This window comes from Pectinophora gossypiella, chromosome 13, assembly GCF_024362695.1.
Source record: "Pectinophora gossypiella chromosome 13, ilPecGoss1.1, whole genome shotgun sequence".
Classification (NCBI taxonomy): Eukaryota; Metazoa; Arthropoda; class Insecta; order Lepidoptera; family Gelechiidae; genus Pectinophora; species Pectinophora gossypiella.
Window position 1 is genome coordinate 4,967,366 of NC_065416.1, and position 113,598 is coordinate 5,080,963.

Sequence of the window (113,598 nt, forward strand, 5' to 3'; positions counted from 1 at the left end):
ACCAAATATTTAACCACGTTCGACACTATCCTTCTTTCTTTTTTGCTATTTCTGTAGTTCATTATATGATTGCAAACCTTTTATATCAATAATGTAGAGTAATTTAGTTTTCTGGTAGCGTCCCAGAAAGTTTAAGTTCATTGACTATTCATTTTCAATACCTACCTACCTACCTACCTTTATAAAGTAGGTAGGTGCTTGTGTTATGTTTACTTCATTACATATTTTTTTCAGATTCCTTACTACGATGATAAAACTGGTTTAATTATTTCCCATATACCTAAATGTGTTCTCCATTATATAACTCGCGGGTTTTTAGTTGACGCATTTGCATTAGTATTGGCGCAAGAGGATACACTCAATTTTATTGTGAGACAATTCTCAGACGAAACAGTAGAATTTATTTCAATTATGTGTAGCTATAGTCAAATATATTTATTTATTGGCTACTTCAACTACATTACGGATGTACCTTCAAAGTACTCTCTGTATGTTAAGGTATGTGAAACTGCATTTGATAATGGTGTTTGTTCCATATAGGATTAAAAGTCTAATATCTTGTTCTATAATAAGGACATTACGTTTCCAAAATGATTTCTACTGTTTATTATTTTTAAGCAGATCATTTTTAGAGTTCTGTACGAAAACGTGAAGACGGGACGGGACGCTCACACTATACTCTGTCGGTCTGTCACTCCTAGTACTTACTAGTATTTTTATTTTTCTGAAAATCCTTACCAAACGTGAACTTAAGAGATATATAAGAGAATGAATGAGACAGTGATGAGAAACGTGTGTTTTGGTGGCCCGTTGGATGAACGCTTGACTCTTACTATGAGGTCGCAGGTTTTTATCCACCACGGGCTAGCAATTCATGTTTGGATCATAAAATGTGCTCTGCGGTGAAGATAATATGAGGAACTCTGTCTATCTCTCGAAGTATCCTATTGTATATCGTGAGCGCAGGACCGTTCTTGCAGTGCGCTGCGTGCGAGGCGCCGCTTCAACGTATCCGTTTGACTTGGCCTCTTTTACTAGTACTGTCTAATGTGAGTCTAGCGGATATCCAGCGGAGGTGTATCTCGGTGTAGATTGCTGCCTTTAAGCTACGTTTTTGAAAAGTCATTATAAAACCAGGCATCGGTATCGGTTAACATGTCTTGTGGGTGTTGTGTCGGGACAAACTCTTTCGGGGTTTAACGACATCATATTATTATAAATAATGATGTTAGTAAAAAAAAACGATATTTGCTGTTTAGCTATATGGCCTTAACTAACACAAGTTATATGTACTTATTGTGAGATGGTACGGAGCCCTCAATGTGACAGCCCGAATCGCATTGGGCCGGTTTTATATATTGCTTGTTTATTTACTTTAACATTAAGTGTTTTGTCCTCAGATACTGGAGTGGCAGCTTTTAATGGTATTACTTATTGCCGCTACATCTCAATATTTTTTTTCTATTTGTATATCCTTTGAACGCCATCAGGAAACTAACGAATTAATAAGTATCAGATATTTAAATGAAACTTGCTGGATACCTGACTATTTGCATGTGGACAAAAATCCTTCCCCTGAACAGGTCACGGCGGTAGGCAACTTAAGATTCAATATAAGTTTATAATTTATTTATAAGTACGTAGGCATAAATAATATTAATTCAATTGTATAGTATTAACATTATATTTTTTCTGAATATGTAAAGCGAATATAATACAAACCTAAAAGTGTATTGGTAGCGATCTTGGAATATCCCCCCTTTCGGCAAATCAAAACCCTCATTGTAAAGTAGGAAATAAAAATGACACATGGCACAACTTCTACAACCTCGCAAAAGAAACTGTTGATAATAATGTATGTCAACACTCAGCAGAACCTTAGCAAAATGTGAGTAGGTATGGAATGCGCGAACTAGTTTTAGAATGGACTAGGGCCTATGCGTTTTGTTGAGTGTAGGCCCACCATAATTATTCCCAGTCGCCACCGTATGGATTGCCCCCAGGTTATGGCTCCATACATTTTTTCCAGTTTTAAATGTTATGTTAAAATATAGGTCTTTTAATGTTTTATTTAGAATAGAACAAAATCTTTTTGCAGGTATTCCTACAAAGTATAAATATAGCTCAATGTGCTGTAGTTAACATGTTCTTGAGCGATTTTATCTCAACAGTTGGTAACGTAGTAAAAATAACATTTGTCACTATTATAGTATTTTCTATTTTCAAGTAAGTAACATTTACTTTATACACCTTTATACTCGTACACCTTTATTATGTATTTCCACTGTCGGTTGACCCATAGTCTTGCTATCAAAAATGGAATCCAATCGTTAAAATAACGATGGTGAAAACGATTAATTTATTAATTAATTTGATTTAAGTTACTTCATAATGTACATATTGTTTTCTGAAATACTTTACATGACATGTAATATTCCAATAATTAATATAGTTTCTAAATAACAAATGTATAAACATCCACAAAAAATACTTAGATAACAATGGCATATCCTGTGAGCCAGTGAGAGTAGACATAACTACAATCATAGTTATTTCTTTTGAGATACTTAGTTTGAGTTCCGGTCAAATAGTGAATGCCATCCATATTATGGGGCAAATCTACAATAAGTCAAGTCAAATAAAAACAAATAAGTTAATTTTGTTACATACTTACAATAAATTATCGCCATGATATTTCGTTATATAGTACTTCTTCAACAGTTTCCTTTTTACTGTTGATATATTTTAGTTAATAGTCCAATGCCCAATACAGATATCATTATGGTTTTTTTATTTAAGGTGGATAGTTTTTCATACAAACGGTTTGCGTCTCTGCGGATAATCGACGTATCAATTAATTTGTCGGTTTGCATGATAGTGGTAGCCGTATAGGAAGTTGAAAATGAAAAAATCCTGCCGCTGTTGGTTAGCGGAGAGTTGCCGTTCTTATTATTCCTTATTCTATGCCTATGCTCTTCCATTCCGACGAAACTAAATTAAATTCTAATTGGATTCGACAGAATTTAGACCCATTTGAGCGAATTACTATCAATTTCTACTAACCAATTTGTATACGTTTTAATTTGACGCTCAATAGCTGGCGAGGATTGGTGTATACACCAATACGACTACGACTACATTACGACTATATTATTCTATGTTAAAAATACGTAATCATCATTGCTTTGTTTTTAGATATCAGATTATATACTGCATAATAATGTTGGTACTTAAATTCCAAACCATCGTGAGTTATCAACAGGAAGTCATTCAACTAGATAAATTCCTCAAATCTGAAAGAGTAGATAAAAGTGTTATTGAGAGAACAAATAAATATTTTGACTACTTTTGGGAAAGGTAAGAAGTTACGGAAATAACATAAAGGACCTACTTATACTTTTGTATTTTATATATGGATATTTTTTTATAGGACACGCGGAACTTATCACAGAGGCATTTTAAGTAATAAACGCATTGGATTTGTATTAAGACAAGATTTAACGGTAAATTTTTACAAAAAGTAAGTTATCCGGAAAACTTAATATAATAAAGGCTTGGCTAGCATTTAGTCCGACGACGAGAACCTTTTGTGACAATTTTTAAATAAGACTAACCAAATATTCAGTTTATATTTTATATGGCTGTGTCATAAAAATAAAAACAAACTAAAGTAATAGGATACTGATACTTTATACTACACCTAACTCGGAAAGCACCTTAACTAACTGATTATACCTACCACGTAATACAGAGGGTCCCTCGCCATACTAGGAAACGCGCGTAATAATAATATAGTGCCGCCGCCGATAACCAGCATTGGTACCTACTTAATTTAAAATGTATGGAAGGAACCACACATTAATCACATGCAAATAAACAGGAAAAAAATGTATGATAATAATTTATCCCCGCTATACGCGAGAATAAAAAGTATGAAAATTCGTTACCGTCTTTTTGTTGTTTTTTTTTTGACATAATCATACCTAGGTAATATAATTATAACAACATACGAGTAGAATCAAAAATGATGATTGTGTATACAAAAATGTTAGCTATTTTCCTTGTAGGTGTAGTATAAAGCACTAGTAATGTATTACTCGGAAGAAAGTACCTATGATTCCCAACTTGGATTCACCTTTGTTTGTAATCACGTTCTTCCTTTAGTAAACAATGTACCTAAGGCAAATGGTGAGCAGATTTGTAAGTACTTGAGGCACTGCAATCTCAACAGCATTTATACCTATTTAGTTCTTTATAGAAGCTGCTATTACCGAACAATTGCGGTGTAACTAAGGTTATACACGTGGGTTTTTAAAAAGTTGTTTTTTTCTGTAGATGTTATGAAGCAGCAAATACATTGCTGCATGGAGGGGAAGCACTCAAGCGACTGTTGTGCAGTGAAACTGACCAAGTCTACTTTTTACCGAACGAAGACATAGTCAGAGAAATGGATCTATCTTATTACGTGTACTTTATGTATCGGGGCACAGCGGCTGTTTGGAAGAATGATGAAAAGTTGGTTGTTCTTACCATGGTAACAGTAATATTCTTTTGAATCCTTGTACAAAAATGAGCTGCAAATCATTTAATTACGAGTATTCTAAGCGTGTAACATTTAGACTCAACTTAATTGGTTACAGGGTTCTATATTCGGTCAATTGGAAGGAAATACGAACCGTCCGTTACAGATTACTGTTCGTACTTTGGAACATGTCGATGTTCTGCGTGTGAAATTAGATACTTTTCAGAATCTTATTGACGACAACGTAAGTTCAGTATTCAATAAATAATTAACTATTAAGTATGACATATATTGTTAGGCCACCAACAACAAGTTCATATACAACTATTCTTACGAAACGTTAAATCAAAGTACCTCGCCACGAATAGAAAATTTCAGAGAAATTAATTAAAGTGACTGTGATACGAAAGACGGCAACCTACTTGTTGTCTTCTAACGTCCACATAGATTAATAATGATATTGAGACGAAAAAAGCTTAATTATAGCATCTCCATCTCCGGTACGTTCGATGAGTCATATAACCACTTACCACCACTACCACCACCATCGCCGCTTACTTAACCATTTCACTCAAAATGATTTTAATGATTTTGGTTTAGTTTTGTTTATAAAAATAATACAAGAATTAATATATATTTTCAGATACGACAAAATATTAAAGCAAATCCCGAGTCAGTTTTAGATTACATGGCTATACATAAAGTTGAACCTGAAGTGGCAGAAAATACTTTAACATACATTTTACGTGATAAAAAGTCTATTCATCTTCCTGTAAGTATTAAAAGTGGCTGAAAGGCATTTTTAATTTTAGTAAGTTACTCTGTTAAAATTAAATATAGCTTGAATTTTAAATTGGTTATAATCAATATGAAGTCACATTGATGTTTGATGTCTTTGATTTCGAATTTTATTTCGTATTTATTAAAAATAGTTGTAAATATTTGCAGTGGATGAAACACAATGTTACTGTTGACTCGAATGTCTGGTACGTGCGCTGGCTGTTTTTTGCATTAATAATCAATCCCCTGGTGTCATCTGCATTAACATTACTATTTTTTCGAGTCCCGAAGTCCATATATCTGATAAACATTATTATTTGTTCTGTATTGGACTTTCTTCACGTGTTATACCTGGCCACTGAATTTTACACGGTAATGTTATATTTTATATCAATAGCTTTACTTAAGACAAGTTTATTCGGTTTTATGAAGAGGGGGAACCTATCAAAACAATGCTTTGTTTGCTTGTGGACCCGTTAAATTCAACTAAGAGGGAAACTTATTAATTTATGATGCCTACATCTACTGATTTATACGGGTGCAATTAACATTGAATCACATCAAGTTTGAAGGACTTCTTCTATCGTGTGGGTTGTGAGGTGATTACTAACCTCATCAACCCTGGAAGGACTGACCATAGCGTAGAAATGTTTGTTAAAAAAATTACAAAAAACCTTAGATCCTAGTCTAGAACCTCTTTGGTTGTAAAATTTGTTGATTATTTAAGATTATTATCGATTTGTTTATTGTTTTCTTGTTTCAGACAGAAACTGTTATTGTTAATAACCAATGTGTCAATAAGTTTATTAGTTGGAAGCATTTTACTAAAGTGTGGATATATTTTGATATTTTATCTGTAACCCTGCCATTAGGGACGCATATATTTGGAAGTGGAAGCTATTTTAATCTTGGGCGGTTGCTGAGAATCCATTGTGTATTTTTTTTTAATGAAGATCTGGTTAGAATCCAGGTAATTATCAAAATAGTTACTACCATTATACGAAAAATTTGACAAAACATGTCTTATGCAGATGTTATCGGCAAGATGATGACAAAGATGACAAAGCATCAGGTACTTATACAAGTCGAGGTGGAGGTTCAAAACCAAAAATACATAGAGAAGTTCTTTAGCTACCAGGATCACCCGCATGTACGGTCACGAGCATTAATATGCATACACTTTGGTACCATGTCACATTGACTTTTTTGACAAATTGAACTGTAAGTCTCACTAAATGTCAAATATGTTAGTGCGACAAAGTCCTAAAGTGGGTACATTATATTGCTCATGACTGTATGTTCAGCGTGTATTGACAGTTAGATCAAGGTGAGTCAGGTGTACGGATGGTGTATAGATAGTACTTAGGTCACCCGAGGCGACTTGTTCCTCGTCAAAATTAAACATATTAATTTAATTATTGAACTATTTAATCAATCCGTTAACTGTGGTTTGAATTTTCCAGAAAAGATATATATTTGCTTTAAAGAAAATTTCGCTGCTTTGTTTATTGATGCATGCACTCACTTGTGGGTGGATAGGTTTTGGTTGCAGACTAGAAAAAGGTTAGTTTCATATTTTTCCTATTTATTTACTAAATCGCATTAAATACTTTATAACCTGCGTACATACTGAAATTATATACGCTCAGAGTGTAACTAATTTATTATGTTATCAGATTGTTGATTGTTTATTAGTGCAGAGTAGTAGTTTATTGTCAATATGAAGATGGAGGCCGGACCTATCAATATTTTACTATTATTTTTTATATGCTCCTTTTATGCAATAGAGTGCTTATGTAATTATGCAAGGAAGTTAGTAAATTGTTAAAAATGCGAAATATTTAACTAGGTAACAATACCTGTATTGACACTCAACATAAAATTATACAGGGTGGCCCAGAAGTTCAGGTTCAAAATGAAACATTAGTTAGAGGGACTCACTGACTACTAGAAACACTCCCATGTATATTCAGCAATTTACGGCTTAGGAGATATGACCCAATTCGTATCTTTTTCTACATTATTCCACCTTACTTCAGAAATCATCATTTTGTCGCTATCTCTTTCTTAATAATTCTTTTATTTTACTTCATAACTGATGTGTACCGCTAGTTGAAAAAATAAAAACAGTCAAATCATAGATCCTCTAAGTATATACAAGTAATATTATAGATGGCCATGATGTTGGCTTATATAAAGAATATTGTTCTTATTATTTGTGGTAGGCTATGTGGTAGGTATACTTACACATAATTTTGTGCTCTATAACTTTACTTTGAGAAGAGAAAACACGATTTAAAAAAATAATGATTAACATTGAAAATAGCAAATCCAATCTTCAAAATACATTAATTTTCAGTTTATTGGTTTTCTAAATACGTTAGTGTTATTAGATTTTGACCTAGAATGGCAAGGAACGTTGTGAGTCAATTTTGTTACTTAGCCAAGTGGAAAAAACCATTAATTGACTTTAAATTTTCAGGACATCGGTATTTTTCAGTCAGAGATGTGCCAATAGACCGTGCAGAATGGAGAAGGAATAGTAGTTTGAATTTTGGTACGTAATTATTTTAATAGACCGAGATTATTATTATACATAAATAAGTGACCGTCAAGTACGTAATAATATATAAATAATGAATCCTAGATTCCAGACTGTTTTATAAAAGCTACTAATACCTCGTGTGTTCATAAGTTTTGAGACGAGATATAAAAACTTATTTTATTACTATAGAGTGCTGGCAGGTAATTTTATACTTGTTAAATTTTGAATTTGGAATGTTGGGAATATCTAAGCAGTTTTCTTTTTATATTTTTTTATTCATTATAAAAATGGCACAAACGAAAGATTTGCGGTCTACCGTTGTTTCTCTGTTCAACGCTCGAAAAAAACCAATGGAGATTTTTAATGAAATCAAATGCTTGGGAGCATGCCGCAACTTTGTGTATTAGAGATATAAGGAGACCTTTTCTATTGAAGATCGTGCAAGATGTGGCCGCCCGCGCTCCGTCAGGACTCCCGCTAATATCAAACTTATTAGAGAGCGAATTCGGCGACATCCTTGTCGCAGTCAAAAGAAGCTGGCTCTCCAGACCAAAATATCGCGCATATCCGTAAATAGGATACTAAAACATGATCTTAAAGTCAATGCGTATAGCCGCAGGAAATTCATTACTCTTCAGATCGTCTGCGTAAAATGCGACTTGATCGATACCGCAAGCTCCTGAAGAGACACGACCCCAAAAAGATCTTGTTCACTGATGAAAACATATTCACGGTTGAAGAAAAGTTTAATCGCCAGAACGACAAAGTGTATGCTAAAATCTCAAAGGATGTCCCGCCTGCTGTGCGTAATACCCGGCAAGTGTCATGGTTTGGTGGGGTGTTTCTTATGAAGGCGTCACTCTCCTATATTTTTGTGAACAAGGCGTGAAACAGAAAGCAAACAGTTGTTTTCAAAAATTCAGTCTTGTTAACGAAGAGAGTGTTTATTCAGCGGTTTTACAACGCGTTCCAAAATGTCGCTCTGATAGTTACCGCTGAATAAATACTCTCTTCGCTAACAAGGACTGAATTTTTTGATAGGACTCGGCGCCATCTCTCAAGGCCAAATTCACCCCACAATGGTTAGAGAGTAATGTACCCGGCTTCATCAGCGTCGACAAATGGCCACCGTCAAGTCCAGATTTGAACCCTTAAAGAATACTTTGTGGACTGTGTGCAGTCTGTATGCAGAAAGCCCCACCCAAATTTGGATTCGCTCAAGCGAAAGCTTGTGAAAGAAGCAGCTCGCATTCCTATAGAAAAGGTGCGTGCCACCATTGACGTGTGGCCTGGACGGGTGAAGGCCTGTATCAAAAAGAACGGCGGACACTTTGAATAAATTTGTATGTTTTTAGTATTTTAGTTTTATTCTGTCTCAAAACTTATGAACACACGAGGTATATTTCAGTTTTTGCATTTGTCCGAGGGTCTAAAAAATCTACCTTTAAAAAACTGTATCTTTTTAACCATACCTGATTGAAATTTGCACAGAATAGCAAAAATATATTTATAAATAATATATATTGTTTGCCATAATTATAAAATATATTATAATTATAGCAAAAAAAAAACAACGAAAAGTTTACGAAATATCATATTGATTGATATATGGCTTATTGGTATTGAGTAGATAGAGTAACTTGCTCTTTCTCTTTTGATTGGATTACTTATTGATTAGCGAATTTAATTATGAAGCTCCAATCTTTGCAAGAACACATTTTATAGGACCGATAGGTCTACCTAGTCTCTAGACTAACCTTGAGGAATGATGTGTTACAGGATGTCCTCGACTTACGCCGAGATCAAGATTATCACACAAAATGCAATTCGCGTTTGCACGTGAATGGTTCGGAGACTACGTGGTAGCTCTTACGTACATCGTTATCATTCAAACGCGTATAAACATGACAATCGTAAGATTATATTTATTTTATTTTTTGTTCAAAAAGTAGGAAGCCTTCAATCTAATAACAGAAATTACCTTTGATCTCGATTTCCATCCAATAAAGTCCTCTACAAATAAAAAAGTCGACAAAAAACAAACATTAATCAAATCTCGTTCCAAATAAAATAAGAATGCATAAACAGACTACACACGGCTCACTGCTGGGCCCAGGCCTCCAATAACTCAACCGGAGGGGGTATGCAGAGTACCCCACAATGCAGCTCCAGTACGGTTTGGTGGAGGTGTTTGGGCTAGTAGCCCGGGACTAACAACGGCCTAACGTACCTTTCGAAGCACAGAATCGTTTAACATTTTTCGGACAATTACGTGATTCAAGCCTGCAATGTCATACCAAACAGAGGAGAGTCTTACAAATTAATTCCCACAATATCCCCGTTGGGAATCCAACCTGTACCGTCGAGATAAACGCTTACTACGCCCACGCTAGTGAGACCAACGCTCACTAACCACTAACCACAGAGTCTGTTAAAAGATATGTATGTACGAACAAATGTATCTCTCCTTCTGAGAAAGTGTGAAAGACATACCTACTTAATAAAGCTAGATCGGTGATTTTACAATAAAATACCAGACAATACTCGTATTTTGAATATGATAGAAAATTTATTTAGAGTTGAGATTGCTAATTAACTAAAAAAATATATTCCTACAGTTATTAAATAACTTTTAAGCATAACACCTTCAATATATCACTTTTTACACGAAACAAATCACTTGCAATCTTCGTACAATATTTAATCGCTTGATTTTCATGAAAATACTCTTTAACCGGTAATTTTGGTTAAAATAATATTATGTAAGGATGATAAATGTACAAGGATTGTCATGTCTTTAAGGTATTCTTTAAGTCAATATGTTTGAATCTCTGTCTGAATTAATGAATTGTTAGACCTCTTCACCAACTAAATAAGCTAATTTTTAAACATGTTTAAATGTTTCAGATGTTGACGGAGAGTAATCAACAAGTAATGTATAAAATTTTTGCCTTCTTTATTCTGACCTTGCTTGAAATATGGTTGGCAAGTGTTGCGATAGATGCTGTATACACTAAATACGGTGACTTGTGCCAATTTGATGTAAGAACTAGAAATTTAATGACATTCTTAAAACAATGTGGGATGAGTCGTTATTTGGAACAGCTACTAAAGCAATATACAGCAATGGTTTGGGAGAAACAAAAAGGTAACTAAGAATAATAACTGACGTAATTTACCATTATGTGGACTTGATTATTCTAGCCATAAAGACGTACAATCAACTCTCTACAGCAAACAATTCGGATCCCGATACTGGCCCCGCCGGCGTAGTCAACTTTTTCCCTCCTTCTGCGCTTACCGCTATAGGCTTACTCTTAGCAGATTTTCTCTCAAACATAATCCACTCAACCGACGCCCAGAACCGAGATATGCGCCTTCCTGAATTTGTTTTAAATTTTGTGCCGGTTGAGAGTCCTCAACCCTTCCCGTCAAGTAAGTAAACAGTTTATCCGACTAAGTAGTGAATGCCATCTAAGACAAACTATGCTTTTTCAGGAAATTGGTTGCCAGAAATTACTAATAAAGCACCCAAATGTCTCCGCGAGGATATAATGAGTTCGCTCTACATGCACCATTTGCTGAGTCCCGTGCTTTTTCAGCAGTTACCAATGTACTTTTTGAGGCAAGTTGCAGTGAGGATGCAAAGAGTTGTTGTGTTTCCTGGTAAATATATTTCCCTTATTCAGTGCTTATCGCTATCGGCCCACTAGGGTCGATTAATTCTTTTAAATATAATCCTCTCAAACGACGCCCTCATTAAATATGTTGATTTTCAGGAAGGGTCATAGTAGAAGAAGGCGATGTCAGTCCTATAATTTATTTTATACACGAAGGTGAAGTAGAAAGACGATTTACAGATAAAAAGTAAGTTTAAATATCGGCGTTATTATTATTATTGCGTACGGCAGACAAAAATAAAATATCCTGCGTGGATCATAATTATATCCAGCTGAAGCTCCCCTAACTAAGTCTCCGCCGCATCCGTCACATAGTGCAGCTCGGCTATACCACCTGGGAACCGGTGCAGAGGGCACTCGTTCACTATGTGAGATACGGTTTGATCCGGGTGACCACACTCACAGTGTGGCGACTCCTTTAAGCCCCATTTATGTAGGTGATGGTTTGACTTTCCGTGGTCTACATCGATTCAGTAGGGACCAGATTGTTCGCTTGGAGTCAAAGCTAGGGACCCTCCGTGGGGGATCCTGAATAAGGTCCGAATTTGTGCCATATAATAAACCGCCGCCGCGGTGCCGTGTAATATTGGCGTTAATAATAAACTAAGAAAAACCACATGTACGTTCCATTCTTTTTTAATCTGTATAAGTACTTAGCAAAAATATATGCCGTTTTAAGCAGCTGTGAAATACGGGGATTTTTCACAAAAAATACACTAGTTTCAAGATATAAAAATGTATTTGGGTATTATATTTTTTCTGATTTAAAAAATATATTTATTATAATAATATGTATATGATTTTCCACGTGAGGTGTGTTAGGATTACTACTTTGTTTTATTTTTTTGTAACGTTTGTTGTGGGGTTGAAGCCCGACATCCCAATTTAAAATTGAGCCTTCAATGTCACCTGACATATCCATAATAAAGAAAGAATGACCTGAGACGCTAGGACCAAAACTAATTGTGTTCAGAACAAAGAAATCATCTAATTTTCGAATAATTGGGTGATTCCGACTAATTGTTGAGCACCAATGGCTTAACGTGTCATGTTATATTATGTAAATTTCATAATTATGATTTGAGTCTTCAACTCTGTAAAAAACTAGGTGTAACTTTAGTTGTGTAGCTCACGATAATCTCTGTTTTTTTCTGCAGTGGGGAGATTCGTTTGTCAGGGGTGCTGACAACAAACGGCTACTTTGGACTTATCCCGGGTCTCTTTCCTAACACACCATTCCAGTTTAGCTACAGTACACGTACGGTGAGTACGATATTAATAGTAAAAAATTGAAAGGTTTGAATTTGGAAAAGTAAATTGTTAACTAATCTCGTCTTACCTATTTATTTTCGAAACAAACACTTCACGTGTTATCGAATCTGATAATACTTAAAACTCGTTTTGTCAGACTCGATAACCAGCATCCATATAAATATTAATTATGCCCATCTAATTTGCTAACGTTGTTTATTTGTTCCCAGATTGTAGATCTCATAACTTTACAATTTGTTGACTGGAAGGATTTGATGGACTGCTATCCTGAATTAAAATTCCAGCTTTATATTACTGCTAGAAAACTGAAGATGTGATTCCCAATATTATTACTTATATGCAACTGGTATACCTACTCTTTTACCTAAATGTATTTTTATGTAGGTACAATATATTCGTAACTTCTTATATAAGAACTGTTCAAAATGTAATTTTGTTATCACTAGTATTTAATATTAGAATAACTAAACGATTGAATGGTTTTCAAAGAACTATAATAGTTCCTGTTGTTACAATTTACAAACCTAATGTGGTAGAATTTTGTTGACATTGCTGTATTTCGTGGTGTACGGGAAAGTGAACTTAAAGAGAAATATTAAAGTAGTGTTAACTTAAACTTAATAAATACGATTGTACTAATATTTTTAGTTTATTTTTGAATTCTTATTAGTTCTATACTAGACTGACGGAATTAATTTATGAAATTACTTAGCGTGCAACTTCCAAAAGCGAAATTACCTAAATAAGTCTACATAGTTTTAGAGAGTACGAGAATCGAGATGGTCCTTCTCAAGGTACTCGTAAATCAGCATCAAACACCTGTGACGATAAGTATACAGGATATCTAAATAAAAAACAACGTTTTGGTATTTAAATGATAGCTAATTAATCCGTATAGGCTTTTTTAAAAAGATGACTACTGGTCTGTTCACAATGTATTTTGTAATCTTGAACACGTGTGCCGAAATTACGAGCTCTGTGTAAGAAAAACTAAGATTTACGAGTACAAAGAGCTTTGAGCCTATGCTAGAGTCTTAGAACTTTAGAAGGCATTTAATAGTATATGTAGGTAATCAATAGTAATGGTTTGAGAATGAAAATGTAGAAGCTCAAATGTAGGCGGCAATACTGTTGGGTGTCCTTGCCATAAAATGTGTGGAGCAACGTGGAGTGTATCCCGTCTGAAGGACGAGTTACGAAAAATATTTTTTCTAAGTGTTCTTCTTTCTGATCTTTAGAGAATAAATATAACACTGTAATGACGCTTGGTGGGAGAAATAGGCAGTTTTGTACCCCATTGGGTTCGAGTAAAAGAAAATTCGAAAACGGTCGAGGATGTGTCGGATATACATAAAATAATAAAATAAGTATATAAGGCCTGTGATAACTTGAGTGTTTTGATAACGTAGACATCGGGTTAATAGTTTGTGTTACCTACTCGAGTTCCGCGTACCAAGGGTTCCAAGTCTTTAACCATTATTATTTTTAAATTACGTTTTTATTAGAGGATTCTAGCATAGACTCGGCATAAACACCAACTTCTCTTGGTAAAGTTAGTCTATAGCTGTTAGCTGGAACTCTTCGCATGCCTACCTCTACGCTGACACTCATGTATAAATCAACGGTTGACTCGGTGGTAACATATGGACTTAGCACATACGGTAGAACATTCCCGACCTATTGAAACGACATTTACAAAATTCAGTTGCGCATACTTAAAACTATTTCTCCATTGAGTCTTTTAAATAAATATAAAAATAATCCCGATAAACTTTTTCATCATTTCAACACTTTACCAATAACGGAACAATTTGAATTAACACTGTTAAAACAATATAATAACAACTCTGCCAGTAACGTTCATCTGAATAAAATATCCCATAGGATAACCACCCGCGCTATGACTGCACAAAAATACATCGTTCCTACCTGCACCAACTATTACGGAACAAGGACTGCCAAAATTATCTTACCTAAATTGCTAAATAAACTACCTCATAATATAAGAACACAATTCGGTACTGCAAAATTTAATAATAAAATAAAATCTTTTCTCAAAGAGGGAGCCTCCTGTATGTCTTATCACCAAAGCACTATGTAAAGGACAGGCGAATATAAAACTCACTTGCACTCGCCTGTGCCTACCAATATACCGGTCCGTCCGACCGTCCAACTATATTTCGTTCATTGATTACCGAGTTACTACCCGCGCATACATTCGTATTGTACCTATATTACTTTTTCAACCTTAAAATTGTGTTAAGTGTTAATTTATACCTGTACTGCCTGACGTGAATTTGACACATCTTAAACCCATTATGGGTCTGACGTGAATTTGACACATCTTAAACCCATTATGGGTTTCAGGGTCGTAATGTAAGAATTTTATAATATCTTTTGTAATTAATAAATAAATAAAATAAATAAAAAGTCATCTTCTCTGCCCTCTACTGGGGCAATTCCTGTTCGGCGCGTCTTTGCCGCGGGGGTGGGCGCCTCTTACTTCAATAGGCCGGAGTGAGATGGTGGGGTTGCAGAGACGAAGATGGGAGCCATCGGTACTGCAATGCAGGACGGAAGAGAAAAGTCACAGGGACTGTAGCCTGGAACCTGAAACAGGGCAGCAGTAACTGTCCTAGTATGGCTTTGTAATAGACTACTCTGGGCGCCATCCCACTCGCGTCAGACAGAGTACTGCGGGGCGGAAGGCAAGAGGGAAACCACTGCCCTATTTTTCCCTAAAAAAGTAGCATGGAAAATGCTGCACCGAGTGTGGCTCTTAAATTGATGATGATGATGATGACGCTTGATCCGACGGATACTAGGTCCGATTTTCGGAATCGAAATTCCTATTTCTACCTTATTTGATTTGTAAATTAAAAATAAATACCTAAGTACATATTAAAATTCAAAATATATGAAAAATAATATGTTTTATTAAAGAAAATTACACTAAAAATCAAAGTACATCATACAAAAAGGAAACAATAACCAGCAACATCATGTTAAAGATTTGTTTAAATAGATGTTTTTGATGGACTTTTTATGGATGTCGTTCCAGACAGTGTTCTTAAAGACGATTTTGACGACTCTCTCTTCATTTTTATGGCGGCGACGTATATGTCGTGTTTGATATCTGGGTACGCATTGAGGAGATCTTGCCAATCATAGTATTCCAAGTAAACAAGATCTACCACCTGGAATCAAATCATGGAAAATATTATATTTCTAGTATAAGAGAGATAGAATGGATCAAAAAATACGATGTCCAGTAAGTAGCCTTAAAGTTTTCAAAACATACAATTATAGAGATGCAAGTGAGAAAACAAGCATTTCTTTATATGTTTAACACTTTAACTGTCCATGCATTACATGTAATGTACTGAAGACCTAGCTCGGTGCGTCCGTGCATGACATATAATACACTATTAATCACCAAGAATAGTGTGTTGTTCCCGAGAAGCTTGAAAAATCAAACAAATCAATGTTATATTTTATTCAACCTGCCAAATAAAAGTAAAATTAATACGTTTTATCTTTTAATCAAACAAAAATTAAAAAGGTTTTCTCTTACCAAATTTCAACTAAAATAAATCTTTTTTTAACATTTTTAGTAACTAACTACATCGTTATGCAAATATTATTTGCATAACGATGATATGTAGTGAATAAGTCACCTCCACATTCAATACAATAGCAAAGATCAATTATTAATAAATTAATATTGTAATTATTCACCATTATCCAAACAAAAACAATATGACGTTGTCAATGTCATTGCTATGCAATTTACTTATCTATTATGGTACATATCTCTTTCGTTTTCCTCATAGAAATTAATAGGTTAAGTTCCTCATAAGCAACGAATTATAGATGATACATATACGAATTATTATAATTCGTTGCTCATAAGTATATCCATGAAGCAGTCCGCGAATATAAATACGAGATCAACGGTTTAACCATATTTGTTACTTATAAAATTGATCATGTTTCGACGTATTTGGACAACACTATTGGTCGACGATTGAAGTTCATACGTCCGTGCATTGCATATAATGCACTATTGGACGTATGACAATTGTATAGACAATTGCCGTGGGACAGTCAAAGTGTTAAACGTAATATTACTTAAGTATATAAAACAAAAATAATTTTAAAAAGTATGCTTTACGAATACGATTTACGATGCGGATTTTGGTGGTAGAGTACATACCGTGATTAAGAACCAGGTTGTTTTAAAGACAAGCCAGGTCAAGGGATACTTTACAAGCAGATGCAGAGTAGGCGGATAGAACCGTGGTCTCTGCCGACCCCAACGGGAAATAGGCGTGTGATTATATTTATGTATCTGTATTAAACATACTTCTTAGTGTTAGAAAACCTCTCCACCGACCCGCACCACAGCAAGTGATGGAGTATGCTCTTAACCCCGTACTGTGATGGGGTGACCTAGCTCTGCGCCCAGCAGTGAAACGTATAGGTTGTTTACGTCACGTTTGTGTAGTTTGAATTGCTTACATACCGTACGGGTATAATAAGAGAATAGATGAGGTGTGTTAGGAAAGAGGCCGGGAATAATCCCGAAAACTCCGTTAATAGTCAGCACTGAAGACACGCGGCTTTCTCCACTGAAAAAAAATCTAAGTAAGTAATCTCGTCGTCAATTTTTTTTTTATGTCGGTAAGGATAATGTACAATGAAGTGCAAAAGCCGTTAAGTATGTATTCAATTTTGTAACTAGTAACATGACTACGGAGATTTTGAATTAAGTAATTATGATTTTACAACAGTCAAGTTATGATAGAATTTGTTGTTCAACGGGATTATGCCTGGGTAGTATGTTCTTGTGGTTAGCTCAATCTCGTTACCTATGCCTGACTACTTTTTACGCGCGGACCAATAATGAACACAAAAAATAAATAAACCGAGATTGCAGAATGATTGTAATTGATGATTGGGGGATTGGGGTTTGTTGCAGGCCGATTACCCTGATAGAAAATAGATGGTTTTAAATTACGGCTCGTGCTCCAAACCAATTGAAATCGATTTTATAAGTTTGAATTCACGTATGGATCACAGGTAGATAATTGATATCACGTGTTTTCCAGGATTTGTTCCCGGTTAATGGCAATATGCTCATTTATTAGGTACATGGGACTTCAAAATTATGCACGTCAAACGAGACTATTTTCAGCTTGATGGATAATCACTGATCATCTTGCAGAAGTAATACTTACGATCGGTCGGTGTACCATTTTTCTACTTCTCCTTCATGTATAAAATAAATGCAAGGGTGAATGTCACCTTCTTCAACGACATATTTCCCTGAAATGAAAATAAATTATTATCATATAAAATTTCATACTCAAATATAACCAAACAAATCAAACGGGTTTTCAAGCGGAGATCTTAGTTTGACAATGATTATTTTGCATGTTCTTCTCTGGTGCAGGTTGTCAGATCAATGACCAACCTCACCGACACTGGTGTGTATATGTGTCGCTGGGGGCCCCTGACATGGCTCATGTGACTACATAAGTAGGAAAAAAAGTAGCCCGAATTGACTGCTTAATTAGCGTGTATTATTTATAAAGTATATTTAATTTCCAAGAACTATTGCACAATGACATGTGACGCGCAAGTTCCATAGTATAATGTTTTATGTAGTCTTCCGTTTATTGTCAGCCATCTAGTGAAAATGGCTCGTACCTACCTCTATAAATTTTTTTATCATGTGTTTCATCCACACCATTACTACTCAATATTGGTTGGTTTTGCGGCAAGTATTCCCATCTACAACCTGCTCACCCGTTTTCTCTATTATACATAGTTGAAGATGATATTGTGTGTACAATTATTAGTTACCAGGAAATATGACGACTCGTTTAAGTTTCACCGCCAACTGCCTTAAGAAATACATAGGCAGGTTCTGGAACAACATTGGAGTCAACAGATGGTGTATGTAGAGGGAGCTTAGTATATCTTCCCGCAAACAAAATGGTGCTTGATTTGTTATCTCTGGCAACCAATTACCTACAATCGTAAACAACATCATTTAATAAGCGCACATTAATTTAAAGTTAGCTATTGTGTCCCATTCTGGTCACACTCTACAGCAAAACTCAGTTCGTTGCAAAGAATATGAAACGATAAAAATGTAATCCATAAAGAATATTTAACTTATTAAGAGCAAAATATCCTTTGTGTACCAGTAATTTGGTCAAAATAATTCATTTCGTGGGGTCCTTTGGGGACATGTTCTCCAGTAGAACCACTTTAGTTTTCCTTTGTTCCTGGTAATTACTTAAGTATGTGTTTCAAAATTAAGGTACCTACCAAAAAAATTAATGTATAAAAACTGGAGATTAAAATAAAAACTCATCATTTTATTTCTTATTGTAGATTTGCCGCAGATGGCATTAACTACTTGGCCGGACAAATGGGGAGCGCTGAAGGCTCTCACCCGGTACAACGTTTACGACAACAGGCCTGGGGGTGCCCAGTTGGGCGCGAACCTCGGCTCAGGGCGTCGTCTGGGAGGAAAAATATTTAAAAGAATTAATCGACCCTAGTGGGTTGATAGCGATAAGCGCTGAATGAGGGAAATCGTCGACCACGCCGGCGGGGTCGGTATCGGGGTCCTAAAGTGTTTGGTGTTGCGAGCTGATTGGCTGCCTCTATGGCTAGAGTAATCGGGTCGTCGGGATCGTATATTACGTCCTTCGGACGCCGATACTTTTCAGTACCGTCCCTAAGCGGAATGTACTCGGAAGCCGCAACTACCAGGGGATTTGGTGGTGCGGAGCAGAATCGAGTATCGATAAGACCAACAGCATAACAATTACTGCTTTCTTAATGTTTTTTTTTGTGATTAGCTAATTTCTCAAGAGAAATCGTCTTTGCTCCTGACACATTTTTTTGACGTGACTTATTGTAGATTTTTCGAAAATGGCATTAACTACTTTGACCGGACCAGTTGGGTGTGCTGGGGGCTCTCATCCGGTACAATATTTGAGCCTTGCCTGGTTGGGCGCAAATCTTGATTCAGGGCGTCGTCTAAGAATATAATATTTGAAAAAACGAATCGACTCTAGTGGGCCGATAGCCATAAGCGCTAAATGAGGGAAATCGTCGACTATGGCGGCACGGTTGGTATCGGGGTCTTGAAGTGGTTGCTGTTGCGAGTTGATCATCCGCCTCTACAGCTAGAATTAATTCTGAAGTAACTATATAAATCGTAGAAACCATACGAAATTGTTTTATCGCCTAATCCATATAATCGCTGAACATACCTACATAGAGACTGATATAATGGTAATATCAATTTCATTTTTCGTTTGAAATGTCAACGTTTGGGCCACCTCCAATAGACCTTCAAATTTGCTAGAAATAATACTAACCGCTTTGTCTTTTCCACAGAAGATCAGTATATGTTTGTATTGACTGTCGTACATATAAGGAAATATCATTATATTTTAAATATTTAAGTAAGCTGTGTACAGCGTAGTCAAAATGATACATATGACGATATTTTGTATAAACTGCACTTAAAACTACACTGCTCATCCACAGCCGCACCATATAAAGCAGATGCCAAGCAAATATTTTAAAATAGGTTTCTCTTACGGATACGGGCACAATCTGAAATTATGAAATACCTTAGATAAGTTATTTAAAGTAAGTAGATTGAAATTTATCGAAATAACAAGAATCAGAACGCTTGCACAAAATTAATGTTTTCTACGTAACATACGTTTAATTAAAAATAAAACCTTTAGTTTCAATATCTAATAGGTATTTGTACACTCAAAAAGGGTTCAAAATTAATTTAAATAATGTACTCACTGTATCTATATTAGTACTAGTGAAGAGGATTATAATGAAGTGGAGAGATAGAAGATAATCGGCTTCCGGTTTTATTGGTGAAAGAAATGCATAGGAGTATCCTTTCTTACCATTGTTGTAAATATTAAGAATCTTTAAAGCAGCTGCTAATCGAGTGCATCCTGTTAACCCAATATTAAAATTAGGTAGGTACTTAAGCACTTATAACAAGTTACAAGTATCCCTATCCCACTAGTTAAGTAGTGGATGAAACTTGGAGAGATTTTTTTCCCTTATTTATCTAAAATCTAAAACCAATTTAATTACAATGAAGAAAGTCCTTACGGTTACCAAATTTATTTTATAGTTTTTTTTTTACAATAAACAAGAGTCCAATAGTGAAAACTGGATGTGGATGTGTTTACCTTTGTTTAGTACGTATAAAATTTTAATACTGACGTTAAGTAAGATGTGGGTAAGGATTCCGAAATGTAGGCGTTCACTAAGACTACTTAAGTCCAATAACATGGCAATTAAAAACTTTCGTTCATTTTTCATTAATTTTTTTTATTAATTAATCATTTATTTCGAAAGTTTTATTATTTGTTGGTGATTTAATTTAAATTACTATTTTAATAATTGCACAAACATACATTTCAGAAGAAATAAAATCGGTACTGTGGGATTACGTATAAGGTGATATTAAATCGTGACCTTGCAAATTGTATTAAGTTTATAGTATTAGATCTTAGGCTGTAGTTACCAACAACACACTCACCAGTTTTTCTTACTTTAAACACAACATCCCATTCATTTTTATCTATAAATTTACCGGTTATGTTGTAAAACTCCAAATAAGGTAAAGGGAATGTATCTGAAAGAATCACAACAAAAATATAATGAAACGATTTAAAACTGAACCTCGTGCATTGAACAATCACAAATAGACCGTCAGGTTTATTACTATTTATTAGGTAAAATGAGAAGAATTTTCCATTGTGAAACTGCTTTTTAATATATTTTTTTATTTCCTAATTTGAATAAGAAAGCACTAAGCACACCTTTATTGCAAGAAATGGCTATCCAACCGCAAACCAAGGCGTGAAACAAAAGAGCGCACAACGCTATTTTTAGTACTATAGACTTGTTTTGTGCCTGAAAAAAATATAAATATATAAAATATTAAGGCCCCATCATATTATGTGTGTCCGTCATCAATGCTACGGGGTAAAAATAAACAATAATGCTTAAAACTGTACCGCAAGTACGCTTGTCGTGCCTGCCTAACACGGCGATAAATGGCGCGATTGGAGCATTTTTTCTATTTCGATTAACAATGCCTACATTTAGTTATTACGCGTTGCACAAAACAATATTTTATTATTTCTATATAATGAACTAAAAGATAGATAGAATATGGTAAGTATATCATTTGAAAGGCAATTGTTAGCTTACAAATAATATCAAAAATATTTAAGATTAGGTAATTTAGTTTAGGGAATTATTGCAATAGGTAAAAATTGTGACATCTAAATGAATAGGGAGTAATATGAAAATATTTCTTTTTATTTACAATTTACTTCATTTTGACCACAACATTTTTTGTACTGTTGCTAAATGTTTTATAAATGTTTGTATGTTTTGTTTGTGTGCAATATAGTTATATTTGATTAGTATAGTATATTTGATTTAGCATTTGATTTGATTTTGTGTAAATATACTTAGAAATAAACATACTTAGTAATAAACATACTTAGTAATAACATACTTAGTAATAATTACCTAAAACGAAAGTCATAAATCAAATAATTTTAAAAATTTTGAAATCGTACAAAATTTCCATTCAAATGACATAATCAGAACTCATTCCATGGGGGAAAAAAATTTAATAGGAAGAAAAATGTGGCACATTTCCTATTGGAGTCACGCCTGTGGGTTGAAATCAATCCCGCCAAGACTCATGCTATTAACATCGGCAGCTGTTGTCTCCAGGATTGACTTCGGTTATTTGCCTCCTATTGTTTTCGATGGTGCCCAAGTTCCGTACCGTAATACGACTAAGAATAAAATATTCGATAAATGTTTTTTGTTAGCAGCAAGAGGGTGTCATTTTGTCACTGCTATTTTCCCGCACCAAAAGCAGTGGCGCCGGCTTCTCGTACAAACTAAAATTCTATTAAAGTAAACTTAAGTAAAATTAATATAAGAAAACTTTATAGAGACCAAATCCCATATTCGTAATAAATATTTTTCTTAAATACGCATTATATTTAGTGGATTATGCAAATTTAACTCACCTCCAATTTGCCACAAAATTCTTTATGAAAAAAATAAACAGTATACATCCTCAGTAGTCGCGCCAGCTGACTAACGTTGCCTATTAATAAGTATGTCGAATATGGCAACACTAACGACAGTACGTCTATGTAGATCCATATCGATTTCAATTTCTTCAGTCTATTATATTTATATTCACATCTAGCACCTACAACTACTAGTTCCATCTGAAATGAAGTCATGTAACAACTTGTTGATTATTACGTAACAAAAACATTATTTAAAAATAAACCAAAAAAAAAAAAACAAGTATAAAAATACGTGCTGCAATACCTGTGGGAAACGTGGTCTAGATTAGCTGTGGCTAAGCTCACCAACCATTATACCAAAGATCGCAAAAGTGAGTTTTGTATGCAGGGTAGCACAAAGGTTGACGTACAAAACCAAAAATAAGATGTGATTATTGGCTACCAGAAACACCCTCAAGCATGATCTGCGATTATTGCGGTTAAGGAGATAAGACCTACTTTTTACTTTTATAAAGATTTTCTACAAATTTATTTATGATGGAACAATAAGTTATCGATTTTTGGACCTTTTCTTTTACTTGTGATGACGTTCTTTCTTGCCAAATTTCATGATTTTGATATAGATATTTTGATTCCCCTACGTAATATATGAAAATATGGTTAAATAAATTAAGTTAGAAAATCTTGAAAAAAGTAGTTAGTGGGTCTTATCTCCTAAACTCTAAATAATCACGGAACATACTTGGGGGCGTTTTGGTAGCCAACACCTCTCTATCTAATTCTTCGTTTTGCACGTCTGTCTACCTTTTAAAAAATATATATCCCAACCAATACATTCACCAATTTGTTACCATCACCTTACGCTCATGTGATGGTAGCAAAACGGCCAAGCCGCATATTTTGCCTGACGTGTAGAGTTATAACGTGTAGCGTGTAGAGTCACAAGCTTGGCTCAAAATGAAATCTATAACTTTTTGACATTGCGATCGCTATAATTTCGTCTTGGCATAATTTTACATGAAAGTGTTTTTGTTTCGTCACTTCTTTTTATAAGATGCGCAAACGTAAAACATATCAACGGTTTTCATCAATAAACGAAGCCTATGCCATTTAGCACATTTATCTGCGTAGTCGCAAATAAACGTCGTGCAAGATATTTAATGTCAAAAACTAGAAGAGGTAGAAAATCCTTCCCGCACAATATTATGAACCATTTCACAATACGTATTCTCCTATCCTGCTAAAATAGGCTAAATAGGCCGTCTCCCGAATACCCTAAATCTTAGGAAGAATACAAGCGGCCCGCACGCAATGATTACCTGCGCACCCTCTTAAAGTCCTGTGCGTGTAAGTCAGCAATTTATCAAAAGCCTTGACTTGATTATGAAAATGCACCGCCTAGTAACGAAGCGCTGTCAACCAAGTTACGGCGCGATAAACTTATCCTTTCACTTTGTTCAATACAATTGCTAAACGATATGTTTGAAACTCGACCGCATTATTAAATTTGTCTTTGTTTGGGAGGTGAAACTTCCAAGTTTAAGAATTTTCTTGTTATTTGTGTACTAATACTAGCTTTCATCTCAAATTCAGCCTTCTAAGACAGCTGGAAGTACCTTATAATTATGATAATCGTCAGTGAGTGAGTATGTCAGTCAGTCAGCCAGTGAGTGTCAAAATCGGGGATTTTCACATATCAATAAAATCTAAACTAAGCTATGCAATTGAAACTTTATTCAAACCAGAGTTATGAGGGTTCAACAAATCGACGAAACATTTCGAGAAAAGATAACTAGTGCCCTGCCCTTGCGCTTCTCTTTGCTCATCTTGGTGAGGACACTGCCGTGCCTCAGATTCAGTACAAATAGTAGTATTAAATTAGGTACAGAATAAAATTATTATACTTTACCACATAAAACTCCGTGTATAAATACGCCACGTGTAAAATGTCCAGGAATATAATAAATGACGTAGTAAAAACAATTTGCATATCGACGAAAGTACAGAGCGTTATAACAGCAGCTGCTGTTACAATAGGGCATATTGCCCACACCAGCAGTAGCCAGCGAGCATACCACTTGTTAGATTCTGCCATCACCGGCTCGTACATCCACTACCAACAAATATTACAATATCAAAACAAACCACAGAGTACTTACAGAAGACTTTCGTTAATTACTGGTATTTATCAATAATGATAATTCAGTCGTAAGATTCGGCAGATGATTTTATTGTTCTAAATAATAACACGGGCTGCCAAAACGTTTTTGTTTTTGATATTATCATCATCATCGCGTTTTTGCCCTACGGAGTTTTTTTTTACAAAAGCGACTACCAAACATCATCTCAAAATTTAATATCCTTTATTTGCATTCTTTTTTTTGTTATTTGCCTCTCTAGGGAGGCCGTTATCCCATTTTCAAAGCGTCCGCTTACCTAACCTAAAAATTTGACAGGTCCGATTTTTTACAGAAGCAACTGCTTGTCTAACCTTCCAATCCGAAATGAAAACCATAGCCCAATATAGGTTAACTCACATACCTCTGAAACGTATTTCTCGGTATGTGGGTTTCCTCAAGATGTTTTAGTTTAGAGTAACATATTTATGGTAACCACAAAAATTCGCAAGGGCTTTTTGAAATCTGACAGTTCACTTTTTAATGAGGCCTGTCAAGAACAATGCAAGTTATAATGGAAAAAAGGCACACTGCTACTCCCCACACGTGCCAATACGTTACGACTTTTTGCATTGCCAGGATTGCATTGTACCAGTAGCGCCTCTGTTCTCGGTATAAAAAGGGCGATTAGTCATTTTAATGATATGTGTTTAAGCCTTTTGCATCACAATATTTTTAAATGTACCTATGTGGCTCTTCAAACCACACGTTTCATTTGTTGAGAAAATAAATTAAAACACTTACTGGCAGTTTAATAACTTTACTTCCTCGGAGTAAATATTCAATACTGTTGTACGGGTTTTCGGGTAACGCTTTCTTTAAACCCATATAATCAAGCTTAGATTGAGGGTTATTTGAAATATGATTCCGAATCTAAAATGTTTAACGTTAAGCATTCGAAATTAATTCAATCAAGTTTTTGTTCGAAGTGTAAGTAAAAGGACAAAAGAAATAGAAATGGATGTTTTAACAATAACTGTAGCACCACCACCAGATAGCTTACCATTAGGTGAGATTGTGGTCAAATGCTGACAAGCATTTTCTCAAAAAAAAAAAACATCTCAAGTCATTGTTTTTGTAGACTTCTCTAATTGGAAAAATAACCGCTAGTATTTAGGTACATGCACCTTATCCATAGTGTGCAGGACTTTGCTTGTCATTAACACACAATGAATGTAGAGTATTACAGGTTTACCAAATGCACTGTACAGTAATAAATAAGAGATTACATTAATATAATAAGTATATGTGCTAGTACTTGCCTCAGCTGTAACCATTTGCTGAAATTGGCTTACAGGTATCACTAGAAGGTCAACGCGGTTTATAGCGCGAGCTGTGATGTGTATGGGACGCATATTTCCTCCATCCAACTGCCCAAAAATGGATCCCTGTTCGAAACATTAAACGCTCTGTATAATTACATTGCTTTAGACCCAGATAATTATATGTATCTATGATATAACTAAAAAAAATCTGGCGCACAAAGCTACAAATCACAACCCTGAAAAAAAAACACGCTAACAGTAATATTGTTTGTTCATTAGAATAACAATGATATTCTTTATATTGTCCAAAATATAACGATAAGCCCCTCCTGCTACACACCTGTCACTGCATGCTGTTGTTTGAATGGTTATCACAATTTAGTGTTTTCTTCCATACATTATTATGGTGTGGATATCGCAAGAGATACGTTCATCTGATATTGTCGAGACTTATATCATAGTATAAGGAGTAATACTACGTCATATAATGTAGATTCTGTATAGACTTTAAGCAAAACTAGATTGTTTTATTTTCAGTCTACTGTGCGGCGGGCGCACAGTAGGTGAGGTGGGAACAATGATGATGATGATGACACCCTTAGCTAGTGTTAGCCTGGGCTCTTACATGGGCGCGGGCGTGACTAGCAAAACCAAATTTAGTTTTGAAAGTCCTGTTGCTAGAAGCACACAACAACACGCTGAACAATACGCTGGTAGCCAAATGAGCAACCCGTACGCGAATTGAAGTTTTCTGTTTATTACCTTTTCACACCTAAACCTCTGCATCATTAGACGAAACTTGGTAAACAGATGTGATGTAAGTAAGTGATGACGTGATAAAACCCAGTGGCGGACATATATTTTCTTTAGACGGATTTACGTACATACATACCTCTGTATATTAGTAATGGTTTTATTTTAGTTAGTTTAAATGATATATTTCTGAGTACCTTGCTAAGAACAGCAATTTGTACGTTGTTCCTTGTAATAGAAATTCTCCCACGATGCACAATAAAGAGGTTAGGACAGATATCCATCTCCCTGACGATATCTTCACCTTGTAAATGATATAACTCTGACGTACAACTGGCAAGCTGACGCTCCAATGCTTCGCCTCCATGCAGAAGCGTATCGACAGCTTGAAAGGTTCTGTTATATTTAAAAACTGGTTAAGTTAAAATTGGATAAAAGAAGTAATTTTCTGTCCAATAAAAACATTTAAGAACAACAAAACGTCATTATTTTTCCGAGAGCCTGATCACGTACCTTGATCTGAGACAGACACCTATTAGACAACAAAGAAGACACAGTACATTTTGTCAGACACTCGATAGATTTCCATTCAAGGAAGTCAGTGTCGGAAACAAAGTCTAGTGATGTTTCCAATTTAATTATCAGCCAAGTTGTCTGAACAAGCGCTCTGTATACTTTTATGGGGAGACGAAATACTTACAAATATCGACTTTCGATTGCTTCCGATTAAAAGTTAATTCCACGGATAAAATACATTAGGCTATTTTTGTAGACTACGGGGCGCTGCAGAATATAGACGACCATCAGCCATAGTACCATGTTAGGTTTCACGGCTCCAGTAGATGCGTGCAGCATGCTGCTAATATACGTACCTTTTGAAAAAGTAATAGCACAAATCTTGGCGAAATACAACCCCAATACGTTCATTCATGAGAATTCTCATATCAACACCAGCCGTTCTGAAAATAGTAAGAACAGAGTAAAGCCTTGTCTCCACTGGGTAATGTCGCCTAGTGGAAGCTATTATTTTTTCCTTGTTGTTAGGTAGACAGATTTTGAAGTAACTTTAAATTTTTCAAGTTGCTTTTTTCCAAGTAACATTGCGAGTCATTGTGTTAGTACCTATGATGAAAATTAATTAATATGTAGGTAACAAAAAATAAGAACGAGCTCAGGTGGCCTGGGGTATGGTGCTGCACATATTTAAGATGTGGTATCATCCTTCTTCTTCTCAAAAAAAGAGGCTTCATTTGAGACGTAACACGATGCCCCTGAATTTTTTTTAAATCGTATCCTTATTTGGCGCCACATTGAATTTAGTGTGATGTCACGTAAGCACATACATACATACATAAACTCACGCCCGTAATCCGTAATGGGGTGGGCAGAGCCACAAGTAATCAAAGACAACTTGCAGCCACTGTTGATACGATGTCGTAAGCTGGATATGATGAACCTTATGGTGATAAGGGATCAGCCTATCTCCCATAACATTAGTCCATCATGTTAGAGGACACAATCCCTCTGTCGGTTTTTACGACATGCCCGGGAAGACAAGCAGCTGAACGTTTTCTATGTTTTTTGTTTGTTTGTATCCTTATTTGGCGCCACATTGAATTTAGTGTGATGTCACGTAAGTAGCCTATAATAATATGGCTTTATGGCCCAACTGCCTATTGTACATGAACTCAAAAGATGTGTTCAATAAAGCAAATATTTATTTACTGAATGTAAAACTGCTATCCCTACCACTTAAAAAGTGCTGCGATCGAACATCTTTTTTCAATGTGTAAAGATATTTTGTCACGTAAACGAGTATTTATTTTCCGACGATTATTTTAATTTATTGATGTTTATGAAGGGTAATATTTAGTCAGGTACTGATGAATGATTCTATATTGATATCTAAACTCTACTGAAACGCCTTTCTTTCCTTAGTTTTTCAAGTCTGTGTTTTTTGCTCTTACCAACTTTTCTGTAATAAAATTATAAAGCAACGACATATACAATATGATTTCTTTCATGAGTTAACCACTAACGAAGTGTAAGTGATGTTTTCAATTACAATATGTAATTATGTATGTAGGTAGGTGGTAATATGGTACCTTCTCCACCAATATGAAAAATGGTCGACAGCTTTATGGATAATGTGATTTTCCACTCTTTCTCCAGTCAAAAATGATTTTAACTGGCTAATTCCATGTTGAAAAACCGAGTCCCCGCGGTATGCCAGTATAAGTAAAGTTTGGCTATAACAAGTCAAATACCTGAAATTATAAACATAACACTTGTTAGCCGAACGGAACACCATAAAGAATACGAGTAAATGTCAAGCCTCCATAAAAGTTGCGACACAACCACGCATGAGGTTATAGTAGGTAATGTAGTGTTATAAACGTACCAAAACCTACTAATAAATTATTATTTATTCGTAGACCAAAACTAGACTTTCATCAAAGCCAATGGTCTTGTCGCCAAAGCTAAATAAATTAAAAAAAAGACTTTCATCATGATTACAGAGGAAACCCCCATTATTGTTGGAACAGCTGATTGTCGATAAAAACAATTAGCTAAATATGTATTCGAAGTTACATTCACTTAACGGGAATTAATTATCTTTCAAAATTTAAAAGTCCGGATAACTTCCATTCCTCCACGTCCACTAGTTATAATATATTGTGTTTGGATTTTTTGTCCCATTAGTTGATATGCGGTCCCCATTAATCTCTGGAAGTGTTGAACCGATTTTGATTTTTTTCACCAATAGAAGGCATACTTACCTATAATTCCTGGGCGTAATACTTGATATATACAAAAAGCGTCACATACTAAATAAAGTATATAGCCAAAATTCAAAATATCTACTAAATTCTAGCTTTTCCAGAAGAGCGACTATACATAATCTTAAATCTACATTCAAAATGTATTTCAAATGTTATATAGCGCATCGGTATTGGTGCGTACTATACGATCCTGACGATCCGATTACTCTAGCCAAACACTTGAGGACCCAGATACCGACGCCCAACTTGCCACCCTCGGGCCTGTTGTTTTAAATTTTGTACCGGGTGAGAGCCCTCCGCATCCCCCATTTGTCCTATAAAAATTACCAATAAGCCGCTAGACTGTAGTACTATACTATATATCCATTTTTTTTTGACGTAACTACTTGGCCGGACAAATGGGGAGCGCTGAAGGCTCTCATCCGGTACAACGTTTAAGACAACAGGCCTGAGGGTGCCCCAGTTGGGCGCGAACCTTGGCTCAGGGCGTCGTCTGAGAGAAAAAATATTTGAAAGAATTAATCGACCCTAGCGGGTCGATAGCGATAAGCGCTGAATGAGGGAGTGATATCCAATAATAACCTCAAATTTATTGTAACCAATAACCAATAATAACTATAAGAATAATAAATTTAATTTACCAAAACACTGATGCCGTTACTAATTGAAAAGCAGCAATTTGCTCCTCTTGGTATATGTGGTTAAACTGCCCTAAATAGGTGCCCATACAAAAACATTGCACAATAGCAATGCTTTGAACAAAGATCTGAAACAATACAGGGAATTAATAACCTAACTTGGACACACTCCCCAGTTGGCTGTGCGTTGGTACAATGACAAACTTTCCAGAATACTTACACAAAAAAATATTAAATATAGGGCTATAATACTTCAACGTAATAATAACCTGTTTTTTCATTGCTCGGGTACATACTTATTTCAAATTATAATGTAATAGCAGAGGCATATATAACAATAAAAGTAGCTTGATATATGGATCAGATTTGTATAGACTTATGTCTATACAAAATCTTCTGAATCTGTCTTATGTCTTGTGGAAAATTCCGCTTGATATCAACTTAGAATCATGGCCTGAATCATCCCTCAAAGTTTTCATTACGATGTCACTAACACCCTGTATACCCAAAAACAACAGTAAAACATGCATACGTTTGTTATCCGTGAAATTAGAAGGTTAAATTAAGACGTTATACAGCGCCAAAGTCCTTTCAAGCAATACGCTTTGCTGCTGATTACAAAAACTAAATAACTTTGCCCACTTGTTGAACAAAAATGTATTACTTACTTACGAAAAAAATAACAACAAGATAACAAAGCTGGCGAGGACTAAGTGTATACATGGTGTTAGTGACACTGTACAGAATACTAAAAAGGATGATTCAGCTCATGATTCAGAGTTTCACGTGAAATTTTCCGTTGAAAAATTCATGACTTTTTGTCATCCCCCTCCGTATTCGTTGCGATATTGTGTAAAGTCCATACAAGTAAGTACGCGCAGATACCGAGCCGAGCAGAAAACTGAGGGGAATCATTTAAGTCATGATTCTGAGTTTGTGTTGAAATAATTCAAATTCAAAATTCAAAAGTATCTTTATCCCGCGGGACGCCTATAGTGACGTTAGATTCAGACAATCTGGAGCCGTGCACATCAACCCTCTGAACGCGGCCACTAAGGTACGACTCCAAAAGAGCTATGGCCTTATCAATAGTGACGAAGTGACGAAATAGTGACATTGTTTTAAGTTTACGCGGTTAATATCATTATTAAAACACATTATAACGACTCTGAATAGTAGTCTCATATTCCTACTTTAAACGCGGTAAGAACTCGTTATTATGTGTTCTAATTATCATGAGAAACTCAATCGAAGGCCTTGGAAAGATCGCAAAACACACCAATAGCATCTTTGGACTCCTCTCAAGCCTGAAAAACATGATTTATTAACTCAACACCAGCATCGGTTGCAGTAATGTAGGTATTTCACTGTTTCAGCACAACTGACTACCTCTATCTGTCCGATATTATGTTTTTGGTATAGTATCAGTCACAGGAGAAACACTCCCTTAGTACTATGAATTATGCTTACCCAATGCCAATCATCAAAAGAACTGACATTCCTTTCTCCCAAGTAAGTTGGCATCCAACAATTACGCATGTCAACCGATATGAGATTTCCTTCTGAATCTTTATCTATACAATAATGGAGCATTATACTACCAATAGACAGAGCAGTTATTATCATTATAAGCTGCCATTTCATTAGCTAAGAAAAAAGAGTAGTATTAGAATTATTTATGTCAATGCGTTTGTAGTAGGTCCCTACTTAAATTATTTTATCAACTGTGTCATCTTTATCATCAAGGGATAAATAAGGAACCAGGTAATAGAAAAAACCAGAAAATCAAAATTCTCTTCTTATGATCTTTATTGGAGCTTAATAATTATTGTGCTATATTTACTAGTCTAGTCCAATATACAATCATACCGTAATAAAGATAGTATAAGATGATGGTTTATCGGCAATATAATTTAAATATCCTGTAAACATATATATGCTGAGGTACTGGGCACCCATTTGTATAGCTCTGTTCATTTCTTCATTTTTAAACATAAAAATGTGTCTCACTACCCCAGGCCAGCCACATATGATACTAGTGATATCCACAACAAAATTACTGGTTAGGTAGTTTATCGCACATTTGGATATCTTCGAAATAACTAAACCTCTTTTGTCATAATAAGGGATCTGAAAACAATAACGCACTTTTAACTGAAGTAAACATAACTTTCTAGTTTATCACTGAAGTAGTGGGATGACGACCGACCATACCAACCCTGAGTTATTAATTGAACCGTCCGACGCCTCAGACACGACTCGTGTGCATAATATTTATATTTTATTTTATTTACTTAAGTAAATAGAAACTGGGACCAACGGCTTAATGTGCCTTCCAAAGCACGGAATTATGTTACGTTTTCGGGCAATCAGTTAAATTCAATCTTGGACGCAATGTTTTGTACAACACCACCTTCGCTCTATCATAATATATCAATATACCTCTATAAAAATATAATCTTTACAAAGACTTTTAAGTTCAATGTGGCTCCGCAGAGATTTATCAATCAGAACCAAGATGACATTTAATCTCTCTGGCTTTTTAAAAATTAGTCAGACCAATACGCTGCCATAGCGTTAACCGTGGCATTATAAAGATCCTCGTGTGCACACGGACTGGGACCAGCAATGCAGGAAAATAGATGTTGCTTTTATGTAGCTTCACCTGTGCATATTTTGGCCCACTTGGGTCCAATTTCTGGAGTCTGTTTAAAGACTTTCCTGTTGACCAAGGCACCTAGATATTATTATTTAATCGAACTTGGGAGACTTAGGTGGTATTCATATTATAACGGAGCACGTCTTTGACAAAACTGAGACAACTTCTTTTTTTTATTGAAAAAGATACTTGATTAGCTGTTACCTAGCCCTACAAGGAAGTAGGTGGAACCCTCCAGTCCCGGTTAGTTGACGAATTTTCGTCAGCGTCAGAACCCCTGGACCAAGTGCGATATTTTATGTTTGGAGGCTATCAAAGTGCAATACCTTTATGATACTATTTGGTACCTACATTAAGTTATCTAGTACCTCAGCGAACAGTGAAAAAACATATAAAAAAAGTGGCCAGACATTCTGACGTTAGGTTGTCTGGACCACATTTTTAACATAGTTAGAGTCAATATATCTTAATTATTTATTAGTAAATATTCAATACCTTGACATATAATATTATTTGAAACTTTATGGCGTTACAGGAAAAAGTTACGGATGAATGAAATTATACTATGAACGATCTCCCTCTAAATAACACAGAGATTAATCACAGTAATAAATAAGTAGTGTTCTTATTAAATCACAATCTTTTCTACCATTATAAACGCGAAAGTTTATATGCTAGGATGTTTGTTGAAGATGATTGCTTAAGAATAGCCCGGTTACACACGAGAAATTTACAACTAGACACGTGTCTAGTCTTATCAAAATTTATCTATACAGGGTATAAGTGACATCGTAACGAATTGGGGGATGATTCAGACCATGATTCTGAGTTGAAGTGGAATTTCCTGTAGCAAAATTCATGAAGATGATAACATTTTATTTTATTTTAGTCCCATATTGTGTTTTAAGCTGCATATGATCCAAACCCCGTGCATCAAAAATCATGGCAGTAGGTCATCCTACTTACTTCGACATACTTCAACAAATTGTACAATTTTTAAACGTTGGACCACTAAGCTTTTAGATAAATAAAAGAGAACGAAAACTCCACTAAAATACCTACCAAGGTATCAACATCGTACCACGTGTAATGTAGTTACGTAGCGCGTACCTAGGTAGACAGGTAGGTATGGTCGCTGTTCGCGTTGTTCGATTTACCTTGCGGCGCAGTAAAAACTCAAAATCTTAATTAAACATTTGCGACAAGAAAATCACCTACCATCGTTTTTAGTATAAAAAAGAGGTTCTATTTTTTTCTGTTACGATGTCACTAACATCCCGTATTGTTTACATTAAAATAATATGGACAATTCCCAGGCGCTTTTATTATTCTTAGTACTCTAGAATTTATTGTTGGGTAGAACAATTATTTATGTGGGAATAAAAGATTATTTTGAACGTGATGTGTATGAGATGAAATTTATGAACACTTCTCGAGGAATATAAGAGGGGTAGAGAGGGAAGGGGAAGGAAGAATGACGGCGGTTAGACAAGAAGCGAGGACCTCCTCGCATTTTTGCATTGCATGCACATGTTCAAATTAGAACTTGCGAAGGCTATATAATTCATATATGAAAACTAGCCAAGACAGACCTTAGGCTATAATATATTATCTTATGTTATAAGAAGATATGATGTGTTATACTGTTACTTATAAATAAAATACAGGACTGACCATTGAACTTGGCACCCATTTAGATCTCACTTCTTTTGTCGTTAAAGTCAACAATCAAAGCATTTATCATAATATTGAACTTGGCTCTCGATAAATTCTAATACTGAGTTAGCTTTGGCAGTCTTAATGGTAATACATAAATTATAATTAAAGAATGAAAATATATAAGGAATTATGGGTGTAAGAGGATGTAAACACTATTATTTTTTAATGATAAAAAATAATTATTAAAATGCTATAATAATATACATAGGTAGGTAAATACTAACAAAGAATTTGATAACTATATCGATGACTCTTATAACATAACATACATTCTGAAGAGCCATCATAGGTTCATACATGCCATGCAGGCTTGCACCTGTAAAAAGTTCCTTTGATTACGTATAGTGACCAGTAGACTTAAGATAAGTATAGTATGAATTAAGAAAACGTGATCGTGCATATATTGCTCAACGCTAAATTGTTACCTACTCTTTTAAAGTTCAAAAAAACGCTCATAAAATGTTGCAGAAAACATAAGAAACAAAGAAACTAGTATAAAAATAGAAAAGTACGGCAAAATAGAATTCGTATTGAAACAATTAATCATAGTTGTCCCAAAGTCAAGACTATTATATAAGTAAGTACATTAATTTATTGCAGAATCTGATGGTGGCCGATTTTTTAACATAAATCACTTCAATTAAATTTATTTATTCGGTATATACGTACATTTGTATAGCATACAGGCGTAAACAACAATTTAAAAATAAATAAACAAGATAGTAAGTACCTGCCATAGTTGAAGCTATCATCGATACAACGGTGACTATTGCTCTAAATGCGATCCAATACCGAAATAATCTGTAAATAGGTGCAATAGCCTAGTCAAATTTTAGATAAAAAAATGCAAAACGCAGCGTTTTTGGTACCTACCTATGTTATTAAATTTGGCCCCTTCAGGCAGTGAAAAACTATATTTGCAGGCAAAATAAAATTAATGCTACCTGTGTAATATATATTAAAAACTGCGAAATATTCTGACCTTTTTCAATTTTCCTTATATTTACTTACTTAAGTAATTTCCAATGATTACGGCAAAAGTCATTACGTACGACAAAATTTGAAAGAGTAATATAATCTAGAGGGGTACATAATCATAATATCGAAAGTTCAGAACACCTACGGTCACAACACCTACAGTCAAAAGCGAAATACCGAACACCGATTTTCATTTGACCGAATGGTTACAATGCCGAATAGTCAAAACCCCGACAGTCATAATGTCGAAAGTACTGTTGACGACAGGTCGACATGGCAATCGGGGCATGAGGTGAGCCGCGGAGGCGGGGTCGCCCCGCACACCCGCACAGTCCCCGCGGCGTCTTAGTCTTAGTGTCGCACGAGTCCGTATCGACCGCGTTTATCGATTATAATCTCACTCACATAATTTATTACTACTGTGTTTTAAAAATGGCTACGGTTGCATCTTCGTCGCGTGTTCAAGCAAAAAAACCAATTATTCACTCTCAAGCTCGAGAACTAGCTAGAAAAGTGTTAGAAAATTGTGACATTGAACGGAAAAATAATTGTCACAAATTTTCTGTCAATCGGACATTAGACAGGGCTGTGTTTTATACCGGTCTATCGAAAAGAACTATGTCTAGGATAAAATCAGAATTAAATCAGTGGGAGCAGAGGAAAAGTTGAAATCACCCAAAAAACGGAAGAAGACAGGTCTAAAATTTGGTGTTGATGATTTTGATCGTACAGTGATTCACAACACCATAACAGAATTTTATTTACAAAAGAAGATCGTTCCGACATGTCCTAAGTTACAAGTTGCTTTACGTGAAAAAATACCTTTTCCTTGGGGTATTCGTACATTACAACGGCTGTTAAAGAAAATGGGATGGAAAATGAAATGGAAGATTTTATTATAAAAGTCGGAGATACCAGTGACGAAGATTCTTTAAGTTTTTGTAGCGATACGTTAGATGATTCAGATGAATAAATATTAACTTAAATGAAAACGTGGTATTATTTTATTCACATTTTGTTACATACATAATAAAAATATATCGATATTGAAAACGTCACGTCACTAGAGAATTGCCATGTCGACCTGTCGTCTACATTACTTGAAGTGCAACGCGTGGGCAAGCCTTGAGATTAAAATTGTTATGGTAACTTTTTTTAATTATCTTTTTTTTTGGCATTCACTACCTAGAGGAATTAGTAACATTCCTTTTCATTTATACTTTTTATTGGTTGATTACCTAGAATAATAATAAAGTTTTTCTTAATTTTCAATGTGTTTCATTTTTCTTCGGGATTTTGAGCGTCGAGATTTATCCCTTCTAATATTTGCTTATAAAAACGCTTGGAGATTTTTTAGCTTTCGCCAATGTTAACCACTACCAAAAGGATAGCCGGGACGGACGAACAAAAAAGTTATCCTATTTCCCTTATCGGTCATTAGATTCAAAATTAAAAAAAGTACTTAATAAAGTCTATAAGCTTACGTTGATTCCGGATTAGTTCTAAAATCTTTAAAAAGTCCAGAGATTTTGGGAATGGGCATGTCTTTAAATATTTTCTTCTTCTTAGAAGCAGTAATATTCCCAACAGACTGCCTTGCGTGAAATACACGTTGACGTAAAGTTCTTTGATACTGAAATAAGAATAAAATAAATTATGAATATCGTATTTTTTTCGTCTATGACGTTATTCATATTATATTTAAATACGGTAATTGTTTAAAATTTTCCAAAACTTTCCAGAGCCGAACTCTATCCTGCTCATATTATGCGGCCATTCTGTATAAATATTATATCGTTTGACTATAATTAGAATATTACAATAAACGGTTGTTAGAAAGGCCACGTTGAATCAATTCATCTAAGTAGTATTGCTTTTTAGATGAATTACTTCAATGTAATTTTTTTTTAACCATCCGGGTGCCCCAGATATAAACATTATTGTATGGAATATTTATATCAAGGTTATTTAAATAATGCGGCATTATTATTTTTTTTGCTTCCTTGAAATCAATCACAGTGAATTTTGATGGCAAAGCTATATTAACGTAATAAATAATAAAAATATAAAGCTATATTTACATCCTTGTGCTTTTTCAAATATGAAATAAACATTTTGTCATAACTAGGCCCCAGCTCTTCCTGACATGTTTTAAAATAAGACCACTGGACTGGATACCGCCGAATAATGGTGAAAAATTCGTGTATTTTAATGTAAAGAATCTGCGAAATAATAATATAATTAATCTTTAAAGTAAAAAAAGGCTTTAGCGTTTTATTAATCTTTTTTCCACGTCTGTCCTCTATCTTACTTTTAGTATATTAATCGACGCCATCTTCAGACTCTCGGCTTCGTCATTAGATATCGCCTGATCACTAAATACATCCCAGTTCTAGGTCTAAAAAGGATTGAGAAAAAAATTGCAGAAAAAAAGAGAAAAAACCTCCAAAATCTCCTGTGTCAATTAAACAAACATAGTAGGTATATTGAATGGACATACATAGCAGATTTCAAATGTGAAATTAGTTTCTCAGGAAATAATCACCATAATTTCGTCATAACTCAATCACAGCCTGCATAAAGTAGCAAAAATGCAAGCGACGAATATCGAGATTCAAGGTGTGATGCTCCGTATTCTATTCAGTACACAATTTCTAATTATATCAATAAATACTACATAATCTCTACTTACATGTGTACAGCAAGAAAAGCATAGTACATCAAAAGAAAATTAATGTTAAAATGTGTTCGGACCAGGGAGTAGTTCTCCCCAGCTGCGCCACCGTGAATCTCAGAGATTATAGTATGTAATCAAATAATAAGGATAGATAAAAACTGCTGAAATTCTACTACTTACTATACGAAGATGGCTGTTCGCAATGCAATACTTGTCCCCTTACGCTGAAGTACGGTAGTGAATGTTGGGTACGGGAGAAGAAGCATGAAAGTAGGATTAAAGTCGAAGAAATGAGGTTGTAGCATCTACGGTGTTAAATTGAGTGATAGAGTGAGAAGCAATGTGATAAGAGAGAGGTATGGTGTAAATGACGATATAGTGACTAAGATTGAGAAGGGAATGTTAATTTGGTTTGGACACGTAGAGCAGATGAAGGATAATAGGATAACGAAAGCAGTATATAAAGCGAAGGTTGGTGGTAGGGCTGGCAGAGGAAGACCTAGAAGAACGTACATTGACCAAATTGGGAATATGGTCAATGATCTGATCTGGCGTGCGTGTATCAAACGATTGATGAATGTGGAGGAAGCAAGAGAAGTGTGTTAAGATCGAAGCAAATAGAATTCCGTAGTCTCTGTTTACCCCGGTGGGAAACATTCGTCAGTTTATGTCTGTATGTAATTAGAAATTGTGTCCTGAATACTGGTCCGGCCAGGGAGCAATACACCATTGTAAAGGGTGAACTGAAAGATAAAATTAAAATTGATGTAGTAAGTCCTTAAATATTTTTTCTGATGATCAACATACCTCAATATCACTTGCTGACGAATATGTCCTAAGAGGCGGTCGACCCAAAAAGACGGACGGCGTTGCTAACATGTGACCATTAGATAAAAATTGTTTGCATGTTTCCCCTTGATCATCACGATACTCACATTTTATGACACCCTGAAAAAGAAATAAAAAAACTTATTAAGTAGGCAAATTATTTCCATAATAACACTAGTCTATGCCTGGCATCTATTCTTTATTAACGTCTAGTTGGCTTGCGAAATTTTACTGAAATCGAACCAAGTTTATTTACGTAGTTATCGACCGTTAAATAAAATCTATATATAGCCAGCGGGGTGTATTATTAATAAACATTATTAAATATAAATTGGTAGCCAAGGAACAGGTACTTATTATTATTCAAGTATACAATATTGTATATATATTCTATCCTTACTTGAAGACATCCGCTAAGAACAGGCAATCCTGTCAGGTATAAAACTCAATTATTACTTTGAAAGGTACAGAAAATAGCGTACTACATTTTTAAAGTAAATTCAAATACCTTCATCAGCGCGCCACAAGATCCTCATCGATATACCTATACAAATATTTGTAAAAATAATATATGATAATAAAATTGCAACTGTCATTACTATAAATATTTTACTTTGATTATATTTCATCGCTTCATTCTTCAGATATAACCATGTAGTCCCTTTAGCCTACAAGGCAGCTCGCACATAGTATCGAGATCGAGATCAATATATCGATTTTACGAATTAAACCACAACCCTACTACTGTTTGCAACCCTATTCGTTCATATTTGGTTCTCATTCCTTTTTCGTGCGAGGCAGCGATCGCACGCGCACAGTGACTCAATTTTGTGCTTCTACCTTGCATTTTTATAACAAAATGCCAAAACGCAAAAGAGATTCTTCGCAAGATAAAATTGATAAATATAGAAAGAAAATTAAGAAATTAGAAGAAAAACAGAGGCGAATACAATATCGCCGGCTTATTTTAGAAAGTTCTTCATCGGATTCAGGTAAGTACCTCCGCCATATAAAGCAGTAATTTCTTCGAAATACATTTACTTTTCTTCATTAAAAATATGCCTGGCGGTCAACCGTGAGTTGTCACGAAGGCTTTTTATTTTTTAATGATTAAATATGTACACAATAAACAATATGATTACACGTACTACGACACTTTCTCCTTTGTTAGATCTAAGCCCATTTGAACTTAAATAAGCCTAGCGGTTAAACGTGATTTAACACGATGGCCAAATAATATATTTTCTCGAATACCTACATTATAATTAGGTATATAAAATACAATTATGGGTTTACCTGGCGGGTAACCGTGAGTTACCACGATGGCTATTTATTTACCAGTAGTATGTTATTTAAATTAGCATATTTTCTATTACAGACAATGAACCGGCAAGTAATGCCGCCGATTTAGATCAACAAGAAGATATAAATCCGGCTATTGAGGATGATGTTGTTTTGAACTTCGCATCCACTGCGGCTCCTGAAGGTGATTCTGACCCGATGGCGCCACCTGAAGACTTAGCTTTAAATGCTGACCAAGTAACATTACCTGATTTAGACCCGGAATTACTCCTAGCTCTCGGTGAATCTACCGACATTTCTCCTAAATATGGGGAAAAAATCCTCGACGTATTAGCTCAACGCTGGAACCCCATCCTTAAAAAAGGATTACCTAAAGAGACTAAGGAAAACCTATTAAAGGATTACCTCGTGCCGGAAAACTGCACCCTCTTTCAGGCTCCCAAGCTGAATGTTGAAGTGGCGGCCGCCATTTCAGAAACCGCACGTGGTCGAGATTGGAGAAAGGAGTCTGACCAACAGCAGTTGGGGCTAGGCATTTCTATTATTAACAAAGCTATGACTTTATTACTCACGAGTGACAACGAGGTCGAAGCTATAAAGATACTCAGCGACGGTTGCAGGATCCTAACCGATTTACACTATCAGGAAACACAGTCGCGCATTACTGTTGTTAACTATAGCTTGGCTAAACCATTTCTGAACGAGGGCAGAGGAGACAACCACCGACCATGGGCCGCAGTCTCAACCAGCCACGAGTGCCGCAGGACCAGCCAGGACCCGTGCCCCAACGCGCCAGTAACCCAGGTACATGCAGGTAGAATCTCATATTTCTACGACTGTTGGGTTACCATCACTGGCAACCCTGTCATACTAAACTGGATACAAAAGTGTTTCTACATTCCATTTGAAACTCAACCTATTCAATCTAAAGTGCCTCATAGTTCTTTTTTTTTTCTTTTTTGACGTGACTTATTGTAGATTTGCCGCAGATGGCATTAACTACTTGGCCGGACAAAACCTCATAGTTCCTGTTCAGCATCTGAATATGAAGATATGGTCATCGCCATTCAAAACCTAATAAATCTAGGCGCTTGTAGTCTCTGTGATCCTATAAAAAATGAATATATTTCATCAATATTTTTAGCCCCTAAACCGAATGGCGGCAAAAGATTTATATTGAATTTAAAAAACCTAAACAAGTTTGTAACTAAACAACATTTTAAAATGGAGGACCACAGGACAGCGTCTAGATTATTACCTACCAACGGCCATATGGCAACGATTGACTTAAAAGAGGCGTGTTTTCTTGTGTCCGTTCGTAAAGAAGATCGAAAATACCTAAGGTTCCAGTTTGATGATAAAACTTATGAATTCAACGCGTTACCATATGGCCTATCGGTAGCACCCAGGGCTTTCACAAAGATTATGAAAGAGGTTATTATCTTATTCGAACGTGCCTCCTGTAAGACTGTGCGGGAGTCCATTGGTTCAAGTTGAACGTTTTAAGTACCTGGGCCACTGGGTTACCGAGACTCAATGTGACAACTCGGACATTGAGAGGGAGCGTAGGGCGCTGGCTGTCCGATGCAACATGTTGGCACGCAGATTTGCACGTTGTGGCAAGCAGGTTAAGGCGATGCTTTTCAAAGCTTACTGCCAATCTTTCTACACGTGCAGCCTGTGGGTCAACTATACGCGGAAGGCGTACAGCGCGCTACGTGTGCAGTACAATGATGCGCTCAGGATACTGTTTGGACTTCCGCGATTCTGTAGCGCTTCTCTCATGTTTGCTGAAGCGAGGATAGACTGCTTCTATACAATAATGAGGAAGAGAGGCGCCTCGACCCTAAATCGAATGTGTAAGAGTTCGAACAGTATCCTGAGTGTGCTGATCGGCAGGTGGGACGCGCCTATGTTCGCGCGGTGGATGCGATTGCACACTTCTGGCAATCGTTAACTTAGTTTGTGTTTTCTACTTACAATAGGTTAAGACTGCATTTTTACTAACAACTATGGATTGTAAGTCTGAAATAAATGATTATTATTATTATTATTATTATTATTATTACTTACCTAAGATGCCAAGGCTATAAAAATGTGTTCTATTTGGACGACATTTTGTGTATTGGGGATAGTTACGATGAATGTCTTAAAAATGTAAAAGTGACATTGGCACTCCTCGAACGTCTAGGGTTTGTCGTCAACTATGATAAAAGTTGCCTTATCCCAAACCAAGTTTGTAAGTTTCTTGGTTTCGTATTCGACTCCAACAAGCAAACTATCTCGTTACCCCCGGAGAAACGTCACAAAATTTTACAATTAGTAGAACATTTTTACAAATTACCTAGATGCACTATAAGGGAGTTTGCGCAATTAATCGGAGTTTTAACCGCAGCATGTCCCGCCGTGAGATATGGTTGGGTCTACACAAAAATGTTAGAACGCGAAAAATTCATGGCTCTTGAAAGGTCCCCCAATTTTGAAACAACATTTCAGCCTTCCGATAAAGTTCTTGATGACCTTTATTGGTGGATATCTAACGTGACAGTTGTATCAAACCCCTTACAAACATCTAATTACGACGTAGAAATCTTTTCTGACGCCTCTCTGCCAGGCTGGGGTGCCGTATGTAACGGTAAGAAATGTCACGGATCATGGAAAGACGAGGAATCGAAATTCCACATCAATCATTTGGAATTACTAGCAGTGCTTCTTGCGCTGAAATGCTTTGCAACTGACCGAACTAATTGCTCCATTTTGATAATACTACAGCAATAAGTTACGTAAATCGAATGGGAGGAATCCAATTTCCACATTTGAACGGTCTATCTAGGCAAATTTGGCAGTGGTGCGAAATGCGAAATATCTGGTTGTTCGCTTCATATATTAACACCAAAGATAATTATGAAGCGGACGAGCAATCTCGTAGGTCAAACCCGGATACAGAGTGTCAATTATCGGATTATGCTTTTAAGCGAATCACGGAACAATTGGGTAAACCTACGATAGATTTATTCGCCTCTCGCGCCAATGCCAAATTTCGTGTTTATGTGTCATGGAAAAAAGATCCTAAAGCTGCTTCAGTTGATGCTTTCACGTTGAATTGGAACAGGCATTTCTTTTATGTTTTTCCCCCTTTTCCACTGATCCTTAAATGTCTGCAAAACTAGAACACGACCATGCTACTGGAATTTTGGTGTTCCCATTGTGGCCTGGTCAAAGCCGGTATCCACTTTTACTGGAATTGATAATATCCGATATTATTTGGTTTAAGCCTAACGAACACCGTGTATCGTGTTGTTACAGGAACCAACTTACCCTGGGTGCAGCAACGCTCTCAGGCAGGCGTTCCTAGCACGTGGTGTACCAGCCTCGTCGTTAGATCTGATGTTAGCATCCCTGTCCAACAGCACAATGAAACAATACAACGTTTCACTTACATTATGGTGGCAATATTACGCGCTTAATAACATTAACCCCCTTGATTGCTTGATCCCTACGGTTTTAAGTTTTCTTACCGAACAGTATAAAAACGGCGCTTCTTACGGATCAATTAATTCTCACCGCTCTGCTTTATCTCTCATGCTGGGAAACAATATTGGTTCAGACGAACGCGTAACTAGACTGCTTAAGGGCATATACAGGGTGGCCCAGAAGTTCAGGTTCAAAATGAAAAATTAGATAGAGGGGCTCATTAGCTACCAGAAACACCCCCATATATGTTCAGCAATTATTTACGGTTTAGGAGATACGACCCATTTTGTACCTTTTTCCAGATTTTGTACCTTACTTCAGAAATAATCATTTTGTCGCTATCCCTTTCTTAATAATTATTTTATTTTACTTCACAACTATGCCTAAGGCTGTGTACCGCTAAATCAAAGATAAATCAAAGTCAAATCAAGTATAAAAAAAAAGTTATCGGAAGTCAAAGTGAGAATTCGACCAAAATTGTTACAGTTGTTAATACTTCGCTGAAGAATAATAAACACATGAGATTGTCATGGACCCTGAAAGTATTTTTAAAAACTGCTCCATTTAATAGGCTTTTAGAAACATCCAAAAAAAGTACCCTTAATAGGGACAAAAAACTAAGTAATTTGACCTCAAATATTGCAAGACAGACAGATTTGAAGGAAAATTTGACATTCTCATACAATGTAGCTGCTTCTTTCTAACGTTGTTAAAGGTGCTCAAAGACAGACGTGCGTCAATTTGCACATTCCGTGTGCCAGGTCGGTACTAATAATATAGAATAATTAGCTTATATTCAAATTCAAAATGTATTCATACTTACTTAATATTGATTGTTGAACTGTACTTTAAGTAGATTATAATAAAAATATTTGATTTACACAATCATACTTTTATTAAAAAATTCTAATCACTTGCAAAACTTTCTTTTAACATCTACATGGTTATATCTGAAGAATGAAGCGATGAAATATAATAAATGATCAAACGAACTTCTCAAGCGAAGTTCGATCATTATTATATGAATCGCTTCATTCGAAGATATAACACCCTCCCTCCCATACCCTTACATGGCCAAAGTTTTGCAAAAATCTATCTCTAAAGGGAATGAGAACCAAATATGAACGAATAGGGTTGCAAACAGTAGTAGGGTTGTGGTTTAATTCGTAAAATCGATATATTGATCTCGATCTCGATACTATGTGCGAGCTGCCTTGTAGGCTAAAGGGACTACATGGTTATATCTTCTAATGAAGCGATTCATATAATAATGATCATTTATAAAATTTACTTACGCTTGATATCCAAGTGACGTTTTCAATGTCTACTCCAAACATAATCAAAGTAGAGTTCTGTGGAAGTATTAAAAACTTGCTTTTGTGAGCTAGTTCCTTTATAAGTGCCGTATCAGCTCCTAAGAATGCAGCAGATTCACTTATGATTTTTTCTGCTTTGTCTCCATGAAGTTTCCAGTAAATATCGAAAGGTTCATCCTTCAAAATATTAGGATGCAAAATATCCATTCCATTGTAATACCTCCAGTGACAGTCCAAATAAGTGTCCAGCCTTTTAAGTAAGTCCGGGTGAATTTTGAGACAAATGTAGTGATTTTTGAGATTTGTTACAAAAAACTGGTAGTTTACTCTTTCTCGATATTTTAAGTACAATGCAGATATTAATTTAAATCTAATAAACAAACGAACAATAATATTTGCAACTGTTACCAGACTACCAAGGGTAACTTCATTGACTGATCGAGCAGTATCAAGACGGGTGATAGATTTAACCACCCACCCAACCACTATTGATAAAATACCATATTCGGCCTCCTCCGAATTCGCACAATTATTTTTCGAAAATATGCATAAATTTCCGTAAAAAATTTTTCCACTTAACGAAGAAGTGAACTGAGTAATAGGTATATACAGTAAAAATGCTGGAATATAGTGGTAACAAAACTGTATCAATATTATGACATACAATACTCGTCTCAAAAGGTCTTTATTCATCCTCCAAACCCTTCCGTCTTTATTAACGAATAATATATACACCTTGATGAGCCGGTTAAATTGACATAAGTATGTGATTTGTTCATTTTTAGTTAAAGACATTATATATTCAACGCCAGGAGTTGAAAGCACATCCATTATAAAATATACATTTTTGCAACGATTTACTAGGAGTGAAATGAAATGAGTTTCCATTTTTTTATTCACTTCTATTCCTGTAAATAGATTAATAACAACATCTCCGATATATATAATATCAACTAAATTATGAAAATACTTGTACCAAGTTACTGTTTCAACTCTTTGTCTGATTATGTTTGGTGGAAGTATAATTAATACGAGGGCAACAGTAACGAAAACAAACTGATGCCAAATGTGACCCAGTTTAGAATCCGGTGCTAAAATCCAAGGAAATGTTACTTTGACAAAATAGGAATTTCTTTGTAACTTAATGTCTTCGCATAATACCAACTGCCCAATATATTTAGAACAATGATAATTGCTCTCTTCCGCAGGTAATTCTCGTATTCGTTTCCTTTTGCCCGTAGATATTTTCATGTTATGAAGGATATGAAATAGTTCCCACCACCGACGTTTAACCCATGCAATACCTTCATCTTCGGCCCTGTCAGCGCCTTTCTTTTTTTCTTTGTTATTGTATAAGTCATGTGCATGTTTCAATCTTTCTCTGCATAACTTCATAATGGCGTGACGGTCTTCAGGGAACATATGCAAGGATCTCACAATGTCAGCTCGAGCGATTGAGAGTACTTCACAGTATGTAAGACATCGTGCAATTACTTTCCTATTCATGGGTGGAACTAAAAAACTTATGTCTCCAAAAAGTGTACCACCCGACACTGACAAGAGAGCAGAGGTGGTGTCGTCTGATGAAAGCAGCTGCACTATACCAGCTTTAATATAGTATAACTTACTATAGCAATGCGGGCCGGTGAAAAACCTCTCGCCAGGTTGCTTGCAATTGAGGCTTATGTGTTGGCATAACCAACGTTTGTATGATAACGTCGACTTTCTAAAGGTTGGACTGTGGTGAAAAACAGGCCATACTAAGTCTTGTTTTATATCTAATCTCATGGCTTCTGGTAAGTCATATATTGCTTTTGGCATCGTAATAATGCCATGTCGTTTTGTCCAAATTAACGAATAGAATGATTCCACTTGAAGATATGCTGTCGGTGACGGATTTCTCCTTTTAGTTTCTTCAATTATCCTTTTGATTCGTGGATGAAACGCATAAACTCTCTTCAATCTAAGTAAAGACTCGCCAAATAATTTAGGCATAATTATAAAAACCAAAAATATGAAGCCAAGTATCATAAATATATTAAACAACACAATTTCCATGTAAGGAAACGGTCTGTATGAGTCAAATATAGAATTTGCAAGAAGTGCCATAACAAAGGAAAATCCATAGACGTATAAACCTAGATCTTTGTATTCTGATTTATCAATCTGAAACATATTACAAATAAATTAAGATTAGGTTCATTATTTTTAAAACATTATTTAACACCATTAAACGGGGATTCTATGTGTGTAATAAAAAGTGAGAATGAAATATATTATATATATTCCTTGGACGGAAAGCAAATAATGGCTGGCGTACCCCATACATTTGTTATCATAATAATATAAAAAGTTTTAAGATATTATTTCTTTCCTACGTGTAATGAAGAGTGTTCTTAGATATGGAATGAATTTGAAATCCGCGCAATAATAAAATATCTGTGCTTGAAAAATTTTACTTCGCTCTGGACGCCCTCCGACAGTAGTGACCGAACAAATGATAAAAAAAGCTGAAAAAGTGAAGATTTATATAGGAAGTGTTCATAATATTGTACACGACCACTTAGACATGAAATATACCAAACAAAATTTTGCCTGTAACAGCACGTTACAGGCTAAGCATTAATACTGGAGAAGATAAGCTCTCTCCAAAAAAAATATATTCTTATATTATTAAACGGTAGCTGTACGTTGTGCTAGTACGAAGGGAATAGACCTAATGAAAATGGAGAGGATGGAGAAATAAAATCAACGGGACCTATAAAAAGAGATAGAGATTCAGGAGATGAAAATTGGACGACAGTCGATAAAAAGCCAAAGTTCCAAGAAAAGTCTGAAGTCTATGTTTCATGCAAAGAGAGATTACCGAAGCAATTTGCACTAGCCAGGCTACTCAAAGAATTAGATATCTTGGATATATTTAAAATAAAGTACTTAAGTCCGTATAAAATAAGAGTCAAATTTGAAAAAGACCGGTGTATGGAGAAAATGATGACTTGTGTGAAGTTAATCGAGAAAGGGTGGAATTTCCAGAAAGCATTTCAAATAAGTCACACATACGGCACCATACGTAATGTTGATTTGGAGCTCACTAATGAAGAGATATTAAGGAGCACCAGCTGTAATAAACCAGCGGTACTAGTAACAGTACTCCGCCTGAAGAGGCGACTGGGTACCGAGTAAAACAGTCAGATTAGGCTTTAAAGGAACATTTTTGCCCACACATGCCTATGTGGACAATGTGCGCGTAAAGGTGGACCCGTTCGTGTTTCCAGTCACACAATGTTCTAAGTGTTGGAAATTAGGACATACACAGGTAAGGTGCCCATCGGATAAAATAGTATGCCCAAAATGCGGGGGAAATCATGAGAATTGTCTTACGACATCTTTCGTATAAGTAAATTGCAAAGGGGATCACATGGCGTTAAGCAAGACGTGCCCGGTATTTTTAAAGGAAAAGAGAATACGGGAAATTATTTCCGAGTTTAATTGCACATACAGAAGAGCCTGTACTATGTACGTGCCTAAATCACCAGTGCCTGAAGTCAATTATTTTCGGCCAGATTTAAAATCAACTTCCGAAAAGGCGCTGTTTATTGAACCTTAACCTCAGATCGTAGAGTATCTTATCCGTTGAAAAAGAAAGGGACGGGTAATAGACAGGTATAAAATTTATGGAATATACGTCAATTTTAAGTAGAAATCTAAAACAACCGTCTAAAAATTTTACATCGGCCAATAGACCGACAGAATTAAGTAGACAGCACAACAAACGGATTGCATACCAGCAAGATGCCTATTTTATTCGCACGGGTTATTTATTCACTTTAAAATTAACTTGTTGACAATCATCCGTCCCTTTCCTTTTCGGCGGATAAGAAAATGACGGGTATAACAAAATAAAATTGGGAGGTGTCTGCAGGAATCGGGGCCAATAGATTATTAACGGCAGTTTCTACGGAACCTTCGATGCGCGAGTCTATTTTATTTTGTCTGAGAAATCGATTGTAGAGTAATAAGTATCAATAAATATAATTATGCAGATTAATGAGCCGCCACTGTGATCAATTTAAAAAAAATGCAGTTAGTAACGGTACACCTCTGTTGATGATAGCTTGGAGGCAATTAGAAAGATTTTGTTCAGGTGCATGTTTAGGTATTCGGTTAAAACACAATTATTTACAATCGCTATTGGGACGACTCATAGGTAAAAATGTTGCGTACCCTTCTCTTCTTTGCCCTACGCCAGTCAAACCAATCCATCCTGGAAAAGTCATTGCAGGGCCCGCATAATCCGTCAAATGTAAAAAGTATAAAAAAACAAGTCAGTGCATTGATGACAAGTATAAACATTATGCTATAACCAATTAATAACACGCCATAGTTATGGGATGTATTCAAACAAAAGAATTTTCCCACTCTGTAAATACTGCAACAAAAAATCAATTAAGAACATTTCACATTTTAATAATACGAGGGCTGATTGATAAGTATCCGAAATAAAAATGATAACTTCTAATATTATACACAAAAATGATTTATTTTTCAACATAGCTTCCTTCTACCTCTACAGACTTATTCCAGCGCTTCTCTAAAGCTTTTATACCATTTTGGTAGAAGATCCTGTGCAACCCCTCAAAATAGCCGTCTACGGTGGCAATGACTTCATTATTTGAAGAAAATCTTTGGCCACCTAGCCACTTTTTTAAATTTGGGAACAGATGGAAGTTGCACGGAGCCAGGTCTAGCGAGTAAGGTGGATACGGTAGCAATTCATAGCTTAATTCTTCGATTTTAGCGTTTGCTACAGCGCAGGTGTGAACAAGTGCGTTGTCTTGGTGGAGCAGTATTTTTTTCTTCGCTAAATGAGGTCGTTTCCTTTGAATTTCTTCATTCAATCTTTGCAGCAAGTTTGTGTAGTATTGTCCATTAATTGTCCTACCCTTTTCAAGATAATCCACGTGAATCACACCTCGCACATCCCAAAAGACAGTAGCCATCACCTTTCAAGCCGATAATGTTGATTTTGCCTTCTCAGGCACAGGTTCACCGCTCTTAGTCCACTGTTTAGACTGTTCTTTTGTTTCAGGTGTATAATGATGAATTCATGTTTAATCAACGGTTACATATCGCCGCAAAAATTCAACAGGATCATGTTTATACAGCTCTAGACACTTTAAGGAATCATCCACTCTCCGCTATCTTTGGTCTGCAGTCAGCAAACGCGGCACCCATCGCGCGCAAAGCTTTTTCATATCCAAATGTTCATGTAAAATATTAAAAACTCGTTCCGATGATATCCCTACCATTATGGCTATCTCTCGTAATTTCAATCGTCGATCGTTTAGAACAATTTTTTAAATTTTTCGTATCATACTTCATTTGTGACCTCATTTGGACGTCCGGCTCTATGGGCGTCTTCACAGCTCTTTCTGCCCCGTTTAAAATCGGTTACCCAGATGTGAACTGTACTCATCGCAGGAGAAGAGTCACCTAATACGGCATCCAGCTTGGCTTTAATCTGACTTGCTATTTTTCCCTTCAAAACGTAGAACTTAATAACGGCCCGAACTTCATTTTTTTCCATTTTTCAAACGTAATTAGCAAATAAAAATCAATCGTCTCATAAAAGTAGACTTTTTGGCGCCAATGAAATAAAATTTTGCATGTAAGCTTACTAGAGATGTAAAAATAGAACGGTATATATTTTATTCCATTTTAGTTTTAAAAAGTCTTTCATTTCGGGTACTTATCAATCAGCCCTCGTAATGCTTCATTTTCTGTTGGAAAACCAGCGTTTCTCACATGAAAATCTGTAGGTCGTATGTAGGATGTAGCTTACTCACACGTCGGCAAACCGTCTCACTTATTTGTGCCCTACATAGTGTATATTATGTCGCAGTAAAATATATCTATTTTAAGTCTATGTAGCCGTTATGTAGCTTGTTTGATTGGTTATATCGCTAAATTGCTACCTTAGCGATAAGGTATTTTAAGGGCTTTTGTACCAATTACTTAACTTTCATTTATATTGAATCAAGATAATTGTTGACCCACCGCGCGCCGCATTACAAAAGGGCCAGTTATTGAAAACGGCTAGCCGTAATGTTAATAAGCCGGTTTATACAATCCAACTACGACATATAATAGCTATATGCGATAGCATATTTCTTATGATTTACTAGATACTTACGTGGTCCCCTGTATATATCAATAATACGGTTAAATACTCACATGACTAGCCTGAAATCAATATTAACTACTTATTGTCGAAATTACACTGTAAATACTCACACCAAAAACTCATTAAAAGTTAATAAATTCGGCCACAACGTATTTGTAGTACATTTATCATCAGAAATCATCGTATACAATGGAATCATTGAAACCACATCAAGTAATATCTGATAAGCAGGCTTCGGAAGATGTTCTCTTTTCATAGCTTCATCCGTTACTTGCCTTAAATTTTATTTTATTTATTTATTTATAAAGGTACATACAACATTACAGTGTAATCCAATGCGCTGTATGACGAGAAAAAAAGACAATATAAAAACTAATACAACACAAAATAAACAATGAATGAAAAAAGAAACAAAAGAAAAATAAGACTATGAACATGAAAAACAATAAAAAAATAAAAAATTACAATTTCAAAATTAAAAGGTAAACTATCACACAAAAAAAAATGGGAAAAAAAACAAAACAGTAAACAAAACAAAATAATATACCTATTATAGATTATTCATTATCGCGTCCATCTACAGGGTGTTAGTAACACTGAATACTGAGGGGGATGATTCAGTTCATGATTTTGAGTTAATAATTATCATTATGTGTTTTATTTAAGTACTGAAGACATATATGAGCAGTTATGTTATACGTAATTATCACGTAAATTCAAGCAAACCTCTGTATTAGAGGGCGCCATATTGAATTTAGCGTTACGTCACATATCCTATAACCAAAACACAATCAAGACGCTTCTAGTGACACTTCATTTGTTACATTCTGATTAGTGGTTTAGGTTCGAGGGCGGGGTAGCGGGCAAACGCATAACCCTCATTTTTGCTTTACCACAGTAAAAATACCTACACAATTATTTTTCGCGCTGAAAAACCACGTCGTTTTTTATTAATTTACGACAATTCGAAACCTTCAGTGCGCGAGTTGGAGTATTATTATTATACTATTATTATACTTAGACATAATTGAAAATTGGGGTCAAGTTCCATCCAGAGTCTGATGATGACCAGGTGGACATAGGAAGAAACTCGGCGTTAAAAATTTGAACGCTAGTCCCCCGAGCTTGGGATTGTTTGATTAAAATTCAAAAATATCTTTATTCAGTAGGTATTATCATCATCATCAGCCCATTAACGTCCCCACTGCTGAGGCACGGGCCTTCCCTATGGACGGATAGGGAGATCGGGCCTTAAACCACCACGCGGGCCCAGTGCGGATTGGTATATGTAGGTATATTGTTATACTTTAAATCGTCATTTTTTACATAACGAACGTCTCATCCGCCAAAAACTACTGCAGCTTCTCACAAACTGTATAGCCGGGGAAAAGAAGCTGCAAAAAAAACCTCGGCACAGGGCCCTATACGTTCCTTTTCACGTTCGAAAAAAAATACTGTTATACATTTTAATAATTTGGCTGCCTAATATCAGTTCCCAGAAAGCTAATCCCACGCATTCAAATATCTTTTAGATAATCACTAATCTTATAATTACCATTTTTACAAAGTTTCTGTTTAATTGTTGTCTTAAATTTATTTAAAGGTATATTCTGACTGTCAATGAGAATCTTATTGTAAAAACACCGATCACTATTTTTTCAAACAATCCTATGTTTTTTAAATATATTAAAAAATCAGAGATATGTTGTGACGCCAAACTTAATTATTTCTAAGTGACGTCTTGGGTCCTAATTTGTAAATCGCCCGAATGGCTCGCTTTTGCAAAACAAAAATGCTGTTGACATCAGCAAGATGACCCCACAGCAAGATACCGTACGACATTAGGGTGAGGAAGTAGGCAACGTAAACTAATCGCGCGGTTTCTACATCGGTTATTAAATGGGTTTTTTTGATCGCAAATGCTGCTGAGCTGAGCCCTTTGCACAACTTATTAATATGAGGACTCCATTGTACCTTAGCGTCCAATGTAATTCCCAACATAAGCAGTAGTATCCGTGAGGTCCAGTTCCTTATTTTTTTACAATTAATTGAATCGAGTGATCTTCTTGATTTGTATATTGAACCCTCTGAGTATAGGTATAGTTTGATTAATCTTTAATTGAACTTTTACCATCATAATTTGGAAATTCTTAGTTTTCCTAGTCTTAAAATTTACAGTAGTTCTACAGCAACATGTAAGTTTATTACTTGACCGAATCAAATAATGTATTTATGAAGGTCCGGAAAAGATTGTGAAAGTGTTTATAACAATAAAGTACAAAACAAACTCAAGGAAATGAACGTCCTTTTGCTACCTAGGTACTGAAGTAATAATATATGAAACATGACTAGTACCTGTGTATTATATACAAAAACGTGTCAATAACATACAGAATGTCGGCGAAATATCTGTAGATAATTTCCAAATAAAAGTAATACTCATTTCGTGTGGCATAAGGACAATGTACAAATGGAAATATTGCCACGAGGGGCCCCTGAAAATGAAGATTTCCATTCTAAAGTACCTTTAATATATTATAGCACCTGTATTTTATTTCAACAATGTAGATGATTAAACTCACCATAAAACATTTGGTGAAAACTGCGAATAATACAATAACTTGCCACCAAAGTTGAAATGGAAGAAAGATAATATTTATCCATTTTATAGATTCTTCTTCCCTATACTCAGAGGCAACAGAAGAAACATCATCGTCAATTCTTGATTCCGCTGATTTTAGTGATGTATCACTATATTCCATTGGGTCGGATGCTCACCGAAATATAATTAGGTAATAAATATTTATACCAAATATAAAATAAAATTATTTTTCTAAAATAAGCATTATAAACATGATTTCCAGCAAATAATACAGGTGAAAGAAAAAATAATAACTGTCAAAATTATTTTTAAAATTGTGAACATCCCGGTCCGCGGAGGTCCGTGATGCTCTATGTAAACATCATCCATTTCCACAAAGCATTTCCATTGTGGAAGTTTTTCTTTTGTTGACAATTGGCCAAGGACAAGTCTATGGCCAGCGTCACGCACATCAATTTACAGGGAGGTAACCCGCAAATAATGGATCAAACTAAGGACCAAGTATTAGTATGGACAGATAATATTTTAGAATGACGATGAAACTATCACAGCTCTCTTTCTTCCCTATGGCAATATTCTGTGTGAAAAAAGAAACAAACATAGACAAACACCACTGTCTAGAAAGTCTGTCCACTTTTTGAGACGTTATGGTAGCCAGCTGAATACCAAACCTGGTGTTAGTTTTTTGGTGTTTAGGGATGTTATTTTAAATTTTTATATAAAAAATCTGTGAAATAGTTATTCATTGTGAACTATGGCTTACGTAGTAATTGGTTGTAAGAGTAGAATGTGTGTTATAACGGAGAGCGATCAAAGAATGTCTCTCAAGTATACTTATCTATAAAAAACACTTAAGCTATAAAACTGCTTTCCCTTGGAGTAAATTATCGACCACATAGCAGCCATCGTAATTTCGGAGTTGCGCGCGGGGGCGTTATCTTGGTGAAAAAAAAACTTTACCGTGTTCGCCACGTCGTTCCTCACGAATTTTCCTGCGCAATTTTGCCCATGACTGAGGTATTTGATCATCACCACCTCCTGACTATCCCAGAAAAGAAAGCCATGACCTTATCGGTGGATGGAATCGCTTTAAATTTCTTAAGCGTTGGAGATGAGACGGTCTCTTTTAGGTCATGGACTATTGATAAGTGAAGTGAAGTGAAGGTGAAGTCATGTTTCATCCATAGTTAATAATCAAATCAGTTAGGATCTTTGTTGTAATAAATCTAAAAAATGCTGCAAAAGCAAAACTTAAAAAACATACATACACACAAAACTAACGCCTTTCCCACGCGGGTAAGCAGTGACTATGGAATGGAATTCCATTTGCTTAGAAACTTACTACTCTTGCTTCCTCCACAATCATCAATCGTTTCATACACGCACGCTTGTTCAGAGTAGACCGCACTGAACCTTTCTAAGGACATCTCCAATTTGGTCAATATACGTCCTTCTAGGTTTTCCTCTGTCAGCCCTACCACTAACCTTCGCTTTATATACTGCTTTCGTAATCCTATTAACCCTCCTTCATCCGTTTAAAAAAAGAGAATCTTTAACTTTTTTATATTAATATAATTACAAATGTATGGGGTATGCCAACCAGTATCTATTTATTATCTCATTCTCACTTTTCATTGAACACCTCTCGTATGTGTAGAATGAAAATCCAAAGTGAGGTCTCGTCATCTTGATGGTCTTTGAAATCTATGTAAGTTTGTGCTTCTCGAACGAAATCCTGCATCTTCCGATTCGCAGTTAGCGTAACTAGGTTGCTGGCCGGATCCCTATTCAATACACAATTTCTTGCAAACTTTGAAGTTTTATTTATTTATACAATTGGATCGAACGGATTATTTTACAATATATTGATAGGTATAATTAGAAAATGTATACAGAATAGAGATTCGACCAGGGAGCATCACACAAATACATTCTCCAAGAACAGGTTCTCCCGCTACATACTCGTAGACTAACGGTTCAGAGTAGAGCGTACTTGGGGGTTAAAATGGTATATAAAAGTAAGTGCGCAATTTAAACAAACGTCAAATTGCAATATTGCTTTCTTAGGTGAATTGCTTCGATATGGCCATTTTAACCCCCCTTAATAATTAAACTTTTATAAGGACACATGCATTTATCCTATTTGTTGTGCTTACCTTTTTGAAAATAAAATAAGAAATATGAAAGTGGAATATTTATTTAAAGAAAATTAACAAACTATAGCCAGCAGCACTTTGTCATAGGTTTTATTTTAAAGACATTTTAGAGTGAATATTTATACCACTTCTTGACAGTGTTCTTAATGACGTTTTCGATGGAGTTTTCAAAGAGCTTTTTGACAGTGATCTTAATGACATTTTTGAAGTTTCTATCCTCATTTTCATGGCGGCGACGTATAGATCGTACTTGACATCAGGATATCCATTGAGGAGATCCTGCCAGTCATAATAGTCCAAGTAAACAAGATCCACTACCTAAAATCAAATCGAACAGAGATTTTAACTATATTCATATAATATTTGTAGTAGTCCTTATAGGGAGTAAACCTAAGTCTTACAAATTACCTATTCTGTGCCGATATGCGTAAAAATAACAGAACATATTTAGTAAACATCACCAATTTATCGAAAATTACATGGATTTAAAGCATACAAAATTATTTTTATATAAATAATGCAGATAGACTCAGTTTAAATTTTATACATACCGTCCGGGTATAGTAGGAGAATTGATAAGGTGTGTTAGGAAAGAGACCGGGAATAATACCAAAAACTCCGTTAATAGCCAGCACTGAAGACATACGACTTTCTCCGCTAAAAAAAAAGACAAAAAATAGAGCCGATTCAGGCAAACACAATTTTACATTACAATTTCAAATCTAGCCAATAACAATAAAGGTAATTTAGTAGGTATCACAATACATGTCGACACAAAATTCACCTAAGAACAAACAACATACAAATGTAGATACTCGTAGGTGTCGAAGTCTACCAACAGTGATTTTCAAGCCACGCTCACCTGCATATATGTCGCAGGGATATGATAAAAACGGGGATTTGATCAATTCCCTAAGGGATTTGATCAAATCACGGAGGATGTTAAAATAACAACACGATTTTATCTTTTCCCTAAACAAATCTAGTGAATTGAACAAATCCCTAAATTGGTTCAGTGAAATGACAAAAATAATTTTTCTTTGGTATTTTAAAGGTTTTTTTGGTAATTCTTCACAAAATTTAAAAAGATTTGCTGATAAAATGAAAGACACTTCTTCTAAGAAACTCAGATATAGGTATTAGTTGGTTCCACCGTTTTGGTTGATGTACCAAAAGTAGACAGGGGTCTACTAGATGCAAATAATATTACAGGGATTGTATTAGACACGAAATTTTTTTGTAATTTACAATGCCACAAATCAGCTACATGTTTTAATAAGTGATTATTACAAATAGGCATATCATACGCAACTAAAATATGTTTTATTTTTTAAAGAAATTTTTGTTCTTTCTTTCAAGAAATAAAAAATTGTTCTAAGTAATGGTGATTTTTTATATCAATATTTCCTTGTATTACACTCACCTGATTATCATAATTATGTAGGTATATCTTACCAAATAAACCTATAAAATACCAACACAAAATTATTTTTGTCATTTCACTGAACCAATTTAGGGATTTGTTCAATTCACTAGATTTGTTTAGGGAAAAGATAAAATCGTGTTGTTATTTTAACATCCTCCGTAATTTGATCAAATCCCTTAGGGAATTGATCAAATCCCCGTTTTTATCATATCCCTGCGACATATATACTACATAGCTTAATCGCTTTAAGCGATAAGGCCGCCATTTGCCATGTACCTAGTTAAGAGTCTTTTTGTAATTATTTATTTTTATTTTGGTGGTTTTTTGTATTTGTATAGCTTTTGCACTTGCAATAAGTAAATAATGGTATCTGCGGAAATATGTTGAGATGTGATTGATATCTTATCGACGTACATAGGGGTAATAGTAATAGTAAAGTTGGTCAATATCCGATTTTTTAAAAACACAATCGAACAATATTAATATTTTTCTGGGACAGAAAGATAAAATGTGGTGTACTAAAGTGAAAGGTTAATTGGAAGCGCCATGCCAGTCAGAATATCGTGTTTGTTGACGTTGCAATTTACATTTAACTGCGCTTTAAAAATGCAAGATTTTAACTCACTTCTACGTTTAACGTTAGAGTGACCTTCTGTTTAAAGTGGTGTTTACAATATGGCCGATGAAGACAAAGTCATTTTATTAAGTATTGCTATAATGAAGTATAAACCATTATTACCTTAGTTTGAGCTGTAACTTGAAATTATAAAACAATTTATTCCATCAAATAACATTTTAATAAATTAGTATTTTTGCGATGTTTTGGGGTTCATACGAAAAACATTTTAATGAATTATAAATCTGGCCTTGTTTAAAGACTCTAATTAGTTCTCAGACCAATTACAAGTTAATGATGAAACGTTTTAAACTAAACAGTGAAACCGTTTTCAGGCAAACAGACCAGCTTTTTCTTTCTTCAGGAGCGACAACTTCAATAGAAAATGATCTCTACGCATTGTGACTATTCTTATAAGGATAAAACTACCTATTGCTCCCATGAGGTACCGCTACTGTAGAGTGTTCTTAAATTTTAACAGTTTCCCATACTATTCGAGTAAACAAACATACTGTTTTGGTTATATTTTTACACTAAGTATAACCTTTTGCGCAGCGTTTAACTGATTTTCAATAAAAACTCCTTTTTCCAAGCTGTGTGTGATGGCTGCTTTTCTTTTTCGTAAGTCGTCCTTCAAACGGAATAGTACAGTCCGCTTACGCAGATTCGAATCCCGCACAGGCGTAAACCAATGATTGTTGAATTTGTTTTCAAATTCATATTTGGATCATAAATTATTATCACATGCTCAGCGGTGAAGGAAAACATCGTGAGGAAACCCACATTATTTTTGTATTAGTTTAGTACGCGGTGCAGTAGTGTTACACAAGACTCGAGTAGGTACTTATCGAAGTTTAAATACTTAGGACCCAAAGTCGTTAACAGGGCTCGCCTCGAATTGCGGATGACTCGAAGACTCCGAGTCTAAGAGAGTTATGACATCTACTTATCAATAATTCGTAAACCATGATTTAGTAGTCAAACAAAGACATGTCTGGCACATTGAAGAGTTACTTATTGTAAGACATTCGGGATTTTTTATGTATATATTTTGTGCATGTACATCTTTCTTTTATCTGTACACTTAGTGCCTTCCCACGTTTATTGTCCTTTCACACCATTCCTGGGTCGGCTTTTAGAGTTAAGCCGACCTTTTGTATTTTTTTAAATGTTATCATGTTTGGTAATCTGTGTACCTACAATAAAGAAATTAAATAGACGAACAGACGCTTTTCTACTTCCTAGTCGAATTTTAATATTGAGATGGTAGTAATTTAAGCCTACTTGCAAAAAAATAGCGATTTCTCGTGTTTTTGTTTTCCAAATCTAGCATATTTCTTTTTTTTAATGGTATATAATGATAACGGCACATGCCTGTCTCTTTCTCCTGATATTATCCATTTTGCAAAATAAATCTCACTATCGCTATCGATTGTTCTGCAATACTAGTAAGTAAGTACAACACTAAATTGGTGGTGGTTTTACCACGGTATTCCGTCAATCAGCATACGACCCACATACGACCCTACAAATACCGATCACAGTAAAGTAATAATAATGGCGATTTTTGTTTGAATTGAATAAAAAGTCATGATTGACGACTGATTGGTGGATAAATGCTATCTCAGTGACCCTCTGAAAGTGTCTACACCTAGCGAATTACCATATCCTGCAGCATCACGAATGTACTAGATAATTAGCACGAAATTTGTTCTACAGAAATACATGTAAATTAGAATTTGTTCCGCGTTTGTTCTTTTTTAAATTGGCTTCAAGTGGTAATTTAATATTACTACTCTCAAATGAGGCACTTCAGATCACGTTCTCCAAAAAAAAAAACAATATACAATATGGCGCTGTATAATTCCGACGTGATAATTAGGTACCTACTATCTTAATGCTCGGGTTGAATAGCAGTGAGCTACTAATCACTTCTATTCCTGCAGAGGTATACTCACGATTGGTCGGTGTACCATTTTTCTACTTCACCTTCATGTATAAAATAAATACAAGGATGAATGTCACCTTCTTCAACAATAAATTTCCCTAAAAAAAAATTACACAATTAAAAATAACATAGCATCGCGCATGTATGCCCGGAGGGGGTATGTAGGTAGTATGGAGCATACGTCAACCCAAGGGTCATCCATATCCATCTACCCATCATCTTAAAAATAATACAATCCCTTTGTCGAATTTTACGGCATCTCATCTTATTCGCTCCCAGTGTAGCACATAAAACAATAGTCAATTTAAATTATTATTCCGTAATAATGTACTTATTTATTTCTATGCAGTAATGCATAAACGAATCCGACGCTTACTGTATATCATAAACTTACGTGTCCTACTTGCCGTGTTATAGAAATCACCCGTACCTACCTTTTTAAGCTTCCTAAATCATTTAGTTTTTCCCCAAACGCGATTACCCCTTTAATGCTACTCCATTGAGTAATTAGTTGGTTTTGCGGCAAACATTTCCATCTACAATATATTTACCTATACTACTACCTACTTGAATATACAATGATGATGAATACCTGATATTTGAGTATATTAGGTACACAGTTATTAGTTACCAGGAAATATGACGATTCGTTTAAGTTTCACCGCCAACTGTCTTAAGAAATACATAGGCAGGTTCTGGAATAACATTGGGGTCAACAGATGATGTATGTAGAGGGAGCTTAGTATATCTTCCCGTAAACAAAATGGAGCTTGATTTGTTATCTCTGGCAACCAATTACCTACAATGGTAAAGAAGACCATAAGAGCGCATCAATTTAAAAAAGGAGTTACCAATAAATTCATGTATTGTCAACGACACCACGAAACATTTATTTTGCTTTGTTATGAAGTAACGGTATAATTATTTTTGTTTTGCGAATTCCTTATGAAGTCGCCAAATTTCAGCGACATTATTAATAAATAATTAAAAATTAAAACATAACGATTTGGCTATATACATGTTAGACATCACTAGTCGGCAGTGGTGTGGTTACCGACAAAAATGTAAACGACACCACAGTGATGCGGTTTAATGGTGTCGCTGACAATACATGAATAAATTCCATGCAATTTACTAAATATTGTTTTCCTAAGAAATATCAACTTTCACAACTTATAAAGAATCTAACTAAAATAGACGATGCTCATTTAATTTAACTTTGGGAAGTCCAAAGTGACCGGATTACTACATTGAATCAATTAATCATCAAACTATCCTCTCTATGTTTCAAGATATTCAAAAGATATTGATTTAGTCTTCTTCTATCATGTGGGTTGTTGAATGGATTACGAACTTCAGCAACCCTGGCTTCAGGGTTGTTATCGAGCCACTAAAGACCTTTAGTAGGTACCTTTACATAATATTACGCAGTTTTCTTTTCTTGTACAATGCACCTCCAGTAAATGAATTAGAAATACTAACCGCTTTGTCTTTTCCACAGAAGATCAGTATACGTTTGTATTGACTGTCGTACATATAAGGAAATATCATTATATTTTAAATATTTAAGTAAGCTGTGTACAGCGTAGTCAAAATGATACATATGACGATATTTTGTATAAACTGCTTGTAGGACTACACTGCTAATCCACAGCCGAACCAAATACAGTAAATGCCATGCAAATATTTTGTAATACATTTCCCTGATGGTTACTGGCACAACCTTAAATTACAAAACATTATAATTTAAATCTATATAAAGCATATAGGTAATAAAAACGATAATTAGCTCGTGTGTTCATAAGTTTTGAGAAAAGTAAAACTCAAATATTTATATTGTTTTTATGTAACTATTAGTAGTACCTACTTTTTACATGATAAGAATAAAAAATGTCGCTCTGATAGTTCTGGACCTTCTGTTTCATACATAGATCATAGAATCAATAGAAATATTCCTTTGGCACTAGGTAAAGAACAATAGTCAAGAAGAACCCAGAAATGTAATGTTAACAGAGTCGGTAACATCGATTGAATCCATGGGATTTGAACTCATTATAACTCATCAATCAGCAGTAGTATATTAATTGTCTTTTTCTTTTATAGGGGTAGTTTTATATTTAAAATCAAAAACATCTTGAGTTAGGTATTAAATAAATATTTATTTGATCGAAATATTGATTTGACCCACTCAAGATGTTTTTGTTTGTAGATGATATAAAAAAGTACCTCTAAAAAAACATCAATATCGGACCTATCCCTGGCAAGTTAGTAGTGAAACCCTTCATTGACTCCACTAATACGAGAGTTCGCATGTCGCCAGTTGACTCACGTCGGCGTTGTGAAGTAGCCACACCGATACATTTCTGTTTGTACCACTACATCGGTTTACCTGCTTTTCAGTGTAGAGCAATCGCTAGTTGTGGTTGCGCGATATCAAAGAAGCAATGAATGATGTGTAAAGTGATATATTAATACGATTGTTGCGTCATATAATATAATCGTTTTGTGAATATTTTGGTCACACTGGCTACACTCCCGCAACTTCTTTCTATATTAAGAACTCTCACACCTCGTTGACAAAAATGCAGAGCAAGGAGACGTTCTTAAAATAACCCCACCAAACAATGACACTTGCTGCGCTGTAAATTGTGTTAAGAAGACCGCAACACGTCCTCTGAGCAAAACCAAAAAAAAAACTGTCTTTCTGGCTTTTCTTCAACCGTGAATCCCATCACTGAACAAGATTTTTATTGGATAGTGTCCCTGCAGGAGATTTCGGCATTGATCAAGGCGCAACTTACGCAGATGAACGATCAAATAATGAACATTTTTACTGTTGTACACTTGGACTTAAAGATCGTACTTCAGTATATACGTAATTATGTTCACGGATACGCGGGATATTAAGTATTATAATGTGAAAAGCCAGCTTCTTCTAGTTGCGACAAGGATTTCGACAAAGCACTCTCTAGTAAATTTGAAATTGGTGCTGATTCGTGCAGACGCCAACTTTATTTTAATTTAGTTTGACAGTTGTAAAAAGACTTTTTTTTTCTTGCATTCGTCGTAAAAAAAGTTGTTAAAGACGGCACTAATATAAAATTAAGCCATGTCTGCCAGAATCAGCATCATTAGCGAGAGTCCTGACAGAGCGCGGGCGACTTCATCTTGCACGATCTCGATTATATCTCCATAATGTCGTAATCAGTTATGTGCCGTTTCCGGGAATGTTCCCAAAGTGGGAATGATCCCCTCGTTTTTAATAGTAAGGACACTGGCTGTTATTCATTTTCAGATTGTTCTTTCTTACAATTTGGTCGTATCTGCCTAAAGGTTAGAAAATACAGCTCTTTTTACATATATTTTTTTACAGCTGGGACCGTTACCATAGTGGGAATATTCCCGGGAACGGCACATCACTGATCATGATAAACAAAGATGCGATTAGATCCTCAACACTTCATTTCCGTTATTCCAGTGTTGAACAGAGAACTAAGTTACAGTCGACTGCAAGTGTTTTAAAATGAGTGAATAAATGTAAAAAAAATAAAGTAAAAAAAAATATTATCGACTTCAAAATCTGACGAATAAAAAGTAATAAGAAGTAATTATTGTGTTGAATACAGTCATTCTGAAGTCGGCGCAAATAGAAAGTCAGCCAAAAGCCCAAAATGCATATACATCTGATCTCATTTGCAAAGTAACCATAAGTGGTTACTTTGCAAATGGTTAAGACCAGTGTGGAGAATTTGCAGGTAGCGAACTTTGCTGATTGCGCCGACTTCAGAATTTAGATTCTAAGATTGTACTTATTTCTTTCTTTTTATATCACAGATTTTGAAATCAGTATTTTTTTGTTGTTCAATTGCTTTTAAAAATATAACTACGGCTTAAATAATGTACTCACTGTATCTATATTAGTACTGGTGAAGAGGATTGTAATGAAGTGGAGAGATAGAAGATAATCAGCTTCCCAACGTGTTGGTGAAAGAAACCCGTACACTGTACTTTTCGTACCATCAGGCGAAGTATAGTTAAGTATCCGAAACAAACCTAATCGCGCGCATCCTGTTAAATAAATACTAAAATTACAGACCTACTTTCGGAAAAACTGTTAACAGATTCACAAAAAAATACACTCACCATTTTTTCTTGTTTTGAGCACATAATCCCATTCACTTCTATCTACTAATTGACCAGAATAAATACTTGAGTGAAAAGGTAAATATGGTAGGGGGAATGTATTTTCTGAAATAAACGAACCAAAAATACCTATAAGTAATTAAACGACTTAAAAAACTGACCGTACAATTGTATCAGACTCGTCGTTCTGTCATATAGAAAGTAACTTGGAATTTTTGGATAATGACTTGAATGAATAAAAAATAGAAATTTCCTTATAGCAATGCTTAATAGATAATGCACACCTTTTCTACAAGCAATGGCTATCCAACCACAAACTAATGCATGGATCAATAGAGCGCACATCACTACTTTTATTATAGTAGACTTGTTTCTCCCCTGAAAAATGTAAAGTAAGTTATATAAATAAATTAAATGCCAAACAATATTAGTAAAACTTATGTATTCTACATATTACTACTTATGTATGCCAAATATTAATCAATAATCTAAAATAACTCTCATTTTGGCTCAGTCATAGTCGGTACCTATTTAATAAAACCTATGTACCTATACCTACTCATATTTATTTATTTATAAAATACAGCCACATCACATACATTAAAACATTTTTACATATAGAAGATTACGGTATTGTGACTAATATAATATGTATATGACAATTACGGCGTACTTACATAACTTTTACAAATAAGGGTAAGTTTTTAAAAATACTTTGCCCGTTAATCATTAACCCGTTAATATCACAAAACGAAAACGAAGCTACTTAATACAAGGTTTAAAATATTAATACGCGCCAATAAAAATGTTTACAGATTTTAATAGAACTAATTGACAAGTCATAATAATTCTATGCAGAGTCTACGACGTTAGAGCCGCGCCCCGTGGTCGCGGGACTTCTTTCGTAGAGCGGAAATCAGCGGAATATACTTTAAATCATGTATTATAAAAATAAATCTAGAAATAGTATGAAATAATCATTATTAGGTAAATGACCAGTATTCCATCAACGGGTCGCTTAACCTTCCTTGTACATTATCGTACTATATTGACGGAATTTGTTTGAGATATTTGAATTTAAATTATTTCAATTTAATTTCGATTTACACGAAAATGCCACAAGGTTTTAGGCAAAGAAATATAATAAATAATGTGTATATAGGTTCGGCCACCGAAAATTGGGTGACGCAATTATTTCTTGAACGGTAAAGCGACAGACATTTTTTTTATTACGTTCGTGAATCTATTTACATAAAAATGCTGAGCATAGAGCTAAAATCTGTTTTTCGATAGATATCTCATCTAATACTTGCAGGCCTAGCACGCTAACGGCGCGAGTAGAGCGAGTAAAACGCGAGTTATGGTCTACGCGAGATAGACCGAATACGCTATAATTCACGCCACAAAAGAAGTCCTGTGGCCACAGCGCTAATGTCGCGTTATCTGCATAATTATAATTATTGTGTTGTCAGTTAGTTACATTTAAATCCGCGAGACTTCGCAATCAGTCTTGCGGGCGCGAGATAATGCACTGGCGCGCTGTCAAATTCACTCGACAGAAAATAATAGTGTGCTAGCAAAAACGAACAGACCGACGAGTTAAGGTCCCACGTTCACGCATCGATTTGCTCGCGACTTGAATATACTAAGTGTGTCACACAATTATTAAAAACTACCAATTTTCTTATTTCTTAAGAAAATAGGTATCTGGCAAGGCAATAAACAATAATTTTAGATATGTCCTTTGGAGTGCGACATCTTAAAAAATCCCGGTAGTCGCCTGTACCAAGGACCTTATTTTAAATCGCGTCGCGTCGCGTCGCCCTTACATAGTGTGGTACGCCTGCTGAGATAGTAACAACTTGTCAATCGGAACGCAGATTTCGACCAGACAAAATGTAAATCATCTGGTATCTCTGTGACAGATGAGAAGTTAATGCTTAAAGTCAATGATGGGGAAATGCTCCGTCCCGTTCTAGTAAAAACGCTTTTTTATGTAGCTTGTATGGCTCCAGAAAAGTCATTTAACTCACCTCAAACTTGCTACAAAAGTCTCTATGGAAGAAGTAAACAGTATACATTCTTAACAGTCGCGCCAGCTGAGTAACGCCGCCACCTATGAGGAACATTGTCGAATATGGCAACACTAATGACAGTACGTCTATGTAGATCCATACCGATTTCAATTTCTTCAACCTATTATATTTATATTCACATCTTGCACCTTCAACTACTAATTCCATCTGAAATATATTAAATTATAACAAGATCGTGAAAGCTGCGCGCGGACCGTTGTTTTTATTTTTTATCAGTGTGTTTTGGACGCCGACGTTCTTTCTTCTAATTCAAATATTTGATCTCACAGTAATGAGAGATTTTCGAGGTGTCCATTTGACAAAAAACAAATAATAAATTTTCATTTGAAAAACAACATTTGTCAAAATTATATTTGATAAATGTATCATTTTACAAACTATGTTTAATAAACTATTCATTAGACAATATAATTGCAAAAAAAAAATATTACGCTAAAACATTAATTTACAAATTGATTATTTTTTAAACATGTTAGTTGGCAAAACAACGTAAAGCAAAAATAACATTTGATAAAATGCATTGCTTGGTAAACCAAAATCTATGTTAATCAACAAAAATCTGTCTTGGTTTACTATAGTTTAACATAAAACGTATGACAAAAGATCATTTTAGAAGAAGGTAGTAAGCTATTAAGTACGTGTATATCATTACTTTGGGTTCATGCATGAAAGTCCAATAATAATAAAGAAGTTAAATAATTATCATAATCATTTATTTTCCAATGTTTGGTTAGGTTAGGTTAGAACTGCGACCACAACGCGAGTGCCAGAACCGGGGTATTTTTTTAAAAGATTTTAGTTTCTATGGAATTAGTATTAATACAAAATTATTACTTGCCTATAAACAATCTGTTCAAGAGTTTAAATAGTTATTTTTAAAAACTAATAATTTATATTCTAATTTTTTGTACAATCACCAAACGAATTATTTAGTCATGTGATTATTTTTAAAAATTATTTCCTAAATAAAACATTTGCGAAACCTGTATTTTGTCAAATGATTGTTTTTAAAGTAATATATTTGCAAAATAAAAGTTTGTCAAATGATTAGTTTACCAAACGTTGTTTGAAAAATGATTTTTTGTCATACATCTTTTGTTAAACAATAGTAAACCGATTTTCGAGGCTACGTTCCCTAGCTCTAAAAGGCTCTAAAAAATAGATGGTGCAGTACAGATTTGCCTTCGCTTAACCTTCTTATTACATGGATAACAATTTATATCTCGTATGTATTTGTCTGAGCTAGACAAAATCTTTTATTTTAAAGAGCTTCCATATTCGGTTCATATTTATATTTTCACAGCAATCGTAAGTTTTTCTATTTTTCATTAACATTGATATGGAACTTTCAATTTATGTTGATTATACTTTACCGTGTAAAATTCCGTGTACAAATACGCCACGTGCAAAATGTCCAGGGACATAATCAATGACGTAGTTACATTAAATTGCATATCAACGAAAGTAGAGACCATTATAACAGCAGCTGCTGTTACTATAGGACATATTGCCCACACCAGCAGTAGCCAGCGGGCATACCACTTGTTAGTTTCTGCCGTTCCTGGCTCGTACATCCACTACAAACAAATAAATATTATGATATCAAAAACCCACAATATAGTTTCTGCAAACGAATACTTAATAAACGAATTATTTTTTTACTTATTGATTTATGTTTTAGTAAAGTTAGGCAGTAGGATAAACGTGTATGCGCTAGATATTCTACCTATTAGGCAGTCGTTTACCCTAAATAAATTTTGGCATAAACTGTTATGGACATACTTATGAGTCGCATACACTAATTTTTCATCTGAATAGTAATTTTCTTCTTATATGTGTTAATGATGATGGTAATAAAAGCTTTGATTATGATTCAGACCATAACCATGATTCTGAATTGATATCAAGTGGAAATTTCAATCGAAACAGGTGATAGTTGGGATCATGACAAACCAGAAAAACGAAACGAAAAATGACCTCGTAATAAAATTTAATATTTTCTTTCTTTCTTTAGAAACCATAAAAGTATTTTATTTTTCCCCGAAAGATAGGCAAAGGGAACTATGCCCATACAGCCCAAGTCTTATTTTTTTCTTGATGATATTTGGTTGCAAAAATACAAAATCGAAAACTATGACTCTTTTCTGCGGTAAAATTTTGTATGTTTGGTTCGTCGTGTGTCGTTTATTGGTTCGTTTGATTTGTTGCGAAAACGTAAAGTACCTACTTACCGGAAGCTTGATAACTTTACTTCCTCGGAGTAAATATTCTATACTGTTGTACGGGTTTTCTGGTAAAGCTTTCTTTAAACCCATATAATCAAATTTTGATTGTAGATTACTTGAAATGTGTTTTCGAACCTAAAATATATATTTTTTTAAATTCTATTATAAATATTATAATAATAACACTGATTTGAATGACATAAAGCAAAAGTTTCTAAATATATTATAGAAAACTAGACGTATGTTCGCATGGAAGTAAACTGTAAACTAAAACTAACGCAAAAAAAAACCGCATGCAAATAATTACAGTCCCGTTCAATGTTAAAACAATCGCTAATATTGTTATCTATAAGTATAAATGTATAGCAGATTACGCTTTACATAAATGCGAATATTAGTTTAGCCTGTAAGTATATAATAATATAGCATTATATTATATCTTCATAATTACGATTAGCATATCGTTATTTAGTATAACTTTTTGATTAAGTTAGGGTAGTATGGTGATAACAACGATAATGAATGCCGGACCCGAATAAAAAAATGTACTAGGTACATCGTCATATGTATGAGCTACGAATATGTATGAGTATAAAAAGTAACATTCGTTTTATTTCTTTCATTTATACTTTTTAACTATGTATATTTATTGTATGTGGAGGATGCTTGCAAGATGGCATTCCATAATCTTACCTAGGTAAGAAATAAGCGTGAGTTAACTGGTCCATTATTCAAAAATACTTAGAAGTAATTTAGTTGTTTTTTAATATAGATAACACTTATTTACAATAATTAGATCTCCGATTATATCATCATATATTACATTATGGCGCTGTACGGAAAACTATAAGTGCGGGCCTGAATATCGTTATTGTATTAGGAACTGAGTCGGCAGTCGCGGCAGTCGCTTCCATACGCACTTCTGACGCCTTCAGACATTGAAAATAGTGGGCGACTCCCCCTTCTGAGGTTCCTCTAGTAGTCTAGGTAGAGCTTGTTAGATCCAGCCGACGTCCACGCCGCGACGGGTAATCGCGACCAAGTTACCGGTGATCCCCCGGATCCCCACACTTCGGCTCTGGTTTTCTGGGTGTGGTTAGGCCGGGAGGGAAACCGGTAGTAACCGCACTACGTTGGTACTATACTGGGAGTCGGCTGATATTCAGACGGGTCGTGTGATCCTAGTCCAGCGAGCCGGAAACACCTGGTGCGCTAGGTGTACCTTGCGCGTAACGCGGTGCTTCGTCTCGCCATACGCCTCGCGAATGCGTACCTACATTGGTTTTTGAGACCAAGATCAACAGACTTTGGGCCCAGCAGTCAGGCGTTGCGTATCATCGCGAAAGGGCCCTGATTTATTTGTAACGAATTTATTTAGAGGGATATAAATATGGATGAAGAGACCTTAAGTTCATCTCCAAGCTCTTGACCGGGAAACTTTACAAAAAAGGTTATTATAAAGTTAGTGATTATTTAGAAGATATGAATGCATGGGATTAACTGTCTGAGAAATGATATTAGGTAGCTAAATTACTCAATTGTATACCAATATTTAATGTTTATTTTTATTTTTTTAAAGAACGTCTAGGGTCCTGTGCCGAGGTTTTTCTTGCAGCTTCTTTTCCCCGGCTATACAGGTTGTGAGAAGCTGCAGTAGTTTTAGGCGGATGAGACGTTCGTTATGTAAAATTGACAATTCAAAGTGTAACTATGTTACCTACTGAATAAAGATATTTTTGAATTTGAATTTGAATTTGATGTTCGCGCACGAAAACTGATTAGATTTCGAACTACTACGAAATGTGGCCCGTCCACCCGACTGAGAGCCGTATGTTCGCGGACTGTTTTAGTTTGATTATATCAAAAAAATGTGTATACTTACTTCAGGTGTAAGCATTTCTTGAAATTGGTTAACGGGTATCACCAAAAGGTCTGCGCGGGTTAAAGCACGTGCTGTGATGCGTATGGGACGCAATTTTGCTCCATCCAACTGCCCAATAATAGATCCCTGTTCAAAACATACGATCTGTACATGTATACTTTACATTGCTCTTTACCCAAGTATATTTATCATTCATTTTCTATCACAGAAAAAATACCCACAAACTATTGCCCTAAAAATTACTTTCTACAGTTTTATTTAATTTTTTTAAATTATAGATCTCATAGTTACATGTCACATAATTTATCGAAGTTAATTTTATAATAATAATTAATACTAAGTATATAATAATTTTCATTTTAATTCCCATTACGTAGAAGGTTGACTGATGCGCGTGACTGTAGGCCATCAGAATATTTCCAGTCGGCCCATATAAATATTGATCACAGTACAGAAATAATAAGATCGTTTTTTATGATACAACAATCAATACATCAATCTTACGTCAGTCATGCCTGCAGAAAAACTGATACGTGTAACAGGGTTCTAATATTTCTGAGTACCTTGCTAAGAACAGCAATTTGTACGTTATTCCTTGTAATAGAAATTCTCCCACGATGCACAATAAAGAGATTAGGACAGAGATCCATCTCCCTGACGATATCTTCACCTTGTAAATGATATAACTCTGAGGTACAACTGGCAAGCTGACGTTCCAACGATTCGCCACCATGCAAAAGCGTATCGACAGCTTGGAAAGTCCTGATATAGAATAAAATCTAATATATTTAATATCTAAGAAAATGCAATGTAAAACATTCTGAAGAATAAAATTATTATATAGGGGACATTTACAAACAAGGATCTTTGAGCCCACTCGCCTAAAGAAGTAATTAATACACGAATGAATAGATATTTTCACAGGACCTACTTAATTAAATTAGTATTACCACTAGAGTTCATAACTAACTCGGAATCAATATGAATATACCATAGTTTAAACAATCCCTAAAGATATCTCAATGTTTCTTAATTAACAAGGATTATATTGCGCGCTTCGAACACTCTTAGGTAATATAAGACGTACCTCTTGAAAAAATAATAACTCAAGTCTTGGCGAAATACAACTCCAACACGTTCATTCATGAGTATTTTCATATCAACACCAGCCGTTCTGAAAATAGTAAAAAAATAGTTAAAAATGTATCACTATTTTTCGGATTCCGTAGGCGAATTTGGCACAAGTTTAATCATGATCCGAAGTTGAAGAAACGTTTGCCATTTTATTATACCCTTCTTAATTGTGGTATCTATCTAGGTACCAATTAGCGATGAAAACTAATATAAGTAATCGGTTACCTTCTCCACCAATACGTAAAATGATCGACGGCTTTATGAATAACGTGCTTTTCCACTCTTTCTCCGGTCAAAAATGATTTTAACTGGCCAATTCCATGTTGAAAAAGCGTGTCCCCGCGGTATGCCAGAATAAGTAAAGCTTGACTATAACAAGTAAAATACCTGAAAACATAAATATAATATAATAAATATTAGCGAGCAAGTAACTTTTTTTTAGGTAGAAGTTTGTTTAAGTTGTTCTACATTCTGAATGTCGCTTTTTAGTGATGGCAAAAAAGTCAGTTTTTCAAAAGATTAGTCTATCACGTCAAAAATGTACTTTAATATTTTTTTAAATAAAATGTATAAAGTATCGAGGTTTCACCTGCGCATATTTTCATACAATTATATACATTACATACAATTTTAACTTTCGACGTCGGGACCATATATCTACCCATTCATCTTTTACATCTGTAAGATTTTTTCTCTTGTAATATTATTTTATAATAGAGTTTTACTGTGCCCAAACAGGTACCTTAAATGTAACCACACACACATATACAAACAAATAAAAGAGAAGGTGCAGGTCATGTCGTATCAGCAGGTAAAGGATTTGGCGGAAGGGAGAGAGGAATGGCGATTACTCCACCGAAAAGAGCGCAGCTCTTAAATAATGAGAGACAAATGTAACCAAACCTTAACCATAATAATTATTATAATTAATTTACCAAAAAAGTGACACTGCTACTAAATGCAATGCCACGATAGCTTCCTCCTGGTGTCTGCTGTCAAACTGTCCCAAATATGTGCCCATAAAAAAGCATTGTACCAAACTAATGCTTTCGACAAAAACCTATAACAAATTAAAACGCATTAAATACGCAAGTACTACTGGATAAATACCGATTAACGAAGGACAAAATTCTGTTTCCACATGGGGCCCCAGGGGACCTGGATTTCTGTCTGTAACTATCGCAGAACGCACGTTTTGCAAACGTTGTAAATATATATTATAACGTGTGTGTATAACCGCCGCATGGACGACAATATTTTTCCAAATGTTCATTACTTTCATACATCTTCTAAATCCCACTTGTACGTCCCAAATTTTCTCCTCTGTCTCTTTCATCACACGTTCCATCAATACTTTCGTATACTTTCACCAACGACGATAAGAAGGCTTGTGCCACGGTAGTTCTTGTACTCTTTCTGTGAACCCTTGCCCTTAAATGACAACAAAGTCAACAGCCCTACCCTACACCAATCACTTGGCATAAATCCGGAAGCCCAGAGTTTACCACAGAGCAAGTAAAACAGGCTAATCACAGTGCCCTCATATCCGGCAGCCTTTACAAACTTTATACTTTTTTAAACCTTTCATGATTTTATCCACACTAATAACACTATCTTTCCCGTCCCTACTATTTGGAAACATCACATTTGGAATCAGCTTCCTATCACTCTCCATCACTAACGTCACCTGCGAATTAAATTTGAAAGTATCGCTTCTTAAATTCCAAAACCTTATTTTCGTTCTTTAACAAATATCCACTTTCTGCCCTAGATAATCGTCTCAAATTTCATACTATCCGAAGTCACACGAGAACGAGTTTCTTTTTTTATTATTATGCGGAAACTTACTAGTTCGCAAGTCTGAGTGAGAGCCTTCAGCGCCCTTTTGTCTGACCAAGTAGTAAAGACCTGTGTCACCAATTATTAATAAACTGTTTGGTAGCAGTACCTACTAATTATCTGCCAAGTTAAAATCTGGATGTGGTATCAGTAACTTATCAACAAGTGATGAAACATTCTCTTAATAGAATCCAAAATAAAAATTAAATATAATAAAAAATATATGCAAATATTACTATTTTGAATATCGTATGCTTACCAAATGCCAATCATCAATAGATGTGACATTTCCATCGCCCATGTAAATTGGCATCCAACAACGTAGCATTAACGATGATATTAGATTTCCTTCTGAATCTTTATTTATACAATAATGGAGCATTATACATCCAAAAGAAAGAGCAGTTAATATTATTATAAGTTGCCATTTTATTAACTAAAAAAAATGGCAGTATTATTATTGTTAATGATTACAAATTGGCTAACCCCCCCTGAGATGAACGAGTACACGTCACCCAGTGTCATTGTAATACAAGTTTCCTATGGTGTACTGAGAATTTATCTACCACCAATGGATTACTACTATTAAAGCTTAATATAACGCTATGTTATGACTCTATTTTCGTAAATTAAACACTATTTCGTACCATAATGAAAATAGTATAAGTTGATGGTTTATCGGCCACATAATTACAGTATCCCGTAAACAGATATAAGCTGAGGTACTCGGCCCCCATTTGTAATATTCGGTTCATATCTTCTCTCTTAAAGGCAAAGATATGTCTCGCTACTCCTGGCCAGCCAAATACGATACTTATGATATCCACAACAAAACTTCTAGCTAGGTAGTGTAGTGCACACTTAGATATCTTGGAAATAACTAGACCTCTTTCATTATAATAAGGAATCTGAAAATAATTACACACTATTAAATGACATTTAGTTTTATCTTATTTTTAGTCTATCATCATCGTTTAGGTTCCCTCCCGTCGCTGGGAGATTATGAGTGAAATCATTACTATAGAATAAATGAGACTGAATATACTCAAGCTATATTTATAATTACCATAAAAATGACAAAATACCATAATAATAAATATACTAACAAAAAGTTTGATAAATACGTCGATGACTCTGACACCATTGCATACGTTCCGAAGAGACATCATGGGTTCGTAAATACCACGAAGACTTGCACCTTTAAAATATAGTGCGTATTAAAATTTGAAATTTAAACTCTATATTGTGTCATGTTTGCGTTGTTAGAAAAACGTTATTATTTTAGGCATAATATAAATAAAAATGTCAATGAAAGTCCTACGAATCTATTACAGTATAGTAATAAACAAAGAAAGTTTAATTACAAAACTACTAACAAAACAGAGTACGTGAAAACAAATCATACTAAGTCGTAGGGGTTACATTAGTTTAGGTGGCTAACTTGTTATCATCGTGTTTGTGTTATGTTTGTTATTTTATTTGGTGTATCCAAGGTAAAACTTATTTAGTAGGAAATACCGGCCATCGTTGAAGCTATTATAGATACAAAGACGACAATTGCTCTAAATGACATCCAATACCGCAATAAACTGAAAAATAGACATAAGTACATATACATTTAATATTAAAAAGTGACTCTCTAGTAACTTGTTTTTAGGTCTGATGATGTGATAAAACGGGGATAAAAGAGACTGAAATAGTCGGAATCTAAAAATCATTATTTTAATACGTCATTAGTAACACACCACAAAAAAACCTTACTACAGGTAGTATTATTCCTTATTCTATGCAACAGCATAGTGGAGGAAAGTGTTTCGATGATGGTGGTAGTCGAGAATAGAGACAAATCGCCCGCGGATAAGGTCCCCGCAGTACGGTGCTGGGTTGAGCTTTAATGATAACACCTACAGCTAAGAAAGAAGTGTCAACACACGAACAAGGGCAGTCAGGCAGACGGACGGACAACACAGTGGCACTAAGTACTAATTTAGAGTATGATTTAGACGTTTGAGGTCTTAACGACTTAATTTAATACACTTACGTTGATTCGGGATTAGTTCTAAAATCCTTGAAACAACTCGGCATTTGGATTTTATGAATTGCGGATATTTCCGTAAATATTTTCGTCTTAGACGCAATAATATTTCCAATAGACTGTCTTGCATGAAATACACGTTGACGTAAAGATTTTTGATACTGAAATAAGAACAGAAACTATCGTATATCATCGACACAAAAATAACAATATATTATAATTATTTTTGATGATGACTATCCGACAATGAAGAACACCCACAATTTTAGGTTTTTATGTTACACTAGCTTTCTGCCCGCGACTTCGTCTATGTGGACTTTTCACCTCTATAATATGGCCGTCGCTGAAAAGTACCCTGGGGCTCGAGCTTATGGATCTAGGGGCACGGCAGTGCCCCCACCAAGACGAGCAAAACAAAGCGCAAGGGCAGGCACTACCTACCTTTTCTCGATACGTTTCGCCGATTTTTTGAACCCTCATAACTCAGGTTTGGGTTACAGTATGTTGTCAGTAGTGGACTTATTAAACTTATAAAGTTTCAAGTGCATAGCTATTATGTTTTAAATATTCATATGTAAAAAACCCCGATTTTGACACTCACTGACATACACACTCACTAACGTACATCATAATTATAAGGTACTTCCAGATGTCTTAGAAGGCTGAAATTTGGAACGTAAGCTAGTATTAGTACACAAACAACAAGAAAATTCTAAAACTTCCAACTTTCATCCTCCAAACAAAGACAAATTTATGAATGCGGTCAAATTGTATAGAAATTGTATTGACCGAAGTGAAAAGATAATAAATTTGTCATGCCGTAGCTTTGTTTATGTTTACAGCGCAGCGCTTCGCTAGATGTCGCTGTGTCAAACAGTGCATTTTTCTACATCGCGGTGTTAAGAATGTCACGCAAAACATGACCTACTAAGGGAATTCTAATTGGAATTATCTTCGAAATTAAATCCTCGATTACAATTTAAACGAAACGAAACCAAAACAATGCAAACTATTAAAATAAAAACAATAAATAATAAAGCTCCGGATAGTCGAATCTTCTTTAGAGTCTTTCGGTCAATTGCCGACTAGTACCGTGTACGCCCAGACGTAAAACTAGGGAATGAGCAGTTGAACAAAATTGCCTATTGCACGCTCGCATACACCTTAAGCGTTTAAGAGGGTGCACAGTCGAACATTTGCCTACTGACCGCTCGCATTCTTCCTATCAGTAAACGTATTCGGGAAACTATCTATTTCACTTATTTTAGCAGTACTTAAACATAATATTCTTATCAAGTGAACATGGATTGTGAAATAGTTTCACTTGAAGTAGAGGTAGAGCCACGCCGTCATCGTGTGGTTGGATATACCAATATTTGACTTATTTCACATATTGAGACATACGGTTTAATTTCTCAAAATATGTATATTCATACATGTTCAAAGTGTATATATTGTAACGAAGCATTTCGGACCAACGAGGCTTGTAGCGACTTCTTGTGGTTTCTGACGATATAACGTTGTTTTTATATTTTACCCGAAGGACATCACAGATGGCGCTGCAGGGTTATCGATGGGCCCGATCTTTCGTTAATTTTTTTTTGTTCTAAATTATATATTTAAATTATCTGCAACATTTATTCAAAAATTATATTATATTTTTTGGTTTCGTTTTGGATTAATTTGGATCAAACAAGTCGATCGTTTGTTGTCGTTGATTCGGCGAATTTATGGTTTGGTAGATTTTTATTTTGATTGGCAACATTGTTGGTTCGTGTGTCAGACTGACAGCTGGCTGAGCTGAGAGACAGGTTTTGGGAAGTGGGGACGTCACGAGAGCGCCGAAGACTCCATTGCCGAAACCCAAATGTGGGCAAATTAAAGCCACAATGTATCGGCGGCATCAAGAGCCGATGTAACCATTTATATAAATAACTTAACCGAGATGGTAAGTCCTCGCCATTCTTCGTGCATATTTTTGCACCAACTTGGTGATAACCTCGAGGTCCTTTGTTTTCAGCAACATCACTGAAATCTCATCGCCGAAGGTCCAGTGGGTGGGTTTAGGTTTCATCCGAGCGATGCCCAACTATCCCGGATGAACCTGTAAGTTATTTTCTTTGTTTTACACTCGTGAGTTGCCTTGCCACGCTGTCAGCTGAACCACATGCTAATCATTGCTATTCCTTGTTGCAGATGGGGTTTTAAGGTTTTTAAGTTTTTAACGTTTAGAAGTTTATGATTGGATCAGATGATTTCAACAATGTTTTGTGAATGAAGATTCTTACTGTTTTCTTCTGCGTTTGCAAGTTATTTCAAGCTTCATTACGGCGGAGCTTGCCTTGGTTGATTTGTACGTGGAAGCTTTCCTTTGTGCGGCGCGCATGTGGATGTGCCGCGCCTCTCCTTTTGTCAACACTCCGGATAAAGCCTGGTGAAGGACTGCGAGGTTGACCGGTGGACGTGCAGCCCGCCAGCTGCGTAACAGTTGGCCCGCTGCGCCGCCATCGTCCAGCACGCTCTGGCCTGAGCCGGCCTCAACGCATCACCTGTACGGTATTCCGGAACGCCTCAGGTAGGCCTGATAGTCGGAGGTCCTCGAGTAAGTGAGGTGCCTACAGGTGTACGGACAGTGTTTTTAAACATAGTGATATCCCATGGTTGTTACGGAGTGACAATTAACCTGACGGACCAAAGCGCGACCTGTCTCCCTCCATAGGGTTTTTACCTACCTATGGTTAATTAAATCTGTATATTTAAAATTATACAAATACATTGTACAAATCAAAGGGAGTTTTCTTTGTCTCATGCTCACCGGTCTATATCATCTAGCTGTGCCCTTCAGGTAACATTTAACATTAATATGTCGGAGTTAGTTATGAATTAAGAAGAGAAATTGATCAAATCGGAAAATAAAATGAAGTTACATCACTTCCGTCATGAAGTTGCATCGCTCCGACGTCAGGTGGCGTACGGCCAGAGCTGCGTGAAGTCGGGGAGTCACTACAGAGTCGTCGTGTCGAGCGGACGTGCACTGCCGTTCTAGTCGGGCAGTCTACCGCGAACCATCGTCATGAGCGGACGTGTCGAATAATTACGAGGAGTGCTATAGTCGCTCACCTATAACTTGTAGGGACGTCAAGAAAGTGTGATCGGAAAAGAGTACCTAGCAAGTACGTTCACATGTCCCGATGATTCGGTCCGAATATAGGAACCATGGGTGGTGGAGGGCCCCTTCGCGCTAACGTCCTTATGCGCGCTAGATAACGAGAGACTGTGTAACCGTTACGAATACCATGACGTTGCCGTGAGTATGTACCTTATGCTGTGACTTTATTTAATCGTGATACAAAAACTATGTGGAAGTAAATAAAATGATTGTGATACTGATGACGGCCATTATTGTCTTCTAACGCCCACCCTTCTGACACCACTGCTACGACATACTTATAATTATGTAAGCTCTAGCATAAAGTTTTAGCCGATTTTATTGTTATGGATGTTCTTCATTATTTCGGTTTTCAGAGTAAGTTCAGAAACCTCCAGAACTCCAGATAGGTACTACAATTTAATATACATTATTAGGCATGTTGATTTTGTTTTCATTATTTGGTCCATTTACAACTAGATACCGTCCTTTTTAAGTCTTTAGTAAATCTATTGCGGTATACTCTAGACATGATCAAAGAAGCTGCTATAATGCAGAATTACTTAAATATTTCTGAAATATTTGTTTCATTGAAATCAACTAGCCACGGCGAAGGTGTATTAGTGGCAAAACGGCGATACGTAAAGGGAAAACATGTATTGGTATATTTACATCCTTGTGCTTTTTCAAATATGAAATAAACATTTTGTCATAAGTAGGCCCCAGCTCTTCCTCACATTTTTTAAAATACGACCACTGGACTGGGTATCGCTGAATAATCGAGAAGAATTCATGTATTTTGATGTAGAGAACCTGTAAATTAAATAAATAATAATTAAAAAAAGCAAATATAATTTCTCCAGTCCGCCGGAGGTCCGTGTTGGTCTATCTATAATGGTAATACACATAGAAAGTGCTTTCTTTATACTCATTGTTACTTCATTCATAATTAAAATTCGAAAAAATAAATCTACATTGGATGTAGATTCACTCACATAGGTAGAAATTATTTGATAAACGCACCTCAACATCACTTGCTGACGAATACGTCCTTAGAGGCGGTCGACCTAAGAAGACAGCCGGCATTGCTAACATGTGACCATTGGGTATAAAAAGTTTGCATGCTTCTCCTTTATCGTCATGATATTCACATTTTATGACACCCTGATGAAATATATTAGGTACTTATTATATATAGGGAAAAAAAATCAACAGGATTTAATAACATTTTTAGGATTTAATTTTGTAATTGTAATATTTAAGATTTATTGTTAACCGTGTAAGGTCAGACCACAGTAGTTAGCTGGTCAGTTTTTGATGTCCCATAAATAATGGATCAAACGGAAGTGGAAGATAGCTCACCTATTTGTCTAAGACAACTTTGGTCAGAATTTATTGTTAACCATGTAAGGTCAGACCACAGTAGTTAGTTGGTCAGTTTTTGATGTCCCTTAAATAATGGATCAAACAGAAATGGAAGATAGCTCATCTATTTGTCTTAGACTAATTTGGTCAGAATTTGACGGTTAATTGACGGGAGGCCTGCGCCCAGTAGTGAGACGTATATGTACGGAGTATTTCGGTTATGAGTTAAATTTTATAAATTATATACCCGAATGTCGATTACCTGTTCCTTCACATTTCGGCGGATAAGAAAATAACAGGTATACCTTAAAATACAATTAGATCTAATGGAGTCAGCACCGTTACCTATTCAAATGTAAGATACTAAGGAAGGACCCAAAACCTTACAGACGTGAATTTTACTTTTAAATAAATAAGTAAGCATCCCATTTAAGGAATATACTTAAATCAATTCAGACAAGATATAATGATATGCTTTTGAATGATTTACTTACGCTTGATATCCAAGTGACGTTTTCAATGTCTACTCCAAACATAACCAAAGTAGAGTTCTGTGGAAGTATTAAAAACTTGCTTTTGTGAGCTAGTTCCTTTATAAGTGCCGTATCGGCTCCTAAGAATGCAGCAGATTCACTTATGATCTTTTCTGCTTTGTCTCCATGAAGTTTCCAGTAAATATCGAAAGGTTCATCCTTCAAAACATTAGGATGCAAAATATCCATTCCATTGTAATACCTCCAGTGACAGTCCAAATAAGTGTCCAGTCTTTTAAGTAAGTTTGGATGGATTTTGAGACGATTGTAGTGATTTTTGAGATTTGTTACAAAAATCTGGTAGTTTATTCTTTCTCGATATTTTAAGTACAATGCAGATATTAATTTAAATCTGATAAACATATTAACAAGCAAATTTCCTATAGTAATCAGAATAGCAAGGACAATATCATTAATGGTTGTAGTATTTTGAAGTCGGATTATACCTTTTACCACCCACCCAACCAGTATTGAATAAATACCATATGTGGCATATCCAGCCTTTACACAGACTTGTTTGGTAAAAATACATAAGCTTCCATAAAATATATTTTCATCTATCGATGCAAACTGACTAACAGGTATATACAGGAAAAATGCTGGAATATAGTGGTAACAAAACTGTATCAATATTATGATATACAATACCCGTTTTAACGGGTCATCATTCATCCTCAAAATCCTTCCATCTCTATTAACGAATAATAAATATGATTTGATTAGTCGATTAAACTGACATAAGTATGTAATCTGTTCATTTTTAGTTAGTGAAGCAATATATTCTACACCAGGAGATGAAAGCACATCCATTATAAAATATATATTTTTGCAACGGTTTATTATGAGAGAAATGAAGTGAGTTTCCATTTTTTTATTCACTTCTATTCCTGTAAATAGATTAAAAACAACATCTGCGACGTATATAATATCAATTGAATTATGAAAATACATGTACCAAGTGACTGTTTCAATTTTTTGTCTGATAATATTTGGCGGAAGTATAATTAATACGAGGGCAACAGTGACCAAAACAAATTGACGCCAAATATGGCCCAGTTGAGAGTCCGGTGCTAAAATCCAAGGAAATGTTACTTTGACAAAAAAAGACTTTCTTTGTAATTTGATGTCTTCGCATAAAACCAACTGCCCAATATATTTAGAACAATGATAATTGCTCTCTTCCGCAGGCAATTCCCATATTTGTTTCTTTTTTCTCGAAGCAAACTTCAACTTATGGACGATATGAAATATTTCCCACCATCGACGTTTAACCCATGCAATACCTTCATCTTCAGCTCTATCAGCGCCTTTCTTTTTTTCTTTGTTATTGTATAAGTCATGTGCATGTTTCAATCTTTCTCTGCATAAACCCATAATGATATGACGGTCTTCAGGAAACTTATGTAAGGATGTCACAATGTCAGCTCGAGCAATTGAGAGTACTTCACAGTATGTAAGACATCGTGCAATTACTTTCCTGTTCATGGGTGGAACTAAAAAACTGATGTCTCCAAAAAGTGTACCACCCGACACCGACAAGAGAGCAGAGGTGGTGTCGTCTGATGAAAGCAGCTGCACTATACCAGCTTTAATATAGTATAACTTACTATAGCAATGCGGGCCGGTGAAAAACCTCTCGCCAGGCTGCTTGTAATTGAGGCTTATGTGTTGGCATAACCAACGTTTGTATGATAACGTTGATTTTCTAAAGGTAGGACTGTGGTGAAAAACAGGCCATACTAAGTCTTGTTTTATATCTAATCTCATGGCTTCTGGTAAGTCATATATTGTTTTTGGCATCGTAATAATGCCATGTCGCTTTGTCCAAATTAAAGAATAGAATAATTCCACTTGAAGATATGCCGATGGCGAAGGATTTCTTCTTTTAGTCTCTTCAATGATCCTTTTGACTCGTGGGTGAAACGCATAAAGTCTCTTTAATCTTAGTAAAGATTCGGCAAACAATTTGGGCGCAAGTATGAAAACAATAAATATGAAGCCAAGTACCATCAATAAATTAAACAACACAATTTCCATGTACGCAACCGGTGTGTAAGAATCATATAAAGAGTTTGCAATAAGTGCCGTAACAAAAGAAAATCCATACATATATAAAGCTAGATCTCTGTTTTTTGAATGTTGTATCTGGAACGAATTTAAAAATAAATGAATATTCAGTTTTTATTATTATCGCTAAGCCTTTGGCCCCGAGCTACTAACCCAAACATCTCCACCAACCCGCAGTGGAGCATCGTGGTGGAGTATGCTCCATACCCCCTCCGGTTGATTGAGGGGAGGCCTGTGCCCACCAGTGGGACGTATAAAGGCTGTTTATATATGTATGATATTACTTTGTAACACCTGTAAGTACTTAATTTATTCCTCTCGGACTAGAGCACAGATAGTGAAAAACGTGATACGAGAATTAGGTAGTCCGTTTCTTAAATTCAATTAATATATTTCAAATATTGTGTCCATTCAACGCCGTGATTGAGTGTTCAACTGACGCTTAAAAATGCCAGAAAATAACACCCACCTAACGGCCCGTTCCGCGTGACCCACAGCTGGGAAGCCTGTTTTATTTCCCTTAGATAATCAGTACTTATGCATTTTTATGCTGGTTTAACATTTAGCATTTGTATGAACACATAAGAAAACAATAGACTATCGAATCTTGTCAATAAGCGACGGCGCGGCGCGTCAAAATCGAATTTAGTCGAAATGGGCGTAATGACGACACTGTACAACCGCTAATGTTCTTTTTTTTAACAACCGTAACATCTGAATTTGAGGGAATACCTACATAATTTAATGTATACGTATTTACAACACGACTCGGACTTTCAGACGCTTTTTTCGATAAAAATCTTTAGCGATTGTGTCTGTACAAAATAAAATAGTCTAGTATGCTGATAAACCATTTGTGTACCTGCAGTTGCCTTCCTTTACGCCAGTCATACCAATCGTTTCTTGCTGAATTGCAGGGCCCACAAAGTCCGTCAAATGTAGAAAGTATAAAGAAACAAGACAGTGCATTGATTACAAGTGCAAACATTACACTATAACCAATTAATAATACTCCATAGTTATGAGACGTATTCAAAGAAAAAAATTTCGCCACTCTGTAAATACTATAACAAAAGTAAACAAATATAGGAAAATTTCACTTTCGCAAATGGTAATTAAATAGTTTTACAACGTGATCCAATACTTACTGAAATATTACAAGAATAGTTTACAGATCAGGAAGTTAGTCTTATTTTAGTGTTCTATGTCTGTCGTCTTAACGTCATTTAGTTACTAGGTACTAAAACGCGCATGGCGTCCGCCTGTCTGTTCGCGGCTTAGCTCTGAGACTCTTAGTACTACAAGTCGTAATTTGGCATGGATATGTCTACTACTGAGTAGGAAAGTATAGTAGTTGATTACAACTATTCATAAAATGGAGGTGATTAATTATTCTAGTTCCAATGAAAATTATTCAGATGAAGTTGTTAGTTGTGTAAAATAGGCAGTAAATTGAACTTGGCTATTTGTTTTATGGTATAAGTATTGCTAGGATATACTCGTACTTATCCTAACATAGTCTGAAACCTAAACTTTGTCATACTTCTACACCATAATATACTTAACATATTTGATAATTTTCGTATTTTTAAAAAGGTTTATTTAACTTTTAATGTTACTTAGTAGAACAATTAGAATGCTGTGTTGTAAATATATGAATAACTGGAAAATACTTACAGCAAAAATTCATTAAAACTTAACAAATTCGGCCACATTTGATTAGTAGAACATATATCATCAGCAATCATCGTGTACAATGGTATCATTGACAACACATCAAGTATTATCTGATAAGCAGGCTTTGGAAGGTGTTCCCTTTTCATAGCTTCATCCGTTACTTGCCTAAAATAATATTCATAACATATTCATTACAACGCCCATAGGAGCTAGCCGAGGGCCCAAGATGGACGAAATACACTCGGCAGCGTATATTTCGTCCTTAGTTTGATCTCCTAGAAGAGAGCCAGACGACACGACAGTGCCAATGCTTACGTCAGCAGGGCATGTGGTAGACCTTGCCGCACTCGCATTGGCTACCTATATAAATAGGTAGTTATGAAAAAAATACCTCCTAGACACTATAGATAAACAATCTGGAAAAGATGTATGAAGCCTGATGATGTAGAGAAAGATATAAATTGTCTGTCCCTATAACCTGCTTCATAAAATAATACTTCGCTTTTGATGGTATATACTATTTATTTTAGCCGTGTAAAATTGCCAGAAGCGTCATCAGTACTGAGTAATGTATCCGGAAAAGATGTATCAAAATGTGTTAGAAACTACTACAAAACAAACTCAAGAAATTAGGCCTCCTTACTTAGAGCCTACTGAAATAGTAATAATATATAAATCAAAACTAATACTGACCTGTGTATAATATGTAAAAATATGTCAATAATGTACAAAGAGTCAACGACATATCTGTAGGTAAATTCCAAATAATTGTAATATACATCTTGTACGGCCGACGAACAACGCACAATTGGAAATATTGCCATGAGTGGACCCTGAAAATACAGTTTTCCATTATTAATTGTCTTTAATGATATTATGAATTTTATTTTCACAGTGTAGCACTTACCATAAAACATTTTATCAAAACTGCACATAGTACAAGAACCTGCCACCACAGTTGAAATGGAAGAAAGATAATATTTATCCATCTTATAGATTCTTCTTCGCGAAATTCAGAGCTAAGAGAAGTAATATCATCGTCATCGTCGTATCTTGATGTTCTTGATTCTACTGATTTTAGCGATGTTTCACTATTATTTTCCGACGGGCCGTACATTATATTCACTAGAATAATAAAAAATATATAAGTCTATTTAAAAATAAGCATTAATTATAAAAAAAAAATTCAATTAAATAATATAGGGCAGATGGCAAAATAAAGCCAAATAACAAAAATAAAGCATTGATGTAAATTGTAAAGTCAAAATTATTTTTCGTAAGTTTTCATTGTGAATGAAATTCGGCCAAGTGCGAGTTGATTTACGTTTGTAAAAAAAGGTTGAACGGACGAGGTAAATATATAAGGCAGCGCATGAATAGTTACAAAATATTACGAAGACATTTACGTATATTTATATATAACTTATTACACTGCACTTAATTGTAAATATTGTCATACATTTAAGGCATTTTCATTAAAATAAAGATTTAATATTAGTATCATTTAAGTCTGTATCGATTCCATCGCGGCTCTATCTGACTGGTACCTTTAAGTGATCATTCATATTATTATAAATATATATTATTATTACTTATATAAAAGCTCATGGAGCACTCTTAACTTTATAATAATCATAATATCACAATTTTATTTATACTTACGAATAGAGCTACACGGACCTAAAAAACTAGAAGCTCAAATGTAGGCGGCAGCACTGTTGAATGTTCCTAAATTTTGACAGTTCTCCATACTATCCAGCTAAAATTATTATCGTGATAAATGCTGAATACTAAACACCACCACCACCAATCACCTAGGGCCAGGGCCAGAATGCTCATCCAGGCAAATCACACAAGCTCAAAATCGAAGATATTGCGTCATTTTAATGTCGAATTGTTATTACCACCTGGGGGGCTAAAATGCCACATCGAAACAATTCATTAAAAAAACGCAAATGTCAAATTGCAATATTGCTTTTTTAGATGAATTGCTTCGCTGTCGCCTTTTTAGTCCCCCAGGTCATCATCAAACCCTGAATACTAACCACCACCAATGAGTTGAGTTCCTATCCTATAACCACCTGGTCATCATCAGACGCTGAATACCAGTCAACTAAGGCAGAGTGCCCATCAAGACAAATTAAACAAGGCCAAATTATGGGGTTTTGCGACATTTTATTGTCGAGTTCGTATTACCATCTGGTTATCATCATAAACATATATTATCTTAAAACCTTCTCGCTGATACCATCTATCGAATGAATGAAACCGCATCCAAATCGGACTATCCGTTCTGGAAATACGATACAGGCATAAAACTTTTAACACCTTTCTCTGCATTGCATTGTTGGGGGTTAACAAAGATAATATAAGACAGGTTTTGACTTTACATAGATCGCGATTAAACTACCAACTGCTAATAAGTATGTAAACGCAAAATGATTTTATGTCGTTATAAAACTGACGGACTGACGGACAGCAAAACATTGTGTCCACATGTCGTACGATTGCCTAGAGATACTCCCAGAAGTGATTGGTATTTTACCAGTTTTTATTTTTATTTTACAGCTGCTATCATTTAAATGAAAAATGGTACCTTTACAAAACTACCAAATAAATATAAAATCACTTGAAAGATTTTCAAACGGTATCTGAGAGCTTTTTGATTAGTGACCTACGATAATAATAATGACAATGAATCTGATTAATTTATTGTCTGTTTATTTTCATCAATATCTTTTTTATTCAATTATGTCTTAACTTAAATAAGATGCCCGGAATGCCCAAATCATTAGCTATTAAATATTCGTAACGGCCAAATTTACATTGCTTTACATTATTGTGTGTAAAACTTTCACAAATGTCACGGAAAACAAAGGAACAAAAGAAATGAACTAATGTAGACGACAGGTCGACATGGCAATTCTCTAGTGACGTGACGTTTTCAATATCGATATATTTTTATTATGTAAGTAACAAAATGTGAATAAAATAATACCACGTTTTCATTTAAGTTAATATTTATTCATCTGAATCATCTATCGCTAATCTTCGTCACTGGTATCTCCGACTTTTATAATAAAATCTTCCATTTCATTTTCCATTCCCATGTCTTTTTCCCAATATTCATTTTCAAGGTTCTGGACATGTTTTTCGAAATTGCTCCAGTTTTCTGCCGTCACTGACAAAATTGCATTCGTTGTTATCTCTTTAAGCTTTGTCAAACACAAATCGCTCTTTATGTTGTGTTCCCTGACGAAGCGTTTAACGGCGGCCCAGGCTAATTCAATAGGATTTAAATCGCACATATATGGAGGTAATCTAATAATATCATGACCAGGTCCTTTAATTATATGGTCAATTTTATAATTGATATCAACGGGTTTATGTTGTTCTATAATTTTAAATAAATCTGGCTTTCTCATTGATCTATCGCACGATATATTATTGTCTTCCAGCCAATTTATCATAACTGATTTTAGAGAACTTTTTGTTGGGGGTTTGTTGAGCTGGACACTATGGTAAGGTGCGTTATCCATTACCACGACACTGCGTTCAGGAAGAGACGGCAAAAGTTTTTCCGTTACCCATTTTTCAAAATTCTCGCCATTCATTTTGACCATGATAGTCGCCAGTCGTAGTACCGGCCTTAAAAATTAAAGAAGCTCCAGGTATAGATCCGTTTTTCCCTCCTGCGTTAACAACTATAAGTCTATTTCCAGAACTAGTATCTGTGAGAATTCCTTTTGGGTCAATCATTTGCCAACACTTTTTGAAAGTTAAATTATTATCCACCCATGTTTCACCTAAATAAAAAATATTTCTATTATGGTGTTGTGAATCACTGTACGATCAAAATCATCAACACAAAATTTTAGACCTGTCTTCTTCCGTTTTTTGGGTGATTTCAACTTTTCCTCTGCTCCCACTGATTTTAATTCTGATTTTATCCTAGACATAGTTCTTTTCGATAGACCGGTATAAAACACAGCCCTGTCTAATGTCCGATTGACAGAAAATTTGTAAGTAACAATTATTTTTCCTTTCAATGTCACAATTTTCTAACACTTTTCTAGCTAGTTCTCGAGCTTGAGAGTGAATTATTGGTTTTTTTGCTTGAACACGCGACGAAGATGCAACCGTAGCCATTTTTAAAACACAATAGTAATAAATTATGTGAGCGAGATTATAATCGATAAACGCGGTCGATACGGACTCGTGCGACACTAAGACTAAGACGCCGCGGGGACTGTGCGGGTGTGCGGGGCGACCTCGCCTCCGCGGCTCACCTCATGCCCCGATTGCCATGTCGACCTGTCGTCAACAGTAAGTTTACTGTAAAAACACAATAAATAAATAGAAAATCCGATAAACATGCTTTTAACAATTAGGACCCTTATTATTTAATTAAAGTGTATGATAATTAAAACTATACCAATTTATATATACTTAGTAAATGTTTAATACATAAAATTGCAATGTTGGACTTAATATAGACTTAAATATTTACAATTTATTTTTAAGTTTAGTCGCGGCTATATAGAGATCGTTTTTTATATTCGGATAACTGTCGAGAAGATCTTGCCAATCATAGTAACGTAAGTAAACAAGGTCCACCACCTGAAAATATGTTTATGGAGTTATTATTTTCTGAAAATGAGATTAAAAAGCGAATGAATTCTCTATAAGTATGTTAAACTTGTTATTAGAAGTCTCATGTTGTCTGAGCCATATGACATCCTGAAATATATTGCAAAGTAGGTACTGAAATTATGAAGAGGTCTATTATGACTTGTTATTTGTATAGTGCTAGAATACTATCAAATTGGGACATGTAGGTGGTGGCTCTGACTGACGTGATTAAAGGAAAAAATCAACGAAACGCATCGAAAAAAGATAGGTAGTGCCCTGGCATGCGCTTCGCTTTGCTCGTCTTGTCGGGGGCAGTTCCGTGTCCTCAACACCGATCTGTGTGACATAACTTCACAAATTACTCGAGTACACTACACCTAATTTGTAACCTAATAAAAAAAATGCTGTTAATAATGTAATTAAATTTTAAAAGTACCGTTCGCGTGTAATATGAAAATCTATAAGGTACATTTGGATACAGTCCAGATGTAAGTCCGAAATAACCATTTATTGTTAGAACTGATGACATCTTCGGCTCCCCACTGCAATTTAAAAATATTTTTATTCACTTTTTAGCATTTATTGACACGTATCGAGATTTAGATAATACAGAGACATTCGGGCTTCACTCGAAAAGCAAAACTTAACAAATGTGCATCATCATCATCAGCCGTACGACGCCCACTGCTGGGCATAGGCCTCCCCCAAGGATCTCCACGACGATCGGTCCTACAAATGTGCATATTTCTAAGCAAATTTATCTTGCAATTCAATATCCTTGGAGGCAGGACGTGATCTGACTACGTCATGATTAGTTATAAAATAACATACCAAACATTCCGATTTCCTAACACGCTTTATTAACACCGACCTTCCGAGGAGTCAATCAGCTGTAGGTATTAACGACGCAGACTCAATTATTGTATAAATTAATTTCATCCTACTTACGATGTATCAGTATACCATTTTTCAACTTCACCTTCATGTATAAAGTACATACATGGATATATATCCCCTTCAAGTACGATGTTATTTCCTGAAGCAGTATAATAAACATATTTGTAATAAAAAATAAATAATGGCCCCAATTCCTGCGGACACCTCCTAATTTTTTTCACAAGATATTTTTAGTTATTTTTATCGTCCACTAAGAAAATTATCTATCTACTCAATCGGTATCCACCCACTGCTGGGTACAGGCCTCCTTTATTTCACACCGTTCTTTCCGGTGCCGTGTATGTGTCATCCACTGCTCTCCAACCTACCTCATATCGTCATCCGACCATCGGGCTCGTTGATGTAAATAAATAATGTTACTATAGTCATTGATCGATCGCTCCATAGCCCATTGTGCCACTATAATTTTATAAATGTGCGCTTTTGAGAGCGGCCATGTTTCGGTTAACTGTGTATGGGCAACGAAATTTACTTCATTTGCTGACAAATAGAAGATGACCTAATCACGTTACTTGCTGACCAATTTAATTATTTTTGCTGATCACAGAAATAGTTCAATTTACTTAATTTGGTGGCAATAGTTATTTATACTACCAGAGGGTCATGACGTGCTTTTTCTGCTAGCGAAGTAGTCTAGAATTTAATCACGAGCACAAGGATTGATTTAAAGGCACAAGACATAACAAATAATTGCCCTCGTGTGAAACATACAACTTTTTACCTCTACCAGCGGGAAAAGTTTTATAGGGTAGTCATTACAAACCTGTTCTCCTAACTCTATTAGAATTAGAGAACTATTTGGGAACTGGGAAAATCCGAGTATATGTACTTATAATATAAAAAGCTACTTTGTCTCACAAGAGAATATACGTAATGCACTTTTCCTCACTGTTGTTACTGTTGTGAGAGAGTAAAAAATTATTTAAAAATTCATGCTGGAGAGGTACAAAATACATTTTGTAGGGTTTACAAAATATTAAACATAAAAGTACTATTTTTGTGAAGGGAAATCTAAAAATAGGTAGAACCTATAATTCCAGAAAAACTAACCAGGGAACACCACAACTCTATCCAATCGTGCAACTAGTTGTCTCAAGAAATATATTGGAAGTTGATTGAAAATAGGAACTGCCTGCAAATGGTGCATGTATAATGCGCTTAATATATCTTCACGTAGACATGTTGGGGCTAATTGCGTTATTTCAGGGAGCCAGTTACCTAGGGAAACATAAATATTAAAGTTTAGTAAAGCGACCTCGCACCCTACCTGAAGCGGAGGGGAGCAATGATATTCAGAATTAAGAGAAGCTTCTCTTGGACTGTCACCCACTGTCATCAGATCTGCTAAGTGCTGTTAAAATTAAATAAACACAAAGTAGATACATGCCTCTCTGCCTTTGCCAAAGGAGCTTCGTATATCTTTTTAATGACTGCAATAATATGTCAGAAAGGCCATTTTGCTTCATATATGTAATCAAATTTATAACGTGATAATCGTAAGAATACATCTCACGGAATTTAGTGTAAATGCTACTTATGCAAACGCAGGTTATCCACATCTCAATCAAGTACAATATAACTGTAGCCACTAGTTTATAGTACATTTGAGCATCAGTCAAAGGGACCACCTAAAAGATACAAGAATCTTAAAGTTAGGTTAAATTATTAATATAAATTATCATAATTAAGTATACACATTGTAATTAGTATATAAACTTTGTACGTGTAATATATTTAAGGACTTGTTAAGTCAAGATATGATACGGGATACGGCAGCTAAAAACCTACCGCATGTAGTGCGATAATCGACACACAACCTAATAATACATCATTTATGATATAAGTGAGCTATGTTTGTCTTTACTATCGACGTTGGAGTTCATCCCGAGTCCAAAACGAGGACGTAAAGGAGCCGAGGGTGTAATGACTAATGACCAATGTTCACGCGTTATGACGTTTTTCAACACACTGGCGCGCCATATCAGCCGTATTTCTGGTTGAATTAGCAGTGCACGGATAGAAAGAGAGGAGGCGCTAGCGATGCACAGATCATAATTATAATCTATTTGATCAATAGATATATAACACTCATTTAGCTCAGTGAATTTAAGACTAAGGCCTGGATAGGTAGCTCAAGTGAGTGAAAGATTTAAAAACGTGATATATTACTCACTACATAATTCCTACTAGTATGTTAAATCCTAAAATTTGAATTTTTGGAAATTAAACATTACAATTAGCGTATATCAGCTTCGTAGTAAATATATTTTTGCATATAATTATAGGCTCACAAACTCTCTCTCATAAACTTTCTATTTCCCGTTATATTTGACATCGTGCATTTCGCTCTATCAAATCCTTCTCCGCTATCATTTACACTAATCATTCTAGTTCAGCAAGTGAGAAGTGAATTAAAGATATATTTGAAACTACAGTGAGTTAGTGATACATTATCTCGTTTGAACGGATAAACGAGTAGGTATCTCTTTTATATCTTTTTCATTCATAAGTTACCCAAGACTAAGAGGCGCCAAGCAACCCAATATTAAAAATATATGAAACTGAATACAATTATGCATTTGTAATATAATATACACGTGCTTTATATACCTAAAAGCTACTTTACGATAAGACTTTAAAATAAGAGCTACTTTACGAGCAAGTATATTGAAAAATGTGATTTAACCGCGTAAACGTGTAAAGTAGTTATTTAAATTTAGATTCGGATATTCCCGTACGAGTAAGTAGACAAGGGAGCCATACATCCTGATCTATAGAGTGTGTCGCGGGATTGCGTATTTTGTACTTATGATTCTTTTAATATAGAAATACTTAAAATATACATATAAGTAACTTAAGTAAATTGTTTTTGTATTGTGTTTTAAACCACTCACTGTGCTCAGTGATCTATTTTAGAACAACTCGCTAGCCAATTCGCGATTTAAAGTCCGCTTTCAAGGAATAATATATATTTTCCCTCTTGTTAAACAAATAACTATTATACAGCTTGGATTATAGGCGGAAAGGAAATAGTAAAAAAACTTGAAAAATATGAAATTATACGTACTGTGTCCATGTTCGTATGAGTATGAGTAATCACTATATACGCTAATGCAACAAGATAATCAGCATACCATTCAGTAGGTACTAAAAAGCTAATGATGTCATTAGTTCCAGAGTTAAATGTTTTAGTACATCGAGGGCATCCTGTGAACATTTATTTTTTCTTAAGTAAATTATGTTTGTTATTATATTTTTCCGTCTGATTATTATGAATAAAAAAATATCTCATCTTAGTAATCCTAACTTAAATGGTTAGAAAATTGTTACATACTATAATTGGAAATTATCGCGCACGCCACTTCCCTTTCATCCACCTGACGGGTGTTTTCCGGGATAAAAACTAACCTATGTTCCTCAGACTATCCACATAGTTACTATATGTAAATCAGTTCAGCGGTTTAAGCGTGAAAATGTAGCAGACAGACAGATAGAAAGTTTAATACTGGTTTATGTTATTCTGTAGAACCACAATAATTCCCTGGCCAGGCGCAAATCACATCAGTCACTTCGTCATAGTAGACAAAGATGTCAACGCGGTCACTATCGGATGAGAACCCTCAGCGCTCCCCATTTGTCCGGCCAAGTAGTTAATACTATTTGCAGCAAATCTACAATAGTCACGTCAGAAACAAAACGCGGTCACTTTTAAACAATGTGTAATACCAATACTTACCATTATTCCGAAAGCGTGGATCAGTCCATTCATCAGGATTTACTGTCATAGATATATTATGTGGCAATTCCGGAATAGTCACTGGAAATTCATTATCTGAAATAATATTTTACGAAATCATTATCGTTCTTTTCAAGATCATTATCCCGTTTTCACGGGGAATGCTTAATTAAATCTTTTTCAACAGGTGATCTTTTGATCTTCCAACCCGGAGAAAAACCAGTTCAATTACAGGTTAAGTCGCACAACATACCTCCGAAACGCATTTCTCGCGTATGTGGTTTCCTCACGATCTTTCAATCACCGCTGAACACGTGATAATAATTTGTGACCCAAACAAAAACTCGTTAACAAATTCAAAATATTTTATGAATAACATAATTAAAATATAATATTACCTTAATGAAATGCGTTATTTAGAATAATATTCAATTTTTTCCAAATCACGACCAAAATTTCTAATCGGTGAAAATTTTTGTATACTTATTTAGTTATAAACAGAACGACTAGTTCGGTACAATTAGTGATTATATTTCAGTAAAAATAACATTTCACAATAGCTTCGATGCGCAGTAAGAATTAGATATATCTATCAAAGTGCGTAAGCTTGTGGTGTGACGTTCGTAGCATAGTGATAGTGATGTAGCAGTCGAGATTAAGCGATTCTTATTTAACTCTATATTACTAACTAAACAAGTTTTTGTGTTGTAATGCTCCCTGGCATTACACTTCAACATTATATACAATCGAAGAGCAAAAGTGCAGTCACTGAGCCCAGCGAATCAATTGAAAACAGTGGCGAAATTTTGAACCATTAGTTGTCATAATTATAAAATGTATGTAATATTATGTAGGTGTTTTTTATAAAAAGTCAATTATTACTTTTCCGTGAACCGCATGCGATGATTATCCATCCACAAGTAAATGCATGCAATAGTAGCACCACCATAACAAATTTCACTAATACTGGAGCATATCTAGTCTGAAATAAGTATAATATTATCAATTAACTATTTCTATTTGTTACATCCAACATGCAGTATATTAAATATAACACGAACCTGAAAGTTTCTGCAAAAATGTCTTTGATATAAACACACAGAATGTATCCTTAATAATCTTGCCAACAGGAACGACGTATCATCGGTAACAAAAGTTAATAATGGAAGTAATAAAGATGCAATATCTAGACCGTACCACCAGCTAAATAATCTTTTGAATCTTATATATTTCTTCACGCATCTATTGTTAAGTACTTGAACTTCCATCTAAAAGAAATCATGAAAAAATAAATCACCTAAAACATAATACCTAAATGTGACATAAAGTAAAAAAAAGTGAAATATTACTGGATACTATTCCCAACGTTTCAAGGTTCCTTAAAATATAGCTTGAAAATAAAAGTATTTCTAGTTAGTTCTTTGTTAATTATTAATAATAATGCGACTTGGAGAGTAAATTATACCTATAATTATTTTCATTTTGCATTAAACTTTGTTCGCAGGAATCTATTTTGTCCGGGTCATTAGTATGTAAAAAAAAATATGAAGCTTTATTTGATTTTGAAATTCTCAGTACCGAGACATACTGAAAGTCTTTTCAGTAAGTATGAAGGAGGCGCAACGGGGATGAAGTTATAGAAGAAACGAATAGAAGAGAGGGGAACTAATAAAACAGTCCGCGTGGTCTAGTGTTTAGAGCGTTGAACCGGGTTCAACTCCCGATGTGAACATCATTCTTATATTATAATAAATTACTAAAAACATATCTCTGTCTGCCTTGGCCCTATGAAAAAAACTTATGATTAACATGTACTGACAGGATACTAGCCTCTATCATCTAACCTGACCTACCCTAATATAATATAGCTATAGTTTATCATATTGGAGAAGAAACTACGTCACGCACCGTAAATAATTCTGAAACGATGTGCACGAAATGTAAAACGTCGAACCCAATCATACTCCGAGTGATAAAATGCTTGGACGCATCCGGCAGTGCTTCAACTAACAAGGCAAGTACTGCAGTCATTACAGGTGCACACAACCAAACGCAAAATAACCATCGCGAATAACACAGGTTATTCTCAGCTGACACTGGCTCAGGCATCCACTGTTAAACACAATATAAAGTACACTTCTCAATAAATACATATTTAAACAAAAACATCTTATAGGTACTAAATCGTATCATCATATCGATTAAAATATATCGACGTATAGGACTAAAAAATTACATCTTATAGGTTTTTAATTCTTCACCATTAAAAAAAATGTTATACATTGTCTCGCCGAATAAACTACAAAACAGGAGAAGCGGGCGCTTCACGCTCTCCTGCAGGATCTTCATTAGCAATGATGTGCCGTTCTCGGGAATGTTCCCACATTCGGAATGATCCCAGCAGTAAAAAGGCGCAACACTTACGTATAAAAAGCTTTGTTACCTAACTTTTAGACAAATAAGACCAGAGTACCAGAAAGAACAATTTGAAAAAGAAAAGCAGCCAGGGTCATTACTATTAAAGAATTTTTACAACGGGAACATTTCCACTCAGGGAACATTCCCGGGAACGGCTCATCAGTGTGCATGACAACTGATATAACTCGCGCTGCGCGGCGCGGTTGCCGTGCAGAACCTGCTGAGCTTTGTACCTAATCTGTAAAGATCTGTAAGACGTCATCTGTCAATAAACGTAAATTAATTTTGAGACTAGTTTTCCGCCCGCAATATCGTCGTCGTAGACTTTGGTTAATTAATATACTTAGCCTATAACAATTAGGAAAATCGGTTCAGTAGTTTCAGATATTACTTCCTACAAACTGCCTTTTTATATGAAGTAGATTAAATCAAAATATACTTCTGAAAACATTAAATATTACTGTACCTATGATAAAATTGCATTAGTGTCACATGTGGGTATTATCATTGCGTTAAGGTCAGTACCTATTAGTATTGTAGGTATTAGTCTCATTAGACATTAAGGTCAGGGGGGTTGAAATGGCCACATCGAAGAAATTCATCTAAGAAAGCAATATTGCTATTTGACAGTTGTTTGCATTGCGCACTTACTTTTATATGCGCAAATGTCGAATTGCAATATTGCTTTCTTAGATGAATTGCTTCGATGTGGCCTTTCTATCCCCCCAGTTGTAGAATAATAGAAACTCGTGTCACAAAATTTAGGTAGGTAATAACTTACAGGTAGCTTAATAGTTTTGCGTTCTCGCAAAATATACTCTATTGAATTATACGGATTATCTGCGCCAGGTTTTTTTACAGCCATAAAATCGAACCGTGATTGAGGATTGTCGCTGATATTTTGTCTTACCTGTGAAGTATTTACATATTTTAGTAAATTATAGTCGTAACTAGAGAGTTTTTACTTATTATGTAGGTATCGAAAAATGTCTAAATGTTACATCTACCCATACTCAACAGAAATAAACTGGATTGGTATAATGACACAGATAAAACCCGTTTTTTGAAACGTGTTTTCTGTAAAATAATTTCTAAGGGCCTTTACTGCTGCATAAATAAGTATATCAATTAAATTTTGCTAACTATATAGTTTAAAATAAAAAAATAAAATAAGTATTTAGGTTACAATTTCAATACCAGATAAGAATGGTCAAACCCGAATTCTGCCAATTTCAATTCGTTTAAGCAATACCAAGAGCCAAATGTGTTAAAGCAAAAATAGTGTAAATACGCCATAAAAGAGTAAACCTTCAAACATAATTAGCAGTAGGTATAGTTTTAACTAGGAAAACGCATTTTGACTGCAAACTACCTAACTTGTACCTACAATTTATTTTATTTGTTACTGTATTCTTAAACGAAAAATCATAACTCACTTCATCGCTGATTATGTCTTGAAATTGCTTAATAGTAATATGAAGCAGATCCGTGTGTTCTACTGATTGGGCGGTGATACGAATTGGACGAATCACATGTCCACTAAGCTGGCCAAATATGGAACCCTAATAGTATGAAATCAGATATATTATTTATTAGATTTAGATTAGATACATAGTTGCAGTAGAAACGTCATTAGAGAGAAGACTTGTAAAAGTGCTTGAAATGTTTATTACCAGCCGAAAAGCAAAAAAGAATTTTCTACTATAACTACTAATAAATAAATAATGCATCAACCCAGGGAGTGTGAGTGAGTGTAAAATGAGAATAAAAACTAGAAGCTCAAATGTAGGCGGCAGTACTGTTGAGTGTTCTCCACACTGTTCAGCTAAAATGCGTGATAAATTGCTATACCAGAAGGATGAGTTACGAAAAAGGAAAGCCATCAGTTGGAAAAAGGCAGTTTTGATTGAAAATAAGTTTTTTCTCAATTTTCTTCTCTCCGATCTTTAGGGAATAAATATAACACCATGATTTTACAGTTAAACGTTGCGCAAAGGTTTATTGTGAAAAAATATAACCAAAAAGATATGTTTGTTTACTTAAATACACTTCTCATCAAAAAAATCGAAACACTTCCGTTTTCATTGTTTCTGTCCGAATTTAACACAAAAAAGAATTCATACGATGAAAAAAAATAAATGTATAGCTGGCAGTTTGGCCATTACAGTAATAAGCGAAAATTCTAAATTCAAAATTAGAATTTCATTTGTTTATCTTATAAACGAAATGAATCACTGTTTTGAGACAAATGTGTGTTTAGGGTTGGAGTACATTTAGCGTTTAAAAACTAAAAATTGGCGCCTATCCTTAAACTTTTTGTTTTTTATTTCAATACTGTGACTTTGGGACGTCTGAAAAAAGGTTTTTTTTCTAAAACATATGGATACTTCGCCCACAGAAGCCGCCCAAGTTGTGGCATTGCTGGATTCTGGCCTTAGTCAGCGTGTTGTGGCTGCAAGACTGCATCTAAGCCTGTCATCTGTTCATAGAGTCTATAAACGTTATCGGGAGACTGGTTTGTTCACGCGCCGTTCAGGATCTGGCAGGAATCGGGTCACTTCTGAGCGAGATGATCGATTTATTGTAACAACTTCTTTAAGAAATCGACGCCTTAACGCTTTTCAACTGCAGCAGCGGCTTCGTGTTGTACGAAGGGTGGCTGTAAGTGACTCTACAATTAGAAGAAGGTTGAAGGATCGTGGACTGGTACCGCATAAGCCAGCAAATGGGCCGAAATTAACTGCAGACCATCGAAGAGCGCGCTTTAACTTTGCACGTGAGCACCTAAATTGGTCATACCTACAGTGGAGCAAAGTTCTCTTTTCTGATGAGTGTAAAATTATGCTGTATGGTAACGACGGAAGGAACAAGGTCTACAGAAGAGACGGAGAACGCTATGCACAATGCTGCATTGAAGAAAAGGTCAGCTATGGTGGCGGTTCGTGGACGGTTTGGGGAGGAATCAGCGCCGACGGTAAGACAGAGCTTGCTTTCGTGTCTGGGCCACGTCTGCCTGCACTAAACTGTCATCGGTACGTCGAAGAGTGTCTCGAGCCTCATGTGATGCCCTATGCACATTTTATTGGCAACGGCTTCATATTCATGCACGACAATGCTAGGGCTCACACCGTGGGCGTCGTACGAGATTATCTTAACGAAGTCGATATCTCTATTATGGAATGGCCAACAAGAAGCCCGGACATGAATCCCATTGAACATCTGTGGGATGAATTAAAGAGACGAATTCGAGCAAGAGATCCTGCCCCAGAAACACTTAGCCAGCTGCAAGATGCAATCCAAGAGGAATGGGACAATATACCACAGCATGTGATCGTGACTCTCATCCGATCGATGAACAGCCAAGGTCAACTGCGCGTGAGTGTATTTTAGGTGCATAAGTGATTGCGCAGCCACATATCCACCCTCTCGTCTTCAGGATCCGGGCATCAGTGGACCGGAGAACCGGTACGACTGATAGGACCCAGAAGATGCAGCAACTGGCCGCACGTTATTAAAAGACTCCAACGTGCGCCCTTTAAGGCGTGTTGCATCGCCCTGCTATGTCGCTATGGTAGCCGCAAGCGTTTGTCTATCGACGCTCCCTAAATCGTACCAAAGTCTGTGTCGGTATGGCAGGCGAGCATCGATCGATGAAGAACCGTATGGAAGCAGTAATTAGAGCTCGGGGAGGGAATACAAGTTATTAAATAAACGTTTTTTAGCTTTTTTTTTTCATTTACGTGTGTTGTTTTATCCATTTCCTTTATACTCCATACGGAATAAAAATGACTCATTTAACAAAATACGAAACCTATGAAAAATTCATTTAAATTTAGAACATTAACATTAAGATTTGATAAGCTCATATTACTCACTATTAAACGACATTTAACATTTATTCCTAAATGTACACATTTTTCTAATAATCCTGACAAAACGTAAACTTGCAAGGTGTTTCGATTTTTTTGATGAGAAGTGTAGTATGGGAAACTGCAAAATTTAAGAATACTCAACAGTAGCGACACCTGATGGGAGAAATAGGCAGTTTTTATCTTCATTGCATCAACCTATATCACTAAAATTGTCATTGTCATGATTATTTATTTACTAGAAGGTTTAATTTTAAAATAATATATACATTACTCGTACGTACAAGTACCTTTTTGAGAGTAAATAATTTTTCATCTCCCTTTGACACTACAACTTTGCCACGATGGACTATGAATATGGAGTTACACAAATGCATTTCTCTTACGATGTCTTCTTCGGGCAAGAAGTGAACTTGATAAACATTACTAGCCAACGATCTTTCTAACGATTCACCGCCACCTAGAAGTGACCCTACTGATGTTAAAGTGCTGGAAAAAATATGTTTATCGGCAATTAATTGAACAAATTTAATGTGCGTAATGAAACCTGAAAATGTTTTTCAACACACTTGCTCGAAAGTTAGCTCATAATGCACGGATTTTAATTTTATTAAACACTCGTGCTTTTTTCATTAGGGATATTATTGTACTAGTGCTTATTTATTAAAATGTTTAGTTGTTTTCTTAGAAATTTCATTTATATTTTCCACATAAGTGTGTTAAAAAACGTCGTATGAAAATATGCGCCTTTGGCTCGAGCTGATCCAGCCTCGACTGTAATAAACAACATGACTCACTTGTATCATAATGTATTACAACTTACTTCTTAAAGAAGAAATAACTTAAGTCTTGTCGGAACACAGCACCAATGCGTTCGTTCATTAATGTTTTGACATTTATACCCTTCGTTCTAAAAACAAGACAACTATAAAATAAAGGTCTACTTATATTTTATGTTAGGGAGCTGCTACACTACTTACACTATCATTTTGTTAGTTACATTTTGTTAGCGCGAATATAATGTTTCCATATTAGTATGTAACAAATTGTAACAAAATTATTGTTAACTTGCTACTTCTATGTTTGTCACTTAGCTCTAGCGACGTAAAATTATATTTAATTTACGATGAAATCAACAGAAATATAGATTATAAAGTTATAGAAAACATAAATGGTATTAAATAACGTACCTTATCCACACGTAAATAAAGTGGTTCACGGCTCTTGCAATTAACTTATGTGGTACTCTTTCTGCAGTAAGAAATTTGTTTAACTGTCTAACCCCGTGTTGAAAAAGGTTATTACCGCGAAAATGCAGAATCAATAGCGTTTCGCAGTAACTAGTTATATACCTAAAAATACAATTGGGTGTGTTTAGTGAATTAATCATTGATTGAGCATAGGTTGATTTTGGACAATCAGCCAGAGTTACTCAACTGACATAGCGCGAAGTAAACACTACCTAGGCCAGTATGTACTTAATTATTTTTTTGACGTGACTTCTTCGATTTGCCATGGATGACATTTTGACACATACATAGCCAGCCATAGTCACAAATACTAGCCGAAATACGTCCACCGACATGCAGCGTAAAGCTCACTATAAGTACTACTTACTAAGTATTTACTAAGCTACTAGATTATATTCCCAACTGAGCAAGACAAATTCAAATTAAAAATATTATTTATTCTGTGGGTAACATAGTTAGGTACACTAGGGTACACTTTATGAATCGTCAATTTGTACATATATTTTTTTTGAAAAGTAACTGCAAGAAAAACCTCAGAACAGGACCCTAGACGTTCTTAACACAAAAAACGTATTGTAATACACTTTCAGTAATTTGATTGTCTGATATTGGTCTCCAGACGGTTATTCCCATTCATTCACGTCTTCTAAATAGGCCTTTTTTACAAAGTGTATGTTTAATCACTGTCTTAAAACTGTTTAATCGTAAATTCTGAACTTCAATGGGAATCTTATTGTATAAACGTATTTATCTCCCCTTAAAAGATCTAGTGATCTATTGCAGTGATCTAATGAAAGTTTATTTTACTGTAGTTTTGTCTAAACCTCAGCGTGCCAAATATGCTTTAAGAAGTAAACTAACTGGAGTCTATTATAATATAGTTACGCTAGGAACCTATAATATTTTGAAAAATTACTAGTTACTTACCAAAATATGATTCCTATGCACAAAAAACATATGCTAATTGATAGTCTATCTTCATTTGGAACATGAAACTTTCCTAAATTTATCATCAAAAATCCACACTGTGCCAAATTTAAACTTGCCACGAACACCTTCCAAAGTGAATAATAATAAATTTTATAATTAATAAAATTGTAACTTGTGTTTTGTTTTTTTTTTTTAAATCCTCTCCATAATTAAATCTGTGAGCCGTGAGCGTGTGCTGTGTGTTATTTTCAGTTCCATACTTTTCTGACAGAAAAAATCCACTTGATATTAACTCAGAATCATGGTTTAAATCATTCCCCTCGGTATTCGTTACGATGTCACTAACAGCCTGTATAATTGTCCAGAAACATAGTAGAGCGACAAGTAACTTATTTATTTATACATTTATTGTTACAAAGATTATTAAATATGACATCGATAAACCCCAAGAGGGTTTATCCCGACACCATGCCCACAACATGTATTAACGTTGTATTGTATTGTGACTATAGATGTAAGGCCGGAATTTAAGACAACAACATTCTATTACTCACACTATGAAGCTGTTCAACTGAGGGGTTTTCGTCTAATTTCAGATAATTTGGATACCAACACGAATTTCGGCGGTCCATATATTTAAGGTTGTAATTATCGTCCCAATTAAATTTAATACATTTATCAATAAGAAAACCGCTAGTACCAATCATTAATAATAATGTCATCAGCTGGCATTTTATTATCTGTTGAAATGTAATTTACATTAGTAATTTAAATGAACATATTTAAAAGAGATTGTCAGATATTGGCCTTTATGTCTAATACCTACATAAATCACAAACGCACACAAGTCACACAACAAATTGATTGCATTTGAAATATTTAGTCTCTTCTTTTAGTCTTGTATAGTTAAGTAAGAATTTAACCTCGGAATCAAATAAGATTTCAATTATCTTGGCTTAAAACTTAAGTCATTTTTATGCACTAAAATAAGTACCTACCATAATATAAGAAATATTTACAGTGGGTAGGTCACATAAGTATTCAAAAAATCCCATTAATATATATATATGAGTAAATTTGAAAGCAGTAACTAATAAACAAATTTCATTTTGCCCAACGTCATCCAAAACATCTTTCAAGATCCAACTCCATGGCAAAGCACCAATAACATCCATCAGGAACCCACGAGTCACGTAGTGAATCAAACACTTCCGAACATCAGATATTATCAAACCTCGATAATCGTAAAAAGGAACCTGAAAGTAAATATAATCTTAGCACATTATTAATGCACATTGCACATATTGTTTATTATATTATAAAACATAAACAGCATATATACGTTCTACCACTCGAGCTAGGCACAGCCACCGCTCAATCACCCCGAGGCAGTACGTAGCAAGCATAACGAGTCATAATAATGTTTCCAATCAATTCTAATCATCGAAATGACCCGTTTCGACCGGTGCGGCGGTGCAGCCCATGTAACACATTCAGTACTGCTTGACGTGTAAAAAATTCCTAGATTTTGAAGTCATTACCAGCGCCCATCACTTTTTTCCTCAACATAATGTGAAACGAGTTCAGGATCATGAAAATACTTACAAACATCTTTAATAGAATGTCTGCACATGCAACAACATCACATATATATCCTATAATCATCAGGTACGGTCTTATCGTCGCACCACTTCCTCCTGACAACAAATACTTACTTCTGAAATTAATTTTTACTGCCTGTTGTCGTCTAAGGGGCAATAAAGGTAGGCCAAGCATAATCGATAACTATACTAAATCAAAGCTAAACAACTGTTATAATGGTTCCTTTTCTTATTACAAATTGGGCACAAAACCCGTCAATCTGCTACCTCATCGCAATTCGCTTAGATAATCTGCGTTATGTTTTTCACTCTGTTCAGTATAAACTGATAAAATATTATAACTCATGAATATAATATTCACCTTGTAATGCCGAAGAAAATATTGAAACCACAACCACCGCAACTCTAAATTTCATCCAGGACCGGATTAATCTGAAAGAAAAACCGGGCATTATATATGAGGTAAGTTCGCGCGCCAAGAATTCCGTACAACTATCTTCCGAGCGCGTTCCAAGGGTGACCTAGAGTTTGTACCTATCCCTGAGTTTGTTCACACAGAAATCGTAATTTTATCAGCGTCTCAGAGACACTCCTTTTTTTAGTGTAATTGATTTTCGAAAATAAATTGTTTTAAATCTTACGTTGACTCAGGATTTGTTCTGAAATTTATCAAAACATGAATATTAAATATTCTATTTATTCCAGTTCGTTTTCCGTATTTCTTATCTAGAGCGTCTTTTGAAACAAAAGCTACACTCTCTCGTAATCTTCTCTGTCGCTGTAATGAAATAATTTACTATGATAATAGGTATGTAGAATAGTGTTCCCTCAAGCTCAAGAGTGAGCCTAACAGTTTTTGTTCGTAATTAGTATTGTCTTCGTCTTATGTGTGGGTAATGTTATAAATACATGAGTACATTTTATCATATTGGGCCATATTTAGCCTATAAAACTAATTGTTATAACTTACACTCAGATTCTTCTTTAAATTGATTTGATAGCTTTGGTCGAATTGTGGAATTAATTCCATTAAGGTTGATCGTATATATGACCATTCATCTGGATAACGTTTGATTATCGAAAAAAAATCTGATAATTTTATATAAAGTATCTGTAAAATCGACATATTTGTAATATTTTAATTGTATTAGATTGGATTTGAAAAATATCAAGTCATTGATGACTTGATATTTTTTTTATAAAATAGGGGAACCTGTTGAACGTTGGACAATATTTTACCTTGAACAATCGTAATTTTTCGCACTTTAGAATTGCATAAGAACAGCCTTCGTGGTCTAGTAAAGCGTTGGGTTCACGATCTGGAGGTCCGGGTGTGATTCCCGATGAGGACATTGTCGAAATCATCTTTGAGAGAATGTTCTTTTTTGTTAAGGATTTCAGACTTGAATCACCCGATTGCCCGAAAACGTAAGATGCTTCCGTGCTTTGGAGGGCACGTTAAACCATTGGTCCCGGCTATTAGGCGTAAAACACCTCCACCAACCCGCAATAAAGCAGCGTGGTGACAGAAATTGAAAGGGAGTCTGCGCCCAGCAGTTGGACGTATATATGCTGTCATAAGATCCTTTGATGCTCTAACTTTAACTTTGTTGCAATTCGCCAGCGCCAGGTTCGTTCAAATAAAGAAGGCAATTTAATATGTTTCAAACCTTACACGTCAAGGTATTTGTTTTATATATATAATATATATGTTTCTCGACCATAACTTGGAAAAGTCTCTGGAGTGTATACGGTACCTCTAAATCAGTTGCAGCTGTATAATGTCCAAGAGATGATCCTTTTAAGAAAACTGTTCTAAAGCTTAGCAGCGACCCAGCCTTAAGGTATGTTGTCAAAGCTTCTCCTTCATTAGTAAAGCACTGATGTTTTACAGTACCCTATGAAAAATATTCCACATTTTTATGCCACAAAATAGGTATTTATACAAATAAAGTCAGTCAGTGTGTAAGACACAGAGGATGGCACCAATATTCAGACATTGAAAACACTATGTTACTATCAGTGAAATAAATAACTAGTTTTACCAACGTAGACAAGCTTTATTGCCCAGCAGAAGGAAATAAAGGAAAACTGTCTAAACATTAGCAATCCTCTAAGTCTACCTCTGATCAAATATATTTATTGACTCACATCAGCAATCCACATTACATTTTTAGCATGAACCCCAAATGCCAACAAAGTAGATTTTTTCGGAAGAATCAAAAACTCAGCTTTGTTTGCTAGTTCTCTTATAAGAACTGGATTAGCCCATTTAAATACACTTGATTCAGCTATTAATTTTTCAGCTAATTGTCCATGAAATTTGTAATATATATCGTAAGGTAATTGTTTCAACATTCTTGGGTACAAAATATCCATGCCTTTGTAATATTTCCAATGACATATCAAATATCGATCAAGGCGCATTAATAAATGTGGATGGGTTTTATGGCGAATATAATGATTTTTTAACTTTGATACAAAGAAGTAATAATTTATAATTTCTCTATACTTCAGATAGAGTGTAGATATGAATTTAGCTTTAGTATATAAGTGCATTAGATAAAACACGATTATTATAATCATTGCCAGAATGCAATCCATAATTGTGTCAGGTTCATACTCAGGGAATATCATTTGAAATAGCCAACCTGACAATATATCTAGCATACCTGCACACTTAGCATCATCTTGTGGCGCACAAATGTTACCATAAAAAGAACGTGGAGTTAAGTTTGGATCAAATTGAATAATTACAAACATAGCGAACCCCAACACATACCCAAAATAAAAATGGGTTAATGCTATTGAATAAATAACTTGATCCATAGGGTCTTTGTCTTTTTTCCAGTCACTTTTATATTTATTGAAATAAAGCATGTATGTTTTAAACAGACGGTTAAATTGACACACATAATAGTATTGGGAATATCCAATAATGATGACGAAATTTTCAATCCAAGCTGTAGATAGAATATCCAACACAAAAAAGACTTGTTTACAACGTTCAAACAATATCGATATGAATCTAGTTTCAATACTTCCTTTTCTTTCTACAGCTGTCATTAGGTATACAACTACATCTGCTGTATAAACAAGGTCTGTGAAAAATAGGAAATACACAAACCAATACGATATTATGCCATTATTATTTTGTGTTGTAGCTATTACTGGCGGCAATATAAGTAAAACTAGATAAACAGTGGTTACTACAATTCGATGCCAGATATCGCAAAACATTGAATGCGGAGCTAGGATCCAAGGAAATTGTACTGTCACAAACATGGAGTTTCTTTGAAGCTCAACATGAGTAGTAAGAACTAATTGTCCAATAAACTTAGCGCAATGATAGTTTGTCTCCTCAAGAGGTAGCTCAATAGTTGTGGAGTTTCTGTGCAGTTTGATAGCTTCACTTATTTGCCACCACCTTCGTTTAACCCATGAAATTCCTTCATCTTCGGATCTATCAAGGCCTCTAATATTGTTTTTACAACTATGTAAAGTATTGGCATGTTTTAATCGTTCTTTGACCGCTTTTATAATATTACGACCATCTTCCGGAAACTTGTTCAAGGAGGTTATGATACTAGATCGTGAGATAGAGTACACTTCACAGTATGTAAGACACCGGACTTCCACCTTTCTGTTCTTTGGTGGTACAAAAAAACTAATATCGCCAAAAAGTGTTCCACCTGTCACAGACAACATGGGAGAAGCACTGTCTTCTGTAGAAATGAATTGTACTATACCAGATTTTAAATAATATAAGTTACTGTAACAATAAAGTCCAGCGAAAAACTTTTCGCCCGGTAATTTATAATCACAATTTATATGCTCACATAGCCATCGCTTGTACGACAAAGATGTTTTTCGAAAAGTCGGACTGTGGTGAAAAACAGGCCAGACTAAGTCTTGCGTTATATTTAATTTCAAGTAGTAAGGTAATTCTGCTATTACTTTAGGCATCGTCGTTAGGCCGTTGCTTCTTGACCAAATTAAGGCATAAAAATTTTCCACTCTGCGGTGAGCAGTGGGCAACGGGTTTCTTCTTTTTGTTTCCTCTATAATTCGATTAACACGAGGATGGAATGTGCAAATATGTCTTATATTCAACACGCCTTCAGCAAACAATTTAGGCATCATTACAAAGATAAGTAGCAAGTATCCAAATATCATTACTACTATGCAAAATACAAATTCTAAATATGTACTTGGCTTTGTTTCATCCATCAATTTATGCACAGTAATAGCTAATACAAGTGCTGATGCATATAAATACGTAGTAACATCGTTCGTTTTATTAAACTGCAATTATGAAAGAAAGCCTTATTACCGAAAGCCCAAAGCTCAGAAATACAAAAGATTAGGTTGAAAAGGTCTTATTGAGACGATTATAATAATAATTGTATTGCCAAGGTATTTCCTTAAAAATGATTATATTCCGTACCTTATCAATAAAAAAGGAACGCCAGTCGTAAATTCCTTCGTGACAGTTAGCACAAAGACCCCCGTATGTAACCAATAGTAAAAAGCAAGTCAAACTATTGATATACAGTAACAAAACTAAACCGTATCCAAGAATTATTCTCCAGGTTGAATGAGTCATTGACAATGCAAAATATTCCACTACTCTGTAAACGCTAAAAAATACAAATTTTTCAATGAAATTATATAAATTTTGGTAAGTATATAAAGTATAGGTTACCTAAATAGGCATTTTTTCAAGCCGTTCAACATGCGTATTCTTACGAAAGAACATAAACTCACGCCTGTAATCCCTAATGAGAGAAGATAACATGGATCCATTCTTGATACGCATCCCTAACATGGGTATCATTATTATGATGAACCATATGATGGCAGATGATCAACCCATTGCCATCATGTAAGGACACAGCTAGCTTAGCTCTAGCATTGCATAAATATTATATATACAGGGTGGCCCAGAAGTTCACGTTCAAAATGAAAGGAGATCATCGGATTTCGGCCCAGAAGTCAAAGTGCCGGCCAAAAAATAATTTTGCTATATTCCGTTAGATCTTATCCACCTGAGCATTTATTACTATGGCACCAAAGCTGTAGGGTCAATATCTTCGGTTTTATTCGAATTCAAAAAACTGTATTTTTCATACATTTTTGGTCAAAATGTAAAGTGCCGGCCAAGTAACAATATTGGTAAGTATATATCCTTAGAACTTATCCGTCTGAGCATTTATTACTATGGCACCAAAGCTGTAGGGTCAATATTTTCGGTTTTATTCGAATTAAAAAAACATGAATTTTCATACATTTTTGGTGAAAATGTGAAGTGCTGGCCAAGAAACAATATTGGTATAATCCGTTATAACACATCCGTTTGACCATTTATTATTATGGCATCAAACGTCTATGACCATTATTTTGATGTTTATTGGACTTTCCGTTTTGGTTAATATGTTAAAATGCCGGCAACCGAAAAGAATACGTCGAATCTGTCTAATAGTTGCTTCTCAATATTTTTTAATATGACACCAAACATCTATGACCATTATTTTGACTTTTATTGGAATTTACGTTTTAGTTCAAATGTGAAAAGTGCCGACCAGCAAAAATACCAAATTTGGCGCCATACTAATAAATGTTCTAACGGTCCTTTGTAATACGCCTGTATCCCCTTTTTCCAAACGGACATGATATTTTTTTTTACAAAATGTATGAAAAATCGTGATTTTTAAAATCCAATTAAAGCCAAGCTAATGGTCATACACGTTTGGTGTCATAGTAAAAAATGATCAGAGCAATCTACTCGAAAGGTTCGACACATTTTGTTTCTCTGGCCGGCACTTTCAAATTTGGGCCGGCCAAAGTATGGAGAGCCGATGATCTCCTTTAGATAGAGGGGCTCATTAGCTATTAAAATAAAATCTGTCTTTGAGCACCTTTAACAACGTTAGAAAGAAGCAGCTACATTGTATGAGAATGTCAAATTTTCCTTCAAATCTGTCTGTCTTGCAATATTTGAGGTCAAATTACTTAGTTTTTTGCCCGTATTAAGGGTACTTTTTTGGATTTTTCTAAAAGACTATTAAATGGAGCAGTTTTTAGAAATACTTTCAGGGTCTATGACAATATCATGTGTTTATTATTCTTTGGCGAAGTTTTAACAACTGTAACAATTTTGGTCGAATTCTCACTTTGACTTCCGATAACTTTTTTTTATCTTTGATTTGACTTTGATTTATCTTTGATTGAGCGGTACACAGCCTTAGGCATAGTTGTGAAGTAAAATAAAATAATTATTAAGAAAGAGATAGCGACAAAATGATTATTTCTGAAGTAAGGTAGAAAATCTAGAAAAAGGTACAAAATGGGTCATATCTCCTAAACCTAAACCTCCCAAACCTAAATAATTGCTGAACATACATGGGGTGTTTCTCGTAGCTAATGAGCCCCTCTATCTAATTTTTCATTTTGAACGTGAACTTCTGGGCCACCCTGTATATATATATAGTTCAATATAATATTGGATAATGAATGACATGATTCCTTGATTCATTTCATTTTCTCAAGTGGATACATAACAATACCGAGGTTATTTTTGAAACTACTTTTCTTCTATTATACAGGTAGAGAAGCTGCATTAAATCGTTCGACAAACGTATTTATATAAAAAAATACGATTTGCAGTGAAACTATGTTATAAACATGTTTTTGAAATTGAGTTAGGTACATGAGCCTTGCACAAACACGCGAACCTCTGGTACCTCAATAGTAACCCTGACACCACGGCCAGTAAGGTTGGTCATCGACCGTGAGACTACACGACAGAAAAAGATTTAGTACTTACATCAGAAGCTCATTGAAAGCTAAAATGTTAGGCCACAATTGTGCTGGTGGGCACGTTTCGCTTGCTAAAAAACGAAACAAGGGAACTACCGCCGCAATATCCAAAAGTAACAGAAAGGCGGACTTTGGCATATATTCTCGTCTCATAGCTTCCTCTGTCACTTGCCTTTAAAAAAGTTAAAGATAACAAATTAATGTATTTTTGGAGGTTTAGTAGGACAAACGGTGACATAGATAACTACTATCTAAACGAACTGTGTGTCGGACAAATGGCTAACAAAGAAACGTTGTGAAAATTGATGTACAATTATGTTACTAGTCAAAAGACATTAAGATTTACGACTCAACTTTTACTATACATACATAAACTCACGCCTATTTCACACCGGGGTAAGTAGAGACTATGGAATTAAATTTTTCATCAATCGTTTCATACACGCACGACGGTTCAGAGTAGATAGTACTAAACCTTTTCTAATGACATCTCCAATTTTGTCAATAAATATGATAGCCGTAGAGAATATACTATAAAATGAATACTACTTATTTATAAAATTACCCCCTACATGTCTGAATTTCATGACAAATAATAAGTAAGTATTTACAATACCTACAGATTTTGGACAATATTTAAGTTACATACATTTCTAATCCAGAGCTTGCTTTTTCAAGTTGGTATTTATAAAAAATATGATGTAGCCTATTTAATTATTACTCATTCTTCTAGAACCATTTTTACCTGTGAATCATGTACAAAAACGTGTCGACTACGTAAACAGGGTCGCATATGTAGGCGTAGAAACGTTTCAAGTAAAATAAATATACATTGTTGTCCATGTACTCCGAACAATGTATTGAATATATGGATGACAATGGCCCCTGCAAATTAATAGATCAAGTTCATCACATACACAAATCAAGCATTTTGAAATAAAAAATCCTTCATAGTGTCGCATTTTAAGTCTTCTGTAGAAGAAACGATTTAGTAGTATATATTTAACCCATCAGCAGAAACAAATAGGCATTGTTGTATAAATGTTACATTTATGTACCTATGTGTGTTTGTATAAACAGTAAAAGGTATTGTATCAAAACCATTTCATATAAAAATGTAAAAACTTCACGAAAGATACAATAGTTCATAAAAGGTTCCAGCATCCATAAATCGTTAAAAAATGCTTACCAACACACATTTACTAAAGACAACCAACAATACTAAAAACTTCCACGTCGATTGAAATGGAAGGAATATAATATTCGACCATCTGATAGGTTTCGTTTCTTCGTCATTTTCGTCAGTTTCATCAGTTTTATTATAGTATGCATTTTTTTCCATTTCAAAAAGTATTGTGGATGTTGTTATGAGTATATTTATATAACATTTAGTTTCCAAAACAAAACTAAATAAAAACTACATTTGATTAAAGTATTATTATCTTCGAAATTGCACTTAATTTTAAAACGATTTAAAATGTGACATAACGAGTGCTATTTATCCATGTCAAATGTCGGAAAGTGGTCGAAAGTCATCCTTCAATTTCATAGAGCAACACGGAACTCCTGTGAAAATAAGAATAGCAATTTGACACATTTAGTCACGGTTTCAGGCCATGCCGCCTATTTATTATTTATTTACTCATTATTACCTAATATTTAAATTACATTTCGTTTGCGCCGGGCCTGTGTTTTTTCCCCATAGGTACTTCATGGACATTGTCCTTTCAATTTTACAACTATCTTAGCTATACAACCTATTCTTTAATACAAATAAACTGACTAAGTGCGTGTCGGTATACCCAAACTTTTTTATTCCGTTCGGAATCCTTAGCGAAGTTTAGCCCACACTTCGCTGGTTATTCTTATTGGTTGTTTTACTTAACATTGCTCTGCACCCACACCAAGCGTGTATATACATATATAATCGTTTTTGTTTAATGTTATGTATTTCATCATCATCAGCCGTACGACGCCCACTGCTCGGCATAGGCCTCCCCCAAGCGACGACGATCGGTCCTGCGCTGCCCGCATCCAGCGGCTCCCCGCGACCTTCACCAGATCGTCGGTCCACCTTGTAGCGGGCCTACCCACTGAGCGTCGTCCGACACGCGGCCGCCACTCCAGAACCCTTCCGCCCCAGCGGCCATCGGTTCTCCTCGCCATGTGTCCTGCCCACTGCCACTGTTATGTATTTAACAGTTCTTATTGTAGGTACACAGAAGATAGGTAAGATTACTTACGAATAAAATGGACTAATGCTTCAGCTTATTTGTAGTAGAAATCTGATAATGAGTATAAACAAAAAAAAAATTGCAATGTACTTACCATTAACATTACAATGGAACACGTTTTAATTTCTTGCTTTTTATTCTTCATATAATTTAGTAAGTATGTCGTAATTCCCGTCATATAAACACTTATTCTATAATTGCTACCAGTAATTTCAACTCCACCATAAATTCGAAATTTTATATATTTGAATTTCCATACACATGTTGGTAAAATTTTCTGCCGCATAATTCATAATTAAAACACATAATAACGGGTTCATACAACGCATAATTCATGTTTGTTTTTGAATTTTTCAATAGTTTTTAATTCTATACTTTTGCGATGAAAACTTCCACCTGACTCAGAATCATGAGCCGAATCATCCCCCTGCTCTGCATTCCTTACGACGTCACTTACACGTTACGTCGCATCATGTCACTTACGATATCAACTCATAATCATCAAGTTTTCGTTACGGTGTCACCTATATATATTTTCGTGGAAAAATGTAATGTTTTTGTGTGTTTATGAGATC

General features: G+C 35.1%; 2 protein-coding genes across 2 annotated transcripts; both read right to left on the minus strand.

Annotated features, from left to right (window-relative positions):
* Positions 1-56,533: 56,533 nt before the first annotated feature.
* On the minus strand, positions 56,534-85,694 carry LOC126371992 (uncharacterized). Its single transcript, XM_050017490.1, has 24 exons — positions 85,485-85,694; positions 85,271-85,410; positions 84,578-84,742; positions 83,763-83,964; positions 81,789-82,978; positions 80,795-81,407; positions 79,959-80,099; positions 79,608-79,748; positions 75,794-75,948; positions 75,271-75,341; positions 74,877-74,950; positions 74,479-74,660; positions 72,139-72,300; positions 71,867-71,953; positions 71,343-71,541; positions 70,780-70,905; positions 68,904-69,032; positions 68,046-68,249; positions 66,610-66,819; positions 61,916-62,156; positions 61,065-61,232; positions 60,444-60,531; positions 56,995-57,100; positions 56,534-56,761 (listed from the first exon to the last, which is right to left on the minus strand). The coding sequence occupies exons 1-24, from the start codon at positions 85,692-85,694 to the stop codon at positions 56,534-56,536; spliced, it is 5,232 nt and encodes a 1,743-aa protein (XP_049873447.1).
* Positions 85,695-89,116: 3,422 nt separating this feature from the next.
* On the minus strand, positions 89,117-100,635 carry LOC126372049 (uncharacterized). The gene is made up of 9 exons (XM_050017567.1): positions 100,480-100,635; positions 97,757-97,882; positions 97,102-97,230; positions 94,964-95,170; positions 94,785-94,884; positions 93,903-93,998; positions 93,234-93,373; positions 90,158-90,245; positions 89,117-89,197 (listed from the first exon to the last, which is right to left on the minus strand). Exons 1-9 carry the CDS (start codon positions 100,564-100,566, stop codon positions 89,166-89,168), a joined length of 1,005 nt encoding a protein of 334 aa, XP_049873524.1. The 5' UTR covers positions 100,567-100,635; the 3' UTR covers positions 89,117-89,165.
* Between the last annotated feature and the right edge of the window lie 12,963 nt (positions 100,636-113,598).

Excerpts from the sequence above, each read along its gene's own strand:
- LOC126371992 (XM_050017490.1), bottom strand. The coding sequence starts at position 85,694 with ATGTACGGCCCGTCGGAAAATAATAGTGAAACATCGCTAAAATCAGTA. Across the intron at positions 74,661-74,876 it reads ATGGTGTCAGAGTCATCGAC|ATTCCTTATTATAATGAAAG; the intron begins GTATTTATCAAA and ends AATTATTTTCAG. Across the intron at positions 71,954-72,138 it reads TTTACGTATTGGTGGAGAAG|AACGGCTGGTGTTGATATGA; the intron begins GTAACCGATTAC and ends TACTATTTTCAG.
- LOC126372049 (XM_050017567.1), bottom strand. The coding sequence starts at position 100,566 with ATGCATTTGTGTAACTCCATATTCATAGTCCATCGTGGCAAAGTTGTA. Across the intron at positions 90,246-93,233 it reads CTCATACGAACATGGACACA|GAAATAACATCGTACTTGAA; the intron begins GTACGTATAATT and ends ATACTGCTTCAG. Across the intron at positions 89,198-90,157 it reads AAATGGTATACTGATACATC|GTGGTGGACCTTGTTTACTT; the intron begins GTAAGTAGGATG and ends ACATATTTTCAG.